Source organism: Scyliorhinus torazame, chromosome 6 (genome assembly GCF_047496885.1).
Source record: "Scyliorhinus torazame isolate Kashiwa2021f chromosome 6, sScyTor2.1, whole genome shotgun sequence".
Taxonomy (NCBI): Eukaryota; Metazoa; Chordata; class Chondrichthyes; order Carcharhiniformes; family Scyliorhinidae; genus Scyliorhinus; species Scyliorhinus torazame.
The window spans coordinates 51,167,557-51,311,735 of record NC_092712.1 but is presented as its reverse complement, the minus strand read 5'-3'; the positions used below and the strand labels follow the sequence as shown (position 1 = coordinate 51,311,735).

Below are 144,179 nucleotides of genomic sequence, written 5' to 3'. Positions count from 1 at the left end.
GAAAAATCTCAGCGCTGTCAAACTGATTCTGGGCGAAACAAAGATCTGGAGCTGGATTCTCAGTTCAGTTGAACTGCACTAGTTTTCCAATCCCCTTGTGGTCGTAAAGCAGGATGCAAATTTATACATGGCGTGGACTACGAGGGGATTCCTGGGGTATCCTGATATTGGGCCGTTATCTTGAGCGGAGTCCCGTGACCGGCACTGCACCCCCCCCCCCCAGATCATTGCTATAAAGATTATTGAAGCACAAGTCAATCAAAAGAACTTCTTAGCCTGTTTCACAGTGAACTATAGATTTGGAACTCGAATCGTTACCTGCTCCTGTGTCCTCTTTCTCGCCCCTTCACACATAAGCACATAAGGTTGCCAGTGCACCAGTAATGAGTGAACTGCTAGCTACTTTTTTTGTGATTTTGGCATATTCAGTTCCACAGAATCCATGCAGTGCAGAAGGAGGCCATCTGGCCCATCGAGTCCATACTGACCCTTGAAAAGAGGAGTCTACATAGGCCCACTCTCCCACCGTAATCTCGCCCACTGATCATGGCCAATGCACTGAACCTGCACATCCATAGGCTCTAAGGGCAATCTAGCAAGGCCAATCCACCTAACCTGCACATCTTTGGACTGTGGGAGGAAACCGGATCGCCCGGAGGAAACCCACGCACACACGGGGAGAAAGTGCATCCCGACAGTCACCCAAGGCTGGAATCGAACCCGGATCACTGACACTGTGAGGCAGCAGTCTGTGATTAAATTTTGGGGTTTTAACTGCCACAAAATGGTTCATGCATGAAAGGAGCAATACAAATAAAAATAAAAATAAAGCTGGACCCATAACAGACAGGCAATAGGCATTATCTCCCCTGTCCCGAGCCAGTTTTATGTATCTTGTAACTTGTATGCTGGCTGCAGTCAGATTATCATGAGGCGTGATACTGGCTGAGGTAATTGAAAACAACAGCTTCAATTTATTTTCGTGGGTACGGTAACCTTCTTGTGTTAAAGGGCTAACAGCATGGGATGAATGTGAGGAAGACAAATTGCTGGTGCCCACGCCACTCTGGGATTAGAACAGGAAGCAATCTTCAACCTGAACGAAAGGATGCCTTTACCATATTTACTTCAGCATTATTTTGACAACTGCAAAAAGCGCAAGATTATTGCGATGACCCTGGTGGTCATCAAATGCGTTTCCATTTTGCATTGCTCTGACATGAACGGTAACCTCACAAATCCAAACTGTGGAGCATCATTCGATGATGAGTTCAGTAGAAGCCAAAGGCGAAGAGGTTTAAAACGATTGACATTTAATTAGACAAAATGACAGGAGCAGCCCTTTGGATTTCGGCGGCAGCGGTGAGCAGGGGCCTTCTTGGAGGTGAGTAGTGAGTTTAAAAACCTTACCTTTACAGGAGCAGCCCTTTGGATTTCGGCGGCAGCGGTGCGCAGGGGCCTTCTGGGAGGTGAGTAGTTAGTTTAAAAGCTCTTGCCTTTACAGGAGCAGCCCTTTGGATTTCGGCGGCAGCGGTGAGCAGGGGCCTTCTTGGAGGTGAGTAGTGAGTTTAAAAACCTTACCTTTACAGGAGCAGCCCTTTGGATTTCGGTGGCAGCGGTGCGCAGGGGCCTTCTGGGAGGTGAGTAGTTAGTTTAAAAGCTCTTACCTTTACAGGAGCAGCCCTTTGGATTTCGGCGGCAGCGGTGCGCAGGGGCCTTCTGGGAGGTGAGTAGTTAGTTTAAAAGCTCTTACCTTTACAGGAGCAGCCCTTTGGATTTCGGCGGCAGCGGTGAGCAGGGGCCTTCTTGGAGGTGAGTAGTGAGTTTAAAAACCTTACCTTTACAGGAGCAGCCCTTTGGATTTCGGCGGCAGCGGTGCGCAGGGGCCTTCTGGGAGGTGAGTAGTTAGTTTAAAAGCTCTTGCCTTTACAGGAGCAGCCCTTTGGATTTCGGCGGCAGCGGTGAGCAGGGGCCTTCTTGGAGGTGAGTAGTGAGTTTAAAAACCTTACCTTTACAGGAGCAGCCCTTTGGATTTCGGCGGCAGCGGTGCGCAGGGGCCTTCTGGGAGGTGAGTAGTTAGTTTAAAAGCTCTTGCCTTTACAGGAGCAGCCCTTTGGATTTCGGCGGCAGCGGTGAGCAGGGGCCTTCTTGGAGGTGAGTAGTGAGTTTAAAAACCTTACCTTTACAGGAGCAGCCCTTTGGATTTCGGCGGCAGCGGTGCGCAGGGGCCTTCTGGGAGGTGAGTAGTTAGTTTAAAAGCTCTTACCTTTACAGGAGCAGCCCTTTGGATTTCGGCGGCAGCGGTGCGCAGGGGCCTTCTGGGAGGTGAGTAGTTAGTTTAAAAGCTCTTACCTTTACAGGAGCAGCCCTTTGGATTTCGGCGGCAGCGGTGAGCAGGGGCCTTCTTGGAGGTGAGTAGTGAGTTTAAAAACCTTACCTTTACAGGAGCAGCCCTTTGGATTTCGGCGGCAGCGGTGCGCAGGGGCCTTCTGGGAGGTGAGTAGTTAGTTTAAAAGCTCTTACCTTTACAGGAGCAGCCCTTTGGATTTCGGCGGCAGCGGTGAGCAGGGGCCTTCTTGGAGGTGAGTAGTGAGTTTAAAAACCTTACCTTTACAGGAGCAGCCCTTTGGATTTCGGCGGCAGCGGTGCGCAGGGGCCTTCTGGGAGGTGAGTAGTTAGTTTAAAAGCTCTTGCCTTTACAGGAGCAGCCCTTTGGATTTCGGCGGCAGCGGTGAGCAGGGGCCTTCTTGGAGGTGAGTAGTGAGTTTAAAAACCTTACCTTTACAGGAGCAGCCCTTTGGATTTCGGCGGCAGCGGTGCGCAGGGGCCTTCTGGGAGGTGAGTAGTTAGTTTAAAAGCTCTTACCTTTACAGGAGCAGCCCTTTGGATTTCGGCGGCAGCGGTGCGCAGGGGCCTTCTGGGAGGTGAGTAGTTAGTTTAAAAGCTCTTACCTTTACAGGAGCAGCCCTTTGGATTTCGGCGGCAGCGGTGAGCAGGGGCCTTCTTGGAGGTGAGTAGTGAGTTTAAAAACCTTACCTTTACAGGAGCAGCCCTTTGGATTTCGGCGGCAGCGGTGCGCAGGGGCCTTCTGGGAGGTGAGTAGTTAGTTTAAAAGCTCTTGCCTTTACAGGAGCAGCCCTTTGGATTTCGGCGGCAGCGGTGAGCAGGGGCCTTCTTGGAGGTGAGTAGTGAGTTTAAAAACCTTACCTTTACAGGAGCAGCCCTTTGGATTTCGGCGGCAGCGGTGCGCAGGGGCCTTCTGGGAGGTGAGTAGTTAGTTTAAAAGCTCTTGCCTTTACAGGAGCAGCCCTTTGGATTTCGGCGGCAGCGGTGAGCAGGGGCCTTCTTGGAGGTGAGTAGTGAGTTTAAAAACCTTACCTTTACAGGAGCAGCCCTTTGGATTTCGGCGGCAGCGGTGCGCAGGGGCCTTCTGGGAGGTGAGTAGTTAGTTTAAAAGCTCTTACCTTTACAGGAGCAGCCCTTTGGATTTCGGCGGCAGCGGTGCGCAGGGGCCTTCTGGGAGGTGAGTAGTTAGTTTAAAAGCTCTTACCTTTACAGGAGCAGCCCTTTGGATTTCGGCGGCAGCGGTGAGCAGGGGCCTTCTTGGAGGTGAGTAGTGAGTTTAAAAACCTTACCTTTACAGGAGCAGCCCTTTGGATTTCGGCGGCAGCGGTGCGCAGGGGCCTTCTGGGAGGTGAGTAGTTAGTTTAAAAGCTCTTACCTTTACAGGAGCAGCCCTTTGGATTTCGGCGGCAGCGGTGAGCAGGGGCCTTCTTGGAGGTGAGTAGTGAGTTTAAAAACCTTACCTTTACAGGAGCAGCCCTTTGGATTTCGGCGGCAGCGGTGCGCAGGGGCCTTCTGGGAGGTGAGTAGTTAGTTTAAAAGCTCTTACCTTTACAGGAGCAGCCCTTTGGACTTCGGCGGCAGCGGTGAGCAGGGGCCTTCTTGGAGGTGAGTAGTGAGTTTAAAAACCTTACCTTTACAGGAGCAGCCCTTTGGATTTCGGCGGCAGCGGTGCGCAGGGGCCTTCTGGGAGGTGAGTAGTTAGTTTAAAAGCTCTTACCTTTACAGGAGCAGCCCTTTAGATTTCGGCGGGAACCGGAAGTTCGACCTCTGGCAAGTCCCCCCCCCCCCAATAAATTCTGGTGGAGAGGAAACCCGAGACACTACACGTGTAGTGTCTCCCACCCACCCTCCTCCTCTAACCTAATAATAAGACCCATTGGTGTAAGGTAAGTGCCATATTATATTATATATTATTAGCATTGTGCAGGCCAAGGATTGGAGGTGGAGGAGCAGTCTCTGTCAGCGAGAGAACCTGAGAACATCTCAGAAGGTAAGCAAGTGATTTTTACTTTTATACCTTTTTTCAAATTGTGTGTGTCGGGGGGGACAGAAAAGCTGTGACCTGAGTGGCTGGTTGGGATTCTAACCTAAATTTTTTTGACTATTTGGGAACTAATTAAACATAATAACTTAATTATAATTTAGAGGATATCTAAGCCAGAGATCGGAGGATATTATAGTTAGCTATCGCATTTCTATTAGAAATCTAGTGCTAGGAAACAGATAGTTGACAGTAACTTTGTAATTTAAAAAAAAAAAGTATTTATAAAAAAAAAAGACAAATTTTAATTTTAATTAATTGACGCAATGTCAGTTAGAGGGGTGCTGTGCTCTGACTGTGAGATGTGGCAGGTCCGGGAGGCTTCCAGCGTCCTGGATGGCTTCATCTGCAGAAAGTGCACCCAACTGCAGCTCCTCACAGACCGCATGGTTCGGTTGGAGCAGCAATTGGATGCACTTAGGAGCATGCAGGTGGCGGAAAGCGTCATAGATCGCAGTTATGTAAGTGTGGTCACACCCAAGGTGCAGGCAGAGAAATGGGTGACCACCAGAAAGGGCAGGCAGTCAGTGCAGGAATCCCCTGTGGTTGTCCCCCTCTCGAACAGATATACCCCTTTGGATACTGTCGGGGGGGATAGCCTATCAGGGGAAAACAGCAGCAGCCAGAGCAGTGGCACCACGGCTGGCTCTGATGTTCAGAAGGGAGGGTCAAAGCGCAGAAGAGTAATAGTTATAGGGGACTCTATAGTCAGGGGAACAGATAGGCGCTTCTGTGGACGTGAAAGAGACTCCAGGATGGTATGTTGCCTCCCTGGTGCCAGGGTCCAGGATGTCTCCGAACGGGTAGAGGGAATCCTGAAGGGGGAGGGCAAACAGGTAGAGGTCGTTGTACATATTGGTACTAACGACATAGGCAGGAAGAGGCATGAGGTCCTGCAGCAGGAGTTCAGGGAGCTAGGCAGAAAGTTAAAAGACAGGACCTCGAGGGTTGTAATCTCGGGATTACTCCCTGTGCCACGTGCCAGTGAGGCTAGAAATAGGAAGATAGAGCAGACAAACACGTGGCTAAACAGCTGGTGTAGGAGGGAGGGTTTCGGTTATCTGGACCACTGGGAGCTCTTCCGGGGCAGGTGTGACCTGTATAAGATGGACGGGTTGCATCTAAACCGGAGAGGCATAAATATCCTGGCCGCGAGATTTGCTAGTGTCACACGGGAGGGTTTAAACTAGTATGGCAGGGGGGTGGGCACGGGAGCAATAGGTCAGAAGGTGAGAGCGTTGAGGGAGAACTAGGGAATATGGACAGTGTGGCTCTGAGGCAGAGCAGACGGGGAGAAGTTGCTGAACACAGCGGGTCTGGTGGCCTGAAGTGCATATGTTTTAATGCAAGGAGCATTACGGGTAAGGCAGATGAACTTAGAGCTTGGATTACTACTTGGAACTATGATGTTGTTGCCATTACAGAGACCTGGTTGAGGGAAGGGCAGGATTGGCAGCTAAACGTTCCAGGATTTAGATGTTTCAGGCGGGATAGAGGGGGATGTAAAAGGGGAGGCGGAGTTGCGCTACTTGTTCAGGAGAGTATCACAGCTATACAGCGAGAGGACACCTCAGAGGGCAGTGAGGCTATATGGGTAGAGATCAGGAATAAGAAGGGTGCAGTCACAATGTTGGGGGTATACTACAGGCCTCCCAACAGCCAGCGGGAGATAGAGGAGCAGATAGGTAGACAGATTTTGGAAAAGAGTAAAAACAACAGGGTTGTGGTGATGGGAGACTTCAACTTCCCCAATATTGACTGGGACTCACTTAGTGCCAGGGGCTTAGACGGGGCAGAGTTTGTAAGGAGCATCCAGGAGGGCTTCTTAAAACAATATGTAAACAGTCCAACTAGGGAAGAGGCGGTACTGGACCTGGTATTGGGGAATGAGCCCGGCCAGGTGGTAGATGTTTCAGTAGGGGAGCATTTCGGTAACAGTGACCACAATTCAGTAAGTTTTAAAGTACTGGTGGACAAGGATAAGAGTGGTCCGAGGATGAATGTGCTAAATTGGGGGAAGGCTAATTATAACAATATTAGGCGGGAACTGAAGAACATAGATTGGGGGCGGATGTTTGAGGGCAAATCAACATCTGACATGTGGGAGGCTTTCAAGTGTCAGTTGATAGGAATACAGGACAGGCATGTTCCTGTGAGGAAGAAAGATAAATACGGCAATTTTCGGGAACCTTGGATGACGAATGATATTGTAGGCCTCGTCAAAAAGAAAAAGGAGGCATTTGTCAGGGCTAAAAGGCTGGGAACAGACGAAGCCTGTGTGGCATATAAGGAAAGTAGGAAGGAACTTAAGCAGGGAGTCAGGAGGGCTAGAAGGGGTCATGAAAAGTCATTGGCAAATAGGGTTAAGGAAAATCCCAAGGCTTTTTACACTTACATAAAAAGCAAGAGGGTAGCCAGGGAAAGGGTTGGCCCACTGAAGGATAGGCAAGGGAATCTATGTGTGGAGCCAGAGGAAATGGGCGAGGTACTAAATGAATACTTTGCATCAGTATTCACCAAAGAGAAGGAATTGGTAGATGTTGAGTCTGGAGAAGGGGGTGTAGATAGCCTGGGTCACATTGTGATCCAAAAAGACGAGGTGTTGGGTGTCTTAAAAAATATTAAGGTAGATAAGTCCCCAGGGCCGGATGGGATCTACCCCAGAATACTGAAGGAGGCTGGAGAGGAAATTGCTGAGGCCTTGACAGAAATCTTTGGATCCTCGCTGTCTTCAGGGGATGTCCCGGAGGACTGGAGAATAGCCAATGTTGTTCCTCTGTTTAAGAAGGGTGGCAGGGATAATCCCGGGAACTACAGGCCGGTGAGCCTTACTTCAGTGGTAGGGAAATTACTGGAGAGAATTCTTCGAGACAGGATCTACTCCCATTTGGAAGCAAATGGACGTATTAGTGAGAGGCAGCACGGTTTTGTGAAGGGGAGGTCGTGTCTCACTAACTTGATAGAGTTTTTCGAGGAGGTCACTAAGATGATTGATGCAGGTAGGGCAGTAGATGTTGTCTATATGGACTTCAGTAAGGCCTTTGACAAGGTCCCTCATGGTAGACTAGTACAAAAGGTGAAGTCACACGGGATCAGGGGTGAACTGGCAAGATGGATACAGAACTGGCTAGGCCATAGAAGGCAGAGGGTAGCAATGGAGGGATGCTTTTCTAATTGGAGGGCTGTGACCAGTGGTGTTCCACAGGGATCAGTGCTGGGACCTTTGCTCTTTGTAGTATATATAAATGATTTGGAGGAAAATGTAACTGGTCTGATTAGTAAGTTTGCAGACGACACAAAGGTTGGTGGAATTGCGGATAGCGATGAGGACTGTCTGAGGATACAGCAGGATTTAGATTGTCTGGAGACTTGGGCGGAGAGATGGCAGATGGAGTTTAACCTGGACAAATGTGAGGTAATGCATTTTGGAAGGGCTAATGCAGGTAGGGAATATACAGTGAATGGTAGAACCCTCAAGAGTATTGAAAGTCAAAGAGATCTAGGAGTACAGGTCCACAGATCACTGAAAGGGGCTACACAGGTGGAGAAGGTAGTCAAGAAGGCATACGGCATGCTTGCCTTCATTGGCCGGGGCATTGAGTATAAGAATTGGCAAGTCATGTTGCAGCTGTATAGAACCTTAGTTAGGCCACACTTGGAGTATAGTGTTCAATTCTGGTCGCCACACTACCAGAAGGATGTGGAGGCTTTAGAGAGGGTGCAGAAGAGATTTACCAGAATGTTGCCTGGTATGGAGGGCATAAGCTATGAGGAGCGATTGAATAAACTCGGTTTGTTCTCACTGGAACGAAGGAGGTTGAGGGGCGACCTGATAGAGGTATACAAAATTATGAGGGGCATAGACAGAGTGGATAGTCAGAGGCTTTTCCCCAGGGTAGAGGGGTCAATTACTAGGGGGCATAGGTTTAAGGTGAGAGGGGCAAAGTTTAGAGTAGATGTACGAGGCAAGTTTTTTACGCAGAGGGTAGTGGGTGCCTGGAACTCACTACCGGAGGAGGTAGTGGAGGCAGGGACGATAGGGACATTTAAGGGGCATCTTGACAAATATATGAATAGGATGGGAATAGAAGGATACGGACCCAGGAAGTGTAGAAGATTGTAGTTTAGTCGGGCAGTATGGTCGGCACGGGCTTGGAGGGCCGAAGGGCCTGTTCCTGTGCTGTACATTTCTTTGTTCTTTGTTCTATTAATCCGCAGTACGTAACCGAGAAGGCATTCAGCTGAGGATGAATGGGCACACGTTAACCACAGTGCTGTGGGCATCCTAGCAAAAGTGAAAATGGGAGATTCTTCTTGCTGCTGATTAAATGAAGAGGGAAAGGTGCGGCCCATGTGTCGGCACGGTGATACAGAGGGTAGCACTGCTGCCTCACAGCGCCAGGGACCCGGGTTCAATTCCGGCCTTGGGTGACTGTCTGTGTGGAGTCTGCATGTTCTCACCGTGTCTGCAGTGGTTTCCTCCGGGTGTTCCGGTTTCTTCCCACAGTCCAAAGATTTTTTTTTTCTTTTTCTTTTTGTTATATAAATTTAGAGTACCCAATTCATTTTTTCCAATTAAGGGGCAATTTGGCGTGGCCAATCCACCTCGCCTGCACATCTTTGGGTTGTGGGGGCGAAACTCACACAAACACAGGGAGAATGTGCAAACTCCACACAGTCAGTGACCCAGAGCTGGGATCGAACCTGGGACCTCGCCGCCATGATGCTGCAGAGCTAACCCACTGCGCCACCGTGCTGCCCACCCCACAGTCCAAAGATGTGCAGGTTAGGTGGACTGGCCATGCTTAAAAATTGCCCTGAGGTGTCCAACGATTTGTAGGTTAGGTAGGGTGCTCTTTCAGAGGGTCGGTGCAGACTCGAAGGTCCAAATGGCCTCATTTAGCTCTGTAGGAGAAGTCCTTTGAGGGTTCACGAGAGTCCAAATCCAAGTGGAATACTATTCACTGTTCCATCAAACTTCATTTTCTCCATACTGGTGGATTGGGGTTGTTTACTGTCACGTGTAGCGAGGTACAGTGAAAAGTATTGTTCCACTTACAATTCAGACAGATCATTCCGTACATGAAAAGAAAGTATAGGGCAAACATAAAATACACAATGTAATAACATAGACACAGGCATTGGGTGAAGCATACAGGAGTGTACTACTACTCAGTAGAAAAGATGTGTGAAGAGATCAGATCAATCCATAAGAGGGTCAGTTAAGAGTCTGGTAACAGCGGGGAAGAAGTTGGTTTTGAATCTGTTCGTGCGTGTTCTCAGACTCTTATATCTCTTGCCCGATGGAAGAAGTTAGAAGAGTGAATAAGGCAGGTGGGAGGGGTCTTTGATTATTCTTCCCGCTTTCCCAAAGCAGTGGGAGGTGTAGATAGAGTCAATGGATGGGAGGCAGGTTTGTGTGATGGACTGGGCTGTGTTCACGACTCTCTGTAGTTTCTTGCGGTCTTGGGCTGAGCAGTTGCCACACCAGGCTGTGATGCAGCCCGAGAGGATGCTTTCTATGGTGCACTTGTAAAAATAGGTAAGAGTCAATGTGGACATGCCGAATTTCCTTAGTTTCCTGACGAAGTATAGGCGCTGTTGTGCTTTTTTGGTCATAGTGTCGATGTGGGTGGACAGGACAGATTGTTGGCGATGTGCACTGATGCGCTAAGCGTCAAGAACCACAAAGACATGTGAGACTTTAACTCAGGCTTTAATATACTACATGGGAGGCTTACCCGACACAGACGACCCCAGAAAGAATGGGGGCTGTCCCAGAAGAGGTTCTTATACTGACTCCCGGGGGAGTGGCTAAGGCGGAGCTCTCCGTGGCCAGGTCGGGTTACCTACCAGTGACCGAACCTCTGCAGAGTTACAGTACAATACACAGTATTACAGGGCCACGTTACGCACAACTATTATATACTATGTACAATGGTAGGGAGGTACAGTGGTGTATCACCACATGCACACCTAGGAATTTGAAGCTGTCAACCATCTCCACCTCGGCTCCGTTGATGCAGACAGGGGTGTGTACAGTACTTTGCTTCCTGAAGTCAATGACCAGCTCTTTAGTTTTGCTGACATTGAGGGAGAGATTGTTGTCGTTGCACCACTCCACTAGGTTCTCTATCTCCCTCCTGTATTCTGACTCATCGTTGTTGAAGATTCCACCCACTACAGTCGTGTCATCAGCAAACGTGTAGATGGAGTTGGAGCCAAATTTTGCCACACTGCAGTGTGTGTATAGTGAGTATAGTAGGGGGCTAAGCACGTAGTCTTGTGGGACCCCGGTACTGAGGGCTATCATGGAGTTATTTAAGGCATGAATCATACAAGATCTCCGCTTCAATCACAAAATCAACTTGCATTTATATAGCACCCTCAATGCAGCAAAACATCACAAGTTCCTTTACAGGACAAAACTTGACACCGAGTGTCTGGAACGCACTGCCTGGGAGGGTGGTAGAGGTGGGTTGCCTCACACCCTTTAAAAAGTACCTGGATGAGTGTGGTAGTCACCACTAGCTGTATTAAATGTATTACGGTAAGACACATATACTAGAGGTACATGGGTAAATCCCTGCCTGCTGGCTCCGCCCAGTAGGCGGCGTATAAATGCGTGTGCTCGCCGGTGCTGCAGCCATTCTGGTTCCAGCTACAGGAGGCTCAACATCTTTGCTCAATAAAGCCTCGATTATTCCACTACTCTCATCTTTGTGGTAATTGATAGTGCATCAATTTATTGAGCAAGATTTTTAAAACGATGGATCTTAGCATTAAAACTTGATCGCCTGCAGCTGAGCCCTCAAGCAGCCAACGCTACGTCCGCTTTTGAACACTGGCTAGCTGGCTTCGAAAGCTACCTCCGAACATTCGCTGAGGAACCCACGGACGCGCAGAAGCTTCAAGTCCTTTATTCACGGGTGAGCCCTGACATTTTTCCTCTCATCCGGGATGCGCCCACTTATTCAGAAGCGATGGAGCTCCTGAAGAGACATTACATTTGGCCAGTCAATCAACCATATGCCAGGCACCTCCTGTCCACGAGACAGCAACTCCCCGGTGAGTCCCTAGACGGTTTCTGGTGTGCCCTGCACATCCTGGCGAGGAACTGTGACAGCCAGGCAGTTTTGGCAGTCCAGCACACAGAACTTTTAATCCGAGACTTCAGTACGGGCATGAGGTCTGTGTACGTCCGCCAGCGCCTCTTGAAAGGGGGTACGCTTGATCTTGCGGGAACCAGGCAGCTCGCAAACTCGTTAACAGTGGCCTCCCGTAACGTCCAGTCGTACGTCCCTGACCGCACGGCACCCTCATGGGCATCGTGGGCCCCACCAGCTACCGACTCCAGCAAGCCTGCGCCGTGTGGCAGCCAGCCAACCCCAGGGGGCCCAAATGCTATTTTTTTGGACAGTACAAACACCCCCGGCAGCGCTGCCCGGCGCGGAGAGCAACCTGCAACGGATGCGGAAACAAGGGACACTTTGTTTCTGTGTGCAAGGTCCGGTCGGTCGCCGTTGTTTCTAGGTCCAGCGTTCTTACACCACCAACGTGCGACCCAGGGGTGCCGCCATTTTCCTCCTCGCACGTCACGTACGGCCTGTGGGCGCCGCCATCTTCTTCCCTGCAGGCCACGTGCGGGCCGTGGGTGCTGCCATCTTTAATGCTGCCCACCATGTGCGCCACGCGGGCGCCGTCATCTTCGGTGCCATTTTGGACAGCACCTCAGGACCCCTGCTCGCCAGGAAGCTCGTCTGGCCGTTCATCGCCTGCCGCTACCTCCACCACCGCTGACCAGCCCGGGGCCTCCCAGCATCTGCCGCAGCTCGCCTCGATCACCCTGGACCAGTCCCGGCGCCGCAACCTCGAGACCGCAACGACAACGGTGAAAATTGATGGGCACAAGACGTCCTGCCTTTTTGACTCCGGGAGCACAGAGAGCTTCACCCACCCCCGACGGTAAGGCGTGCTCCCTTGCGGTACACCCCATTACCCAGAAAATCTCCCTGGCCTCCGGATCCCATTCCATAGAAATCCGGGGGTACTGCATCGCGACCCTCACCGTCCAAGGCGTAGAGTGTAGAAACTTCCGGCTCAACGTCCTCCCCCACCTCTGCCCTGCCCTGTTACTCGGCCTGGACTTCCGATGCCACCTCCAAAGCTTAACCTTAAAATTCGGTTCCCCCCCCCTCACCATATGTGACCTCACGACCCTTAAGGTCGATCCACCTTCCCTGTTTGCGAACCTCACCCCGGATTGCAAACCCGTCGCCACCAGGAGCAGACGGTACAGTGCCCAGGACAGGACCTTCATCAGGTCGGAGGTCCAACGGCTTCTACGGGAAGGCATCATTGAGGCCAGCAACAGCCCCTGGAGAGCCCAAGTGGTAGTAGTAAAGACTGGGGAGAAGCACACGATGCTCATTGATTACAGTCAGACCATCAATCGATACACGCAGTTCGACACGTACCCCCTCCCATGCATATCTGACATGGTCAATCAGATTGCACAGTATCGGGTGTTTCCACAGTGGACCTGAAGTCCGCCTACCACCAGCTCCCCATCCACCCGGAGGACCGCCAATACACTGCGTTCGAAGCAGATGGCCGTCTCTATCACTTCCTTAGGGTTCCGTTCGGCGTCACTCATGGGGTCTCAGTCTTCCAATGTGAGATGGACCGAATGGTTGACCGGCACGGACTGCGGCCACCTCCCCGTACCTAGATAACGTCACCATCTGCGGCCACGATCAGCAGGACCACGACGCTAACCTCCTAAAATTTCTCCAGACCGCCAAACTCTTTAATCTCACGTACAATAAGGAGAAGTGCGTGTTCCGCACCAACCGCTGAGCGATCCTTGGCTATGTCGTGGAAAATGGAGTTCTAGGGCCCGACCCCGACCGCATGCGCCCCCTCATGGAACTCCCCCTCCCCCACTGCCCCAAGGCCCTGAAACGATGCCTGAGGGTTTTTCTCCTACTTTGCCCAGTGGGTCCCTAACTATGCGGACAAGGCCCGCCCACTCATTCACTCCACAGTTTTCCCCCTGACGGCTGAGGCCCGCCAGGCCTTTAACCGCTCAAGGCAGACATCGCCAAGGCTATGATGCACGCGGTCGACGAGTCCCTCCCCTTCCAGGTCGAGAGCGATGCATCGGATGTAGCTCTGGCCGCCACCCTCAACTAGGCGTGCAGGCCCGTGGCCTTCTTTTCCCGCACCCTCCATGCCTCCGAAATTCGGCACTCTTCTGTCGAAAAGGAGGCCCAAGCCATTGTGAAAGCTGTGCAGCATTGGCGGCATTACCTAGCCGGCAGGAGATTCAGTCTCCTCACTGACCAACCGTCGGTTGCCTTCATGTTCAATAATACACAGCGGGGCAAGATCAAAAACGATAAGATCTTGAGGTGGAGGATAGAGCTCTCCACCTATAATTACGAGATTTTGTATCCCCCCGGGAACCTTAACGAGCCCCCTGATGCCCTATCCCGCGGTACATGCGCCAGCGCACAATTGGACCGACTCCGGGCTCTCCACAATGGCCTCTGCCACCCAGGGGTCACCCAGTTCTTCCATTTCATCAAGGCCCGCAACCTGCCCTACTCCATTGAGGAGGTCAGGACTGTCACCAGAGACTGCCAGGTCTGCGCGGAGTGCAACATGCACTTCTACCGGCCAGATCGAGTGAAGGCCTCCCGCCCCTTTGAGCGCCTCAGCGCTTCTGCACTGTAGATTCTCTGATAATCTATGACCTCAAAGGGCCCCTCCCCTCCACCAACCGCAACATGCACTTTCTAAACGTGGTCGATGAGTACTCCCGGTTCACTTTCGCTATCCCATGCCCCGATATGACTTCTGCCACGGTCATTAAAACCGTCCACGGTATCTTCACCCTGTTTGGTTTCCCCACCTACATCCACAGCGACCGAGGATCCTCCTTTATGAGTGATGAGCTGCGTCAGTTCCTGCTCAGCAAGGGCATTGCCTCGAGCAAGACGCCCAGCTACAACCCCCGGGGAAAAGGGCAGGCGGAGAGGGAGAATGGGACGGTCTGGAAGGCCGTCCTGTTGGTCCTGCGGTGTAAATATCTCCCGGTCTCCCACTGGCAGGAGACCCTCCCCGACGCGCTCCACTCCATCCGTTCACTCCAATGCACCGTGACTAACAAAATCCCCCATGAACCTCTCTTTGCCTTCCCCAGGAAGTCCACCTCCGGGGTCTCGCTCCCAACATGGCTGACAGTTCCTGGACCCGTCCCCCTTCATGTTCAATAATACACAGCGGGGCAAGATCAAAAACGATAAGATCTTGAGGTGGAGGATAGAGCTCTCCACCTATAATTACGAGATTTTGTATCCCCCCGGGAACCTTAACGAGCCCCCTGATGCCCTATCCCGCGGTACATGCGCCAGTGCACAATTGGACCGACTCCGGGCTCCCCACAATGGCCTCTGCCACCCAGTGGTCACCCGGTTCTTCCATTTCATCAAGGCCCGCAACCTGCCCTACTCCATTGAGGAGGTCAGGACTGTCACCAGAGACTGCGAGGTCTTCCATTTGGTCGAAAGGGTCCACCTCCTACACGCGAACCCGCAGTACACCTACGTGGTGCACCCCAACGGGCGCCAGGACACAGTCTCCCTCCGGGACCTGGCACCCGCTGGATCCCCACCCACGGCCCCTGACCCGGCGCCTCCTCACCCCCCCTCCGGTTGCCTCATTCACCCCTGCGCCACTCACCCTCCCCCCAGCGAACCTCACCGCAGCCCCCACCCCAGGAGAATCCGTCCTCCCACTGGTCCCACTCAGGGGTGAAGAAGACGAGGACAACACGCTCCCGAAGTCACAGGTGACCAAGTCGGCACCCACATCACCACCAAGACTGAGGCGATCGCAGAGGAGGATCAAGGCCCCTGACAGACTGAACTTGTAAATTTTTGTTCCACCCACCCCCCCCCGGCGGACTCTTTATTTTAACGGGGCGAATGTGGTAGTCACTACTAGCTGTATTATATGTATTATGGTAAGACACATATAATAGAGGTTCATGGGTAAATCCCTGCCTGCTGGCTCCGCCCAGTAGGCGGTGTATAAATGTGTGTGCTCGCCGGTGCTGCAGCCATTCTGGTAGCAGCTACAGGAGGCACAACATCTTTGCTCAATAAAGCCTCGATTATTCCACCATTCTCGTCTTTGTGGTAATTCATAGAATCATAGAATCATAGAATTTACAGTGCAGAAGGAGGCCATTCGGCCCATCGAGTCTACACCGGCTCTTGGAAAGAGCACCCTACCCAAGGTCCACACCTCCACCCTATCCCCATAACCCAGTAACCCTACCCAACACGAAGGGCAATTTTGAACACTAAGGGCAATTTACCATGGCCAATCCACCTAACCTGCACATCTTTGGACTGTGGGAGGAAACCGGAGCACCCGGAAGAAACCCACGCACACACGGGGAGGATGTGCAGACTCCGCACAGACAGTGACCCAAGCCGGAATCGAACCTGGGACCCTGGAGCTGTGAAGCAATTGTGCTATCCACAATGCTACCGTGCGTAATTGATAGTGCATCAATGAGCGCTTGGCAAGTCATAACATTCAAGGCATGCAAGTAGGATTAGGTAGTTAGGTCAGGTGTTCTTCATGTGTCATGCAGATTCGATAGGTCAAAGGGCTTCTTCTGCGCTATATTTTGTCTGTGATTTCTGAGTCACATAAAGAGCTGAATTTTAAGCACCCAGAGAAAATATGGCAGGAGAGTGGGTGTAAAATTGGGTGCTAATGCTGTGCCCATTGACTGCCCTCCTCCCCTCCCCCGCCCCCCATGACTCACGGTGGGGGAGGTGCTTGTTGGCTTGCTTACCCAGAGGATAATCGAGATCCTTAAGTTGTCAATTTGAATTTCCAATTCTCTGGCCAAGAGTCTCTCTCGCTCTTTAAGGGCAGCACGGTAGCATTGTGGATAGCACAATTGCTTCACAGCTCCAGGGTCCCAGGTTCCATTCCGGCTTGGGTCGCTGTCTGTGCGGAGTCTGCACATCCTCCCCGTGTGTGCGTGGGTTTCCTCCGGGTGCTCCGGTTTCCTCCCACAGTCCAAAGATGTGCAGGTTAGGTGGATTGGCCATGATAAATTGCCCTTTGTGTCCAAAATTGCCCTTAGTTTTGGGTGGGGTTACTGGGTTATGGGGATAGGGTGGAAGTGTTGACCTTGGGTAGGGTGCTCTTTCCAAGAGCCGGTGCAGACTCGATGGGCCGAATGGCCTCCTTCTGCACTGTAAATTCTATGATTACCGCCAGCCATTGGTGTGTTTGGATGGATTAATAGGTTGGCACAAGTTATGAGTGCACCTTCCTTGCCATCAAGTGCCGGGACTTCCCAGAGCTTCTGTCTCAGAGGTAAGGGACGCGACCCACTGTACCACAAGCCCTCCAAGTTATTAATGAATATTTCATTCAGCGCCTCCTCCCAACATTATTGGAACTTTACCCCTGAAAAGGGAGGGGGACACCAAGCACCCAAGCCACTTACTTTAACTTACCTTTGTCTAGGCTCCATAGACACCTCTTCTTTGAGGGCTGCCTGCGGTCCCAGCAGTGGCCACTGTGCATGGAGAGGATGCTGCGAGAAGGGAACTGCAGGTCATTTAATTTGCACAGCAAGCTCCCACAAGCTGCAATGACCAGATAATCTGCGTTTTGTAATGCTGACTGAATGTTAGATATTGGTCTGGCCTCCGGGAATAATTCACCTGATCTTCTTCAAAGTAGTGCTGTGCAATCTTTTAAATCCGCTCGATAGGATAGACAGGGGGCGGGATTCTCTGTTTCTGAGACTAAGTGTTGACGACGACGCAGAATTCGTGGACTTTCATGACAGCAAAACTGGTGCCGCACCTGGACCGATTCAGCGACGGCGGAGGGGCTAGCACCGGAGTCTTTCTCATCAAGATTCAGAAAACCTCATCAACAACAGTATTGAATAACATATATTACATTCAGTTGTATAATATATCATACTACCACAAGTGTAATAAAATAGGGACCTGCTGCAGTCCCAGCAGTGGCCACTGCTCCCAGTGGCAGTATTGGGAGCAGGGAGCTTCCAGCCATCTGATTATCCAGGAGGTGCTGGAGGTGCCTCTCTATCTGGGGCCAGAAAAGCCGATCGCTGAGCTGCTCAATTCCCCACTGAGTGTTAAATGTCTGTGGGACAACCCACCAGGGTGAGGGCAGGCACCAGGAGAGCAGGAACCCTGGCAAGACATAGAATTCTGTCTAATGTTGCTGAAAATCAGAGAGAGAGGACTAGCAGTATCTGCACCATCAACTGCCTAGAAATATGAATAAAATTTTCAGTCAGCCAATTGGTCATATATTTGTCGAAAGACCCTGGGTGCGATTCTCTGCTCCCGCACCGGTTGGGAGAATCACCTGGGCCGCCAAATTTTCCCTCGACGCCGGTCCGACGCCCTCCCGCGATTCTCCCAAGCGGCAAGAATGGTCCTGTCGAGTTCCGCGCGGCGCAGGCCGGAGAATCGCCATTTTGGGTGGCTCCGGCGATTCTCCGGCACCCCTGCTTATTCTCAGGCCCAGATGGGCCGAGCGGCCAGCCCAAAACAGCGGGTTCCCCCCGGCGCCATCTACACCTGGTCGCTGCCGGTGGGAACAGAGCGGGAATGCTGGGGGGGGGTGGCCTGCGGGGGGCGAGGGGGGATTCTGCACCGGGGGGGGGCCTCAAATGGGGTGTGGCCCGCGATCGGTGCCCACCGATCGTCGGGTCGTCCTCTCTGAAGGAGGACCTCCTTTCTTCCGCAGCCCCGCAAGATCCGTCTGACATCTTCTTGCGGGGCGGACTCGGAGAGGATGGCAACCACGCATGCGCGGGTTGGCGCCGGCCAAGCCGCGCATGCGCGGGTGACGCCAGTTATGCGGCACCGGCCGCATCATGTATGCGGCGCCGCCTTGACGCGGCTCCAAGGCCTGGCGCGCGTAAATGACACGGCGCCACTCCTAGCCCATTATCGGGCCCTGAATCGGTCGGGATAGGGGCCGTTTCGCGCCGTCGTGAACCTCGACGGTGTTCACGACGGCGCGAACACTCTGCCTCCATTTCGGAGAATCTCGCCCCCTGAATATCTAAAGGCATTTTTTCTGAACACAGCAGTATAATATTTGGATTCAAGCCAATGCTTGCATAATTGTACTGGAAAGCAATAAGTGACTAGAGAGGAAAAACATAGAACTGTCAACAAAAAACATCGGCTCGCCTCCTATTTTATAATATTCTATAAGTTTATTTCTTCTTCTTCAATGTACTTTGTATCATTCTGTGAGTATGATTATATCAGGCCATTGCTTGGCTAATCTGTGAGACAGCTCTCCCAATTTTGACACATGCCCCCCAGATGTTAGTAAGCAGGACTCTGCAGGGTCCACAGGGCTGGGTTTGCCGTTGCTGGTTCCGGGGCCTAGATCGAGGCCGGGTGGTGCATCCAGTTTCATTCCTTTTCATTGACCTTTTAGCAGCCGCCAGGGTCACTCAGCTCCTGACTTCATTACAGCCTTGGTTCAAACATGGACAAAAGAGCTGAACTCCAGAAGGTGAGGGGAGGATGTCTGCCCTTGACATCAAGGCAGCATTTGACCAAGTGTGGCATCAAGGAGACCCAGCCAAACTGGAGTTAATGGGAAGCAGGGAGAAAACCCTCCGCTGGTTGGAAACACACCTGGCACAAAAGAAGATAGTTACGGTGGTTTTCTTTTGCCAACTGTGATAGCAAACCCACCCATTGCAACTTCAAAACAATGCAGCCACTTTTGCCAGCGTAGATTGTGCATAGACAACATCATCTTGATCCATAACATAGTAATAGAGTGTGATCAAGGATCTGGGATCAAGTTCCTGCCAAAGGAAGATTTCTCAGTAATGATGTACGATTGCTTTCATTTTGTTCAGATGGTTATATATGTGAGATCAGTAGGTCTGTACATCGTGCAGGTTTTTCTCATGCTAATGCCAAACTGGAGTGCCTCAATGTGCAGGTCACAGCATCAATAAGTTCCCTAAATTTCCACCTTAAAATATTGTTTGCAGAAAATAGGCAAAAAACCTTCCAAAAGTTTCATACCTGAAAGCAATATTTCAGATTTTCATCCTCTCTATCGCCAGTGTGAATTTTTCTTTCATTCGTTCATGGGTTGTGGGCATCACTATAAGGCCAGTATTATTGTGTATTCCTGATTTCTCTTGAGAAGGTGGTGATATGCTGCCTTCTTGAACCGCTGAAGTCAACATTGGGAAGATGCATGGTTGGTACAGTAGCACAGTGGTTAGCACTGTTGCTTCACAGCGCCAGGGACCCGGGTTCGATTCCCGGCTTGGGTCACTGTCTGTGCGGAGTCTGCACGTCCTCCCCGTGTCTGCGTGGGTTTCCTTCGGGTGCTCCGGTTTCCTCCCACAAGTCCCAAAAGACGTGCAGGTTAGGTGAATTGGACATTCTAAATTCTCCCTCAGTGTACCCGGAGTATGACGACTAGGGGACTGTCACAGTAACTTCACTGCAGTGTTAATGTAAGCCTACTTGTGACACAAATAAAGATAATTATTATACACTAAGATTCAATTAGAAGCATTCAGAATCAGAATTGTAGGCTCTGCTAAAACATGAAGTACTCCTTCTTCACTCCCTCGGATGGTACATGGGTGTGGTAGCATTAATTATGAGGAGCATGGATAGAGTGGACAGGCAGGCACTCTTTCCCAGGGTGGAGGGGTCAGTCACCAGGGGGCATAGGTTTAAGGTCCATGGGGCAAAGTTTAGAGGAGATGTGTGGGGCAGTTTTTTTTACACAGAGGGTGGTGAGGGCCTGCAATGCGTTGCCATGGGAGATTGTGGAAGCAGATACATTAGCGGCATTCAAAAGGCATCTTAACAAATACATGGATAGATGGGTAGAGAGGGATACGGCACTAGGAAGTGCTGAGGGTTTTGGAAGGGTGGTATCATGATCGGTACAGGCTTGGAGGGCCAAAGGGCCTATTCCTGTGCTGTATTGTTCTTTGTTATTTCAGTGGACAAAACGCACAATGCAATTTTCAATGCACTACAACTTTTAGTTCAGCATTCATTTCATGATTTTGATTGTCATATTAACTTTAATTTTTTCAGGTTACCTTTTCCACTAGAAAATTAACTAATTGCACATGCAGCTACCAGCAAAAGTTTAACCATCTATTTTTTTCTAAAGTTTATTGTCCCCAGAGACAGATTTACAATACACCCAAAATGGGCAGCACGGTAGCATAATGGTTAGCACAGTTGTCTCACAGCTCCAGGGTCCCTGGTTTCATTCCCGGCTTGGGTCACTGTCTGTGCAGAGTCTGCACGTTTTCCCCGTGTCTGTGTAGGTTTCTTCCGGGTGCTCCGGTTTCCTCCAAAGATATGCAGGTTAGGTGGATTGGCCAAGCTAAATTGCCAATAGTGTCCCAAAAAAGGTTGGGTGGGTTACTGGGTTACAGGGGTAGGGTGGAAGTGTGGACTTGGGCTCGGTGCTCTTTCCAAGGGCCGGTGCTGACTCGATGGGCCGAATGGCCTCCTTCAGCACTGTAAATTCTATGATACTATGAGACCAAATCAATTTCTGGTGATGAATATGCCTTGACCATGAGTGCAGGAGCTGTTTACAGTTCTGATTCAAACATAATTTCTAGCATGCACATAGCTATTGTAGCCAGAGGTCATTCATCAGCAGAGTTTGACTTGTTGCTCATGGTGTAATCCATCATTTGTTGAGATGTTAAATAGGGTCATTATCTAAGATTGTAACTATAATTAGCATCTATTTGGCACAAGCCCATGATTCGTCACGCATGTCCACACACAGGAGAAAAATGATACTTATAGCATGGAATCACTGAGATAACCTGCGTCTCTCTTGTTCGTCAAGAACCCAGCTACCTTTGCGTTAAGAATAATCATTGATCCCGCCACTACTGCTTTCTGGGGAAGAAGATTCACAAACACCTGAGAGGGGAGCTTTATTCGCGTCTCCGTTGTAAATGGGAGACCTCTTATTTATAAAATGCATCCCCTAGATCTCGTCTCTCTTACAAGGGAAGCATCCTCTCAGCATCCACCCTGCCACCCCCCTCGGGATTTTATATATTTCAATAAGCTCACGTCTCATTATTTTAAACTTCAATTAATATAGACCCAACCAGTCCAATCTATCCTCATAAGATAACCCACCCCCCCCCCACCCCCAACCCAGATGCCAATCGAGTGAACCTTCTCTGAACAGTTTCTACTGCACTTATATCCTTGCTTAAATAATGAGACCAGTACTGTACACAGTACCCCAGATGTGGTCTCACCAATCCCCTGGACAGCTGTAACAAAATTTCCTACATTTATATTCCTATCCCCTTGAGATAAATGCCAACATTCTATTTGCCTTCAAATCATTTGCCTACATACTAATTTTTCCTGATTAATACACCAGGACATCTAGATCCCTCATTACCTTTGAGTCCTGCAATCTCTCTCCAATTAAATGATCTCCGGGTAAGCGTTCTCCAAGGTGGCCTTCAGGACACGCGGCAACGCAGAATCGCCGAGCAGAAGCTTATAGCCAAGTTCCGCACACATGAGTGCGGCCTCAACCGGGACCTGGGATTCATGTCGCATTACATTCATCCCCCACCATCTGGCCTGCAAAATCCTACCAACTGTCCTGGCTTGACACAATTCACACCTCTTTAACCTGGGGTTACCCCATCTCTGGATCTGTAAAGATTTAATCACCTGCTAATACTCGCATTCCAAGCATTGTTTGGCATCTTTGAATCTGTCTATATATATGTTTCTGGAACATACCTCTTCATTCACCTGAGGAAGGAGCAGCGCTCCGAAAGCTAGTGACATCGAAACAAACCTGTTGGACTTTAACCTGGTGTTGTAAAACTTCTTACTGTGCTCACCCCAGTCCAACGCCGGCATCTGCACATCAATTAAATGATATGCTGCTTTCCGATTCTTCCAGCCAATATGGACAGCTTTGCATTTTCCCACATTATACACCATCAGCCACATTTTTGCCAACTCACTTAACCTATCTATGTCCCTTTGCAGTATACTTCAGTCCTTTTCAACACTTGCATTCCTACCTATCTTTGTATCATCAACAAACGTAACAACCACACATTTGACCCCTTCACCCAAGTCATTGATATAAATTGTGAATAGTTGAGGCCCCAGAATTGATCCCAGTGGCATTCCACTTGCCAATTTGATGGATCAGTGGAACTCTTTGCCGTAGAATGCTGTGGAGGCCAAATCACTGAGCGCCTTTAAGACCGAGATAGATAGGTTCTTGAAAATAAAGTGATCAGGGGCTCTAGGGGGAAGGCAGGAGAATGGGGATGAGAAAAATATCAGCCATGATTGAATGGCGGAGCAGACTCGAAGGGCTGACTGACCTCATTCTGCTCCTATGTTTTATCATAGAATTTACAGTGCAGAAGAAGGCCATTCGGCACATCGAGTCTGCACCGGCTCTTGGAAAGAGCACCCTACCCAAGGTCAACACCTGCACCCTAGCCCCATAACCCAGTAACCCCACCCAACACTAAGGGCAATTTTGGACACTAAAGGCAATTTAGCATGGCCACTTCACCTAACCTGCACATCTTTGGACTGTGGGAGGAAACCGGAGCACTCGGAGGAAACCCACGCAGTCACAGGGAGGATGTGCAGACACCGCACAGACAGTGATCCAAGCCGGAATCGAACCTGGGACCCTAGAGTCCATGGAAAATTTAACATCCCGCCATTGCCCTGATTGAGTCCATGGAAAATTTAAATCAGTGCATTTACCACTACTACTAATAATAATCTTTTTATTGTCACAAGTAGGCTTACATTACCACTGCAATGAAGTCACTGTGAAAAGTCCCTAGTCGCCACATGCCAGCGCCCGTTCGGGTACACAGAGGGAGAATTCAGAATTCTCAGCTGGTACGGGAATTGAACCCACGCTGCTGGCCTGGTTCTGCCTCACAAACTAGCTGTCTAGCCCACTGAGCTAAACCAGCCCATAAAGTATAGTAAATAAGACTGGGGAGTTACAGGTGCAGATTGCACTGCGGAAATATAATGGTGTGTCCACAACAGAGACCTGACTCAAGGAACGGCAAGACGTGGTGTTAAATATTTCAGGGTTCAATTTGTTCAGGAAAGTAAGGAAAGAGGGAAGTGTGGCTCTATTGGTTAGGGAGAGCATTGCCATGCTGGAAAAAGAGGATGTCCCAGAGGATTCAAAGGCAGCATTAGATTGGCGAGAGCTAAGCAACAAAAAAGGCGTTTACATTGTACGATGTAACCTACAGGCAGCCAACTAGTGACAAGGACGTAGAAAAGCAAATCTGCAGGGAAATTACAGAGAGATACAAACATTATAGATTAGTTTGAATAGTAAAGAAAAATAGGCAATCCAGAGTAAAAATCATTAACTGGGGTGGTGAGGAAAATAAAGGTAGTTTTAAGGGATTTATATTTGTACCGGTAAACATTAGATGTAAGATATAGTTTTAAGTGGGTATGATTTAATGTTTCTGTGCTTGGAAGGATACAATCTATAGTTAGATTCATGCAGGACAAAGGTACTTGTATGTGTAGGGGTTGGTTAAGTTCCAACTGTGTTTCTATTGTGTTTAGAAAGGGATACGGCACGAATAATAAGCAAAAGGCTTAAGCATGTGGGGGTTGCTTTGCTTAGCAACTGGAGGGCCTTTTAAGGATTTTTAAAAAGCTTTGAATTTTTAGTTTTAGCTGAATTTGTAGGCAGTTATAGACAGGACCTTGGGAGTGAATATCTCTCAACTCTGCCAGAAGAAAGACTGGACACGATGGGAGCTACAAAGACGCAGGCTTCCTAAAGTATAAATTACAGTCCAGACAACCAGAGAATTTGGACAGCAAGATCTTTTACAACAACTGGAGTTAAGTGAACAGAGCCAAGGGATTGTTCAGAATAATTCACGGAAGGGTAATCAACATGTTCTGAGTTAACTAGACAATTGCAGTCGCCAGATTTAAAATTGGGCAGGAGTCTTGAGAGATAAATCATACATCTGATGCAATTTTAATACAGTCTGGGAATCGAGAGTTAAAGCAATTATGAGTAGTTTGAACAGCAGTCAGGACAAAGAAATCTTAAAGGGGTTTGTTTAAAGTCCTGAACTTGATTCGCCATTACAAATGGAGCAGAAGCTTTGTTTAAAAGTATCATTTGGAAAACCTGGACTGGATTTCAAAATGCAAACTCCTAAGGGAAAGCATTGTTTTTATTTTTATCAGAGAAGATGTTAAAACGTGTTTCTGGGAGTTTAAAAACACCACATGTGACAATCATCTGGGGGGATTCCAAGGTGACGTCCACAAACATTCACTTGGGGATCAGCGTGGAGAGTGTATTTGCCCATAGTCATCTTGTGTGCTTAAAAGGGATTTTGTGTTAATGAGACCATTAACGATTAAGATGTACGTTGTAATCCGTGTTACTCCGAGAACCTGAGGGTAATTGTTAAGCTAAGGAGGGAGTAAAGATGTATTGTGCCAAAATCCAATTTTTTCATAGTCAGGGAATCATATAGCACAGAAAAGGCCATTCGGCCCATCGCATCTGCGCTGGTCAAACACAACAACCTAAGCATTCTAATCCCATTTTTCAGCATTTAGCCCATAGCCTTATACGCGCTGGGATCGCAAGTGCACATATGAATACCTCTTAAACGTTCTGAGGGTCTCTGCCTCCACCACCCTTTCAGGCAGCGAATTCCAAACTCCCATCCCCTCTAAGCGTCCTACCCATTACCACCTGGTCATTGACCCCTCCAGCAAGGGGGAAAGTTTGTTCCTGTCTACTCTATCTATGCCTCTCATAATTTTGTATATCTCAATCATGTCCCCTCTCAGTCTCCTCTGCTCCAGGGAAAACAATCCAAATCTATCCAATCTTTCTTCATAGCTAAAACTCTCCAGCCCAGGCAACATCCTGGTGAACCTTTCTAATGCTAACACATCCCTCCTATAAACTGGAATCCAGAACTGCACATAATACTCTCGTACATTCTCCCTGCTCTTAACCTCTAAGCCTCTGCTAACAAAGGCAAGTATACCATATGCCTTTTTGACCATTGTATCCATCAGCTCTGCTATCTTAAGGGACAGATGTACCTGCACACCAAGGTCCCTCTGATCCTCAGTGCTTCCCAGGGTCCTGCCATTTTCATGTATTCCCTTGCCTTGTTTGTCCTGCCCATGCGCATCGCCTCACACTTATCCGGGTTGAATTCCATTTGCCCATCTGACCAGCCCGTTCATCTCCTCACTCTTTGCCACCTCACCAATTTTCCTATAATCCGCAAACTTACGGATCAACCCTCCTACATTCATATCTAAATCATTTATATAAACCACAAATAGCAAGCGCCCCAACACTGACCCCTGTGGGCCCCCACTGGACACAGATTTCCAGTCAGAAAAACACCCCTCGACCATAATAATAATCTTTATTGTCACAAGTAGGCTGACATTAACACTGCAATGATGTTACTGTGAAAATCCCCTAGTTGCCACACTAACGCCTGTTCGGGTACACGGAGGGAGAATTTAGAATGTCCAATTCACCTAACAAGCACGTTTTTTAGGATTTGTGGGAGAAAACCGGAGCACCCGGAAAAAACCCCGCAGACCATGGGGGAACACGCAAACTCCGCACAGTGACCCAAGCGGGGAATCGAACCTGGATCGATGGTCGTGTGAAGCAACTGTGAACAAAGAACAAAGAACAAAGAAATGTACAGCACAGGAACAGGCCCTTCGGCCCTCCAAGCCCGCGCCGACCATACTGCCCGACTAAACTACAATCTTCTACACTTCCTGGGTCCGTATCCTTCTATTCCCATCCTATTCATATATTTGTCAAGATGCCCCTTAAATGTCCCTATCGTCCCTGCTTCCACTACCTCCTCCGGTAGCGAGTTCCAGGCACCCACTACCCTCTGCGTAAAAAACTTGCCTCGTACATCTACTCTAAACCTTGCCCCTCTCACCTTAAACCTATGCCCCCTAGTAATTGACCCCTCTACCCTGGGGAAAAGCCTCTGACTATCCACTCTGTCTATGCCCCTCATAATTTTGTAGACCTCTATCAGGTCGCCCCTCAACCTCCTTCGTTCCAGAGAGAACAAACCGAGTTTATTCAATCGCTCCTCATAGCTTATGCCCTCCATACCAGGCAACATTCTGGTAAATCTCTTCTGCACCCTCTCTAAAGCCTCCACATCCTTCTGGTAGTGTGGCGACCAGAATTGAACACTATACTCCAAGTGTGGCCTAACTAAGGTTCTATACAGCAACCAATTTTGCTCAACCAATTTTAGATCCAATTTGCCATATTTGCTTGGATCCCATGGGCTCTTACCTTCATTATCAGTCTCCCATAAGACTGTAAGAAACTAGAGAGAGACGTGAACACAGCCCAGTCCATCATGTGAACCGGCCTCCCATCCATTGACTCTGTCTACATCTCCCGCTGCCTTGGGAAAGCACAATTAAAGACCCCTCTCACTCGCCTTATTCACTCTTCCAACTTCTTCCATTGGGCAGGAGATACAAAAGTCTGAGAACACGCACTAACAGGTTCAAAAACAGCTTCTTCCCTGCTGTTACCAGACCCCTAAACGACCCTCTAATGGACTCATCTGATCTCTTCACACATCTTCTCTACTGAGTAGTACTACACTCCTGTATGCTTCACCCGATGCCTGTGTCTATGTATTTACATTTGTGTATTTGTTTGCCCTATGTTTTTTTTTCATGTATCGAATGATCGTCTGGACTGTATACAGAACAATACTTTTCACTGTACCTCAGTACACGTGACAATAAACAATCTAATCCAATCTAATGTGGGACCTTATCAAAAGTCTTGCTGAAGTCCAAGTAGACCATGTCAAATGCATTGCCCTCATCTACACAACTGGTGACCTCTTCGAAAAATTCAATCAAGTTGGTCAGTCATGACCTCCCCTTAACAAAACCATGCTGACTGTTCTTGATTAATCCTTGCCTCTCTAAATATAGATTAATTCTGTCTCTCAGAATTGTTCCAATCGTTTCCCCACCACTGAGGTTAGACTGACTGGCTTGTAGTTTCCTTGTTAATCTCTTACTCCCTTCTTGAATAATGAAACCACATTGGCTATCCTCCAGGGCCATTATCTGAAGACACGTGTACGATGATGACAACCCAACCCAATCTTAGCACTGCCTCTCTCAACCCCTCCACAGCCCTGGTGTTGTTAAACTGCTTACACAGCATCCAGTTCAGGATTCGCTGCAATTTCCTCTAATCAAGTATTAGGAAAACCAAAGTCATTAACTTTGCACCTCACTACTGCCTTAGAATCATAGAATTTACAGTGCAGAAGGAGGCCATTCGTCCCATCGTGACTTGCGCCGTCCCTTGGAAAGAGCACCCTACTGAAGCCCATGCCTCCACCCTATCCCCGTAACCCAGTAACCCCACCTAACCCTTTGGACACTAAGGGCATTTTTTAGTATGGTCAATGCACCTAACCTGCACATCTTTGGACTGTGGGGGGAAATCGGAGCACCCGGAGGAAATCCACGCAGACATGGGGAGAAAGCACAAACTCCACACGGACAGTCACCCGAGGCCAGAATTGGACTTGGGTTCCTGGCGCTGTGGGGCAGCAGTGCTAACCACTGTGCCACCATGCCGCCCCTTAGGGTTTCTCTCAAGCCCATCCCCTCTCAGGTTGTCCCCAGACAGCTTCCAACTTTGGTGTCCTATTTGTAACTCAACTGACTCCCTGATGCCAAATCCTTTCCATTAACAAGAGTTCCATCGTACGGTTCCTCATTGAAAGAAATTTTGACTGTATTCAAGCTCGACTTCATATTGATGACAGTTATGATTTAATTTAAATATGCATATTAGATTATAATTTTTGAGCATCAGTTTGCAAAAAACTGTTGAGAATTATATGATCCACTATTGTTCTTTCGACAGAAGCTGGGGCTCATTCCTTGTTCTTTCCACTCACAGCACAGCAGCCTTAAGCCTCCCTTATCTGTTTTGAGCCTTCGCACAAACTTGAGCTGAGGGCGTCATGGTAGCACAGGCGGCATAGTAGCACAGTGATTAGACTGTTGTTTCACAGCGCTAAGGTTTCAGGTTCGATTCCCGCTTGGGTTACTGTCTGTGCGGAGTCTGCACGTTCTCCCTGTATCTGCATGGGTTTCCCGTCCGGGTGCTCTGGTTTCCTCCCACAAGTCTTGAAAGATGTGCTTCTTAGGTGAATTGGACATTTTGAATTCTCCCTCTGTGTATCCGAACAGGCGTCGGAGTGTGGCGACCAGGGGATTTTCGTAGTAACTTCATTGCAGCGTTAATGTAAGCCTACATGTGACAATAATAAAGATTATTATTGAGCCGGATTTTGATTTTCCTGGATGGTAACGCAACCCTGGACCCAGGAAAAGAGATCTTCCTGTGAATGAAATCAACACTTCAACATAGTTTTCCCTAACTAATAGATGAAAATTAAAACCACTGTATTAAAATGTATAAACCCACAGATTAACAACCTTGAAAATTAAATTGCACTCGAACAAAGCTTAATGCTGATGAATAGTAAAAATGAATTTACATTTGATTGTATTTCAGCAACTTGCACACATTTGTGCATTCACAAAGAGATATGTCTGCTGACAGCTGGACGTTCATCTGCCGCTCTTCTTCTCTCTCTTTCAACAGTACAAATCAGGTTTTGTTTGCAGTAACAAGGCCATTTAAGATTCTAAAAATCTGAAAGCCATCAATTTTGCAATCATTCTAATAAAATGTTTATGGATATTTAACTTTGTCGCTGCCTTTATGTGCCCTCATAAACCTATCTTCTTTATTTTATAAATTTAAAGTACCCAATTCACTTTTTCCAATTAAGGGGCAATTTAGCACAGCCAATCCACCTACCCTGCACATCTTTGTATTGTGGGAGCGAAACCCACACAAACACGGGGAGAAGTGCAAATTCCACACCAGAAGTGACCCAGGGCCGGGATCGAACTGAGGACCTCGCCGCCGTGAGGCAGTAGTGCTAACCACTGCGCCACCGTGCTGCCCGTAAACCCATCTTCTTATACTATCTCGGCTCTTGCTCCAGCTTATCGGCCCCTGAAACCTTTATCCATGCTTCTGTTAACTTCCGGCTCAGCATCCAGAACTGCTGCCCCCGCTCAAACCTGCACCAAGTTCCACTCGTCCATCGCCATGTGCTTGCTGAATTACATCAGTCCACAATGAACCAATGCTTCAAATTCAAAATTCTTTGGCCCCGATTTTCCGCCCCCTCTCCCCTTGGCGTGTTTTCAGGCAGTGGAAGTGATTCGCCATTGGCTGCTGCCGGGATACGGCCATAAGATAGAGGAGCAGAATTAGGACCATCGGGTCTGATCTTCTGGAAAACCCTGCCTTAGTCTTGTGTTCAAATCTCAACATTGCCTTGATGTTCACTATCTCTGTAACCACCCTCTAGTTCTGTAATTCTCCAAGAATCCTATCTTCCTTCAACATTGGACTCTTGTGCAGCCCCCCCCCCCCCAGCCCCCCCCCCCCCCCCAGCCCCCCCCCCCCCCCCCCCCCCCCCCCACCACCCACTACATTCGCCATCCCACCATTACACCACTGGTGGCCATGTCTTCAGCTGCGTATGTTGCGGTGCACCTTTGACTCAGCGTGGGTACGATCTGTGTACAGCACCAGATCGGAAATTATGTAAGCTAACACATGATAAGTAGGTTGTAGGAAATAAAAACAGAAAATGCTAGAAAACAGTCAGTAGGTCAGGCAGCATCTACTGGAGAGAGGGAAACAGAGTTCAGGATTGGAATAAAATGTTCTGGACATATGTCGTGCCCAACGTTTGGGAGTCTGTGGGAAATCTGCGCTGCTTCAATGGGGAGGGCCTAACTGAATTAAGTGCCTGTCAGGTGCTTAACTAGCCAGTGTCGGGCCTTCCCAGGATTTAGGACCCCAGTGACAAAAATCCCAATTGGTGTGAGCTGCCAGCCACCCATAAGCTCACCATTGCCAGCAGCGCCACCAGGAGTGATGGCTGCGCATGGTAGTGCACCAAGGACTTCACTCAAGCAGCGCCAGAGAAAGTTCTGAGTGGATGGCTCTGAAACCCAGCAATTTGATTCAATTTGATTTGAAAGGCATCAGTAAGTGTTTCTTTTGAATTCTGCACTTTAATGACCCAGTGAAATGAAGTCCTAATTATAAAAGCACTTTGTAAACCACACGTCCCCTGAAAATAATTAGCTGTCACTCTAGATTCATCTCTCAACAGAAAATCTTCTACGACACTGAAATTCTGAAATAAAAGCAGGAAATGCTGGAAATAGACAAGAAAGTTAGCCAATACCTGCAAACCAGACTTGTTCAAAGAACAAACAAAGAACAAAGAAATGTACAGCACAGGAACAGGCCCTTCGGCCCTCCAAGCCCGTGCCGACCATACTGCCCGACTAAACTACAATCTTCTACACTTCCTGGGTCCGTATCCTTCTATTCCCATCCTATTCATATATTTGTCAAGATGCCCCTTAAATGTCCCTATCGTCCCTGCTTCCACTACCTCCTCCGGTAGCGAGTTCCAGGCACCCACTACCCTCTGCGTAAAAAACTTGCCTCGTACATCTACTCTAAACCTTGCCCCTCTCACCTTAAACCTATGCCCCCTAGTAATTGACCCCTCTACCCTGGGGAAAAGCCTCTGACTATCCACTCTGTCTATGCCCCTCATAATTTTGTATACCTCTATCAGGTCGCCCCTCAACCTCCTTCGTTCCAGTGAGAACAAACCGAGTTTATTCAATCGCTCCTCATAGCTTATGTCCTCCATACCAGGCAACATTCTGGTAAATCTCGTCTGCACCCTCTCTAAAGCCTCCACATCCTTCTGGTAGTGTGGCGACCAGAATTGAACACTATACTCCAAGTGTGGCCTAACTAAGGTTCTATACAGCTGCAACATGACTTGCCAGGTTGGATTGCATAGGATTTGATAGGTTATAAGGCATAGAAACAAGTTATTCGGCCCAGGCACTCCATGCCAGCATTTATGCTCCACTTGAACATCCTCACATCTTTCCTCTTTAAAATCTATCATCCTAATATTCAAGCCCTTCTACCTCATTCCATTGCCTAGCTTTCCCCTTTAATTCATCCATACCATTCACTTCAAATGCTCCCTGTGGTAGCCAGTTAGAAATCAACAGCAAGTGCAGAGCCATGGATAAAGATGCAGAGGTGGTGAGGGGAAACAAGAGAGAGAAAAAAAAAGAAAGGCCTGTGGTAGGGTGGATCTCAGGAATAATTGAAAACTGCATTTCCTGACAACATAAGTCCAGAATGGAGATGATTCCGCAATTCTTCCACCAGTAACAGCTGGAAACTGGAACTTCCCAGCTCCCCCAGAGTCGGATTGGAGGGGGCACCCCAATGATGCACTGGGGAATCCCTCTCGGACATTCACAGTAAGGGTTTGCATGGCAATTTCCCAGAAGTGCAGGCTTCACGCACTGGGAGCCACACCGAAATGCTATTTAAGTTGCAAACATTGAAGAATTGAAATCTCTTCTAAATTCTGGGTACCTATTGTAAAGGCCCAGACCAGTCCCCCCAGCCAAAGGTTTTGTGGCACAGCATCTGGAAAGCAGTGGCGTAATCAGACAAGGTCAGCATGGATTTACGATAGGGACTTAATGCTTGGCAAATCTACTAGAAATCTTTGATGATGCATCAAGTAGAGTTGACCAGGGAGAACCGGTGGATGTGGTTTATTTAGACTTTCAGAAGGCTTCCCACAAGGTTGCACATAGCAGATTAATATGTAAAGTTAAAGTATATGGGATTACAGGTAGTGTCTTTAGATGGAAAGAAATCTGGTTAGCAGACAGGAAGTAAAAAGTTGGAATAAATGTGTATTTTCCTGACTGGCAGGCAGTAACTAGTGGGGTACCACAGGGCTAGGCCCCCAACTGTTCACATTATATATTAATGATTTGGACGAGGGAACTAAATATATTTTCTCCAAATTTGCAGATGATACAAAGTTGGTTGGAGGGTGAGCTGTGAGGAGGATATAGAGATGCTTCAGCGGGATTTGAACAGGCTGAGTGAGTGGGCACACGCATGGCATATGCTGTACAATGTGGATAAATGTGAGGTTATCTGCTTAGATAGCAAAAGTAGGAAGGCAGATTATTATTTGAATGGATGTAAATTGAGAGAGGTGGATACTCCGCGAGATCATGGTGTCCCCGTGCATCAGCTGATCATAGAATTTACAGTGCAAAAGGAGGCCATTTGGCCCATCGGCCCTTTGGAAAGAGCACCCGACCTAAGGCCACACCTCCACCCTACCCCTGTAACCTAGTTACCCCACCTAACCTTTTTTGGACACTAAGGGCAATTTAGCATAGCTAATCCACCTAACCTACACATCTTTGGACTGTGGGAGGAAACCGGAAAACCCGGAGGAAACCCACGCAGACACGGGGAGAACGTGCAGACTCCGCACAGACAGTGACCTAAGCCAGAAATCGAACCTGGGACACAGGAGCTGTGAAGTAACTGTGCTAACCACTGTGCTACCGTGCCACCCATGCATGAAAGTAAGCATGCAGGTACAGCAGGCAGTAAAGAAGGCAAATGGTATGTTGGCCTTCATAGCAAGAGAATTTGATAATAGGAATAGAGATGTTTTACTGTAATTGTACAGGGCATTGGTGAGGCCACACCTGGAGTATTGTGTGCAGTTTTGGTGTCCTTATCTGAGGAAGGATGTTCTTGCTGTGGAGGGAGTGCAGTGAAGGTTTACCAGGCTGATTCCTGGGATGGCGGGACTGTCATATGAGGAGATACTAAGTCAGTTAGGATTATATTCATTGGAGCCCAGAAGAGTGAGAGGTTATCTCATAGAAACTTACAAAATTCTAACAGAATTAGACAGGGCGGATTCAGAAAGAATGTTCCTGATGGTGAGGAGTCCAGAACTAGGGGTGATAGTTTGAGGGTAAGGGGTAAACCTTTCAGGACTGAGGTGAGGAGAAATGTCTTCACCCAGAGAGTGGTGAGTCTGTGGAATTCACTACCACAAAAACATTAGTTATGTAATTTCAAGAATTAGATATAGCTCTCGGGGCTAAAGGGATCAAGGGAGGAAAGCGGGATCAGGGTATAGAACTTGATGATCAGCCAAGATCATGAATGGCGGAGCAGGCTCGAAGGGCTGAGTGGCCTCCTCCTGCTTCTATTTTCTATGGCTCTCCCTATACAACAAATCGCTGAGCAGCTCCCCCACCGCCCCATTACCTCCCCATTATAAGACTGCCCCACCCCAAACTAACGCACCTTGGACTGCCCTCGCACCAACCCCTCCGAAGACTCCCCCAGCCCGGACTACTCACCCATGGGACTGCCCTCACCCAAACTCATTAACACCTCAGGGGACTTCCTCCACATCACCCCCCCCCAAACCCCCTGAGGGCTCCCCCCCATTCCACAGTATTCCCCACCCCACCGACTCCCTGTGGACATGAAATGAGCCACCCCTCACACACCCTGCAGGGCCAATTGTGCATCCCACACCCCACCTCGATGACACAACACTCACCCCTCCAAGGTTTCCACTCCCCCAATGCCCCCGGCCCAACATACCCCATCCCTATCCTACCTCTGTCCATCATGCTACCACCTCCCCATCATACCTCTTCCCCAATATACCTCCCTCCCATATCGTACACCCGTTCCCAGCCTCTCACTCCCTTCTTCATCCTACCCCCTCAGCCCATTGCATCCCCTTCCCAATTATACCCCTCCCCATCCTACATACCTCCATCCCTCCCACATCCTACCTCCATCATGCCCTCTTCCCCGTTGAACACCCATTCCCTTCGTACCCGCTCCTCCCTCCCTCATCTTATCATGTTCCCATCATACCCCCTTCCCCATTGTATCACCTACCCATCATACCCCCCTCCCTCCCTCAACCTTCCCCTTTGCATCATCCTATCCCCCTCACCACTCCACCCTTACCTTCTTCCTGCTTTACGGCAGCATTGCTGTGAAAAGGGGGCATAGTCTCGCTTCCCATGATGCCACTGCTCAGCACTGACATTCTCAGGAACCCACTGCACCGTATCTTTCTCAACAGGCCCGAATAGGAAGGTCAGGCAAGAAATGTGCAGCTCCCGACTAGGTAAAAAGGAGCAAGATGGCATTCCGATGGTGGTTTCCACTCTAAGGAAGTTCTGACCCAACATGTTGCATCAAATAATTCCCCATTTCACCACTGAACCAATTCTCATTCCATCCATCCCTTCACATGGCATCTTCTCCTTCCCATGCAATGCTCTCCCTCCCATGCCATCCACATTCCATTCCATCCTTTCCATTCAGTGTCTCACTTTCCATCCCCATCCCTCCCATTAATCCCAACCTATCCCTCATGGAAACAATGCCTCCAGGCAGTGTCAGTCAGTGCACCAGGCAGTGTACCTTTGTTTTGGGTTCTTCTTACCTTGCACTGTCTCTTCCTCTTCACCTGCCGCACCGGTCTCTCGCCCAACCCAACCCCATCCCCACCCCCATTGGGGGAGGGGAGACCTCGGACAGGTGAGTGTTGTGTCATCGAGGTGGGGTGGGGAGGCACAATTGGCCCTGCAGGGTGTGTGGGGGGTGGCTCATTTCAAGTCCACAGGGAGTTGGTGGGGTGGGGGGCTGTTGGCAGCCGCACATGTATGTCACACTCTATTCCTCCATGTGCCAAGAGTGCCTTCACATGTGCCTGGCACCCCCCGCCCGCCAAATAAACACCCCAATCGAAACACGACCAATCGAAGTAGTCCAAACGGACAAAAACTCAATATTTTATTATATGATGCAATCGCCAAGGCATAGTCTTTAAAATTCTGAAGGGGCTTGACAGGGTGGATACCGACATTGTTTCTGCTGGTCAGGGAATCTGAAACACTGGGGAAAAGAGAGAAGGGGGAATCAACTGATCATTTAGGACTGAGATGAGAAGAAATTACTTCACTCAAACGGTTATGAACCTTTGGCATTCACTACCCCAAAGGACTGTGGATGCTCTATTGCTGAATATATGTAACGCTGTGACAGACAGATATTTGGTCTCTCAGGGAATTAAGGGAGATAGGGAACAGGCAGGAAAATGGAGTTGAAGCCCAAGTTGAGCCATCATCGTACTGAATGTTAGAGCCGGCTCGATGGACCAAATAGTCTATCCTTGCTCCTGTTTCTTGTGTTCTTGACAGTTCCACATTCTCATTACTATTTGGATAAAGATATTTGTTCTGACTTCGTTATTCGATTTCTGAGTGACTATCTTATATCGATAGCATCTAGTTTTGCCCCGCCCACAAGAGAAAACATTCTCTCTGTGTCTACTTAATCAAAACCTTTCATTGTTCTAAAAATTTATATCACTCCACTCTCCCCCCCCCCCAGCCATTTGTCCCAACATAAATAAGGCCCGGCCTGTCAATCCTTTCCTGTACCTGTGCATTCTTGGTATCATACATGTAAATCTCTCTGCGCCCTCTCCAATGCCTCTATATCCCTTCTATAATGTGGCAACCAGGACTGCACACAGTAAAAGCAGTTGACATAGTCCCATGACCACAGGCTGCTTCTCCCTTTGAGGGGGAGAGCTGACTGGTGATGATTTAATCTGAGGCTCACCACACCTCAGGCAGGGGGGTGTGGGGGTCAAGGTTGAGAATAACCTCAGCTGGTATGGGAATTGAACCCACGCTGCTAGTCTCACTCATCATGAACTAGCTGTCCAGCGAACTAAGCTAAACCAGCCCCCATAAAGTGCCTGTAATGTGGTTTAACCAAGGTTCAGCACACATTGAGCACAGCTTCCCTACTTTTCAATTCTACCCCTCAAGAAATAAAGCCCAGCGTTCGGTTTGCATTTTTTCGTGGCCTTGTTAACTTGTGGCGTAACTTTCAGTGACTGATCCATATGTACATTGTGATCCCTCTGTTCCTCTAACTCCACCGAGACTTGCACCTCTCAAGTAAAAAGGGCAAAGTTTTTCCAATCAAAATGTACTACCTCACATTGATCTATGTTGAACTTCATTTGCCAATGATTTGCCCATTCTGTCTGTTCACACTCACAAGAAAAATGATGAGAATACCTCAGAATAGCCAGATGGACCCAAAAGTTCTATTCACAAGGTGCCAGGTAGGTGGCATGGGAGCACAGTTGCCTCACAGCTCCAGGGTCCCAGGTTCGATTCCCAGCTTGGGTCACTGTCTGTTCGGAGTATGCATGTTCTCCCCGTGCCTGCGTGGGTTTCCTCCGGGTGCTCCGGTTTCCTCCCACAGTCCAAAGATGTGCAGGTTAGGCGGATTGGCCATGCTAAATTGCCCTTAGTGTCCAAAAAAACGGTTAGGTGGGGTTACTAGGTTGCAGGGATAGGGTGGAGGTGTGGGCTTAGGTGGGATGCTGTTTCTGAGCGCTGGTGCCGACTCAATGGGCTGAATGGCCTCCTTCTGCACTGTAAATTCTATGATTCTATAAATGGGTAACCTTTAGTTTCAAAGTTGGGTTGGTTCAGATCTCTGCCACCTGAGATATATATATAGGAAAAAATACACCATTGGAATTGGATGTATACCTGAAAAGGAAAAACAAATATTTTGGGGCCATGGGGAAAAGCGGTCCAGCAGTTAGGACGGGCTGAATGGCCGGTTTCTGAGCTGTATAATTCTACCATTTATGATTTCGCTTTTTTCACCCCTTTTGTTCCAACACTGCTGTGTATTTCAAACATTCAAAGAACAAAGAACAAAGAAATGTACAGCACAGGAACAGGCCCTTCGGCCCTCCAAGCCCGCGCCGACCATACTGCCCGACTAAACTACAATCTTCTACACTTCCTGGGTCCGTATCCTTCTATTCCCATCCTATTCATATATTTGTCAAGATGCCCCTTAAATGTCCCTATCGTCCCTGCTTCCACTACCTCCTCCGGTAGCGAGTTCCAGGCACCCACTACCCTCTGCGTAAAAAACTTGCCTCGTACATCTACTCTAAACCTTGCCCCTCTCACCTTAAACCTATGCCCCCTAGTAATTGACCCCTCTACCCTGGGGAAAAGCCTCTGACTATCCACTCTGTCTATGCCCCTCATAATTTTGTAGACCTCTATCAGGTCGCCCCTCAACCTCCTTCGTTCCAGAGAGAACAAACCGAGTTTATTCAATCGCTCCTCATAGCTTATGCCCTCCATACCAGGCAACATTCTGGTAAATCTCTTCTGCACCCTCTCTAAAGCCTCCACATCCTTCTGGTAGTGTGGCGACCAGAATTGAACACTATACTCCAAGTGTGGCCTAACTATGGTTCTATACAGCTGCAACATGACTTGCCAATTCTTATACTCAATGCCCCGTCCAATGAAGGCAAGCATGCCGTATGCCTTCTTGACTACCTTCTCCACCTGTGTTGCCCCTTTCAATGACCTGTGGACCTGTACTCCTAGATCTCTTTGACTTTCAATACTCTTGAGGGTTCTACCATTCACTGTATATTCCCTACCTGCATTAGCCCTTCCAAAATGCATTACCTCACATTTGTCCGGATTAAACTCCATCTGCCATCTCTCCGCCCAAGTCTCCAGACAACCTAAATCCTGCTGTATCCTCAGACAGTCCTCATCGCTATCCGCAATTCCACCAACCTTTGTGTCGTCTGCAAACTTACTAATCAGACCAGTTACATTTTCCTCCAAATCATTTATATATACTACAAACAGCAAAGGTCCCAGCACTGATCCCTGTGGAACACCACTGGTCACAGCCCTCCAATTAGAAAAGCATCCCTCCATTGCTACCCTCTGCCTTCTATGGCCTAGCCAGTTCTGAATCCACCTTGCCAGCTCACCCCTGATCCCGTGTGACTTCACCTTTTGTACTAGTCTACCATGAGGGACCTTGTCAAAGGCCTTACTGAAGTCCATGTAGACAACATCCACTGCCCTACCTGCATCAATCATCTTAGTGACCTCCTCGAAAAACTCTATCAAGTTAGTGAGACACGACCTCCCCTTCACAAAACCGTGCTGCCTCTCACTAATACGTCCATTTGCTTCCAAATGGGAGTAGATCCTGTCTCGAAGAATTCTCTCCAGTAATTTCCCTACCACTGAAGTAAGGCTCACCGGCCTGTAGTTCCCGGGATTATCCTTGCTACCCTTCTTAAACAGAGGAACAACATTGGCTATTCTCCAGTCCTCCGGGACATCCCCTGAAGACAGCGAGGATCCAAAGATTTCTGTCAAGGCCTCAGCAATTTCCTCTCCAGCCTCCTTCAGTATTCTGGGGTAGATCCCATCAGGCCCTGGGGACTTATCTACCTTAATATTTTTTAAGACACCCAACACCTCGTCTTTTTGGATCACAATGTGACCCAGGCTATCTACACCCCCTTCTCCAGACTCAACATCTACCAATTCCTTCTCTTTGGTGAATACTGATGCAAAGTATTCATTTAGTACCTCGCCCATTTCCTCTGGCTCCACACATAGATTCCCTTGCCTATCCTTCAGTGGGCCAACCCTTTCCCTGGCTACCCTCTTGCTTTTTATGTACGTGTAAAAAGCCTTGGGATTTTCCTTAACCCTATTTGCCAATGACTTTTCATGACCCCTTCTAGCCCTCCTGACTCCTTGCTTAAGTTCCTTCCTACTTTCCTTATATGCCACACATGCTTCGTCTGTTCCCAGCCTTTTAGCCCTGACAAATGCCTCCTTTTTCTTTTTGACGAGGCCTACAATATCACTCGTCATCCAAGGTTCCCGAAAATTGCCGTATTTATCTTTCTTCCTCACAGGAACATGCCTGTCCTGTATTCCCTTCAACTGACACTTGAAAGCCTCCCACATGTCAGATGTTGATTTGCCCTCAAACATCCGCCCCCAATCTATGTTCTTCAGTTCCCGCCTAATATTGTCATAATTAGCCTTCCCCCAATTTAGCACATTCATCCTCGGACCACTCTTATCCTTGTCCACCAGTACTTTAAAACTTACTGAATTGTGGTCACTGTTACCGAAATGCTCCCCTACTGAAACATCTACCACCTGGCCGGGCTCATTCCCCAATACCAGGTCCAGTACCGCCCCTTCCCTAGTTGGACTGTTTACATATTGTTTTAAGAAGCCCTCCTGGATGCTCCTTACAAACTCTGCCCCGTCTAAGCCCCTGGCACTAAGTGAGTCCCAGTCAATATTGGGGAAGTTGAAGTCTCCCATCACCACAACCCTGTTGTTTTTACTCTTTTCCAAAATCTGTCTACCTATCTGCTCCTCTATCTCCCGCTGGCTGTTGGGAGGCCTGTAGTATACCCCCAACATTGTGACTGCACCCTTCTTATTCCTGATCTCTACCCATATAGCCTCACTGCCCTCGGAGGTGTCCTCTCGCAGTATAGCTGTGATATTCTCCCGAACAAGTAGCGCAACTCCGCCTCCCCTTTTACATCCCCCTCTATCCCGCCTGAAACATCTAAATCCTGGAACGTTTAGCTGCCAATCCTGCCCTTCCCTCAACCAGGTCTCTGTAATGGCAATAACATCATAGTTCCAAGTAGTAATCCAAGCTCTAAGTTCATCTGCCTTACCCGTAATGCTCCTTGCATTAAAACATATGCACTTCAGGCCACCAGACCCGCTGTGTTCAGCAACTTTTCCCCGTCTGCTCTGCCTCAGAGCCACACTGTCCCTATTCCCTAGTTCTCCCTCAATGCTCTCACCTTCTGACCTATTGCTCCCGTACCCACCCCCCTGCCATACTAGTTTAAACCCTCCCGTGTGACACTAGCAAACCTCGCGGCCAGGATATTTATGCCTCTCCGGTTTAGATGCAACCCGTCCATCTTATACAGGTCACACCTGCCCCGGAAGAGCTCCCAGTGGTCCAGAAAACGGAAACCCTCCCTCCTACACCAGCTGTTTAGCCACGTGTTTGTCTGCTCTATCTTCCTATTTCTAGCCTCACTGGCACGTGGCACAGGGAGTAATCCCGAGATTACAACCCTCGAGGTCCTGTCCTTTAACTTTCTGCCTAGCTCCCTGAACTCCTGCTGCAGGACCTCATGCCCCTTCCTGCCTATGTCGTTAGTACCAATATGTACAACGACCTCTGCCTGTTTGCCCTCCCCCTTCAGAATTCCCTCTACCCGTTCGGAGACATCCTGGACCCTGGCACCAGGGAGGCAACATACCATCCTGGAGTCTCTTTCACGTCCACAGAAGCGCCTATCTGTGCCCCTGACTATAGAGTCCCCTATTACTATTACTCTTCTGCGCTTTGACCCTCCCTTCTGAACATCAGAGCCAGCCGTGGTGCCACTGCTCTGGCTGCTGCTGTTTTCGTTCATCTCCAGACTATCCCATAGTGAATATGATGTATGCCAAGCATTGAACAAGATTACTGTTTTTTAAGAGGAACTTTATTACTGAAAGAGAGAGAGAAATAGAGAGAGGACGCTTGGAGCCAGGTTGGGGTGTGGAGACAGAGGGAGACGAAGTCTTTAAGTCATTAAGAGTTCGATATAAAATAGATTTGACAGAATTCATTATTGGAAAGCTGTGAATGTTGCAGCCTGCCCCCCCGTAACGTGCCTGGCCCAGCAACAGGAGATGTACTGGCCTTCTAGAGTTTATAATGCTTTGTGGGGGGGGGGGGGGGGGGTGTATCGGTGAAATATTTACAGATATTTGGCAAGGGAATGTTTGATCACAGCAACACTGTCAGAGGTTGTCGAGGAAACACCCGTCCCCAGGGTCTGAGCAGGTACAATACTGCAAGCTCCCTGTCTTCTTGGCTGCTTTACCTCATGCACCCTGCTGTGGGTTCACTGATCTGACAGGAACTCAGTGAAGAGGGCGGCGGGCTGCCCAGGGGCCGACACCTCACCGCTGCCTGGAGAAGAGGTTCCTGAAGGCGTTGTTGTAGTTCTTGTTGAACGCCGTGTAGATGAGGGGGTTGAAGAAGGAGTTGGAGTAGCCGAGCCACAGGAAGACGCTCTTCCACACCGGGGGGATGTCACACGAGCACAGCGGGTTGATGAGCTCGGTGATGAAGAATGGGATCCAGCACAGCACGAAGACCCCGATCAGGATGCCCACCATCAGCGCCGCTTTCTTCTCCTTCTGTTCCCGCCACGTGTCGCCGTCGGTCTGGAAAGTGACGGTGGCGTGGCGGACAGTGAAGACCATCTCAGGCTGCTGGCTCGCCTCTTTCACCTGGCAGAAGGAAAGGGTGATGAGTAGCGGCCCGTCCAACACCCCCTCTCAGCTTTCCTTTACCCACAGCATGCATTTCAGCACAGGAATATTGTTTCACTAACGCGCACTGAGCGTTTTATCTGGAGAGAGATTAATACATTGACTGGGCTGCCTTCCCCCACCCCCTCTCCCTCCCTTTCCCTCACCCCCTCTCCCTCCCTTATCGCCTTTAGTTCCCGCCATCTCCCCCTCTCCCTCATTCTCCTTCCCTCTCCCTCCCTTTCCCCCCTCCTCTCCCTTTCCCTCCATCTCCCTCTCTCCCCCCTCCCTCACTCTCCTTCTCTGCCTCCCTTTCCCCTCTCCTCTCCCTTTCCCTCCATCTCCCTCTCTCCCCCCCTCCCTCACTCTCCTTCCCTCTGCCTCCCTTTCCGCTCTCCTCCCCCTTTCCCTCCATCTCCCTCTCTCCCCTCCCTCTCTCTCTTTCCCTCTCCCTCCGCCCCCCACCTCTTCCTTTCCCTCTCTCCATCGACCCTTCTCCCTCACACTCCCTCATTCTCCTTCCCTCTCCCTCCCTCTCCCCCTCCCCTCCTCTCCCTTTCCCTCCATCGACCCCTCTCTCTCCCTCCCTCTCGTTCCCTCTCCCTCCCCTTCCTCTTCCTTTCTCTCCCTCCCTCGCCCCCTCTCTTCCTCTCCCCCTCCCTCTTCCTCTCCCTCCATCGTCCCCTCTCTCCCTTTCTTTCTCCCTCACTCTCCTTCCCTCTCCCTCTTTCCCCCTTTCTCTCCCTCCTTCGCCCCCTCTCGTTCCCTCATTCTCCTTCCCTCTACCTCCCTCTCCCCCCTTCCTCTCCCTCCATGAGCCCTCTCTCTCTCCCTCTCCCTCCCTCACCCCCTCTCTCCATATCTCTTCCTCTCCCCTCCTCTCCATTCGCCCTCCATCTCCGTTCCTCCCTTCCCCCTCTCTCTCCCTCCCTCGCCCCCTCTCTCCCCCCCTCCATCTCCCTCCCAATCTTTTCTCTCCCTCTCGCCCTCCTTTCTCGCTTCTTCTCTCCCTCACTCTCCTTCCCCTCACCTTCCTCCCTCTCCTTCCCCTCGTTCCCTTTCTCTCTCTCTACCTCCCCTTCGCCCTCCCTACCTCTCCCATCCCTTTCTCCCTCCCGCCGCTCTCCTTTCTCCCTCTCCCCCTCACTCTCTATCCCTCCTTTCTCTCCCTCCTTTGCCCCACCTCACCATCCTCTCCCTCCCCTTTCTCTATTTCCTTCCCCCTCTCTCATTTTCCCTACTTCTCTCTCCCTCACTTCTCCCCTGTTCCTCCTTCTCCCTCTCCTCTTCCTCCTTCGCCCTCTCTCCCCCCTTTCTCTGTTCTCTCTTCCTCCATCCCTCTCTCCCTCCCTCTCCCCATTCTCTCCCTCTCTCCCCTCTTCTCTCCTTCCCCCCCTCCCTCTCCTTCCCCCTCACCCCTCTCTCTACCTACCTCTCTCCCTCCCTCCTTCGCTCTCCCTCATGTCTCTGTCCCTCCCTCCCCTCTCCCCTCCTCCCTCTCCTTCCCTGCTCTCTCCCTAACTACCTCTCTCCTTCCCTCTCTCCTGACCCTCCCTCTCCTTTCTTCCACCCTCCTCTCCCTCCGTCCCTCTCCTTCCTTCTGCCTTTCTCTCTCCCTCCTTTCTCTCTCCCTCTCTCTTCCATTCTCAACCCTTTTCTCTCTCCCCTCCTCTCATCTTTTCTCTCCCTTTCTCGTTATTTCTCTTTCCCTGTGACTTATCTTTCCCCTCCTGCCTAGTTCTTTCCCCCCACCTGACATAATTTCTCGCACTCATACACTTTCTCTCTCTTTCCCTGTTTACTTGTCCTCCCTCTCCATTTCCCTCTGTGCTTCTTTCTCGTCATTATTGTTTCTCTCTTCCTTTGTGTGTTATTCTCTCCACTTCCTGACTCGTCCCTCTCTCTGGTGTATGTTGTCATTTCCCCGAACATTTAACTCTTTACGTTTTCTTTTGTCTCGCTTGCTGTTGCTCTTTTCTTTCCTGTGAATGTCCTCTCTCTCTCTCTCTTTCCCTGTGACTTCCCCTCTCTTTCGTGGATTTGCTCATCTGCCTCTCTCTCCCTCTCCTGCACCCTTTCTCCATCTCGTTCTCTGTCACCTCTCTCTCACCTCGTTCTCTGTCACCTCTTTCCCTTTGAAACTCTCTCTCTATTGTCTGCCCTCTCTCTCTCCCTATTCCTATGCCCCCCCCCCCGCCCCCCCCCCCCCCCCCCCACACACACACACACAACAGGGATTACATAGAAGCTACTCAAAGTGCAGTGTACCCTGCTGAAGCAGTTTTAAGTATGAGCAATGTACCTCCACCACTTCGGGCATCGGAGTGATGGTATTGGTCCTGCGGGTTCCAATGCGAAACTTGGCAGCTTTGTAAATGTTCCAGTAGACGAAGAGGACGACGCAGAGAGGCAGGTAAAAGGCCCCGAAGGTGGAGAAGATGGTGTACGAGGGCTCCTGGCTGACCTGGCACTGGTCGTCCTGCTCCGAGTAGGTCTTGCCCCAGCCGAAGAGGGGCGAGAGGGAGATGACGGCGGACAGAGCCCAGGTCAGGGCGATCATGGTGTTGGAGATCCTCTTCCTGGTCTTCAGGGTGTACTCCAGGTGCCTGGTGATGGACCAGTAGCGGTCCAGGGCGATGGCAGTCACGTTCCAGATGCTGGCCGTGCAGCAGAGGACGTCGCAGGAGACCCAGAGCTGGCACAGCACCTTGCCCAGCCGCCAGTGCCGCCCGTGCAGCTCGTGCACCAGGCTCAGGGGCATGACCAGGGCGGCCACCATCACGTCCGAGATGGCCATGGAGGCCACCAGGTTGTGGGGCACCCGGTGGAAAGAGCGCACCCTCAGGATGGTGAGCAGCACCAGGACATTCCACAGGAAGGTGGCCAGCATCAAGGTGGCCAGCAGGGTCAGGATGAGGATACCCAAGGCAGAAATCCCTCTGGAGTCGAACGCCCCCGGGCTTGCACTCTGATTGTTCCAGCGGCTGCTGCTGCTGCTGTTGGTCAAGTCCATGCTGTTCAACTAGGGGGGGAATCCCTCAGATCCAAGTTCTGGGCGGGAGAGGGGAGGGAGGGAATTAAAAATCACCTCCGGGGTTCAGGGAACTCTGCTTGCAGACTCTGCTTGGGACTTACTCCGGAGTCCAGAAACGTGGCTTAGTCCCGTTATTGAAGCGGCATCGGGTGGCATACAGGGTGCACAGTGCCCAGATAACACTCCTCCTCCTGCCGAATTCATTGGTCAAGGAATAGATTTCAGCCGCTCTCAATCTGGATGGAAACAGGCAAAAATGCATTAAACAGGACAAGCTTCGATCACATACAACGCAAGCCTCAAATCCCCAGTAAAGTAGACAGGGCAGCTTTTCCCATTAACATGCATTTCCAAATGTAATTACAAAAGGCTTTTTTTTTTCAAATAGCGACTGTTTTCTTGACTGGTTCCGAACAGGGAACAGAGAGCTGCGTTACTAACCAAGCCCCCTCTCAATCTATGACATTCCCACAATGAAATGGGGGGTAGAATTTACCTGACATCGTTCAGTGAGCAGAGCTGTCTGCACACTGCTCAACTCTCTCTCTCTGTCTGGCTCTCTCTCTCTCTCACTTGGACAACATCCAGCATCTTCTGTCGCCGCTCAGAGGGAGGGAGGGTGGGGAGAATAAGGGGTGGAGGAGGGGGTGAGGAGAGGGGAGGGGAAAGGAGGGGGGAGCTTAGCGAAGGAGGTGCAGTAACAGAAAGATCCCAAGTAGCTGCGTCGAATAAGTGTTGGGCAGTTGGTTTTGCTCTCAACCTCCAAAGCGACTCCTCCTCCCAATCAATACCCCCTCCCAATCAATACCCCCTCCCAATCAATACCCCCTCCCAATCAATACCCCCTCCCAATCAATACCCCCTCCCAATCAATACCCCCTCCCAATCAATACCGTCCTCCCAATCAATACCCCCTCCCAATCAATACCCCTCCCAATCAATACACCATCCTAATCAATACCCCCTCCCAATCAATACCCCCTCCCAATCAATACCCCCTCCCAATCAATACCCCTCCCAATCAATACACCCTCGCAAACAATACCTCCCTCCCAATCAACACCCCCCTCCCAATCAATACCCCTCTCCCAATCAATACCCTCCTCCCAATCAATACCCCTCCCAATCAATACAACCTCCCAAACAATACCTCCCTCCCAATCAATAACCCCCTCCCAATCAATACCCCCCTCTCAAACAATACCCCTCCCAATCAATACCCCCCTCCCAATCAATACCCTGCTCCCAATCAATACCCTCCTCCCAATCAATATCCCCCTCCCAATCAATATCTCCCTCCCAAACAGTACCCCCCTCCCAACCAATACCCCTCCCAATCAAAACCCCCTCCCAACCAATACCATCCTCCCAATCAATACCCCTCCCAATCAATACCCTCCTCCCAATCAATACCCCTCCCAATCAATACCTCCCTCCCAATCAATACCTCCCTCCCAACCAATACCCCTCCCAATCAATATCCTCCTCCCAATCAATACCCCCTCCCAACCAATACCCCCTCCCAATCAATACCCCCTCCCAATCAATACCACCCTCCCAATCAATACCCCCCTCCCAATCAATTCCCCCTCCCAATCAATACCCTCTCCCAAACAATACCCCCTCCAAATCAATACCCTCCTCCCAATCAATAACCCCCTCCCAATCAATACCCCCTCTCAACCAATACGCCTCCCAATCAATACCCCTCCCAATCAATACCCCCTCCCAATCAATATCCCACCCAATCAATACCCCCTCCCAATCAATATTCTCCTCCCAATCAATACCCCCCTCCCAATCAATACCTCCCTCCCAACCAATACCACTCCCAATCAATACACCCTCCAAAACAATCCCTCACTCCCAATCAATTGCCCCCTCCCAATCAATACCCTCCTCTCAATCAATACCCATCCCAATCAATACCCCCTCCCAACAAATACCCCTCCCAATCAATACCCCCCTCCCAACCACTACCCCTCCCAATCAATAGCCTCCTCCCAATCAATACCCCCTCCCAATCAATACCCACACCCAACCAATACCCCTCCCAATCAATACCCCCTCCCAATCAATTCCCCCCTCCCAACCAATACCCCTCCCAATCAATACCACCCCCCAACCAATACCTCCCTCCCAATCAAACACCCCTCCCAATCAATACCCTCCTCTCAATACCCCACTCCCAATCAATACCCCCTCCCAATCAATACCACCCTCCCAACCAATACCCCCTCCCAACCAATACCCATCTCAATCAATACCCCTCCTAATCAATACCACCCTCCCAATCAATACCCCCTCCCAATCAATACCCCCTCCCAATCAATACCACCCTCCCAATCAATACCCCCCAACCAATACCCCCTCCCAATCAATACCCCTCCCAATCAATACAACCCTCCCAATCAATACCCCCGCAACCAATACCCCCTCCCAATCAATACCCAACCAATACTCCCTCCCAACCAATACCCCCTCCCAATCAATACCCCCTTCCCAACCAATACCCCCTCCCAATCAATACCCCCTTCCCAACCAATACCCCCTCCCAATCAATACCCCCGCAACCAATACCCCCTCCCAATCAATACCCCCCTCCCAATCAATACTCCTCCTATAATAACCCCCTCCCACACCTCAGGAGCTGGATGATCCAGCAAGCATTCTTCAAGGATACATGGCAGGGAGCTGAACAATTTAATGTTCGCCCATTTGCCAGCCCAAGCCTTCATCTCCTTTGATTGACTTGTCATCCAGGGAGAGAGAGGGGAAGGTGTGGGTAAGGGAGGGGAGGCTGGTCTCCAGTTAAAGGGATATCCTCACCCACAGGCAGTGCATTCCTGGGCGCTACCCGGAATGTCGGGAGCTCTTTAACGGCGCGCCCATTTTCCATCAACAGCAACAAAAAAACAGAAAAGCCTCAGCTTGTCAGACCGGCGAGGTTAGAAAGAGTCGATTGCAGCAGCTTTGGAGCCCGCCCACGGCTGGAGAAGAAAAAAAAACCCCGGTGAGTAAAAGTTCTCTTTTTTTAAATAAAAGATTTGCCAATTTCCCTTTCTTGACAGCGAGTGCAGAGTTTTAAATCCTCCCTTGTTCCAATCTCGGCAGTCTCTGGGAATATCTGCGGGTGTCTCGACTGCGGGATCGGGATTTGATTGGGGGTGGGGAGGATGTGGAGCATTAACCCCAGTATGGAACCAATGGGCCGAATGGCCAGCGTTGTCAACGTGGGGACCAGTCATTGAAAAGCCAGAGGGGGCTCTGTACACCTCTCCCACGTGGGCTGATGTAAAATGAGGACAGTGATTCTGAGCAAATCCCATTTAAACGCATGAAGATTCAATCAGAAATAGAAACCTTCCCTGACTGAACTCATCCTATGTCTGTCCCCTGAAATTAATTGGATCAAGATAAGGTGTGTCTGGAACACCAAAGTGGTAACCTGTTTTATATGTATCAAAAAGTGCACAATGTCCATTGTCCTGCAGGAACAGCGTGAACTAGTTCTCTGTGTTTCGTATCACTTGGATTTTACTCCCTGGTTACCACATTAATCTCTGGTCTGCCTCCTCATCTTCAGTCCATTTCTGCTTTCTCTCTCTATTGACTCAAGTGCATTTGTAACAGATTCCCACAATGCTAAAGGGAAGTAGAATATATATTTTTAACAGTACGTCTCCCCCCCCCCCCCCGCCCCCCTGTCCATGGTCAATCTGCACAGAATGGATGACTGGAGCACGCTTGTGTCCTAGTTTCCATTTCACTCCCTTTCTCACACTTTATTGGTAGAGCCACGGGTTGGACACGCTGTAAAAACCAATGTAACATAGCGCCCGGGCTGAGATTCGATGTCTCTCACGTGTGTGTTCCAGCAGAGGAGAGCCCAGAGCTTTCTGCCCTTAAGACTTTTCATGTTCATGGGATGTGGTCCTCCTCCGGCGTTTACAACACTTGATGCCTTTCCGTGGAGATCACCCATGATCTATAGAATCCCTACAGTGCAGAAGGAGGCAATTCGGCCCACCAAGTGTGCTCAGACCCTTTGAAAGAGCTACAAACATAGGTCCACTCCCCCGCCCTGTCTCCATAATCCCATCTAACCTGCACGTCTTTGGACTAGGAGGAAACCATAACACCCGGAGGAAACCCACAAAGACACGGGGAGAACGTGCAGACTCCGCACACACAGTGACCCAAGCCGGGAATCGAACCTGGGTCCCTGGTCCCTGGCATTGTGAGGCAGCAGTGCTAACCACGGTAACACTGTGCTTACCTTCATGACCCGTCAGGATAAGAGGAACAGGGTGCTTTGATTTCCTCCGAAAGTCCAAAGATGGGTAGGTTAGGTGGGGTTATGAGGATAGGCATGGGAGTGGACCTAGGTCAGGTGCTATTTTGGAGGGTCAGTGCCGACTCAATGGGCTGAATGGCCTCCTTCTGCACTGTAGGGATTCTATAGATTATTTTACAGAATTGTCAAGAAAATTAATTGGCAGTGACCAAACCAGCCTTGTCCATAACTAACCTTGTCCGTAACATAAAATCATAGAATCAAATAGCTGCAGCACGGTGGTGCAATGCTTAGCACAGCTGCCTCACGGCGCTGAGGTCCCAGGTTCGATCCCGGCTCTGGGTCACTGTCCCTGTGCAGTTCGCACATTCTCGCCGTGTTTGCGTGGGTTTCGACCCCACAACTCAAAGATGTGCAGGGTAGGTGGATTGGCCACGCTAAATTGCCCTTAATTGGAAAAAATGAATTGGGTACTCTAATTTTATTTTTAAAAAAGAATAAAACAGCTCAGATAGAGGCCATTCAGCCCATCATGCATGTGCCAGCTCTTGGAAAGAGCTATCCTATTTAAAATTCCCACACCACGGCTCTTTTCCCATAGCCTTGCAAATTATCATCTTTTCACGGGTTTGCACTGAGTGCTGAATTTGGGTGTTATAGTGAGAGTTTGGTGACTGAGGGAGTGCTGAATTTGGGTGCATTTGAGTGCTATAGTGAGAGTTTGGTGACTGAGGGAGTGCTGAATTTGGGTGCATTTGAGTGCTATAGTGAGAGTTTGGTTACTGAGGGAGTGCTGAATTTGAGTGCTATAGTGAGAGTTTGGTGACTGAGGGAGTGCTGAATTTGGGTGCATTTGAGTGCTATAGTGAGAGTTTGGTAACTGAGGGAGTGCTGAATTTGGGTGCATTTGAGTGCTATAGTGAGAGTTTGGTGACTGAGGGAGTTAGGTTAGGAGGGAGTAAGGTGCTCCTTTGATTTTGTTTCCTACACTTAGTCAAAGAGCGAGAAGGGAACCAGAGGTTTACAGAGAGTGCAGCTGACTAGGAGCAGAGTCGGAGGGCGGAGTTTCAGTTGGTTCACAGCATAGCTACATTCTGTAAGATCAGAGGGGATGGAGGCTAGGGCAGATGCATGCGCCACCTGTAGGATGTGGGTGGTGAGGATACCACCGGTGTCCCCGCTGACTACACCTGTGGGAAGTGCACCCAACTCCAGCTCCTCAGGTAGGGAACTGGAGCTGGAGCTGGATGAACTTCGGATCATCCGGGAGGCAGAGGTGGTGATAGAGAAGAGTTACAGGGAGGTAGCCACACCCAAGGTACAGGACAAGAGTAGCTGGGTTACAGTCAGGGGAAGCAAAACGAAGGGGCAGACAGTGCAGGGATCCCTCGTGGCCGTTCCCCTTCAAAACATGTATACCGTTTTGGATGCTGTTGGGGGGAGCGACCTACCAGGGGAAGGCCCTAGCGGCCAGGCCTCTGGCACTGAGCCTGGCTCTGTGGCTCAGAAGGGAAGGGGGGAGAATAGAAAAATAATAGTGATAGGAGATTCAATGGTTAGGGGTACGGATAGGAGATACTGTGGTCGCGAACAAGACTCCCGGAAGGTATGTTGCCTCCCGGGTGCAAGGGCCAGGGATGTCTCAGATCGAGTCTACAGGATTCTTAAGGAGGAGGGGGAGCAACCAGAAGTCGTGGTGCACATAGGCACCAACGTCATAGCTAAGAAAAGGGATGTGGATCTAAAAAGTGATTTTAGGGAGTTAGGTTGGAAGCTAACGAGCAGGTCAAGCAGAGTAGTGATCTCATGATTGCTACCAGTGCCACGTGCAAGTGAGGCAAGGAACAGAGAGCGAGTGCAGCTGAACACGTGGCTACAGGGCTGGTGCAGGAGGGAAGGCTTCAGATATATGGATCATTGAGATATCTTCTGGGGGAGGTCGGACCTGTACATGAAGGATGGCTTGCACCTAAGCTGGAGGGGCACCAATATCCTGGGTGGGAAGTTTGCTAGACCTATTTGGGAGGGTTTAAACTAGTTTGGCATCGGGATGAGAACCAGCGCTATGGATCAGAGGATAGGGTAGCTGTTGAACAGACAGAAATAGTATGCAGCAAGTCTATGAGGAAGGATAGGCAGTTGATAGGGCAAAGTTGCACTCAGTGGGATGGGTTAAAGTGCATCTGTTTCAGTGCAAGGAGTGTCAGGAATAAGGGAGATGAACTTAGAGCATGGATCAGTACTTGGAACTACGATGTTGTGGCCATTACGGAGACATGGATTTCACAGGGGCAGGAATGGTTGTCAGATGTTCCGGGGTTTAGATGTTTTCAGAAGAATAGGGAGGGAGGTAAAAGAGGAGGGGGAGTGGCACTGTTAATTAGAGAGTGCATCACAGCTGCAGGAAAGGAGGTAGTTGAGGAGGGTTTGTCTACTGAGTCAGTATGGATGGAAGTCAGAAACAAGAAAAGAGCAGTCACTTTATTGGGAGTTATCTATAGAACCCCCAATAGCAGCAGAGAGATAGAGGAACAGATTGGGCGGCAGATCTTGGAAAAGTGCAGAAGTAACAGAGTTGTTGTCATGGGTGACTTCAACTCCCCTAATATTGACTGGAACCTCCTTAGTGCAAATGGTTTGGATGGAGCAGATTTTGTCAGGTGTGTACAGGAAGGATTCCTGACTCAATATGTAGATAGGCCGACTAGGGGGGAGACCATATTGGACTTGGTGCTCGCAACGAACCAGGCCAGGTGTCAGATGTCTCGGTGGGGGAGCATTTCGGTCACTGTTACCACAACAGCTTGACCTTAACCATAGTCATGGAGAGGGATAGGAACAGACAGTATGGGAAGATATTTAATTGGGGAAGGGGAAATTGTACTGCCATTAGACAGGAGCTGATGAGCATAAAGTGGGAACAATTGTTCTTGGGGAAATGCACAACAGTAATGTGGGGGTTGTTTAAGGAGCACTTGCTGCGAGTGCTGGATAGTTTTGTCCCACTGAGAGGAGGAAGGAATGGGAAGGAGCATTGGATGACAAGAGATGTGGAGCTTTTAGTCAAGAGGGCGAAGGAAGCTTACGTAAGGTTGAGGAAGCAAGGATCTGGCGCGGCTCTAAAGGGTTACAAGGCAGCACGGTAGCATTGTGGATAGCACAATTGCATCACAGCTCCAGGGTCCCAGGTTCGATTCCGGCTTGGGTCACTGTCTGTGCGGAGTCTGCACATCCTCCCCGTGTGTGCATGGGTTTCCTCCAGGTGCTCCGGTTTCCTCCCACAGTCCAAAGATGTGCAGATTAGGTGGATTGGCCATGATAAATTTCCCTTAGTGTCCAAAATTGCCCTTAGTGTTGGGTGGGATTTCTGGGTTATGGGGATAGGGTGGAGGTGTTGACCTTGGGAAGGGTGCTCTTTCCAAGAGCCGGTGCAGACTCGATGGGCCGAATGGCCTCCTTCTGCACTGTAAATTCTATGAAGGTAGCCAGGAGGGGCTGGTTTAGCACAGGGCTAAAGAGCTGGCTTTTAAAGCAGACCAAGGCAGGCCAGCAGCACGGTTCAATCCCCGTACCAGCCTCCCCGAATAGGCGCCGGAATGTGGCGACTAGGGGCTTTTCACAGTAACTTCATTTGAAGCCTACTTGTGACAATAAGCAATTTTCATTTCATTTTTCAGGAAGGAACTCAAAAATGGACTGAGGAGAGCTAGAAGGGGGCATGAAAAAGCCCTGGCGGAAAGGATTAGGGAAAACCCCAAGGCGTTCTACACTTATGTGAGAAATAAGAGGATGATCAGAGTGAGAGTAGGGCTGATCAGGGATAGTGGAGGGAACTTGTGCCTAGAGCCTGAGGAAGTAGGGAGGCACTAAATGAATATTTTGCTTCAGTATTCACTAGAGAGAGGGACCTTGTTGCTCTTGAGAACAGTGTGAATCAGGTTAATAGATTTGAACAGGTTGATATTAAGAAGGAGGATGTGCTGGAAATTTTGAAAAGCACCAGGATAGATAAGTCCCCTGGGCCTGTCGGGATGTACCCAAGGTTACAACGGGAAGCGAGGAAGGAGATTGCTGCGTCATTGGCGATGATCTTTGCGTCCTCACTCTCCACTGGAGTAGTACCAGATGATTGGAGGGAGGCGAATGTTGTTCCCCTGTTCAAGTAAGGGAATAGGAAAATCCCTGGGAATTACAGACCCACCAATCTTACGTCTGTGGTGAGCAAAATATTGGAACGGATTCTCAGAGAATGGATTTATGATTTTTTAGAAAAACATAGTTTGATTAAAGATAGTCAGCATGGCGTTGTGAGGGGCAGGTCATGCCTCACAAGCCTCATTGAATTCTTAGAGGATGTGACGAGACACATTGATGAAGGTCAGGCAGTAGATGTGGTGTATATGGATTTCAGTAAGGCATTTGATAAGGTTCCTCATGGTCGGCTCAATCAGAAAGTTAGGGGGCATGGGATACAGGGAAATTTGGCTGTCTGGATACAGAATTGGCTGGCTGAAAGAAGACAGCGAGTGGTAGTGGATGGAAAGTATTCTGCCTGGAGGTCGGTGACCAGTGGTGTCCCACAAGGATCTGTTCTGCGACATCTGCTCTTTGTGATTTTTATAAATGACTTGGATGAGGAAGTGGAAGGGTGGGTTAGTAAGTTTGCCGATGACACGAAGGTTGGGTGAGTTGTAGATAGTGTTGAGGGTTGTTGCAGGTTACAACAGGACATTGACAGGATGCAGAGCTGGGCTGAGAAGTGGCAGATGGAGTTCAACCTTGATAAATGTAAAGTGATTCAATTTGGAAGGTCGAATTTGAATGCTGAATACAGGGTTAAAGGCAGGACTCTTGGAAGTGGGGAGGAACAGCGGGATCTTGGGGTCCACGTACATAGATCCCTCAAAGTTGCCACACAGGTTGATAGGGTTTTTAAGAAGGCGTATGGTGTGTTGGCTTTCATTAACAGGGGGATTGAGTTTAAGAGATTAGGGTTTTGCTGCAGCTTTATAAAACCCTAGTTAGACCACACTTGGAATATTGTGTCCAGTTCTGGGTGCCTCATTAAAGGAAGGATGTGGATGCTTTGGAGAGGGTACAGAGGAGAATTACCAGGATGCTGCCTGGACTGGAGGACATGTCTTATGAAGAAAGGTTGAGGGAGCTCGGGCTTTTCTCACTAGAGTGTGAAGGCAGAGAGGTGACTTGATGGAGTCATGGTGATGAGAGGCATGGATAGCCAGAGACTTTTCCCCAGGATGGAAACATAATCTTAAGGTGATTGGAGGAAGGTATAGGGGAGATGTCGGAGGTAGGTTCTTTATACAGAGAGTGGTGTGTGTGTGGAATGCACTGCCAGCAGAGGCGGTGGAGTCAGAGTCATTTGGGACATTTAAGCAAATCTTAGACAAGCACATGGACAGCAGTAAATTGAAGGGGTGTAGGTTAGGTTGATCTTCGATAAATGGTCGGCACAACATCGTGGGCTGAAGGGCCTGTACTGTGCTGTACTGTTCTATGTTCTACGTTCTAAACACAACAACACCAGATATTGGAGCAGAAGGAGACCAGACAGCCACGTGGCTGACCGTGAGCTTCATTTTCCCACCTGCTGCACATATCCCTTAATTCCCTGATGGATCAAAATCTGTCTATCCCGGCCTTAAATGTAATGAACAATGGAGCATCCACAACCCTCCGGGGTGGAGAATTCCAAAAATTCACAATCCTTTGAGTGAAGTAATTTCATCTCATATCGGTCCTAAAGGTGCTGAGGGTTTTCCCCAAGGGTGGTATCATGACCGGTACAGGTCGAAGGGCCTGTTCCTGTGCTGTATTCTTCGTTGTAGATGGTCAGTCCCCTATCCTGGTACTGCGCCCCCATGTTTTAGATTCCTTGACCAACGGAAACAATCTTTGTGTCCACAAGCCCCTCCAGACTCTTAGAAGCCTTGTCGATCTACAAGACCTATTGCAATCCATAATAAAATATCCCATTTTTGTCTGGCCTATTAGAATTGGTCAGTTTAACAAGCATGTCTGTGGGGGGTTTAATTGATGGGCAGTGTCAGGCAGTGGTGAAGACATGTGTGGCACATGAAGGACTGAAGTGTATGATGCACATGTGGCTGCCAACTGTTGGTGGCAGATCCGGAGTGGGGACAGGTGTGGTGGCGGGGGGGTGGGGGGTGCGAGGGTGTAGATGGGGGGCAATGTGGGTATGTGAGTGATTGGTGAAGAGAAAGAAACAGCGGAAGATGAGAAAAGCTGAACAACATAGTTACAATCGCTGGAGAGATTGTTTCCATGAGGGATGCGGTGGCATTAAGGGGGAGGAATGGGCTGGAATGAGGGGGCGACATGAGAAGGATTTCATGTCACGGCCTAGGGATGGCATGAGAGGGAGGGGATGGCATGGGAGGGAAGGGATGGCATGGGAGGGGGTGGGTGGCTTGGGAGGGGGTGGCTGAGATGATGGAATTGGTTAAGTGGAAAAATGGTGGAGAGAATTATTTGACTCAAATTATTATTCAAAGGGTATTCATTGTGACACAAATGAAGATTAAGTAGATTCAAATGAAAAAGATTTTGAGAAACTGTCCAGTGAATTAAAAGGATACACCAGCATTGATTCCCCAGACAAAGATGATAACATTTTATACCCCCCAGAGGTTCTAATTAGATTAACTCCAATGGACTTGCCACCATAGACTCAGGCAAGAAAAAGTTCTAATGTTGCTACGAAACTTGAATCCCAGGCAAGGACTTTATCGTGGAGGAAAACTGGTATTTAAGAAGACGCTGGAATTATAAAAGACACATATCAAGAAAATAGAGTGTTTATTCCTTGAATAATATTGAGCCCATCATTTGTAAACCTGTCTTTTCAACTCAGGAAAAAACTGTTCCTGATCAGACTTTTTAAATCATTCGACACTAAACAAGAGACAAGGCCGGATTTCTATTTTGTGTTTTTACTGCGGATGTAAACAGAGATTTTTATAAACTCTATTTATATCCCCAGGCTGTTTCTACATGTGGACAGCTTCCTGGAGCTTTTTCTAGAGTGAGAAATTTTGATTCTGTTAAAGCGTTTGGTGAAAGAATTACTGGAAGTCCTGTCACTAAAGAAGTACTGTTGGCAATAAAGATACTAACTTGGCCGCTGATGTTTTGTGGTCAATATTTCAATAAAAATGCAGGTGTTATTACACAATAAATTACAGAAGGGATTCAGCGACAGAATCCGGACCAGCGTGGGAATAAGTATGTGTTCACCAATGTTAGTTTGAAGATTTTGAAGACTGATTTCCTTTGCCCTCAAGGGTTGGTTCTTCATCTCTCAATGAGCCACATTGAATCATTCCTGCCTTCGCACTCAGTTTAACAACTTTAAGGTCTTAACCACTTTCTCTCAGAGATTCTGTAGCCATTTGCATTTCTCAGGACCCATCTTTTAGCTCTTACCTACCCAGTCATAACCATATTTTGCTTGTGAGCAATTGTCACCTCTGATTCAGCCAGTGAATTGGAGTTGCGCCCAGTCTTAAGACCGGATTTACAGCAAACAGTGACGATTTAAGCACCACTTGGAGGGATGTCAGAACTAGGGTTTACGAATAAAAGGTGATCTCTGACAAACTCAATTGGGAATTCAGGAGAAACTTTGGAGCCTTGGATATCGAGGGATATTGTGAACCTCGTCAAAAAGAAAAAAAGGAGGCTTTTGTACGGCCTTGAAGGGTGGGAACAGTCAAAACCCTTGAGGAGTATAAAGAAGGTAACCCTTGAGGAGTATAAAGAAGGTAGGAAGGTACTTAAAGACAGTGGGGGGGAATCTATGTGTTGAGCCAGAGGAAATGGGCGAGGTACTAAATGAGTACTTTGCACCAGTGTTCACCAAAGAAAAGGACTTTGTGGAAGATGATTCTTGGGTAGGGTGTGTGGATAGTCTGGGTCTTGTTGACATCAAAAGGAGGAGGTATTGGGTGTTTTGAAAGACATTAAGATAAGTCTCCTGGGCCAGATGGGACTTACCTCAGAATACTGAGGGAAGCAAGGGAGGAAATTGTTGGGGCCATGACTGACATCTTTGTATCCTCATTGGCTACAGATGAGATCCCAAAGTACTGAAGAATAGTTAATGCGGTACTGCTGTTTAAGAAAGGTAGCAGGGATAATCCAGGAAACTACAAGCCGATAGTAGGTAAAGTATTGGAGAGAATTCTCAGGGACAGGATTTATACCCATTTGGAAACAAATGGATTCATTAGCGATAGACAGCATGGTTTTGTGAAGGGGAGGGAGGTTGTGCCTCATTAACTTGATCGAGTTTTTTGAGGAGGTGACAAATATGATTGGTGCGGGGAGGGTGGTAGATGTTGTTTACATGTACTTCAGTTGTCGTTGCACCACTCCACAAGGTTCTGTATCTCCTTCCTGTATTCTGACTCGTCGTTACTCGAGATCCGGCCCACTATGGCGTGTTGTCAGCAAACTTGTAGATGAAGTTGGAACCAAATTTTGCCACACAGTCGTGTGTGTACAGGGAGTAGAGTAGGCGGCTAAGTGCGCAGCCTTGCGGGGTCCAGGTATTGAGGACTATCGTGGAGAAGGTGTTGTTGTTTATTCTTACTGATTGTGGTCTATGGGTCAGAAAGTCGAGGATCCAGTTGCAGAGTGATGAGGAGCTAAGTCCTAGGTTTTGGAGCTTTGATCTGAGTTTGGCTGGGACTATGGTGTTGAAGGCGGAGCTGTAGTCAATAAGTAGGAGTCTGATGTAGGAGTCCTTGTTGTTGAGATACTCCAGAGATGAGTGTAGGGCCAGGGAGATGGCATCTGCTGTGGTCCGTTTGCAGCGTATGTGAATTGAGGTGGATCTAGGCATTCTGGGAGTATGGAGTTGATGCGCTTCATGTCCAACCTCTCAAAGTACTTCCTTATGATTGATGCCAGGGCCACTGGATGGTAGGCACATTGCCTGGTTCTTCTTTGGCACCGTTTCCACAGGGATCAGTGCCGGGGCCTCTGTTTGTAGTATACATAAACGATTTGGAGGAAAATGTAGCTGGTCTGATTAGTAAGTTCACGGATGACACAAAAGTTGGTGGAGTGGCAGATAGTGTTGAGGGTTGTCAGAGGATACAGCAGGACATAGACAGATAGGTTGGAGACTTGGGCTGAGAAATGGCAAATGGAGTTTAATCCAGACAATGTGAGGGAATGCATTTTGGTAGGTCTAACATCGATGGGAAATATAAAGTAAACAACAAAACTCTTAGGAATATAGAAAGTCAGAGAGATCTGGGTGTGCAGGTCCACAGATCTTTGAAGGTGGCAACACAAGTGGACAAGGTAGTCAAGAAAGCATATGGAATGCTTGCCTTCACTGGACGGGCATCGAGTATAAAAATGGGCAAGTCATGCTACAGTTGTATAGAATCTTGGTAAGGCCGCACTTGGAATATTGCGCACAAATCTGGTCGCCACACTACCAGAATGATGTGGAGGCTTTGGAGAGGATGCAGAGGAGGTTTACCAGAATGTTGCCTGGTCTGGAGGGCGTTAGCTGTGCAGAGAGGCTGAATAGACTCGGACTATTTTCATTAGAAAGATGGACGTTGAGGGGTGACCTGATAGAGGTCTACAAAATTATGAAGGGCATGGATAGAGTGAATGGGCAGATACTCTTTCCCAGGGTGGAGGGGTCAGTCACCAGGGGGCACAGGTTTAAGGTCCGTGGGGCAAAGTTTAGAGGAGATGTGCAAAGCAGGTTTTTTACACAGAGGGTGGTGAGCCTGGAACACGCTTCCAAGGGAGGTTGTGGAAGCAGATACATTAACGGCATTCAAAAGGCATCTCGACAAATACATGGGTAGAATGGGCATAGAGGGATACGGCACTAGGAAGTGCTGAGGGTTTTGGCCAAGGGTGGTATCATGACCGGTACAGGCTTGGAGGGCCGAAGGACCTGTTTCTGTGCTGCATTGTTCTTTGTTCTTTGTTGTCAAGAGAGTAATTATAATGTGAAACTGACAACCACAAAGTGTAGTGGAGGCAAATAGCTTTGATGTATTAATTAATTTTAGTAATCTTTATTGTCACAAGTAGATTTTACACATTAACACTGCAATGAAGTTACTGTTAAAATCCCCGAGTCACCACATTCCGGCGCCTGTTCGGGTACACAGAGGGAGAATTCAGAATGTCCAAATTACCTAACAGCATGTATTTTGGGACTTGTGGGAGGAAACTGGAGCACCGGATGAAAGCCACGCAGACACGGGGAGAACGTGCAGATTCCGCACAGACAGTGACCCAAGCGGGAATCGAAACTGGGACCCTGGCGTTGTGAAGCTACAGTGCTCACCACTGTGCTACCATGTATTCAAGGGGGAGCGGGAAAAGAATATGGGGAAGAAAGGAATGGGAGGTTATGTTGCTAGATTAGATGAAGGGGGCTGGGAAGAGTTTCATGTGGAGCAGAAACACAAAGATATACATGTTGGGCTGAATGGCCTTTTCCTGCACTCTTAAATGTGATGTAATGACCAAAACCATAGGAAAATCTCCCAATAATCACAAGGTTACTCCTTCGGGCAGCACGGTGGCACAGTGGGTTAGCACTGCTGCCTCACGGCACCGAGGTCCCAGGTTCGATCCCGGCTCTGGGTCACTGTCCGTGTGGAGTTTGCACATTCTCCCCGTGTCTGCGTGGGTTTTGGCCCCACAACCCAAAGATGTGCAGGGTAGGTGGATTGGCCACGCTAAATTGCCCCTTAATTGAGAAAATGAATTGGGTACTCTACATTTCTTTAAAAAAAAGATTACTCCTTCAGCAAAATTTAACGAGTGGAGGAGAGTTACTGAATACCCATTAAGCGAGTCAAACTGCTTCCCTTCCTTGCCAGTAATGTGATGTCCAGTGTGACTCACAGAAGAATGACGTAATCAACACATTATTGTGTTGTAATGATACGCAGTTTTGATATCCACCCCATCACAGACCTTTTTTTAAATCTCTATTGTTTCCCCCCAGTCCCACTGCACCTTTATCCATGGCTCTGTACTTTCTTAAAGGCTGCTGATTTTTGATCTGTTCTGACGAACGGTTATCAACCTGGAACGTTAACTCTTTCTCTTTCCACAGATGCTGCTCGACCTGATCTGCTGAGTGTTCCTGGCAGTTTTCAGTTTTTATTTTGGATTCCCAGCATATGCAGTATTTTGCTTTATCTTCTTGTCGACTGTCGACACCACAGGTGGAAAGCTTGTGATTTGCAGCCCTGAAAGGTCTTAGCAATGTTTTGCTCGGTACACATTGGTGATTGATCTGATCAAAAGAAAACCATAAACTTATATTTAAGTGGCGTGGTTTCATGATGTCTGCCAAGATGCTTCACCCCAAATTAATCACTTTTGCAATGTTGTCACACTTGTTATGCAAGAAAACACAGCAGCCAATTTGTGAATAGTAAGTGCTCCACAAACAGCAGTAAAATAAATGCCTCAGGTGAGGGGATGAATGTTGACCAGGACACTGGGGAAAACTCCCATGCTCTTCTCGAAAGTGGCATGGATCTTCCTTGCTCACCATCACCCTAGTAAGTTTGCGGACGACACAAAAGTTGCTGGAATTGCGGATAGCGATGAGGACTGTCAGAGGATACAGCAGGATTTAGATTGTTTGGAGACTTGGGTGGAGAGATGGCAAATGGAGTTTAATCCAGACAAATGTGAGGTAATGCATTTTGGAATGTCTAATACAGGTAGGGAATATACAGTGAATGGTAGAACCCGCAAGAGTATTGACAGTCAGAGAGATCTAGGTGTACAGGTCCACAGGTCACTGAAAGGGGCAACACAGGTGGAGAAGGTAGTCTAGAAGGCATATGGCATGCTTGCCTTCATTGGCCAGGGCATTGAGTATAAAAATTGGCAAGTCATGTTACAACTGTATAGAACCTTAGTTAGGCCACACTTGGAGTATAGTGTTCAATTCTGGTCACCACACTACCAGAAGGATGTGGAGGCTTTAGAGAGGTTGCAGAAGAGATTTACCAGGATGTTGCCTGGTATGGAGGGCATTCGCTATGAGGAGAGGTTGAATAAACTCGGTTTGTTCTCACTAGAACAACGGAGGTTTCAGGGCGACCTGATAGAGGTCTACAAAATTATGAGGGGCATAGAGAGAGTGGACAGTCAGAGACTTTTTCCCACGGTAGAGGGGTCAATTACTAGGAGGCATAGGTTTAAGGTGGGAGTGGCAAGGTTTAGAGGAGATGTACGAGGCAAGTTTTTTACACAGAGGGTAGTGAGTGCCTGGAACCCGCTACCGGAGGAGGTGGTGGAAGCAGGGACGACAGTGACAAATACATGAACAGTGACGCATCTTGACAAATACATGAATAGGATGGGAATAGAGGGATACGGACCCCGGAAGTGTAGAAGATTTTAGTTTGGACGGGCAGCGTGGTCGGCGCAGTCTTGGATGGCCGAAGGGCCTGTTCCTGTGCTGTACTTTTCTTTGTTCTTTGTTCTTTGTTCTAGCCCGAGAGTAAAATATCATCTTGAATGTGGCACCTTCTCCAATATGAATCTCCTCAGTGCCAACGCGATGAATCAACTTAGGTTGTCAGCTCAAGTCTGTCTTGGGGCTTGAACCCACAAACCACTGACCCGAAGAATGGAGTGCTACGTACTCGGCTCAATCCAGAACAATAATCATTATCCTGGACTGATGTTCCATAGAATGTTCCATAGAATCCCTACAGTGCAGAAGGACGCCATTTGGCCCATCGAGTCTCGACCCTCTGAGGGAGCGCCCACCTGGTTCCACTTCCCCGCCCAATCCCCGCAACCCCATAACCTGCACATCTTTGGTCACTAAGGGCAATTTATCGTAGCCAATCCACATAACATGCACATCTTTGGACTGTGGGAGGAAACCGGTGCACCCAGAGAAAATCCACACAGACACGGGGAGAACATGCAAACTCCACACCCAAGGCTAGAATCGAACCTGGGTCCCTGGTGTCGTGAGGCAGCAATGCTAACCACTGTGTCACTGTGCCATCCTATGTATGTGAATCTTTGGAATTAAAAATAAATAAATTTAGAGTGCCCAATTAATTTTTTCCAATTAAGAGGCAATTTAGCATGGCCAATCCCCCTACCTTGCACATCTTTGGGTTGTGGGAGCGAAACCCACTCAAACATGGGGAGAAAAGTTGAAAGTGTTTTTTACCTCAGAAAGCTATGGATGCTTAGTTGCTGAATACATTCAACATAGTGAGTGACAGACCTTTGGTACTACGGAGTTAACAGATATGGAGAGTTGAGGTAGAACCACCATGATCTCATTGAATGGTGGAGGAAGTTTGAATTGTTGAATTGTCTACTCCTGCTTATGTTCTTTACTTCTAATAATCTGGAAAGTATGTTCAATTGAGGACTTAGTTTTCTGATCACCAATGTTGTCCATTACATTTGAATAGGGAGCAGAGCATCAATTGTTGAGTACACAAGTAGAAAAGCTTGTCTATTGGTTTGCTAGAAATATTCTACAAGTGCCACATAAGGTCGATGGATTCACCCTGATCCAATTGTTGTAGTTTAGGTTATCATTGGGTTATTTAATATGTTGGTTAAAACAAATCATTCTTGGGATGTGGAGACATAGTCAGCAAGGGGGGAAGGTGGTGGCGTAATCGTATGGTCGCTGGGCTAGTAATCCAGAGACTCAGAGTAATTCTCTGGGGACCCGGGTTCGAATCCCACCATGAAAATTTGAATTTGATAAAATAATTTCTCAAAACCTTAATGATGACCGTGAAACCCGCCTGCTCTTTCGGGAAGTAAATCTGCCGTCCTTACCTGGTCTGGCCTACATGTGACTCCAGACCCACAGCAATGTGCTTGACTCTTAAATGTCTCAGTTGACTCTTAAATGCTGGTCCAACCAATGAAGCCCAAGCCCCATGAATGAATTAAAACAAAAGTTTCCATTGATTGCAGGTCCCTTATAAGCATGAGAGGGGTTAATGGGCCTTCTTCTTCGAAGGCAGTGGTTCATGTAATACAGGTACATTCACTACCCTTTTTTTTAATACAGTGGCTTGATACTTGACTTGTGAGTGAGGCCACTTCGGAGGACAGTTAAGAGTCTAACAAATCTGATTGCATTTTTCGAGGAGGTGACAAGGTGTGTAGATCAGGGCAGTGTAGTTAATATAATCTCCATAGACAGCAGTAAGGCTTTTGACAAGGTCCCACAGGGTACACTGGTCAAGACGGTGAGAGCCTATGGGATGCAGGGCAATTTGACAAATTGGATCCAAAATTGGCTTAGTGGCAGGGTGATGGTCGAAGGTTGTTTTTGTGACTGCAAGCCTGTGCCCAGTGGTGTAACACAGGGATCGGTGCTGGGTCCCTTGCTGTTTGTAGTGCACATTAATGATCTCAGCATGAAAGTAGGGGTATGATCAGTACATTCACGGATGAGACAAAAATTAGTGATGTGGAAATAGCGAGGAGGAAAGCCTTAGATTACAGGCCGATATAGACAAGCTGGTCAGAACAGTGGCAAATAGAATTTAACCCTGAAATGTATGAGGTGATGCATTTTGGGAGGACTAACAAGATAAGGGAATACACAATGAATGGTAGGACACTAGGAAGTGCAGAGAGCAAAAGGGATCTTGGGTGCATGTCCATAGATTCCTGAAGGCAGCAGGTAGATAAAATGGTTAAGAAGATTTCTGGAATACTTGCCTTTATTAGCTGAGACAGAGAATAAAAGAGCAAGGGAGTAATGACAGAGCTGTATAAAACACTCATTAGGCCACAACAGGAGTGTTTTGTGCAGTTCTGGTCGCCAGACCATAGGAAGAAAGTGATTGCACTAGAGAAGATGCAGAGGATGTTCACCAGGATGGTGCCTGGGCTGGAGCATCTCAGCTATGAATAGAGGCTGGTTCGGCTGGGGTTGTTTTCCTTAGAGCAGAGAAGGCTGAGGGGGACCTGATTGAGGTGTACAAAATTATTAAGAACAAAGATAGGGTAGATAGGAAGGAACTTTCCCCCTTCATAGAGAGGTCAATTACCAGGGTGTACAGATTTAAATAAGGGGCAGGAGATTTAGAGGGTATTTGAGGAAAATCCTTTTCACCCAGAGAGTGGTGGGAATCTGGTACTCACTTCCAGAAGAGCTGGAAGAGGCGGGAACCCTCGCAACATTTAAGAAGCATTTAGATGAGCACTTGAAATGCCATAGCATACAAGGCAATGGACCAAGTGCTCGACATTGGGATTAGAATAAATACCTTGATGGCTGGCGATGACACGATGGGCCGAATGGCATCTTTTATTGCTGTAAAGCTCTATGACTCTATGACATATTGGTATGAAACTTGAGTCACACATAATCCAGACTGGTCAATGATAGTAGGGCAATTAGGGATGGGCAATAAAAATGTTTGCCTAGCGAGTGACATCCACGTCAAGTGAAAGAATAGAAAAGTAAGTTGTCTTTTACAACGGAAACTGTTGAATCAATTGGGTTTTTAATGAGAATCTGACAGCTTTGTGGCCACTTAACTGATACACAAGGCCTGGGAACAGAGAAAACTGATTAAACCTTCAACACTGAATTCCTATTGCAAGTGTTGGAAGTTTACATTCAGCAGATGTGATTTTATATCCTTAGCAGCAAAGCCAAACTATCCGGGTGGCTTTGGTGCAATGATTCATGGTGCAATAATGATAGTCGGTATCAACTTAAACTTAAAATCCTCCCAAATACAATTCCTCAGTAATGTGGGCTGCACCGATTGGCTTTCAGTGAACCAGGTAACAACTGGGTGATGTAGCTGAGGAACATCAGAGGTTGAGGTTTCCCCAAATTGAATGCTCTGGCTCATTAAGAATTGCAGAACCATCATGGAGAAACCTGGAGTTAAGTCAGTCATTAATTCCAAAGACGAAGTCATCATTTGTGACAAAATAGCATAAAATTGCAAGTGCTGAAAATCTGGAACAAAAATAGTAGCATTTTATTTTGATGAACGTATCAGTTCTCTCCTCTGGTTGAACTGCCAATTTTTCCTCTTATCATTAGTGATATCTGGATGCCATTAATAACAGTTACCTCGGCAAAGTCTTAAAAGGTTTTTTTGTCATCTTGCAATTCACTACTCCAGTTGCTATTTCAGTAATGTTGCATTTGTTGCCAATTAGCAGCTTGTCTCTAGTTATTTTTGATAGTTGTAAAGATGTTGCTTCCAAGATCTTGGAAACATAAGGAGCGCCCAGTGCTAAGTGGGCACAGCAGAGAATGCAGCTTGGAAAGTTGCGAGTGTGTTTTTCTGCCCATTCATGCAGACCTCCATTTCCCCAGAGATAGGTTTGGATTTTCAACCGATCGGCCAAACCAACCCCTCCCCAAAGGTGACCTCAACAGACACTCTTCCACGTCCAACCCCGACACACAGTTCAGAGAGGCACTAATGCACTCCAACCAGTTCACTGCCATTTTAAAGAGAGCTGCTGTCTCTTCTAACCTTTAGTCAGTCTTACAGATAAACTCACCTGCCCCAAGCAGTGCCACCTGTGGCTCACTTAGTTGCACTCTCAATGCTGAGTTATAACCTTATGGATACAAACCCCACTCCAAAGACCGGAGCATAAAATTTATGTGGATGTCCCAGTGCAGTGATGAAAGATGGCTCCATGTGGGAGGCCCTGTCCCTTGGATCAACAGAGATCCTATGGTTCTATTTTGTGTGAAAGCAGCGGAGGTATTCCCAGTGGAAAAGCAAACTACTCCGGACACAGTGAGGAGTCCCGATGAAGGAGCCACGATGTGAAACGTTAACTCTGTTTCTCTCCACTGATGTGGCCTAACCTGCTGAGTATTTGGATCTTCTCAGAGATCCAGCCGATGACCATCCCTCAATCAATGTCATTAAAAAAAAAACACAAATATAAAAGCAGATTGCTGCAGATGCTGGACTCTGAAAGAAAAACAGAAAATACCGGACAATCGCAGCAGATCTGACAGCATCTGTGGAGAGAGAAGGAAGTTAATGCTTTGAGTCTGGATGACTCTTTGTCAAAGCTGGAGAGAACTGGAAATAGGGTCAGATTTATACTGTTGGGAGGGCGAACAGGGGGCTGGATAGGGGGCCAGCAATAGGTGAAGATTGACAAAGATGTCATGGATAGAAAGGAAAAGGAAAAGAGATGTAAAAGGGGGTGATTAAGTTTAAGAAGGGTGCTGATACAGATCATAGAATCTACAGTGCACAAGGAGGCCATTCGGCCCATCGAGTCTGCACCGGTCCTTGGAAGGAGCACCCTACCCAAGCCCACACCTTCACCCTATCCCTGTAACCCAGTAACCCCACCCAACCTTTCTTGAACACTAAGGGCAATTTAGCGTGGCCAGTCCACCTAACCTGCAAATCTTAGGACTTTGGGAGGAAACCGGATCTCCCGGAGGAAACCCACGGGGAGAACGTGCAGACTCCACACAGACAGTGACCCAGGCCGGAAATCAAACCTGGGACCCTGGAGCTGTGCAGCAACTGTGATAACCACCGTGCTGCCCAGATAATGGCACATAAAGAGATTAGAATGTGCGAATGGCAGAACAAAGGTGGGCAGGGTGTCAAAGGACAACTGGGAACAAGGAACAGATGGCCCAAGTGGGGCGGGAGGAGGGGGGATAATGGTGAGAAGAATCCAGAACTTCAGACTGTGAACTCTCTCCTCCACCATTTTTATTTATATCAATTTATTTTCATTTCTTCTATTCATCCACAGAGGCTGTCAGACCTTCTGATATGGTCCAGTATTTTCTGTTTTTGTTTCATTAAAAAAAACACCTGCTTGTTAGCACCTTGTTTGTGTGACCTTATTGTCTACATTTACAGCAATGACTACACTTCAAAAATGCCACCCTACGGTCATGAGAAAAGCTGTAAAAATGTACGTGTCGCTGTCTTTTATTCAATTTTTAAGGATTCCTTCCTGGGATGTGGCCGTTGTTGGCTAAGCCAGCTTTTGTGTTGCCAACCCCTGGTCGCCCTTGAGAAGGTGGTGGGCTGTCCTCTTGAACCACTGCAGTCCATGTGGTGTAGGTACACCCACAGTGCTGTTAAGGAGTGGGTTAGCAGGATCTCGACTCAGCGAAAGTGAAGGAACGACAATATCATTCTAATTCAATCCAGCACGCTGGTCCGTCTCAACACACTTCATCCAATTTTCACCCTCAGTTCAACCTTTTTCCCTCTAACTTAATTTGAAATTTTCTTTTCACATGTCCAACCCTTCAGTTAATGTTGGCGTTCTTCCTCCGCTATCCCAGTTAGAAGTTAGAATTGGAACTTTCCTTCCAGCGCCATACCAACATAATATTCCTGGTTTTTGCCTCTGAATCGCCACTAACTGTTTTTTCCCCTTCCATTCTCTCTTCATGCTGCCCACCCATTTTTCTTTTTCATATATTATCGTTTCCATAAGACATAGGAGCAGAATTAGGCCACTCGGCCCATCGAGCCTGCTCCGCCATTCAATCATGGCTGACATTTTCTCATCCCCATTCTCCTGCCTTCTCTCGGGGCTGGTTTAGCACACTGGGCTAAATCGCTGGCTTTTGAAGCAGACCAAGGCAGGCCAGCAGCACGGTTCAATTCCTGTACCAGCCTCCCCGAACAGGCGCCGGAATGTGGCTTTTCATAGTAACTTCATTTGAAGCCTACTTGTGACAATAAGCGATTTTCATTTCATTTCTCCCCATAACCCCTGATCCCCTTATTAATCAAGAACCTATCTATCTCTGTCTTAAAGACACTCAGTGATTTGGCCTCCACAGCCTCCTGCGGCAAAGAGTTCCACAGACTCACCACCATCTAGCTGAAGAAATTCCTCCTCGTCTCTGTTTTAAAGAATCGTCCCTTTAGTCTGAGATGGTGTCTTCTGGTTCTAGTTTCTCCTACAAGTGGAAACATCCTCTCCACGTGCACTCTATCCAGGCCTCGCAGTATCCTGTAGGTTTCAATAAGATCCCCCATCATCCTTCTAAACTCCAACGAGTAAATCCAGAGTCCTCAACCGTTCCTCATACGACAAGTTCTTCATTCCAGGGATCATTCTTGTGAACCTCCTTTGGACCCTTCCCGAGGCCAGTACATCCTTCCTTAGATATGGAGCCCAAAACTGCTCACAATACTCCAAATGGGGTCTAACCAGAGCCTTATACAGCCTTAGAAGTACCTTCCTGGTCTTGTATTCTAGCCCTCTTGACATGAATGCGAACATTGCATTTGCCTTCTTACCTGCCGACTGAACCTGCACATTAACCTAAAGAGAATTGTGAACAAGGACTTCCAAGACCCTTTGTGCTTCTGATTTCCGAAGCATTTTCCCATTTAGAAAGTAGTCTATGCCTAAATTCCTCCTTCCAAAGTGCATAACCTCACACTTTTCCACAATGTATTTCGTTTGCCACTCCATTGCCCACTCTCCTAGCTTGTCCAAGTCCTTCTGCCACCCCCTTGCTTCCTCAATACTACCTGTCCCTCTACAGATCTTTGTATCATTTGCAAACTTAGCAACAGTACCTTCAGTACCTTCTTCCAGATCATTTATGTATATTGTGAAATGTTGTGGTCCCAGCACAGACCCCTGAGGCACATCACTAGTCACCGGCTGCCATCCCCCGCTACATCACTGCTAATGGCTGGAAATAAGCCTTTGTCTCAAGTCCCATTGTCATGTCACCAGTAGAAGGGATTCGTACTTCTGCATACTGGTGAATCGTCACTGAAGCAAGAAACATAAATCTCCATTCCCACTGGCTGAAATTCAAACATACAATTTGACCCCGGGCATACAAATGGGCATATAGCTTGTTCCCAGATATTCCATCAGCAACACTCCACTTGGCATAAATTTGCAGAAAAAGAGAGTGCGTGTGAGAGAGGGAGAGAGAGAGAGAGACAATTGCCATCATAATAGCTTCAACCCAACTGTATACAGCAGATGATATAGTCAGCATTACAATTTTGGCTTTAAAACAGTGATTTGAAAAACTTATTACAAAAGAATTAAAGGGCTTTTACTTTAATAAATCAAAATCCCATAGAGAATGAATCCAAAAATTCCTCGATCTGGCATCTTTCCCGGTGTTGACGTCACAATGTGCAGGTAAAGGACTCTGTGAATTGAGAACTACACTAATTCCAGTTTAGATATCAAAATGATTGCATTGATTAGTGTGGTTCCCTGTGGATAGAAACCAGAGCATAAAGCAGCAACATAACATAAATATGAAAACATAAATATAAAAAACAGAAAGATGAATTCGCTTTTGAATATTTTCGTTGTCCATAAGCGGTTTGCGAGAGCTGACACCAAAATGCAGCCTGAAAATGGAACTGAACATTGTTGGAACATCAAAGGAGTCAGACATTCAGCCCCCCCAGCTTGTTCTTCCATTCTATTAAATCAGGATCGATGTAAATTTCAACCCCATCCACCTTCCTTGGTTTGGATTTGGATGTGATTTATTGGTACAGTGAGAAGTATTGTTCTGCTTACAGTCCAGGAAGATCATATAGAATTTACAGTGCTGAAGGAGGCAATTTGGCCCATCGAGTCTGCACCGGCCCTTGGAAAGAGCGCCCTACCCAAGCCCACACCTCCACCCTATCCCAGTAACCCAACTTAAGCTTTTTGGACACTAAGGGCTATTTAGCATGGCCAATCCTCCTAACCCCGCACATCTTATGACTGGGAGGAAACCAGAGCACCCGGAGGAAACCCACGCAGACACGGGGAGAACGTGCAGACTCCGCACAGAGAATGACCCGAGCCGGGAATCGAACCTGGGACCCTGGAGCTGTGAAGCAACGGTGCTAACCACTGTGCTGCCCATTCCATACATGAAAAAACATTGGGCATATGATAAATACACAATGTAAAATACATAGACACAGGCATCAGGTGAAGCATATGGGCAGCACGATGGCACAGTGGTTAGCACTGCTACCTCACAGCTCCCGGGACCCGGGATCAATTCAAACCTTGGGTGACTGTATGGAGTTTGCACTTTCTCCTCGTTCTGCGTAGGTTACCTCCCACAGTCCAAAGATGTGCAGATTAGGTGGACTGGCCATACTAAATTGCCCCTTAGCGTCCACAAGGTTAGGTTGTAGTTACTAGGTTACAGGGATAGGTGAAGGTGTGGGCTTAAGTAGGGTGCTCTTTCCAAGGGCCAGTGCACCCCCGATGGGCCAAGTGGCCTTCTGTACTGTAAATTCTATGATTCTAAAATTCCATGGTATGGAGTGTAGTGCTACTCAGTGGAGAAGATGTTTGAAGAAATCAGTTCAATCCATAAGAGGGTCGTTTAGGAGTCTGGTAACAGCGGGGAAGAAGCTGTTTTTCAATCTATTATTGCGTGTTCTCAGGCTTTTATATCTCCTGCCCGATGGAAAAAGTTGGAAGAGAGAATAACCCAGTTGGGAGGGGTCTTTGATTATGGTGCCCGCTTTCCCAAGGCAGTGGGAGGTGTAGACAGAGTCAATGGATGGGAGGCAGGTTTGTGTGATGGACTGGGCTGTGTTCACAACTCTCTGTAGTTTCTTGTGGTCCTGGGCCAGGCAGTTGCCGTACAGGCTGTGATGCAGCCCGATAGGATGCTTTCTATGATGCATCTGTAAAAATTGGTAGAGTAAATGTGGAGACATGTCGAATTTCCTTAGTTTTGCTGAGGATGTATAGATGCTGTGGTGCTTTCTGGATCATAGCGTTGACGTGGGTGGACCAGGAAAGATTGTTGCTGATGTGTGCACCTAGGAATTTGAAGCTGTCAACCATCTGTATTTATGATGTGTATTTATCGTATGTCCTATATTTTTTCATGTATGGAATGGGCAGCATGCTAGCACAGTGGTTAGCACAGTTGCTTCACAACTCCAGGATCCCAGGTTTGATTCCCGGCTTGGGTCACTGTCTGTGTGGAGTCTGCACGTTCTCCCGTGTGTGCGTGGGTTTCCTCCAGGTGCTCCGGTTTCCTCCCGCAGCTCGGTAGCATAGTGGGGCAGCACGGTCGCATAGTGATTAGCACTGTGGCTTCACAGCGCCAGGGTCCCACGTTCGATTCCCTGCTGGGTCACTGTCTGTGCGGAGTCTGCATGTTTTCCCCGTGTCTGTGTGGGTTTCCTCCGGGTGCTCCGGTTTCCTCCCACAGTCCAAAGACGTGCAGGTTAGGTGGATTGGCCATGCTAAATTGCCCTTAGTGTCGAAAAAGTTTAGGAGGGGTTATTGGGTTAGGGGGATAGGGTGGAAGTGAGGGCTTAAGTGGGTCAGTGCAGACTCGATGGGCCGAATGGCCTCCTTCGGCACTGTATGTTCTATGTTCTATCTCTACCTCAGCAACATTGATGCAGACAGGGGTGTGTATACTTCATTTCCTGAAGTCAATGACCAGCTCCTTCATTTTGTTGGCATTGAGGGATAGATTGTTGTCATTGCCCCATGCCACTAGGTTCCCTATCTCCTGCCTGTATTCTGACTTATCGTTATTCGAGATCAGGCCCACTATGGTCGTGTCATCAGCAAACTTGTAGATGGAGTTGGAGCTAAGTTTTGCCACGCAGTCATGTGTGTACAGGGAGTGTAGTAGGGGGCTAATTACGCAGCCTTGCGGGGCCCCAGTATTGAGGACTATCGTGGAGGAGGTGTTGTTGTTTATCCTTACTGAATGTCGTCTGTGTGTCAGAAAGTCCAGGATCGAGTTGCAGAGGGAGGAGCCGAGTCCTAGGCTTTGCAGCTTTGATATGATATGACCCACCATTCGCCGTACCTGGGCGCAAGTGGCAGAGGCGGTCAGCGCCGTGGGCAACATCATCTGGACCGGCCAACGGTGCCGAAGAACATTGCATGACATCTCCTCAGGGCGGTCGAGTGAGTCGGCAGCAGTGTGCCCCTGGCAGTAACCCGCGTCCCACACAACTGTAACCTAACCCCCCCAACCCTGCACCACATGCCGGCACCCATACCGGCCGCCATGGTCGGGTACCCTGGCCACTGAGGCCACCAGCTACCCACCCCCTGGACGGTCTAACACTGTTGTTTTCTGTTTCCCCCCGCCCCCCCCCCCCCCCACGTCAGAAGGCCATGCCAGGAGTGGGAGAAGACAGGAGGGGGGCCGTCTGACCTGCGGCCCTCATGAGGGGCAGATCAGAGGCCCCTGGATGTGGTCGGCAGCCTGGAGGAAAGGGAGGTCGCCGAGGCGCAGTTCGGCTACGGGTGAGAAAGTAAGAACCCACTATGTTGTGGTTCTCCGTGCCACCTGTATCACCCCCCCCCTCCCAACAACACCCCTCATACCACCTCCACACCACCCTCACCCCCACAGCAGCCGGAGGTGGTGCCGACAATGCGTGCCTCCCAGGCCAACACGGCACAGATGGCGTTCGTGGTGGAGGCATTTGGGGTGACGGTTCTGGCTATGGATCAGCACGTTCATGGGCAGCAAGGTAGCACAGTGGTTAGCACTGTTGCTTCACAGCGCCAGGGTCCCAGGTTCGGCATGGGGCATTCTGTGCAGGCGCTGGCCGAAGCCCTGGGCGGGGTTGCCGCCTCATAGACAACCATGGGCCAGAGCCACCTGGACATCGCAAAGGTGCTTCTGAGCGTGGCGCAGACACAGTGTGCCATGGCTGGGAACGCGGCAGCATTGCCCAGGCGCTGCCCGACATGGCGCAGATGCAGAGGGAGGTGGTCCAGTCCCAGAGGGAGATGGGGCAGTCACTGGCAGATGTGACACACACCCAGAAGATGGTGGCACAGTCAATGGGTGATGTGGTGCAGTCCCAGACGGAGATGGTCCACTCCCTGTGCTCCATGGCCACGAGCGTGCAGGGGCTGGTTAAGACCAGGGTGGGTCTCCAGGACTGGCAGCAGCAGGTTGCGTGGGAGCCTCAGGGGATAGCTCTGCTCGCACACCCATCCCACGGTGTAGCCCGGGGGCCATTGGGCCCCCCGGGGGAGGGGGAGGCGATGGGGCCCATGCCGGTGACTCCTGCAGCGGAGGTGCCGGAACACAGCAGGCGGAACAGGGCGGTACCACACCACCTGGGATACCCACACAGGCCCGGTCGCCACAGAAGATGCCTGTCAACGGGGACCCAAGTCGCAGGGCGGGTATCACAGCAAGCCACCTCCCCTCCTGCTGTACTGTCTGGGGTTCCACCTAGGCGGAGCGTTAGGGCCCATAAGGCCAGAAAGTTAGACACTAGTTCAGTTGGCACGGGTCCAGGCCACAGTTTAGTTATAGGGGCAAGGGCAATATATGTCTATATTTGTTCACATTAAACATCTGTTACCACTGTTACAACCTGCCTCGGTGCTCTGTCAGAAGGGTAAGAGGGATGGGCTGGTCTGGGCTGGCCAGAAAGGGGTGGGGGGATTGTGCGACGTTGTGGGTGACCCGGACTCCCCACCCTCCCTCCAGCCCCCCGACCGGCCCCATCACCGTCACGCCAGGGATTCGGGGGTTCGACGGGACCGTGATGGACTGGCCAGCTCACATGCAGAGATCACCCAAGTGTTACGGTGAGCAGGAATCAGACGTTGGCATACGATGCAGAGCACCAGAGCTCATCGCAAAGCGGGTTGTCATCATCCTCCATCCCATGGACCATACCCACTGATGCTGCCAACCCAGGGCCCCCAACCCGTGGTGCGGTAGGTATGTGTCACGGAGGGAGCTGCAGGCGGCGGGGGGAGGAGGGCGGTTGGAGGGGGTGTGGGGACGGGATGCGGTGTCCATGCCCCTGGCCAATAATGCCCGCCCTCTCGTTGGTGAACCTGGAGGCGAGCAGAGCGTCCCGTGCGCATTGGCCCTTGCGCATCCTCCTCGCCGGACAAGGCCTGGTGTTGCACCTCCTCCTCCAGTCATCGCCCTCTGCTGCACAATGTTGTGGAGGACGCAGAAGTCGCCATGATGCGGGCGACCCTCTCAGCGTCATACTGGAAGGCCCCTCCAGAGCTGTCCATGCACCTGAACCGCATCTTCAGGAGGCCGAAGTACCGCTCGATCACGCACCTGGTTGCTGTATGGGCGTCATTGTAGCGGGTCTCCACATCTGTCTGTGGCCTCCGAATCGGTGTCATCAGCCACGGCCACAGTGGATAACCCCTGTCGCCCAGGAGCCAACCTCCCCAGCCAGGTGGGGGCGTCTCGAACATGTCAGGAATCGTTGAGTGTGCGCGGATGCAGGCAACATGCACACTGCCCGGGTACGTCTGATGGTCTCATATCAGCTGCACTTTCATCGAGTGGAACCCTTTTCGGTTTGTGTGGAGCGGCTTGTCATCTGCAGGTGCTCGTAGGGAGTCATGCATCACGTCGATCACTCATATTATCCGGGGCTACACACGAGGCCCCGTGCAGCACCTCCTTGGCACTGATACATTATATTGCTACTCCTGGTAGCCTGTTGTATTATTTGGCTAAATTAATATCTGTCGTTACTGGTTGCAGAAGATCTTGAAGAATACATGAGTCTTCGATGTAAAGCAAACAAATTTATTAAGTAACGATGAAACTAATAAATGTGTTCCACACTCTACTGAACTAACTTTAGAAATAAAGTAATGAGATATCACTATATAAACTGTATCTGAACTACACGTGGTATCTAGGCTGTGATCTAACTATGCTATTCTACTGCTGTCTGGCTACTGTGTGGAAAGAGACCAGCAGCCTTTGGGAGATCATTTATGTAGTGGATTTTGTAATGCCCTCTAGTGATAGTGTTATAGCTAAGTGTTGTGATTAACCCTTTAGTTACATGTCTGTCTACATAACATCACAGCCACCTCCTCCTCAGCCTGTTGGCCGGCTTGCTCTCCATCCTGGGCAGCTGCCTCCTGTACCTCTGCTGCACGCTCCGCTGCTGCACGCTCCGCTGCTGCCTGCTCCGCTGCTGCACGCTCCGCTGCTGCACGCTCCGCTGCTGCCTGCTCCGCTGCTGCACGCTCCGCTGCTGCCTGCTCCGATGCTGCACGCTCCGCTGCTGCACGCTCCGCTGCTGCATGCTCCGCTGCTGCCTGCTCCGATGCTGCACGCTCCGATGCTGGCTGCACGCTCCGCTGCTGCCTGCTTCGCTGCTGCACGCTCCGCTGCTGCCTGCTCCGATGCTGCACGCTCCGCTGCTGCACGCTCCGCTGCTGCATGCTCCGCTGCTGCATGCTCCGCTGCTGCCTGCTCCGATGCTGCACGCTCCGATGCTGCACGCTCGGCTGCTGCCCGCTCCGCTGCTGCGCGCTCGGCTGCTGCCCGCTCCGCTGCTGCTGCATCTCCGCTGATGCATTCTTCACTGCTGCCTGCTCCACTGCTGCCTGCTCCGCTGCTGCATGCTCCCCTACTGCAAGCTCCGCTGCTGCTTGCTCCGCTGCTGCACTCTTCGCTGCTGCCCGCTCCCCTGCTGCACGCCCCACTGCTGCCTGCTCCCCTGCTGCCCGCTCCACTGCTGCCAGCTCTCCATCCTGGGCAGCTGCCTCCTGTACCTCTGCTGCCTGCTCCGCTGCTGCTTGCCCTGCTGCTGCACGCTCCGCTGCTGCATGCTCCACTGCTGCACGGTCCACTGCTGCACGCTCCGCTGCTGCCTGCTCCCCTGCTGCCTGCTCCACTGCTGCAGCTCCGCTGCTGCCCGCTCCGCTGCTGTCTGCTGCCTGCTCTGCTGCTGCCTGCTCCACTGCTGCATGCTCCGCTACTGCATGCTCCGCTGCTGCCTGCTCCACTGCTGCCCGCTCTGCTGCTGCCTGCTCCACTGCTGCATGCTCCGCTGCTGCACGTTCCGCTGCTGCCTGCTCCACTACTGCATGCTCCGCTGCTGCCTGCTCCACTGCTGCGTGCTCCGCTGCTGCAGGCTCCGCTGCTGCCGCTCCGCGGCTGCCCGCTCCGCTGCTGCCTGCTCCGATGCTGCACGCTCCACTGCTGCCTGCTCCGATGCTGCCTGCTCCGATGCTGCACGCTCCGATGCTGCACGCTCCACTGCTGCCCGCTCCGCTGCTGCGCGCTCTGCTGCTGCTCGCTCCGCTGCTGCTGCATCTCCGCTGATGCAATCTTCGCTGCTGCCTGCTCCACTGCTGCCTGCTCCGCTGCTGCATGCTCCGCTACTGCAAGCTCCGCTGCTGCTTGCTCCGCTGCTGCACTCTTCGCTGCTGCCCGCTCCCCTGCTGCACGCCCCACTGCTGCCTGCTCCCCTGCTGCCCGCTCCACTGCTGCCCGCTCTCCATCCTGGGCAGCTGCCTCCTGTACCTCTGCTGCCTGCTCCGCTGCTGCTTGCCCTGCTGCTGCATGCTCCGCTGCTGCATGCTCCACTGCTGCACCCTCCGCTGTTGCACGGTCCACTGCTGCACGGTCCGCTGCTACCTGCTCCGCTGCTGCATGCTCCACTGCTGCACGCTCCGCTTCTGCCCGCTCCGATGCTGCCTGCTCTGCTGCTGCCTGCTCTGCTGCTGCCTGCTCCACTGCCTCATGCTCCACTGCTGCCGCTCCGCTGCTGCCTGCTCCCCTGCTGCCTGCTCCACTGCTGCATGCTCCGCTGTTGCCGCTCCGCTGCTGCCCACTCCGCTGCTGTCTGCTGCCTGCTCTGCTGCTGCCTGCTCCACTGCTGCATGCTCCGCTACTGCACGCTCCGCTGCTGCCTGCTCCACTGCTGCCCGCTCTGCTGCTGCCTGCTCCACTGCTGCATGCTCCGCTGCTGCACGTTCCGCTGCTGCCTGCTCCACTACTGCATGCTCCGCTGCTGCACGCTCCGCTGCTGCGTGCTCCGCTGCTGCACGCTCCGCTGCTGCGTGCTCCACTGCTGCCTGCTCTGCTGCTGCCTGCTCTGCTGCTGCCCGCTCCACTGCTGCATGCTCCGCTGCTGCAGGCTCCGCTGATGCATGCTCCGCTGCTGCCGCTCTGCGGCTGCCCGCTCCGCTGCTGCCCGCTCCGCTGCTGCCTGCTCCCCTGCTGCCTGCTCTGCTGCTGTCTGCTCCATTGCTGCATGCTCCGCTGCTGCATGCTCCGCTGCTGCCGCTCCGCTGCTGCCCACTCCGCTGCTGTCTGCTGCCTGCTCTGCTGCTGCCTGCTCCACTGCTGCATGCTCCGCTACTGCACGCTCCGCTGCTGCCTGCTCCACTGCTGCCCGCTCTGCTGATGCCTGCTCCACTGCTGCATGCTCCGCTGCTGCACTTTCCGCTGCTGCCTGCTCCGCTGCTGCACGCTCCGCTGCTGCCTGCTCCACTGCTGCCTGCTCTGCTGCTGCCTGCTCTGCTGCTGCCCGCTCCACTGCTGCATGCTCCGCTGCTGCAGGCTCCGCTGATGCATGCTCCGCTGCTGCCGCTCCGCGGCTGCCCGCTCCGCTGCTGCCCGCTCCGCTGCTGCCTGCTCCCCTGCTGCCTGCTCTGCTGCTGTCTGCTCCGCTGCTGCATGCTCCGCTGCTGCATGCTCCGCTGCTGTCTGCTCCACTGCTGCATGCTCCGCTGCGGCACGCTCCGCTGCTGCCCGCTCCGCTGCTGCACGCTCCGCTGCTGCCTGCTCCACTGCTGCCTGCTCTGCTGCTGCCTGCTCCGCTGCTGCATGCTCCACTGCCTCATGCTCCACTGCTGCACGCTCCGTTGCTGCCTGCACCCCTGCTGCCTGCTCCACTGCTGCATGCTCCGCTGCTGCCGCTGCGCTGCTGTCTGCTGCACGCTCCGCTGCTGCCTGCTCCGCTGCTGCACGCTCCGCTGCTGCAGGCTCCGCTGATGCCTGCTCCGCTGCTGCCTGCTCCGCTGCTGCACGCTCCGCTGCTGCCCGCTCCGCTGCTGCCCGCTCCGCTGCTGCCCGCTCCGCTGCTGCCTGCTCCGCTGCTGCCTGCTCCGCTGCTGCCTGCTCTGCTGCTGCCTGCTCCACTGCTGCCCGCTCCGCTGCTGCACGCCCCGCTGCTGCTGCCCGCTCCACTGCTGCCTGCTCCGCTGCTGCCTGCTCTGCTGCTGCCTGCTCCACTGCTGCATGCTCCACTGCTGCATGCTCCGCTGCTGCAGGCTCCGCTGCTGCATGCTCCGCGGCTGCCCGCTCCGCTGCTGCCTGCTCCCCTGCTGCCTGCTCTGCTGCTGTCTGCTCCACTGCTGCACGCTCCGCTGCTGCCCGCTCCGCTGCTGCCTGCTCCGCGGCTGCCCGCTCCGCGGCTGCCCGCTCCGCTGCTGCCTGCTCCCCTGCTGCCTGCTCTGCTGCTGTCTGCTCCACTGCTGCATGCTCCGCTGCTGCATGCTCCGCTGCTGCATGCTCCGCTGCTGTCTGCTCCACTGCTGCATGCTCCGCTGCTGCATGTTCCGCTGCTGCATGTTCCGCTGCTGCCTGCTCCGCTGCTGCATGCTCCGCTGCTGTCTGCCCCACTGCTGCATGCTCCGCTGCTGCATGTTCCGCTGCTGCATGTTCCGCTGCTGCCTGCTCCGCTGCTGCATGCTCCGCTGCTGTCTGCCCCACTGCTGCATGCTCCGCTGCTGCATGTTCCGCTGCTGCCTGCTCCGCTGCTGCCCGCTCCGCTGCTGCCCGCTCCGCTGCTGCATGCTCCGCTGCTGTCTGCCCCACTGCTGCATGCTCCGCTGCTGCATGTTCCGCTGCTGCATGTTCCGTTGCTGCCTGCTCCGCTGCTGCATGCTCCGCTGCTGTCTGCCCCACTGCTGCATGCTCCGCTGCTGCATGTTCCGCTGCTGCCTGCTCCGCTGCTGCCCGCTCCGCTGCTGCCCGCTCCGCTGCTGCCTGCTCCGCTGCTGCATGCTCCGCTGCTGCCCGCTCTGCTGCTGCCCGCTCCGCTGCTGCCTGCTCCGCTGCTGCCTGCTCCGCTGCTGCCTGCTCCGCTGCTGCATGCTCCGCTGCTGCCCGCTCTGCTGCTGCACGTTCCGCTGCTGCACGTTCCACTGCTGCACGCTCCGCTGCTGCACTCTCTGCTGCTGCATGCTGCGCTGCTGCCTGCTCCACTGCTGCACTCTCTGCTGCTGCACACTCCACTCCTGCACCCTCTGCTGCTGCACGCTCCGCTGCTGCCTGCTCCGCTGCTGCACACTCCGCGGCTGCACACTCCGCTGCTGCATGCTCCGCTGCTGCACTCTCTGTTGCTGCACGCTCCACTGCTGCACGGTCCGCGGCTGCACACTCCACTGCTGCATGCTCTGCTGCTGCACTCTCTGCTGCTGCACGCTCCGCTGCTGCACGCTCCGCGGCTGCACACTCCACTGCTACACTCTCTGCTGCTGCAGCTTCCTCCTCATCCTTCAGCAGCTCGTACAGCCACAGGGCATCACCCCGGGCTACGGCAATCAGGAGGAAGGCCACTATTGCTGGTTGACTTTCAATTTCCATTGTCTGCAGGGGGTGAAAGGCCGATAGAATGGCCTTTCAGAGAGAATGGTGCGCACCCCGTGACCAAGCACATCCAACGGGTGAGTTGGAGAATTAAATTCCGCTTCCTGTGGGATTTTCCGGATTTCAGTTCACATCTTTCTGTCCTGTGCTTCTTTTCACGGGCACTAGAAGCCAGCATGGCTCTGGTACCGCCAACACGTGTCGGACCAGCCGACTTAGATATGGTTCGTTTGTAACATGACAATGTGCTGAAATCAGGGACTCAGGATGAAGGGTCATCTGGACTCTTGGCAGCAAAACCTAATCTCCAAGGTGCCGGGGGGGTTGGCCGACCTGTCCACCTGGTGTAACCCTGCAGAGTTCGGTCCAGATGTGAATAGGAAAGGATTCTATTCTCTCAGCACACAGATTGCTTGCAGCCAGCGGATGTGCCTTGCCCATTAGAAACTTGAGCATTCCCATGCGGTGTGGAGGAAGTGCTGCACTGTTGGAGGTATTGGCAGGAGTTCTCCGGCCATTGCGATTCCCTATTCCCGTCGGCAGCACACCCCCACCCATGGTTTTCCCCGAGACGTGTCTTCGATGGGAAATACCATTGTCCCAGCGTTGGGAGTGTGGAATCCCGCCGCCAGCGAGCGGCGCGCAGACCGAGAAACACGCAGGAGGGGGAACGGAGAATCCAGACCGCTGTCTCTGGGATGAAATGTTAAACTCCAGGCCACGGTCGGCTTTCCCGCAATTTATTCCTTCACCACCCACCACCGCTAAAAATAGATTATCCGATCATTATCACAATGTTCCTGCGCAAATTGACTTCCACCCTTCTGACATGACACGGGTGAATAAATGTTTTTTAAAAAGCAGTTAATTAGCTGGGGCATCCAGAGGTTTGTGAAAGGCCACGAAGAATCCAGCACGAGTTTTAAGGATACAAAGTAATAACGTTTATTTACTATAATAATATATACATAACAGTAGCCGTAACTTCCCTTGCTACCTTCTCCTCCCTGCTGGTTCCTGAACTGGCCAGCTTATTTATACTAGGAGTTTCTCCGCCCCCCTCATTGGGGAAGTTCATACTCCCATAGGATTGTGGGATAGTCATTAGTCCCCAGCCAATCGTAAGTAGGCAGGTTATAACATAAACGCAAATCTTTCTTTGTCAATCCAGAGTAGTCCGGGAATATGCCTGATCACGCACACTGAGGGGTGTGATATGGCTGGATTGTTGGAAGGGGTGGATCTGGACGGAAGGCTCCATTCTGGAGTGTACGTTTTTTTATTTATATAAATTTTTGAGTCCCCAGTTAATTTTTTACAATTAAGGGGCAATTTAGCGTGGCTAATTCACTTAGCCTGCACATCTTTGGGTTGTGGGGGCGAAACGGGGAGAATGTGCAAACTCCACACAGACAGTGACCCAGAGCCGGGTTTGAACCTGGGACTTCGGGGCCGTGAGGCAGCAGGGCTAACCCACTTGCGCCACCGTGCTGCCCTCTGGAGTGTAAGTTGAGCCTACAGCTGAAGAATTGACCCTTTGATGCACTATCAATTACGACGAGATGAGAGTAGAGACTAATCAAGGCTTTATTACACATGTGTGGTCTCATACAGCCGCTGCTGAAATGGCTGCAGTTCGGAGAGCACACACATTTATACTCTGCCTACTGGGCGGAGCCAGCAGGCAGGGATCTACCCCCATACCTCTAGTACAGGGGCCTTACTGTAATACCCTCGTATGCAGTGCAGTATATACAATATAATACAACAGTGGTGACTACCACATTCACCCCCTGTTAGAAATGAGTCCAGCGGGGGTGGTGTAAAACTATTTGCATACAGGTTGTCATTAAAATTTCAGAGATGGTTACAAATTTAAATGGTCGGGCGCTTAGATCCGTCGTTGAGAGCGCCGCAGACGAGTCAAGCGTCGGCTTGGTCATCGGTGACTCCAGGAGCGTGTCAACCTCCTCTTCATCCCCGGGTGGGACCAAGGAGAGGACGGATTGTCCTGGAGCGTGGTGGGGTGCACTGGGGGAAGGGCGGGTGGCGCCGGGGCAGAGGGGGGAGGGGTGTGTGGGGACCCAGCTGGTGCCAGGTCCCTGAGGGAGACTGTGTCTTGGCGGTTGTCGGGGATGCTACGTAGGCGTACTGCGGGTTTGCGTGGAGTAGCTGTACCCTCTCAACCAATGGTTCCGCCTTGTGGAGCCGCACGTGCTTGCGGAGGAGAACGGGTCCTGGAGCTGCCAGCCACATTGGGAGCGAAACCCCGGAGGTGGATTTCCTGGGGAAGGCAAAGAGACGTTCATGGGGGGTTTCGTTAGGAACTCCTGCCAGCGGGAGGCCAGGAGATTTCTGGACCGTAGGGCCAGCTGGATGGCCTTCCAGACCCGCTCCACCTGCCCGTTTCCCCAGGGGTTGCAGCTGGTCGTCCTGCTCGAGGCAATGCCCCTGTTGAGCAGGTACTGGCGCAGCTCATCGCTCATAAATGAAGATCCCCGGTCGCTGTGGACATAGGCGGGGAAACCGAACAGAGTGAAGATGGTGTTGAGGGCTTTGATGACGTGGCAGACGTCATATCCGGGCATGGGTTGGCCAAGGGGAATCTGGAATACTCATCGACCACATTGAGAAAATACGTGTTGCGGTCAGTGGGGGGAGGGGCCATTTGAAGTCCACGCTGAGGCGTTCAAAGGGGCAGGAGGCCTTCACCAGGTGCGCACGGTCTGGCTGGTAGAAGTGCGGTTTACACTCCGCGCAGACCTGGCAGTCTCTGGTGATAGCCCTGACTTCCTCGATGGAGTAGGGCAGATTGCAGGCCTGAATGAAGTGATAAAAGTGGGTGACCCCCTGGGTGATAGAGATCGTCGTGTAGGATCCAGAGTCGGTCCACTTGTGCGCTGGCACATGTACCTCGGGACAGGGCATTGGGGGGCTCATTGAGCTTATCGGGGCGATACAAAATCTCGTAATTAAAGGTGGAGAGCTCGATCCTCCACCGCAAGATTTTATAATTTTTGATCTTACTCTGCTGTGTGTTGTTAAACATGAAAGCTACCGACCATTGGTCAGTGAGGAGAGTGAATCTCCTGCCGGCCAGATAATGACTCCAATGTCGCACAGCTTCTACGATAGCTTGGGCCTCCTTTTCGACGGAGAAGTGCCGAATTTCAGAGGCATGGAGGGTGCGGGAAAAGAATGCCACGGGCCTGCCTACCTGGTTGAGGGTGGCGGCCAGAGCGACGTCTGATGCATCGCTCTCGACTTGGAAGGGGAGCGTCTCGTCGACCGCATGCATCGCGGCCTTGGTGATGTCGGCCTTGATACGGTTGAAGGCCTGGTGAGCCTCCGCCATCAGTGGAAAACCGGTGGAGTGGTTGAGTGGGCGGGCCTTGTCCGCATAGTTAGGGACCCACTGGGCGTAGTACGAAAAGAACCCCAGGCATCGTTTGAGGGCCTTGGGGCAGTGGGGAAGGGGGAGATCCATGAGGGGGCACATGCGATCGGGGTCGGGCCCTAGAACTCCGTTCTGAACCACAGAGCCGAGGATGGCTAAGCGGTTGGTGCTGAACACGCACTTCTCCTTGTTGTAAGTTAGGTTGAGGAGTTTGGCGGTGTGGAGAAATTTGAAAAGGTTAGTGTCGTGGTCCTGCTGGTCGTGGCCACAGATGGTGACTTTATCCAGGTATGGGAAAGTGGCCCGCAGTCCGTAACGGTCAACCATTCGGTCCATCTCCCGTTGGAAGACCGAGACACCGTTAGTGACGCCGAAGGGAACCCTGAGGAAGTGGTAAAGGAGGCCGTCTGCTTCTAACATAGTGTATGGCCTTAAGAATGGGGAGCTGGTGGTAGGCAGATTTCAGGTACACTGTCGAGAAGACCCGGTACTGTGCAATCTGATTGACCATATCAGATATGCGTGGGAGGGGGTACGCGTCGAGCTGCGTGTACCGATTGATGGTCTGACTGTAGTCAACGACCATCCCGTTTTTCTCCCCCGTTTTCACCACTACCACTTGGGCTCTCCAGGGGCTGTTGCAGGCCTCGATGATACCTTCCCGCAGCAGCCGCTGGACCTCAGACCTGATGAAGGTTCTGTCCTGGGCGCTGTACCGTCTGCTCCTGGTGGCGACGGGTTTGCAATCCGCGGTGAGGTTTGCAAACAGAGAAGGCGGGTCGACCTTAAGGATCGTGAGGTCGCATACAGTAAGGGGTGGTAGGGGTCCACCAAATTTCAGGGTTAGGCTCTGGAGGTTCTGGAGGTTGCACTGGAAGTCCAGGCCGAGCAGCAAGGCAGCGCAGAGGTTAGGGAGGACGTAGAGCCGGAAGCCGCTGAACTCTACGCGCTGGACGGTGAGGGTGGCGATGCAGTACCCCCGGATCGCCACGGAGTGGGAGCCAGAGGCCAGAGAGATTCTTTGGCCAATGGGGTGTACCGCGAGGGAGCAGTGCCTTACCGTATCATAGAATCACAGAATTTACAGTGCAGAAGGAGGCCATTCGGCCCATCGAGTCTGCACCGGCTCTTGGAATGAGCACCCTACCCAAGGTCAACACCTCCACCCTATCCCCATAACCCAGTAACCCCACCCAACACTAAGGGTAATTTTGGACACTAAGGGCAATTTATCATGGCCAATCCACCTTACCTGCTCATCTTTGGACTGTGGGAGGAAACCGGAGTACCCGGAGGAAACCCACGCACACACGGGGAGGATGTGCAGACTCCGCAGAACAGTGACCCAAGCCGGAATCGAACCTGGGACCCTGCAGCTGTGAAGCAATTGGGCTATCCACAATGCTACCGTGCTGCCCTTCGGGGTGGATGAAGCTCTCAGTGCTCCCGGAGTCCACAAGGCAGGATATCTCATGCCCGTCGACCTTCACCTTTGTCGACGCGGTGGCGAGGTTGTGCGGTTGGGACTGGTCGATCGTGACGGAGGCGAGACGCGGCTGGTCGTCGGCGGTTGCAGACGATGAGGGGCCCGATGAGGTGCCCAACGGGCAAGGGTCCTGAGGCGGGGAAGATGGCGATGCCTACGGGCCGCACGTGACCTGAGGCAGGCAAGATGGCGGCGCCCTTGTGCCGCACGTGTCCTGGGGCAGGCAAGATTGCTCTGCCCATTGGTTGTGAGGCACGCAAGATGGCAGCGTCCACGGGCCGCATGTGTTGTGAGGGGAGCAAGATGGCGGCGCACACGGGCCGCATGTGGTCTGAGGTGAGGAAGTTGGCGGCGCCCACTGGCCGCTCGCGGGGGGTGCAGGGACAATAGCGGCGATTGAGCGGGCCTGGCACACAGCAGCGAAATTGACTTTCTTGCCGCAGGCCTTGCAGAGCGCGCTCCGCGCCGGGCAGCGCTGCCGGGGGTGTTTTGTCTGGCCGCAGAAGTACCACTTGGGTGCCCCGGGGTTGGTTGACTGCCGTGCGGCGCAGGCGTGGGGCTGGCTGGGGGCGGTCGCTGATGGGGTGGCCTCTGGCGGGGTCCACACTGCCCAGGAGGGGTGGGCCGTGCGGTCAGGGGTATACACCTGTACGTTGCGTGAGGCGGCTGTGAACGAGAGCGCTAGTTTCTTGGTCGCAACGAGGTCAAGCGTAGCCACTTCTAAGAGGAGCTGGCGGATGTAGGCCGACACGTAATGAACACGTCTCTCATTAGCAAGTTAGAACGTTCAGCGGCCGAAACGGCAATCACAGTCTCTCACCAGGGCGAGCAGGGCGCGCCAGAAATCTTCTACAGACTAACCGGGAAGATGGTGCCGCGTGGACAGGAGGTGCCTGGCGTAGATCTTGTTGGTCTGCTGAGCGTAATTCTCCTTCAGTAGCGCCATGGCCTCTGCATAGGTAGGCGTGTCCTGGATGATCGGAGCTCAGCCGTGTGTACAGAATCTGGAGCTTCTGTTCTTCTGGGAATGGGTCTGTCGCAGATCCGATGTATGCTTCAAAGCAAGCTAGCCAATGTGCGAAGTCCTTTTTGGCGTTGTCTGCTTGAGGATGCAGCTGCAGGCGATCCGGCTTGATGCAGAGATCCATCTTTGTAAAATCTCTGTGTAATAAATTGATGCACTATCAATTCCGACGAGACGTGAGTAGAGAGTAATCAAGGCTTTATTACACAGAGATGTGTGGCCTCCTACAGCTGCTGCCGAAATGGCTGCAGCTCGGTGAGCACACATATTTATACTCCGCCTACTGGGCGGAGCCAGCAGGCAGGGATCTACCCCCATCCCTGTAGTACAGGGGCCTTAGCGTAATACCCTCGTATGCAGTGCAGTATATACAATATAATACAACAGTGGTGACTACCACACCCTTGGGTCTCCATTTTCAGCTGAAGCAAAAGTGCAGTGATGCCGTCGCCAGAACTAAAATGCTCAATGCTTGGATCAGAAAGATGGAGCCAAACTATATTTCACCTCCATTTTCTTTCTAATTAAATTGCTTATACTGTACTTCCTACCAATGCAAGATGGCTGTGCAAGATGGCCACTGGTACTGGTGTGGCCATGTGCAGAATCTAATGACATAATTTGGAGGAGACACAAATCCACCCTCATAAACGGCAGTCTTCAAACTTTTAATCACAAATTTTGTTTCATTGTCCTTGAATTTCACATTTGGGCCACAGTCATTTCCCACTGTCTCTCTCTCTCTCTCTCTCTCTCCCCAGCCATTTCATTTGATATTTTACCTCTTGTGGTATTATCAGGCATTGCAGTACCCGAGAGGCTGAAGCCCATTGGTTAAACCTAGGAGTTTACCATTGGCTGTATAGTATGCAGCTCCGCCCTGACAGGCAGGGTATAAGAACCGGTGCCGTCCCAGCAGCCCTCATTCTGGACCGAAGCTGCTGCGGAACTGTTCTAGTCTATTAAAGCCTTCAGTTATGTTACAACCTTGTTTTAATAGTTATTGATCGTGCATCAATTTAATAGACTACAACTTAAGCTGAAAGGATGGATCTCCGAATCAAGCCGTAGTGTCTGCAACTCAGCCCCCACGCGGAGTACTCGGCGGCGATTTTCAAGCACTGGCTGGCGTGTTTTAAAGGCTACCTTGAGACGGCCAGAGGCACACCCTCGGGGGTGCAAAAACTGCATCTCCTGCACTCAAGGGTAAGCCCTGGGATCTACACCCTCATCGAGGAGGCGGAGGACTTCGATGCAGCAATCAAACTTTTAAAAGGACATTATATCCGCCCTGTAAATCAGGTCTACGCATGTCACCTGCTTGCAACAAGATGGCAAAGCCCCAGGGAATCGTTGGAGGAGTTTTACCGCGCGCTACTGGTGTTGGGCAGAAACTGTGGCTGCCTGCAAGTTTCGGGGAGCGAGCACACGGAACTCTTAATCCGGGATGCCTTCGTAGCAGGTATGAACTCCTCAGAGATCCACCAGCGTCTTTTAGAAAAAGACACCCTGGGACTTAGAGAGGCACGGGGCCCTGGCAGGGTCCATGGACGTTGCCTCCAGGAACGCACAATCCTATGCGCCCGAACGCGCGGCGGCCCCCTGGGCAGCGTGGCATCCCGCAGCTGCAGCCCCACAGACTTTCCCCGTGTCCCCGCAGGCCTGCGCTGTAAGACGGCCCGCTAACTCCGTCGGGCCCCGCTGTTTCTTCTGCGGGCTGGCAAAGCACCCCCGCCAGCGCTGCACGGCCCGCATCTCCACCTGCAAAGGGTGCGGCAAGAAGGGCCATTTTGTGGGGGTCTGCCAGGCACGAGCGGCGGCCACGGTCTCCAGCGGCGACTCTGGACCGCCACAGCGATCTTCTCTTCGGGTGGCTGTGCCCCAAATGTGAAATTCAGATGGCTAGCAGTCACCGCCACCCCCCTATCCTAGGGCCACGTGCGGCCCACGGACGCCGCCATCTTGTTCCTCGGACACCACGCTGGACGGATGGGCACCGCCATTTTGTGCATCCCCGACCACCATGTGCGACCCATGGGAGACGCCATCTTGGATGGGGCCCCAGGACCCCAGCCCGGCCGACTACACACTGCCCGAGCAAAATCCGCAACTACTGCATCTGGCCTCGGTAACTCCGGATCAAAATCGACCTCGGACAATCTCAACAGCAAAGACGATGGTCAGTTATCAACGGCCACGAGACGTCCTGCCTGATCGACTCTGGGAGCACGGAGAGCTTTATACACCCCAACACGGTAAGGCGCTGTTCAGTTGTTGCCCACCCTGTAAATCAAAGAATCTCCCTGGCCCCCGGTTCCCACTCAGTGTAGAGAAAGGGGTTCTGCCTAGCGAACCTCACGGTCCAAGGCAGGAAATTTAACAATTTCCGCCTTTATGTCCTGCCGCACCTCTGCGCGGCTACCCTCCTGGGGTTGGATTTCCAATGTAATTTGCAAAGTCTGACCTTCAAATTCGGCGGCCCGATACACCCCCTTACTGTCTGCGGCCTCGCGACCCTTAAGGTCGACCTGCCTTCCCTGTTTGCGAACCTCACCCCGAATTGCAAACCCGTCGCCACCAGGAGCAGACGGTACAGTGCCCAGGACCGGACCTTCATTAGGTCGGAGGTCCAAAGGCTACTGAGGGAAGGGGTCATTGAAGCTAGCAACAGTCCCTGGAGAGCCCAGATAGTGGTAGTAAAGACCGGGGAGAAACATAGGATGGTCAGACCATCAACAGGTTTACGCAGCTGGACGCGTACCCTCTCCTCCGCATATCCGACCTGGTAAACAGGATCGCGCATTATAAGGTCTTCTCCACGGTGGATCTCAAGTCCGCCTACCATCAGCTACCCCTCCGTACTAGTGACCGCAAATACATTGCCTTCGAAGCAGATGGGCGGCTCTATCATTTTTTGAGGGTTCCCTTTGGTGTCACTAACGGGGTCTCGGTCTTCCAACGCGAGATGGACCGAATGGTTGACCGGTACTGCTTGCGCGCAACGTTTCCGTATCTCGATAACGTCACCATCTGCGGCCACGACCAGCAGGACCACGACACCAACCTCCGGAAATTTCTCCAGACCACTAAAATCCTTTACTTAACGTATAATAAGGATAAATACGTGTTTAGCACCGACCGTCTAGCCATCCTCGGCTACGTAGTGCGAAATGGAGTTATAGGCCCCGACCCTGAACGCATGCGCCCCCTCATGGAGTTCCCCCTCCCTCACTGCCCCAAGGCCCTGAAGCGCTGCCTCGGGTTTTTCATTTATTACGCCCAGTGGGTCCCTAACTACGCGGACAAGGCCCGTCCCCTAATCCAGTCCACAACCTTCCCCCTGTCGACGGACGCCCGCCAGGCCTTCAGCCGCATCAAAGCAGACATTGCAAAGGCCACGATGCGCGCCATCGGCGAGCCCTTCCCCTTCCAGGTCGAGAGCGACGCGTCCGACGTAGCTCTGGCGGCCACCCTCAACCAAGCGGGCAGACCCGTGGCCTTCTTCTCCCGTACCCTCCATACTTCCGAAATTCACCATTCCTCAGTCGAAAAGGAGGCACAAGCCATAGTAGAAACTATGCGACATTGGAGGCATTACCTGGCCGGCAGGAGATTCACTCTCCTCACTGACCAACGGTCGGTGGCCTTCATGTTTGATAATGCACAGCAGGGCAAGATAAAAAAACGACAAGATCTTGCGGTGGAGGATAGAACTCTCCACCTACAACTACGAGATCTTGTATCGTCCGGGGAAGCTAAACGAGCCTCCTGACGCCTTGTCCCACGGCACATGTGCCACCGCACAAGCGGACCGACTCCGAGCCCTCCACGAGGACCTCTGCCATCAGGGGGTCACTCACTTTTTCCACTTTATTAAGACCCGCAACCTGCCCTACTCCATCGAGGAAGTCAGGACAGTCACCAGGGACTGCCAAATCTGCGCGGAGTGCAAACCGCACTTCTACCAGCCAGAGAGGGCGCACCTGATAAAGGCTTCCCGTCCCTTTGAATGCCTCAGCATGGACTTCAAAGGCCCCCTCCCCTCCACCGATCGCAACACGTACTTCCTGAATGTGATTGACGAGTACTCCCGGTTCCCATTCGCCATCCCCTGCCCAGACATGACCGCAACCACCGTCATCAAGGCCCTCCATGGTATCTTTACACTGTTCGGTTTCCCCGCGTACATACACAGTGATAGGGGGTCCTCCTTTATGAGCGACGAACTGCGTCAATTCCTGCTCAGCAAGGGCATTGCCTCAAGCAGGACGACTAGTTACAACCCCCGGGGAAATGGGCAGGTAGAAAGGGAGAACGGAACGGTCTGGAAGACCGTCCTACTGGCCCTACGGTCCAGGAACCTCCCAGTCTCCCGCTGGCAAGAAGTCCTCCCGGAGGCCCTCCACGCCATCCGGTCACTGCTCTGTACAATCACCAACCAGATACCTCACAAACATCTCCTTGTTTTCCCCAGGAAGTCGTCCTCCGGGACCTCGCTCCCGACTTGGCGAGCAACACCCGGACCCATCCTGCTCCGAAAACACGTGCGGGTGCACAAGTCGGACCCGTTGAGGGTCCGCCTGATGCACGCTAACCCCCAGTACGCCTACGTGGTGTTCCCTGACGGCCGGCAAGATACGGTCTCCCTACGGGACCTGGTGCCCGCCGGAACCCCATGCGCACCCGAACCACCCCCCCCCCCCCCCCACAGCACCTCACAGGAGGGTCAGTCCTCCCGCCGCCCCTGCCTAGGCCCTCCCACCCACCGCCGTCCCCAACAGGTGCCCCCCTCTCAGGTCAACCGTTTGCCCCACCAATGCCATCTAGGGGTGACGAAGCTGCCATGGAGGCCGAAGCCACGCTCCCGGAGTCGCAGACGCCTGGACCCCCACCGGAATCATCACCGAGGCTCAGACGATCCAGGAGGATGACCAGGTCACCCGACCGACTGATCGCTTCAGTATAACCGATCTGCAACTGTAAATAAACACTGACTGTATATATCTTCCACAATTGTAAATATTCTCTACGCCCTGTAAGGAGGTATCACGGTACCTCCATATTCAATCATACCATGTTGAATGCAATTGTAACCACTGGCCACCACCCCCGCCGGACTCTTTTTTAACAGGGGGTGAATGTGGTATTATCAGGTATTGCAGTACCCGAGAAGCTGAAGCCCATTGGTTAAACCTAGGAGTTTACCATTGGCTGTATAGTATGTAGCTCTGCCGAGACAGGCGGGGTATAAGAACCGGTGCCGTCCCAGCAGCCCTCATTCTGTACCGAAGCTGCTGGGGAACAGTTCTAGTCTATTAAAGCCTTCAGTTATGTTACAACCTCGTTTTAATAGTTATTGATCGTGCATCACCTCTCAATAAATTTCTGAAAAGACATCAATGGAATGTGTCATTTCAATTGGGGATTGGGGGAGCGAGAATGGATGGACAGAGAGGCTCCCATTTGCCAGTTACTCTTTCCAGCCCGTCTGTGAGGTTTGGGGCGAACTGTGGGTGGAGGGGATTGTTAAAAGTGTTACCTTTTTTATAATATAAATTTCGAGTACCCAATTCATTTTTTCCAATTAAGGAGCAATTTAGTGTGGCCAATTCACCTGCCCTGCACATCTTTTGGGATGTGGGGGTGAAACCCACGCAAACACGGGGAGAATGTGCGAACTCCACACGGACAGTGACCCAGTGCCGGGATCGAACCTGGGACCTCGGCGCCGTGAGGCTGCAGGCCAACCCACTGTGCCACCGTGCTGCCCAAAGTGTTACCTTGACGCTGCCGGCACTGTAATATTTGCAATTCCTGTGACGACTGCGTATAAAACCCTGCTGCACATTCCCCCTCCCAGCTATAAAGATGGCAGCCGTGCATGCAACTGTGCATGGGCAGCAGTGGCAGCAAACACAGCCAAGCTGCTAAATGCATCTTCAGTCGGTTCTCTGCCCTACAGCACATGAGAAATCAAGTTAGGATTTTATGACAAACATCCATCTCCCATATTAATTTTTTCCCAATTCCAGCCCAGAAATGATCAGATTTACTCAGCTCAATATCGTTGCTTGCCGTGACAGAATTTGAATTTTAAAAGGACCCACTGTTGAGAAGGCCGTTGCATAAACATAGATCATAGAACATACAGTCCAGAAGGAGGCCATTCGGCCCATCGAGTCTGCACCGACCCACTTCAGTCCTCACTTCCACCTTATCACCCATAACCCAAAAACCTCTCCTAACCTTTTTGGACACTAAGGGCAATTCAGCATGGCCAATCCACCTAACCTGCACGTCTTTGGACTGTGTAGTGATATGCATCACTGTATATACACAAGGGGTTAAGGCAAATACACTACAACTAAGTAACCACTAGAGGGAGCACCAGAGATGTGTATGTACATAGACAAACAGGAAGTAGCTTCTCTTCACAGGAACGGCAGCTGGTGAGCAGGACACAGACAGGCAGCTCAGATGTAACATAGTATAAGTGCTGGAGAGAGAACAAACTCATAGAAATAAATCATCCACTTCAACTGTAAGACCACAAACTTTATTCAGACACAAGGAATAAGACTGTGGGAGGAAACCGGAGCACCCGGAGGAAACCCACGCACACACGGGGAGAACGTGCAGACTCCGCACAGACAGTGACCCAGCGGGGAATCGAACCTGGGACCCTGGCGCTGTGAAGCCACAGTGCTATCCACTGTGCTACCGTGCTGCCCAGCTAGTTCTCACAGCTCTATCTCAGCTAGTTCCCAATACTACTGTTTTAAAGAGGGCTGTTTTTGTGACTGGGAATGGTGGACAGTGGATCTGCTCGGTTCAGATGGTGGTGCTGTCACCTCAGGGGCAGATGGTTGTGAGCTTGAGGCCAACACGATGAGAGAAATCATTTCAGTCAATGCATTGGTGCCATTCTTCAACACATTAGTGCTGTGGGAGGTGTTTTCCTGCAGATGAAATGTTAAACTGTGCTCCAGCAGTTCAAATGGAAATTGAGGATCCAATGACACTGTTCAAAGAAGCACATAGCAAAGAACTCTCCCTCAACCAATGGCAGCAGAAAACCCTCATTATTCATCTCATTGCTGCTTGCAGGACTTTCATCAGAGCACAGTGATTGCCCCATTACATACTGAACGTGGCTGAACTCCAAAGGTCTTCTGTGTGAGACACTCTGACACATTACAGCAGACGTGAATGCTTTTTTTTTAGCCGCAAGCAGTCTGGTGAGAGTTTTCAATGCAATGATATCTCATGATCATTATGGTATTTGGTGTACAAAAATGTTTTTTCAAATTACTGTTGCGTTAAAGTAATGCTCCAGCAATCTTTCCACAAACGTTCCTCATGAAGTTGACAATGACTCCCATTTTCTGGCCCATTTCAGCATCATTGTTTAAACTAGGTGTAAGGCACTTTGTCCTACTTATGAAAGCACTTTCTGAAAACTTCGCAATAACATAGATGAAGGAAATCAAACATCCCTCAACACCATCACCCTCCCCCTACCTCCCACCCATCTCTGAATGAACATAATAGAATTGGCCCAAGGATAGTTGAAAGAGTTGTGCCAGCCAGACCTCACAACACTCTATTCAGTACTAATCATCTGTTTATTATGAGATTTTTAATAGTCTTTTGGTTATTTTACGAACCAGGGTACTTTTACATTCATCTATAATCTAATTATTATCAATACCCTGGATGCTACCATTGACCAGAAACTAAACTGGACCAGCCATATAAATACTGTGGCTACAAGTGCAGAATAGAGGCAGGTAATTCTGCAGCGATTGACTAATTTCTTACCTCCCTGAATACTGTCCAACACCTACAAGGCACAAGTCAGGAGTGTGATGGAATGCTTTCCCCTTGTCCGGATGAGTGCAGCTCCAACAACACTCAAAAAGCTCAACACCATCCGGGTCAAAGCAGGCCATTTGATTGGCACCCCATCCACAAACATTCAGTCCCTCCATCTCCGACGCACAGTGGCAGCAGTGTGTACCATGGACAACATGCACTGCAGCAACTCAGAAAGTCTCCTCAGACAGCTCCTTAACATCCACAGGGGCAGCACGGTAGCATAGTGGTTAGCACAGTTGCTTCACAGCTCCAGGATCCCAGGTTCGATTCCCGGCTTGGGTCACTGTCTGTGCGGAGTCTGCACGTTCTCCCCGTGTGTGCGTGGGTTTCCTCCAGGTGCTCCGGTTTCTTCCCATAGTCCAAAGATGTGCGGGTTAGGTGGATTGGCCATGCTAAATTGCCCTTAGTGTCCAGAAAAAAAGGTTAAGTGGGGGTTACTGGGTGACAGGGATAGAGAAGAGATGTGAGCTTGAGTAGGATGCTCTTTGTAAGGGCTGGTGCAGACTCGATGGGCCGAATGGCCTCTGTCTGCCCTGTAAATTCTATGATCCCACAACCTCTGATACTTAGAAGGGCAAGGGCAGCAGATATGTGGTATTACGGTCCCGGACCAGACCCCAACGTGTGCTAGGATTCTGGAAGGAAATCCCAATACTTTATTTAATTTGTACGACTATGGGGAAAGGGTACTTCGCTCCAGGAGTGATTCCACGCACAAATAAGGATATGGTAAAACAAACTTTATTACTAACACAAGAGTAAAATATCATCACACAAGAAAATAGCTTCCAATTACCTGTTAAACAATGCTTAAGAATGACAAACACTAATTCCTAACTGCGATCTCTTAGCTCCACTCAATAAAACCCACCTCAGGTCCCAATCCACTTTTAAATAGAGTTAGCCAACCCAGGAATACTTGATGTAAAGCGAGGGGCGTCATTCTCCGCCGGCGGGAGTCTCCGTTTTGCCGGCGCCCGGGGGTTTCCCGACCCATTGACCGGCCGGTGTTACGGAGACTCCCGCCGGCCGGTCGGGGCAGAAATGTGGCGGGGCGGGTAGGAGAATTTCGCCCCTAGGTCTTGGATCAATCACTTTGAGAGAGAATTCCTCCAGGAAATAACTTGCAGAGTCTTGCCTTTTTAAAAACCTCTGTTGTGTTCACAGGCCAAAGTCACTTTCCTTGAACCGCTGGGAGAGAAGAGGTTAATCTATTCACAGACAGATCCAAAACTGAACTGAAACTCCAGAAACTGCATCAGCCCCTGGCTCCTCCCATTAACTTAATCATCTTACTAAGCTGACACAATGGGCGGGATTCTCCGATTGCCGACGCCGAAATCACGTTCGCCGATTGGCCGGAGAATACGTCTTTACATTGAATTTGGATGCTCCGCACCCTCAAAAATGGCATATTTGCTGACTACACCCCACGCCTTCGGGACGGCCTCAGGATGTCACCTGAGGCCCTCCCCCGATGCTCCCACCCCCGATGGACCGACTTCCCGGTGGTGTCGGTCACGTGTGCTCACAGGTTCCGGGGACCTCGCGTGGCGGCTGCGGACTGCGACCAGTGCCGCCACAATCAGGGAGTGGGGTGGAGCCGATCCGCTGGCAGGGTGGGCCTCGGCAAGCTCGGGGAGGGGGACTGGTGGGGTGTGGACTTGGGGTGTTTAGGGGATTACAGGGGGTCACTATCTGGCAGGCCAGGTCCACGCAAGGCTGGCGCCGCAGGTCGCCGCTGTGCACTTGCGCGGCCACGGACCCGGCAATTCTCCGTCCATATCTGCAGGTAAAGCCAGGGGCTTTACATGGTGCGGCTGCTAGCCCCCCACCGGGCGGAGCATCGGTGCAGGTTGCCGGCGACCTTTTGGTCGGAAGACCAGACGCATACTGCGGACATAGTCTCAAAATCGGAGAATCCAGCCCAATGTATCAAATTAACTATTCCCCAGGGAACACTCTTTCTATAATCAAAATGTAGACTTTTACGATGCTTTAATTGCACCTCTTGTGGCCGCAAAGCCCGCAAACCAGGATTTTTAAAAGCATGACTGCAGCAGACATATACTAAGCTAGGCTTTTACCCTTCCTGCACCGAATATCTATAATACAATCTATAAAGAAATTCCTCCATTCATCACAGTGGGCACACCACCATCTACAAATACTCCTCCAAGTCACTCACCATGCTGACTTGTGGTTCAAGAAGGCATTTCACCACCACAGTCTCAAGAGAAATTAAGGAGTGGGCAATACATGCAGGCCAAACTACTGATAGAATCATAGAATTTACCGTGCCGAAGGAGGCCATTCAGCTCATCGAGTCTGCACCGGTCCTTGGAAAGAGCACCCTACCCAAGCCCTACGCCTCCACCCTATCCCCTTTATCCCAGTCACCCAGATGCCCATATCAAGTGAAAAAGTAATTAAAACTAACTTATCCTCAACAATGTTCCATTGCACTTCTGCTGCATACTCTGTACTGACAAGTCATTGTACATGAAATGCTATAGAAATCAGCCTATGATTACATTGATCTCTGCAATCACCTTGTCACAAGATGAGTATCCATTGTTAGGAATGTGGGCAGTTACCAAGATTAACAGTGATCTTGAGATTAAAATAAAATAACAGACAAGTAACAAGACCTGCAGGCATCTAGAGGAATAATGAAATGTGATTTGCCTATTAACAAGATTAACAGGGGTCTAGAGACATTGAGGTGTGAATGGCCACATCAGAAACATTGTTTACCAGAGATCAGTGGGGCTATACAAATGATAACTTCTAAAGGCAAAGAATGTGAGAGAGGTAGACAGCAGAATGCACAGAGGGGAAGATCAAAGAGACTAAGTGGTATAAATGCTAGCACACGGTGGTGAAGGTGGAGGTGCACGAGGCGCTGCATAAGAGATGGCAGGAGAAGTTCGAGGACATGGAGAATCGGTCGAGGGGGAGGAATCTGCGGATTCTGGGTCTCCCGGAGGGAGTGGAGGGGTCAGATGCTGGAGCATATGTGGTCATGATGCTGAACACGTTGATGGACGCGGGTGCCTTCCCGAGGCCCTTGGAGCTGGATGGGGCCCACCGAGTCCTGGCGAGGAGGCCCAAGTCTAACGAGCCGCCGCAGGCGGTATTGGTGCGGGTCCACCGCTTGGTGGACAGGGAGTGTGTCCTAAGATGGGCAAAAAAGGAGCGGAGCAGCAGGTGAGAGAATTCAGAGGTCCGTCTATACCAGGACTGGAGCGCGGAGGTGGCCAAGAAGAGGGCCGGGTACAATCGGGATAAGGCGGTTCTGCTCAAGGAGACACAGCCTGAGTGAGTGAGACACAGACAGAGTGAGAATTTGATGCAGTGAGGTAACCAGGAAAGGTAAGTGGTTAATCTAATTTTGTTGTTTTTCAGTTGAAAGTGCAGTGTAGATTAGTGTCTGATTGGCTGAAGCTGCCCCCACCCTAATTGCTGAGAGGCAGTTATCTGGCAGTCGCCTGAGGCCTGTTAAAGGGCACAAAGGTACACATTGTATTCTTCTCTTCGAAGTTTTAGTGTGAGTCATCCTAAAGTCTGTATAAAATACACACAGAAAGCACACTTAGTAAGCATTGCGCTGGTCAAGGAGACACAGCCTGAGTGAGTGAGACACAGACAGAGTGAGAATTTGGTAATTTGGTGCAGTGAGGTAATTCGGTGAAGAGTGGGAGAAGGTGCTTTTTCCCGACTGTTTTGTTCTCTCTCTTTCTCCGGGCCTAATTTCGGGAGCCGTTCGGAGGCGGAGGAGCAGTCTCTGTGAGTATAAAAACCTAACGGCAACTCCGTTTTCCAGTTTTTTCCCCCAAAACTGACGTCAGAGGGAAGCTGTGATCTGATTGGTTGATAGCAAATCTGCCCCAAATTTAAAAAAAACACAGCTAAACTCGTAAACTTAAAGTAATCTAATTAATTAATTAGTGATGGCTGGTCAGGTGATGTGCTTGAGCTGCTTGATGTGGGAGCTGGCAGATCCCATTGCGAGCTGCAGCGACCACATCTGCAGTAAGTGTTGGCTGCTCGAAGAGCCCCGGCTCAGAGTTGATGAGCTGGAGTCTGAGCTTCAAACATTGAGGCACATCCAGGAGGGGGAGACTTACCTGGACACTGTGTTTCAGGAGGCAGTCACACCTGTCAGAGTAAGTAGTTTAAATCCTGCCAGTGGCCAGGGACAGCAGGGTGTGACTGCAAGTCAGGCAGGTAAAGGGAACCAGCAGTCAGGAACTCAGGAGCCTCAGCCCTTGACCCTGTCCAACAGGTATGAGGCACTTGCTCCCTGTGTGGATGGCGAACAGGGCTGCAGGAAGGATGAGTCAGCTGACCAAGGCACCATGGTTCAGCAGGCCATTCAAGGGGAGGGAGTAAATAGGCAAGTTGTAGTTGTAGGGGATTCTATTATCAGGGGTTTAGATAGTATCCTTTGTGAGCAGGATAAAGAGTCCCGCATGGTATGTTGCCTGCCCGGTGCTAGGGTGCGGGACATCTCTGACCGGCTTGAAAGGATACTGGAGAGGGAGGGGGAGGATCCAGTTGTTGTGGTCCATGTCGGTACCAACAACATAGGCAAGTCTAGAAAAGAGGACCAGTTTAGAGATTATAAAGAGCTAGGATTCAAATTAAAAAACAGGTCCTCAAGGGTCATAATCGCCAGATTACTGCCCGAGCCACGTGCAAATTGGCAGAGGGAGGCAAGAATAAGGGAAGTTAACACGTGGCTGAAAGAGTGGTGTGGGAAAGAGGGGTTCCTTTTCATGGGACACTGGCATCAGTTCTGGGACAGGGGGTCCTATACCGTTGGGATGGTCTCCACCTGAACCGAGCTGGGACCAGTGTTCTGGCGAAAAGAGTAAATAGGGTGGTCAATAGGACTTTAAACTAGAGATTGGGGGGGAAGGGAAAGTCAGGGAACCAAGAGGTGAAGTAATCAGTGGGAAGTGTAGCTGCTTAGGAATACAAAAAAGCACGAAAAGACAAAACTCAGGAGAGGTTACGATAGTCCCAATCCCACAAAATATGACACAGTGTATGGAAAGGCTCAGTAAACCAAGGTCCACCACACTAAGGAAACAAAAAGGGACGGTCAATAGAGAATAGGTGATATATTTAAATGCGCGCAGTGTACGGAACAAGGTAGATGAGCTTGTGGCCCAGATTGTGACTGGCAGGTATGATGCGGTAGGCATCACAGAGACGTGGTTGCTGGGGGTTCAGGACTGGCATTGAAACATCCAGGGATTCACAACCTATCGAAAAGACAGAGAGGTGGGCAGAGGGGGCGGGGTTGCCTTGTTAATTAGGAATGAAATTAAATCAATAGCACTAAACGACATAGGGTCAGATGATGTGGAGTCTGTGTGGGTAGAGTTGAACCACAAAGGCAAAAAAACCATAATGGGAGTTATGTACAGGCCTCCTAACAGTGGTCAGGACCGGGGGCACAAAATGCACCACAAAATAGAAAGTGCATGTCAGAAAGGCAAGGTCACAGTGATCATGGGGGACTTCAATATGCAGGTGGACTGGGTAAATAATGCTGCCAGTGGACCCAAGGAAAGGGAATTCATTGAATGTTTACAGGAGGGCTTTTTGGAACAGCTTGTGATGGAGCCCATGAGGGAACAGGGCATTCTGGACTTAGTGTTATGCAATGAGCCAGACTTGATAAAAGATCTTAAAGTAAGGGAGCACTTAGGAGGCAGTGATCATAATATGGTAGAATTCAATCTCCAATTTGAAAGAAAGAAGGTAGAATCAGATGTAAAGGTGTTACAGTTAAATAAAGGTAACTACAGGGGCATGAGGGAGGAACTGACGAAAATCGACTGGGAGCAGAGCCTAGTGGGAAAGACAGAAGAACAGCAATGGCAGGAGTTTCTGGGAGTAATTGAGGACACAGTACAGAGATTCATCCCAAAGAAAAGAAAGGTTATCAGAGGGGGGATTAGGCAGCCATGGCTGACAAAGGAAGTTAGGGAATGCATCAAAGCAAAAGATAAAGCCTATAATGTGGCAAAGAGTAGTGGGAAGTCAGAAGATTGGGAAGGCTACAAAAACAAACAGAGGATAACAAAGAGAGAAATAAGGAAAGAGAGGATCAAATATGAAGGTAGGCTAGCCAGTAACATTAGGAATGATAGTAAAAGTTTCTTTAAATACATTAAAAACAAACGGGAGGCAAAAGTAGACATTGGGCCGCTCCAAAATGACGCTGGTAATCTGGTGATGGGAGACAAGGAAATAGCTGAGGAACTAAATAAGTACTTTGCGTCAGTCTTCACAGTAGAAGACATGAGTAATATCCCAACAATTCAGGAGAGTCAGGGGGCAGAGTTGAATATGGTAGCCATCACAAAGGAGAAAGTGCTAGAGAAACTAAGAGGTCTAAAAATTGATAAATCTCCAGGCCCAGATGGGCTACATCCTAGAGTTCTAAAGGATTTAGCTGAAGAAATAGTGGAGGCATTAGTTATGATCTTTCAAAAGTCACTGGAGTCAGGGAAAGTCCCAGAAGATTGGAAAATCGCTGTTGTAACCCCCCTGTTCAAGAAGGGAACAAGGAAAAAGATGGAAAATTATAGGCCAATTAACCTAACCTCGGTTGTTGGCAAGATTCTAGAATCCATTGTTAAGGATGAGATTTCTAAATTCTTGGAAGTGCAGGGTCGGATTAGGACAAGTCAGCATGGATTTAGTAAGGGGAGGTCGTGCCTGACAAACCTTGTTAGAGTTCTTTGAAGAGATAACAAATAGGTTAGACCAAGGAGAGCCAATGGATGTTATCTATCTTGACTTCCAAAAGGCCTTTGATAAGGTGCCTCACGGGAGACTGCTGAGTAAAATAAGGGCCCATGGTATTCGAGGCAAGGTACTAACATGGATTGACGATTGGCTGTCAGGCAGAAGGCAGAGAGTTGGGATAAAAGGTTCTTTTTCGGAATGGCAACCGGTAACGAGTGGTGTCCCGCAGGGTTCAGTGTTGGGGCCACAGCTGTTCTCTTTATATATTAACGATCTAGATGATGGGACTGGGGGCATTCTGGCTAAGTTTGCCGATGATACAAAGATAGGTGGAGGGGAAGGTAGTATGGAGGAGGTGGGGAGGCTGCAGAAAGATTTAGACAGTTTAGGAGAGTGGTCCAAGAAATGGCTGATGAAATTCAACGTGGGCAAGTGCGAGGTCCTGCACTTGGAAAAAAGAATAGCGGCATGGACTATTTTCGAAACGGTGACAAAATTCATAATGCTGAAGTGCAAAGGGACTTGGGAGTCCTAGTCCAGGATTCTCTAAAGGTAAACTTGTAGGTTGAGTCCGTAATTAAGAAAGCAAATGCAATATTGTCATTTATCTCACGAGGCTTGGAATATAAAAGCAGGGATGTACTTCTGAAGCTTTATAAAGCATTAGTTAGGCCCCATTTAGAATACTGTGAGCAATTTTGGGCCCCACACCTCAGGAAGGACATACTGGCACTGGAGCGGGTCCAGCGGAGATTCACATGGATGATCCCAGGAATGGTAGGCCTAACATACGATGAACGTCTGAGGATCCTGGGATTATATTCATTGGAGTTAGGAGGTTGAGGGGAGATCTAATAGAAACTTACAAGATAATGAATGGCTTAGATAGGGTGGACGTAGGGAAGTTGTTTCCATTAGCAGGGGAGACTAGGACCCGGGGGCACAGCCTTAGAATAAAAGGGAGTCACTTTAGAACAGAGATGAGGAGAAATTTCTTCAGCCAGAGAGTGGTGGGTCTGTGGAATTCATTGCCACAGAGGGCGGTGGAGGCCGGGACGTTGAGTGTCTTTAAGACAGAAGTTGATAAATTCTTGATTTCTCGAGGCCATGATTGAATGGTGGAGTGGACTCAATGGGCCGAATGGCCTTACTACCGCTCCTAGGTCTTATGGTCTTATGCATCGGAAGGGGGTGAAATTTGGGGTGCTGCAGCCGGCGCAACTGTGGGTCACGTTTAAGGACCGGCACCATTACTTTGAGACGCTGGAGGAGGCGTGGACCTTTTTTCAGGCCGAAAAGTTGGACACGGACTGAGGGTCAGTTATGAGGGGAGGTCGTGGGGGGCTACTGTGGTTACTGTGCTTTGGGGGATGTTCTATTCTGTTCTGTATTGTTTCCTTGGGTGCTGGGTGGGGTAGGGTGAAATGGTTCGAAGTGGGGATTTTGTGAGAGTGTGGGCGTCGGTGATTGGAAAGACGGGGCCCCGTTGGGGGGAGGGGAGATGGGAGGCCCAAGATGGGGGAGCTGGGATTAGGCCGCAAAAGGGAGCTGCGCCAGCGAGGGCGGGGCCGGCCTGATGGAAAGCGCGGGCTTTTTCCCGCGCTAGGGAAGGAAAGGGGCAGGGCCAGGGGGGGAGGGCGGTGTTGGAGAGGAGCGCCCGCTGATGGACAGGAGGGGGAGGGAGACTACCACACTGGGGGGGTCGATAGAGTGGCGGGTGTGGCCGGGGCCGGCAGTAGTCAGCTGATTTACGGGAGTACTATGGGGGGAGCAATGCAGCTAGGGGGGGACCTAGCTGGGGGGGAGGGGGGGGCGGAACTGGGTTTTTGCTGCATTGGCCAAAGGGGAGCTGGAGCCTGAAGAGAGAGTCGGGGCGGGGGTCTGTCGCTGGGGGGAACGGAGAGTGCGGGAGGCGCGGGCACGCGGCTGGCCTAGAAAAGGGGATGGCTAATCGGCGGGGGCGGGAAGCCCCTGTTCCGGCTGATAACTTGGAATGTGAGAGGCCTGAACGGGCCGGTCAAGAGGGCCCGTGTGTTCGCGCACCTGAAGGGACTGAAGGCAGATGTGGTTATGCTCCAGGAGATGCATTTGAGGGTGGCAGATCAGGTTAGGCTTATCTGCCACCTAGGGCAGGTTTTCCACTCGGGGTTGGACGCAAAGAATCGAGGAGTGGCAATTTTGGTGGGGAAGCGGGTATCGTTTGAGGCGCTGAACATCGTGGCAGACAATGTTATAGACATGTTATAGAACATACAGTGCAGAAGGAGGCCATTCGGCCCATCAAGTCTGCACCGACCCACTTAAGCCCTCACTTCCACCCTATCCCCATAACCCAATAAACTCTCCTAACCTCTTTGGTCACTAAGGGCAATTTATCATGGCCAATCCACCTAACCTGCACGTCTTTGGACTGTAGGAGGAAACCGGAGCACCCGGAGGAAACCCATGCAGACACGGGGAGAACGTGCAGACTCCGCACAGACAGTGACCCAGCGGGGAATCGAACCTGGGACCCTGGCGCTGTGAAGCCACAGTGCTATCCACTTGTGCTACCGTGCTGCCCTACAATGGAGGTAGGTATGTGATGGTGAGTGGTAAGCTGCAGGGGGTGCGGGTGGTATTAGTGAATGTATATGCCCCGAATTGGGACGTGACCAGGAGCTGGGGGGCCCTACACAAGCTCAACTTGACGAGGTTGGTGGAGCAGATGGAGGAGGAGTTTAAAAGGTGGGATATGCTGCCACTCTCCCTGGCGGGTAGGGTACAGTCGGTGAAGATGACGGTGCTTCCAGTGCCTCCCCATCGTGATCCCTGAGGCCTTTTTTAAACGGGTCAGTAGGAGCATCATGGGATTCGTGTGGGCGACAAAGACCCCGAGGGTGAGAAGGGTGTTTCTGGAGCGGAGTAGGGACAGAGGAGGGTTAGCGTTACCTAATCTGTGTGAGTATTACTGGGCTGCCAATGTGGCGATGATACGCAAGTGGGTAATGGAGGGGGAGGGGGTGGCGTGGAAGAGGCTGGAGATGGCGTCCTGTGTGGGCACGAGTCTGGGAGCGCTGGTGACAGCACCGCTGCCGCTCCCGCCAACGAGGTACACCACGAGTCCTGTGGTGGCGGCGACTTTGAAAATTTGGGGGCAGTGGAGGCGCCACAGGGGTGAGATAGAGGCTTCGGTTTGGTCCCCGATCCGGGAGAACCATCGGTTCGTCCTGGGGAGAATGGATGGAGGGTTCCTGAGCTGGCACAGGGCAGGAATTAGAAGGATGGGGGACCTGTTTTTAGATGGGACGTTTGCGAGCCTTGGGGCGCTGGAGGAAAAATTCGGGCTTCCCTCCGGAAATGCCTTCAGGTACATGCAGGTAAGAGCGCTGTAAGACGGCAGGTGAGGGAGTTCCCGCTGCTTCCAGCACTCAGGATCCAGGATAGGGTGCTCTCAGGGGTGTGGGTTGGAGAGGGCAGGGTCTCGGCGATCTACCAGGAGATGCAGGAGGAGGAGGAGACCTCGGTGGAGGACCTAAAGGGTAAATAGGAGGAGGAACTTGGGGAGGAGATAGACAAGGGTACGTGGGCGGACGCCCTGGGTAGGGTTAATTCTTCCTCCTCTTGCGCCAGGCTTAGCCTGATACAATTTAAGGTTCTTCACAGAGCGCATATGACAGGGGCGAGGCTGAGCAGGTTCTTTGGGGTGGAAGACAGGTGTGGGAGGTGCTCGGGGAGCCCAGCAAATCATACCCATATGTTCTGGGCGTGCCCGGCGCTGGGTGGGTTCTGGAGGGGTATTGCGAGGACGGTGTCTAAGGTGGTGAACAGCCAGGTTAAGCCGAGCTGGGGGTTAGCACTATTTGGGGTATCGGACGAGCTGGGAGTGCAGGAGGCGAAAGAGGCCGGTATTCTGGCCTTTGCGTCCCTGGTAGCCCGGCGGAGGATTCTGCTACAGTGGAAGGATGCGAGGCCCCCGAGCGTGGAAGCCTGGATCAGCGACATGGCAGGGTTCATTAAGTTGGAGAGGGTAAAATTTGCCTTAAGAGGGTCTGTGCAAGGGTTCTTCAGGCGGTGGCAACCGTTCCTGGACTTTCTATCGGGGCATTAGGAGGTGGTCAGCAGCAGCAGCAACCCAGAGGGGGGGGGGGTGTATTTTGTGTTTTCTACTGTGTTTATTATTGCTTAATGGGGGGTTTGTATATTGGGGGGAATTTGTGATGTAGTTGTAAGATGTTTATTTATGTGTTCTTTTTTTTCTTTTTTCTGTGTGTTGAAAATATGTTTAAAAATGCTAGCGCACTCATTGGGGAGACAGGCTAGTTCTCCATACAACAGGTCAATCCCATCTGTGATCCGAGCCAAGCAGGCCTATTCCATCTAACATTTAAAGCCACAGCAGATTGCAGATATTCTCCCTTGAAAGAAGCCTTTATTGAACCAGGAAGTAGCATTTTCAAAGGCTTGGTCACCTAAGTGTTATTGTGTGGGAACTATTAATTGAATTTGACCAATGGGGTTACTGTACATTGGATGTTTCTTGGGAGAAGGGGGTGGGTGTCTCAGTGAGTTCAGGCAATGTAGGTATATTTTGGAAATAAGAGGTAACTTTAGATAAAACAATGTGTTCAGTTATTCATACAATTAAGTGTCATAGTGTATATATTAGACTTTTGTTGTGTGTTTTTTCTTTTTCTTTTATGTTAACAAATATTCTTTGTTAATTGTTCACATAACGACTGGACTGGTTCCTCACTGGGCTGGGCATAGCTTCCTCACATTATCCCAAACAAAAATACACCACGAAGAACCAGAGTTTCAAGTTATCCCCGGGGTTTTGAGACATTCGCAGGTAACGCTTTAGAATCATAGAATTTACAGCGCAGAAGGAGGCCATTCGGCCCATCGAGTCTGCACCGGCCCTTGGAAAGAGCACCCTACTTACACCCACGCCTTCACCCTATCCCCGTAATCCAGTAACCCCACCTCACCTTTTGGACACTAAGTTTTTATGGCCAATCCATCTAACCTGCACAGCTTTGGACTGTGGGAGGAAACCGGAGCACCCGGAGGAAACCCACGCACACACGGGGAGAACGTGTGGACTCCACACAGACAGTCACCCGAGGCTGGAATTGAACCCAGGTCCCTGGAGCTGTGAGGCAGCAGTGCTAACCATTATGCTACCGTGCCGCCCAGCGGAGTTCTTAAAACAATTGGGCTCTTGGCCGGGATTTTAGAAGGCAGATTCCTCCGGGGTGTTTTTAGACGTAAGAATGAGGAAATGTGGAAGCAAGTGAGAACTTGTTATTTAAAAAGGAGACTGCAAAGATGGCTCTTCCTCTGTTCCAGACATATTTGGAAGTAGACCATATGACCTTAGCAAAGTTGAAAAGTGTACGTAAAGCTAAATCGATGGAATTAGCAAATAAATTGGAATCAGGATTATCTCCAGGGCCTAAGAAATCTGAAGTAATTGAAAGCATGGCAATCTATTTAAACATACAAGCAGTGTCAGAGAGACCCAGTACTTCGAGAGGTGGGGAAGTTGAATTAGCTGGAATTGAATTATAAAGAGAAATAAAAACGAAGAAATTAGAAATGCAAGAAAGAGACAAAGAGAGCTTTCTGTCTTGTTGTTGACCCTGGGGTAACACGGATTTCACACGATGCAATTAACTGATCAAGTATACACCAAACGAAGGCGTTGGTTCAATAAAAGATTTATTGAACTCTGGCAACAAAACACACAACTGCCTGTGGGTTGACTCTCTACTACACTAAGTAAACTAAAGCTAACTATCTAGACCAGGCTAGCTCTGATCCGCGTGTTGGAGGTGTTGAATGGTTTGTACACCCTGACTGTCACTATAGCTATCACCAGTGAAAACAGGCAGCGTGCTGATGCCTCGTGTGTTTTATAGGTGTAAGTCCCCCTCTGGTGTCCTGTCTTGTGATTCGTCGTGTTCCGTTCTGTACGTTGATTGGCTCACCTGGGTGTCTGTCACTGCCTACTTTTACCTCATGATGTGCATGGGTGCAGATTATGACACTTTCCAAAAGGAACCGGGAGAAAGTGAGAGCTTTGGAAATGCAGAAGTTAGCACTGGCAGAAAGAGAAAAGGATAAAGAGGGAATTTAAAGACTTGATACCTGGAATGATAAGGAGTCATGTGGAGGAACAACCAGTTAAAACTGCAAGACACAGGATAATTATAAGTTAGTATTCTGGGGATTACACAGAAAGCCGGTTGGAGTTATAATCTTAAAATGGGAAAAGAGGCTGGCGAAAAGGAGCAGCAGGTAGGATTTATACTCAGAGTAAAAAAACAAACAATAGGAATGAAAATATGTGCACAAATGGTACAGGGACAGAATGGCTGATGTACTTGCGTTTTAAATAAATAAATAATAAGTAAAATAAATAAACGGGTGCAATTTTTGTGATTGAGATACATTTATTTTACTGGACGTAAGCACATTAATCACAAACAAATTGTCATTTGGGAGGGCAGAAAATCCAGCTTCCTCTTAAAGCCAGCCTGTAGCTCTTAAAGGGAAAGTTCGGTATTCAGTGTTATTTGGTAGACAACATCACTGAGGCAGCAGTCAGAATAGCAATGGTGCCAGGAAACTGAAACTTCAAATACTGCCCTGTATGGACCTTTCAGGGTGCAAGTTAGAACCAGGAGGCAGGTCCTCTTCTTCTGTGAATCGGTGATGGATGCCCCAAATGCAGCCGGGAGAGGTGGCCGGGCAGGCCACTAGCAGGAACATAGTACCTTGGAAATTGTCCAGAACAGTTTTTTCCTGGTCTTCGCATCGTCTTAACCTTCAACAAGGCCCCAGCCCATCCTCCCCTCTCCCACTTTACAACCCGTCAACAAAGCACACACTACCCCTGCCGCTCTTGCAGGGGAAACTGTTATAGAATCGGAGTAAGGCCTGAAAAAGACAGGAAGGAGTGCCACCATGTTACAGATTTTGACCTGGATGGAGGATGCCACTGAAATAATCTGCACGGGACACACATGGCAGGGACGATTGTTTTCTCTGTGTGGCTCGAAGAGTATGAGCTCCCCCGCTAACTACGAGGCTGCTAACCGTGCTTGTATAAAAGGTCAGCCAGTCAGGAACCGACTGACACTGAGAGAGGAGCCCGTGAGGTATAACCGGGCCTCATGTAAATAAAAAAATCTTATTTTGTTTACACATTGGACTCCCTTCACCTTTATTAAAACCACCATCAATTTCATAAGCAGATGGAGTACTGGATGTGGCTGCTTTGGAGGATGACACCTCACATACGCAGGCAGCAACATCATCACTTCTGGATTCCACTAGTCTGCTCAATGATGGTTCTCACTCATCCATAGCTCTGACTATAATGTGGGTCGATCGTCATGGGTGAGTTACTGAGTGCAATTAGGATAAATGATTTTGTGTGCAATATTCCCTTACCCCCGCCCCCCCCCCCCCCTCCAAAATCCCCAAACCTCTCATAATAATAATAATCTTTACTGCAATGAACTTACTGTGAATAGCCCCTAGTCGCCACACTCCGGCGCCTGTTCAGGTACACTGAGGGAGAATTCAGAATGTCCAATTCACCTAACAAGCATGTCTTTCGGCACTTGTGGGAGGAAACCGGAGCACCCGGAGGAAACCCACGTAGACACGGGGAAAATGTGCAGACTCCGCACAGACAGTGACCCAAGCCGGGAATCGAACCTGGGGCCCTGGCGCTGTGAAGCAACAGTGCTAACCACTGTGCTACTGTGCGCTCATAGGCACAGAGGCGGGGAGGGGATGGAGGAATGGCACAGGATGACAGTGTCATGGCAGCTACCAGGAAAGCTGGCAGTGACCTGCAGGATGCACTGCTCTTATTACACACCAGTTGGATGTTAATGGAGTGGAATCATTTGTGATTCACGCATATCATGGACCCATTTAACGTTATCACATTGTTGCAATCAACAAGGCTGCCAGACCTGGTCATCCTCTACAAACTCATAACCTCTTTATGGGTGTCCAGGGAGGGGAATGTAATGTAAGTGTTTGACATCAGTCACCTGGTAAATGGTAGTCGGAACTGCAGACTGGGTTGATGCTGCTGATATTCCTGTTGTAGCCCGGAAGGAGCCAGAGGCAAAAATGTTAAGAAAGTCAACAAAGTGGAGCAGGACAACCAGGTGGACAGAGCGACGCTGAAAAATAAATATTTTTGGCAGCTGACGAATGTGCAAGTTCCAAAAGACATTCAGAATTCAAATGGTTAACTTGCACTGTTTCATTTCAGTGATGCGTGGCAGTCTGACCCTGGGCCTGTCCCCACTGCTATCATTTTCCGGCCATAGGTGGGATAGGTGTGGTCGCTGGCGATCCTGGAAGTTGGAGGAAGTAACCATCAGGGCCCTGAGCCAGTAGTAGGCCGCAAATCCCGTACCTTTCTGACATTCCACCCGATTTCAGCTGAGGTCATGGAAGAGAATTCTATCCTCAATTCCACTCCTCCTCACTTTATTTAACATCTTTGGGCAGCACGGTAGCACAGGGGGTAGCACAGTAGCACAGTGTTTAGCATTGTGGCTTCACAGCGCCAGGGTCCCAGGTTTGATTACCCGCTGGGTCACTGTCTGTGAGGAGTCTGCATGTTCTCCCCGTGTGTGCGTGGGTTTCCTCCGGGTGCTCCGGTTTCCCCCCACAGTCCAAAGATGTGCAGGTTAGGTGGATTGGCCATGACAAATTGCCCTTAGTGACCAAAAAAGGTGAGGAGGGGGTTTTGGGTTATGGGGATAGGGTGGAAGTGAGGGCTTAAGTGGGTCGGTGCAGAACCGATGGGCCGAATGGCCTCCTTCTGCACTGTATGTTCTATGTTACGTTGTTCTATTTCCGACATTGCAACAACAGGGACTAAACTTCAAACGTACTTCAATGGTTGTATAGAGCTTCTGGCCATCCTGAGATCATGAAAGGTGGTGCATAAATGCAAGTTCTTTCTGGGAGCCTGGAAAAGGATCAAGTGAGGCATACATGAATGCCAACGGCTTTCAAATTATTGAGCAAGGAGACTAAGCCAGCTGAATGACATTTGTTCAGGTCTGAAAAGGGATGAGAAAGATTTGTTGCCAAAATAGTTGGGAAACTGCTCTTCACAGACCTTGAGCATGGGCCTGAACGACAAGTTGACCTGGATGGGCTGTCAGGGCTTTCCCATTCTTATTTCATTACTAAAACGTACAACTGATATGTCGCCTGAATTTATGGGGCTGAGAATTTAGGACTGGGATGGAGGAAAGTTTCTTCACTCAAAGTGTTGCGAATCTTTCGAAATTCCCTTACGCCAGGGAATTGTGAGTGCTCCATTGGTGAATATACTTAAGGCTGGGATTGATAGATTTCTGGGGGGTGGGATTTCCTAGCCCCGCCCACCACCGGGATCATCTGGTTCTGCTGAAAATCAATGGATTTTTGGCTGGGTCACCGAATCTCCCCAGCAGGGCCAGAAAATGCCGGAATTGGTCTGTTAAGAATTAAGGGATATGGGGAGCGGGCAGGAAAATGGAATTCATAGAATCATAGAATTTACAGTGCAGAAGCAGGTCATTCAGCCCATTGAGTCTGCACCAGCCATTGGAAAGCGCACCCTACTTAAGCCCACACCTCCACCCTATCGCCATAACCCAGTAACCCCACCTAACCTTTTGGACACTAAGGGGCATTTAGCATGCCCAACCCACCTAACCTGCACATCTTTGGCCTGTGGGGGGGAAACCGGAGCACCCGGAGGAAACCCACGCAGAGACGGGGAGAACATGCAAACTCCACACAGACAGTCACCCGAGGCCGGAATTGAACACATGTCCCTGGCGCTCGAGGCAGCAGTGCTAACCACTGTGCCACCCATCATGTTGAATGGTGGAGCAGGCTCGAGGGACCATGTGGTCTTTCTTGCTTCAATCTCCTCTGCTCTTGTACACCATTGATTCCGGTGTGATTTACAGTGTTATAGTTCTGTATGGGTCTCAGAGTTAAGGGAAAATAATTCCACTCTGTTAAAGACTTGCATATTCATCTTGGGTGTCGGGAGATACAGGTTAGTGGCGATATCAACACAAAATAAAATCTAAGATCCAAATTAATCCTGCAGTGAAATGAAACATTTGAGATACAACACATGAGCTGCCACACAAAAGAAAGCCGTGAGGGCGAGCATTAAAGTCCTTAATCCGAAGCCGCATGAAACATGATATGACAATGAAAAGCAAATATTAATAGGATGCAGGTCAGCACCCTTGTCTGTCAGTCAACAAATTATTTCAAAACACTCCAGAATATAAATAAGATACGAGCACAGATTCTGACCCAGCCTCAGATTTTTATTACCGGTGATAGATGCCCAAGATTATAGAGCTCAATAAATGCCAGAATGGGAGATAATGTATTGTTTAATGTAACGTCAGTGACTATTTTTTATCCCTGGGTTCAAGGACATATTGCATTATTTAAATGAGCAGGAAAAATATTCCGCTCTGGATTTTGACATGTGACAGCTTTTTGAAAGTCCACAAACTCTAATAAATCACATTGGCAAACGCATCCCTTACTTTTTAATTTACTGGTTTACACCGATTCACTCACTAAGGCAACTGTGGTTAGCACTGCTGCCTCGCAGCGCCAAGGACCCGGGTTTGATTCCGATCGCGGGTGACTGACTGTGTGGAGTTTTCACGTTCTCCCGTGTCTGCGCGGGTTTCCTCAGGGTGCTCCGCTTTCCTCCCACAGTCCAGAGGTGTGCGGGTTAGGTGGATTGGGCCGTGCTAAATTGCCATTTAGTGTCCAAAAGGTTAGGGCACGGGATAGGGTGGGGGAGTGGGCCGAGGTGGCGTGCTCTTTCAGAGGGTCGGTGCAGACTCGATGGGCCGAATGGCTGGCTTCTGCACTGTAGGGATTCCTTTAATTTAAGGAAGGAGCTGGCATCTGGGTTATCAACTTTTACCATCTTTAAATGCATTCCAGATCATGACGACTCAAATACATTTGCCCTCAACTCGCCTGTGGTTCTTCTGCATTAAATTTATACCCTCTGATCACTGGCCCTCCTGCCAGTCAGAGCAGTTTCCTCCTATCAACTATCAAAATCCTTTTGATGGGTTACATCGCCCCTTAATCTTCTCTGCTCCAAGGAGGACAATTCCAGCTTCTCTCGCCTATCCAAATAACTGAAATCCTTCCAACCTAGTAAATCGCTGCCTCCAGGCTTCGACAAGTGCTGTGTGCATGATTGGGTGCAATACTCGAGTTAATCAGTGATTTATAAAGGGTTTACCATCACCTCCTTGCTTTCTTAATCTACACGTCTGTTTCTAAAGCCAAGGATCTTGTGTGCTTTTTTTTTAACAGCCTTCTCAGCTTGTCCTGCTACCTTTGGAGATGGAGAGGCACGAACCCCCAGGGCCTCCCTGCTCAACACCCCCTTTAAAATTGCACAATTTAGTTTATCTTGCCACTTCTTAGTCCACCAACCAAAAGCACTTCGCTCTTCCCCTTGGCCTTATTCATTTCAAGCAGCTTTCTGAGAGCAGTTTTTATAATCCTCAACAAAATTAAATAAAATCAGATCCTGCTATAAAAATCCAAACTACCCAGGGGAACCAGCAACGCCAACACGACCCAAAGTAAAAGCGGATGATGAAAAGTGGGTTTCTACAGGAATCATGTTAACTCATAGTTATTCACAGAATTATTTCTCCCTTCAACAGTCTGGTGTACAGGTTCACAAGTGTCAAATAATTGACCATTACTCATGTATGTCCCTCTGACAAAAGATCGGCAGAGTAGTTTATTATAGGAATATCACACTTTGGCCTGATTTTTCCTGCCCTCACACAATGTTCATATAGAGTTTTGATAAGTGTTAGTGGATGGCAATGAGTAATTGGAGCGCTTGCTCCAAGGCAGGGAGAGACCAGCAGTTTTAGCTCGCTGATCGCGATAAGAGTCCAGGATCCTACTGACTTGTGTAGCCCACATGCTCAGGGCATAACCCACACCGCGCGCCACTGGGGAAAGTTGACAGTCCAGGTCTAATTCAAATCAACATCGAATTCAACAACTTCAGATGATTAGCTCCCCCTTGTTTTCATCCCATTTCATTTTAACTGTCTTTTACCATTTCTTTCTTCCTTGTCTTTCTTTAGATATATTTCCCCCCTACCTTATCCCCCTTTCCTTACCTTTTCTCTGGTAGCCATGATGTGGAGATGCCGGCGTTGGACTGGGGTGAGCACAGTACGAAGTCATACAACACCAGGTTAAAGTCCAACAGGTTTGTTTCGATGTCACTAGCTTTCGGAGCGCTGCTCCTTCCTCAGGTGAATGAAGAGGTCTGTTCCAGAAACACATATATAGACAAATTCAAAGATGCCAAACAATGCTTGGAATGCGAGCATTAGCAGGTGATTAAACCTTTACAGATCCAGAGATGGGGTAACCCCAGGTTAAAGAGGTGTGAATTGTACCAAGCCAGGACAGTTGGTAGGATTTTGCAGGCCAGATGGTGGGGGATGAATGTAATGCGACATGAATCCCAGGTCCCGGTTGAGGCCGCACTCATGTGTGCGGAACTTGGCTATAAGTTTCTGCTCGGCGATTCTGCGTTGCCGCGCGTCCTGAAAGCCGCCTTGGAGCTTACCCGGAGATCAGAGGCTGAATGCCCTTGACTGCTGAAGTGTTCCCCAGCTGGAAGGGAACATTCCTGCCTGGTGATTGTTGCGCGATGTCCGTTCATTCGTTGTCGCAGCATCTGCATGGTCTCGCCAATGTACCACGCTTCGGGACATCCTTTCCTGCAGCGTATGAGGTAGACAACGTTGGCCGAGTCGCACGAGTATGTACCGCGTACCTGGTGGGTGGTGTTCTCACGTGTAATAGTGGTATCCATGTCGATGATCTGGCACGTCTTGCAGAGATTGCCATGACAGGGTTGTGTGGTGTCGTGGTCACTGTTCTGAAGACTGGGTAGTTTGCTGCAAACAATGGTTCGTTTGAGGTTGCGCGGTTGTTTGAAGGCAAGTAGTGGGAGTGTGGAGATGACCTTGGCGAGATGTTCATCGTCATCAATGACGTGTTGAAGGCTGTGAAGAAGATGACGTAGTTTCTCTGCTCCGGGGAAGTACTGGACGACGAAGGGTATTCTGTCGGTTGTGTCCCATGTTTGTCTTCTGAGGAGGTCGGTCCGGTTTTTCGCTGTGGCGCGTTGGAACTGTCGATCGATGAGTCGAGTGCCATATCCCGTTCGTACGAGGGCATCTTTCAACGTCTGTAGATGTCTGTTACGCTCCTCCTCGTCTGAGCAGATCCTGTGTATACGGAGCGCTTGTCCATAGGGGATGGCTTCTTTAATGTGTTTAGGGTGGAAGCTGGAGAAGTGGAGCATCATGAGGTTATCCGTAGGTTTGCGGTAAAGCGAAGTGCTGAGGTGACCGTCCTTGATGGAGACGAGTGTGTCCAAGAATACAACTGATTTTGGAGAGTAGTCCATGGTGAGTCTGATGGTTGGATGGAACTTATTAATGTCATTGTGTAGTCGTTTCAGTGATTCTTCGCCGTGGGCCCAAAGGAAAAAAATGTCATTGATGTATCTGGTGTATAACATCGGTTGAAGGTCCTGTGCGGTGAGTAGGTCCTGTTCAAACTTGTGCATGAAGATGTTGGCGTATTGGGGTGCGAATTTGGTCCCCATGGCTGTTCCGTGCGTCTGGATGAGGAACTTGTTGTCGAAGGTGAAGACGTTGTGATCCAGAATGAAGCGGATGAGTTGCAGAATTGCGTCTGGAGATTGGCAGTTGTCGGTGTTGAGTACTGAGGCTGTTGCAGCAATGCCGTCGTCATGGGGGATGCTGGTGTAGAGTGCCGCGACGTCCATTGTGACGAGGAATATTCCTGGTTCAACTGGTCCATGGGTGCTGAGTTTCTGTAGGAAGTCCGTCGTGTCGCGACAGAAGCTGGGTGTACCTTGTACGATGGGTTTCAAGATGCCCTCGATGTAGCCAGAGAGGTTCTCACACAGGGTCCCATTGCCTGAAACGATAGGGCGGCCTGGTGTGTTGGCCTTATGTATTTTCAGCAGGCAGTAGAGATCTCCAATGCGGGGAGTACGTGGGATGAGAGCACGTAGGGTGCTCTGAAGATCTGGATCCAAGGTCTTGATCAGTCTGTTAAGTTGGCGGATGTGTTCCTTGGTCGGATCTGCGGGTAACTGTCTGTAGTGTTCTTGGTTGTTCAGTTGTCGGTATACTTCTTTGCAGTAGTCCGTTCTGTTCAGTACGACAGTGGCCCCCCCTTTGTCTGCTGGTTTGATGACGATGCTGTGGTTGGTCTTGAGAGCGCGGATGGCATTGCGTTGTGCTTGGGTGACGTTCGGGGCTGTCTTGTGAATGCGACTGATGAATCTGGCATTGACGCGACTCCTGACGGCTTGAGCATACATGTCGAGTCTAGGGCAGCGACCTTCCGGAGGGGTCCAATTCGACTCTTTCCTCTTCGGTTGCCGCACCGCAGATCTCTCGGTCTGCTGTTCCGGTTCATTGGTAGTCTGCTTAGGTTCGCTGTTGGCCTCTTGGGGTCTGTGGAAGAATTCCCGGAGCCTCATTCGCCTGATGAATTCCTCCGTGTCTGCCGCAAGACTGATGGGGTCCATTTTGGCGGTGGTGCAGAAATTGAGCCCCCTGCTGAGGACTTCGATTTCGTCTGGTTGAAGGGTGTAGTCTGACAAGTTGACAATAGATTTCCCTGTATTGTTTTCTACTGTGACACTGGGGGTGGCTTGGTTGCTGCCGGTGGTGATGCCAAGTTTCTCAAGCTTTCAGTTCTTGGTATGCATATAGGTGGCATAGTATTGTTGTCTCATCTGTTTGGCGGTGTTCCGCAGCTGGTCTGCTGCATCCTGAGCGCAAGTTGAGAATATGGCCTCTATCTTGGTTTCCAGGTTGCGTCGTCTGCTGTAGAGCTGGCGGACGAGGTGGTTGAGGAGTGTGAGAGAGGTGCGACGGCAGAGTCACTCAGCGAAGTCTGTGTTGTAGGTCGACTTGAGTGGGTTTGTGATCTGTAGCCCTTTCGGGATCTTGTCTGCTTTCTTGCATCTTTGTAGAAACTTAATGTCAGTGTCTATATGCGCGATTTGTCTATATATGTGTTTCTGGAACAGACCTCTTCATTCACCTGAGGAAGGAGCAGCGCTCCGAAAGCTAGTGACATCGAAACAAACCTGTTGGACTTTAACCTGGTGTTGTAAGACTTCGTACTGTGCTTACCTTTTCTCCCCTTTGCTTCCCCCTTCCCCTCCCCCAACATCTACATCTGTCACAGTTTACCTTCTGATGTTAGTTTATCTGCTGTTTGGCCCTTCACACCTTTTGTTCTCTCTGGGCTCTGCCATTAGCACTCTTCCCCCTTGGCTTCTGTGGCTATTAGCACTCTGTGTGTGGTGATATGCATCACTGTAAATACACAAGGGGTTAATGTAAATACACTGGGACTAAATAATCACTAGAGGGAGCACCAGAGACATCATGACACACAGACATTCAACCAATAGGTCAGTAAGATAGGACATGACCAATGGGCAGTCAAGACACACCCAAAGGTGACACTACCACAAAGGGGCTATCCATATAAAAGGACAGGGCACACATGCTCTTTCTTTTTCCATAGGCGACATTCAGAGAGACAGGGGCAGATCAGGAAGCATCACACCCACCGCATAGATTAGAACAGACTGGTTAGTTAGATCAAGTTACTGTAGTAAGATTAGCAGGAGAATCGAACCCAAGTAGGAGAATTGTTAACTGTTCAATAAATGTGTTAAATCTATCTCCAAGTCTGAACCTTCTTTTGTCAGAGCATACATCAAGGAAGCAGCTTATGCTACGTGAAGAAGGATAACACAACACTGTGCCCTTGTTTTTTGTTGCTATGGCTCATCTTTCATTCTCTCACTCCACAGTATAAACATTTTCCACTTTCTAAGTCTTTTAGCTTTGACAAAGGGCCATCTGGACTCAAAATGTTAGTTTTTTTCTCTCCCTACAGATGCTGCCAGACCTGCTGAGATTTTCCAGCATTTTCTCTTTGAGTCCAGATCTAATCCTGTCCAGATCTTTGAGGAAGAGTCACCCAAACACGAAACATTGGCTCCGTTCTCACTCCACAGATACTGTCAGACCTGCTGAGATTTCCAGAATTTTCTGTTTTAGTCCAGGTCTAGTTAGAATTGTTGGGTTATTTAGCACATTTGGCTAGTACAGAGAGAGGCTTTGGAGAGGGTGTAGAAGAGATTTACCAGGATGTTGCCTGGTATGTAGGGCATTAGCTATGAGGAGAGGTTGGATAAACGTGGTTTGTTCTGACTGGAGCAGTGGAGGTTGAGAGGTGACCTGATAGAAGTCTCCAAAATTATGAGGGGCTTGGACACAGTGGATAGTCAGAAGCTTTTTTCCAGGGTGGAGGGGTCAATTACTCGGGGACATAGGTTTAAGGTGCGAGGGGCAAAGTTTAGAGGAGATGTGCGAGGCACGTTTTGTACACAGGGGATAGTGGGTGCCTGGAACTCGCTGCCAGAAGAGGTGGTGGAAGCAGGGATGATAGTGACGTTTAAGGGGCGTCTTGACAAATATATGAATAGGACGGGAATAGAGGGATATGGACTTTGGAAATGTAGAATATTTTAGTTGAGACGGGCAGCATGTTCGGCGCAGGCTTGGAGGACCAAAGGAATGTTCCAGTGCTATACTTTTCTTTGATATGGAAATGCCCAGGCGTTGGACTGGGGTGGACACAGTAAGAAGTCTTGCAACACCAGGTTAAAGTCCAACAGGTTTATTTCGAATCATGAGCTTTCAGAGCGTAGCTCCTTCAGCAGGTGTGTAATGAAGGAGCTACGCTCTGAAAGCTTGTGATTCCAAATAAGCCTGTTGTACTTTAACCTGGTGTTGTAAGACTTCTTACTATACTTTTCTTTGTTCTTTATTCTTTGTTCTTTTCAATATCATGTACGAGGGAAAAAGCTTGTGTGTGAGTATGGGTGTGACTAGTTTGTTAAACAGCTAGACAGCAACGGTCAAAATATCAATCAAGGAAGAATGAAGGCAAGTTGAAATGGTAATGAACAGGGGGCCAGTGAAGTAGCTTGACTAAGAATTGATGTTAGGCAGATAAGAGAAGTGCTTTTAAAGTTGACTGTTGAATTTCAAAGGAAACATATACATTTGGGAGATCGTAAATGTGTGACTCAAAGTAGTAAGTTTACTTTATAAGTACAGGAGCCATAAAGTAATTAAAAAGGTTGATAAATTCTGAGAAGGAAACTTTTGAAGGATTGTAGAAACAATACAGTGGAAAATCAAAGGGGAAAAATATTTAATGTGAGGCTGAAGACTTCGCTGTGACTGTGAGATTTTGAACAAAATAGTATGTATTAAAGCCAAATGTGTTAATACCAGTTTTGCGACCAACTTCAGAGTTTGTATAAGATTTCCCCAAAGAGCAGTTGGGCATTGTGTTGTGATATTACTGGAATTTATAGATTTAAAAATATATAAGGACTGTTGCCATCTAAAGGGGGCTTTAGCTCTGAGTTTCTTTAATCCAATATCATTTAGGTAATGATTGTAACTTTCTGTTAAGTGTGTAAAAGTGTCCTTGTGACTTTAAATGTTCTTTTCTTTTTTCTTTATTTTAAATTTAATATTTAAGATCATCACAAGTGGTATGCAATTTATTCATCTTGACTTCAGATGACTCCGCTTGGTATATAAATTGCAAATCATTGTGGCAGCTTGTTCCAAGTTCTCTTTGGCATTTGGGCAGCATGGCACTTAGCATGTACCATGCCACAGCAAATGTAATTGAGTGCTCCTTCAACTTGCTAAGGCATCCTGTAAAGGGTCTGTCAATCAAGCTTTCACAGAGAGCAGGATCCAAAATGAAGAGGAAACACGAGATTAAAATCCAATTTCTTCCTGTGTCATTGTTCCTCCAACCCCTCCCTGTACACAAACGACATTGCCATCTTCTGCTCAGATCTGCTGTCGTTGTGCAGACTGATGAGCATCAGCGACAGTTCAAACTGGCCTCGGGAACCAAGGTAAACCACGGCAAGGGAGAGGCCAATATCTTTGGAAACTGGGCGATCTGACCCTTTGTCCCCCTTCACTGTCGGTCAAACCACCTAAAGGGATATGGTTCTGGGGGACCGGGACATGCACAAGAATCTGGATGGAATGAGTAGCTATGGTTAAACAAAAACTGTGCATGTGGGAGTGACGTTCCTTGTCCATTGTGGGTAAGGGCCCGGCCATCAGACATAAGGCACTCTTGGCATTGGTGTACAAGATGCAGGTGTGACCCATGCCCCACTCTTACGCTATGGTCATCACCTGAGTCATCTTCCGCTTTACCTGGAGGTTGAAAATGGACCATGTTTGCAGGTACACAATCTACACACCTCTAGATAAAGGGGGGAAAAACATGCCCAAATCACCCTCATCTTGATGGTCACCTTTGTGTGTAGCTGCATCAAGCTGGACCTTCGATATGTAGACACTAAGTTCCACTGTGTGATGAGGTTCTACCTGTCCCCAGTGTTGCAAAGGATGGGTCTGGCTACTTTGCCATGAATGGTTCAAGAAGTTGGACCATGCCACGCACATGTCTCTCATGGAAAAACGTATACAGAAAAACACCTTTTTTTAAGTACCCAATTATTTTGTTTTCCAATTAAGGGGCAATTTAGCATGGCCAATCCACCTAACCTGCACATCTTTGGGTTGTGGGGGTGAAATTCACGCAGACACGGGGAGAATGTGGAAACTCCACATGGACCCAGGGCTGGGATTCGAACCCAGGTCCTCAGCAGCGCAGTCCCAGTGCTAACCACTGTGGCACGTGCAGCCCCAGAAAAACACCTTTGACCACAAGTCATAGATAGTGGTCTGCATGAAACATCGTAGAGGCTCTGTGCGAAAAGGAGGTGGTCGATCCTGTCGGGGGGGTTCCTTTGGCAGAATGACTCCTCATCAGAGTTTTAAACCAGCAGCAAGACATAGCTTGCTGGTGTCGAGAAAGGCTAACCCCATCAGACCCTTCCTATATGCCTGGAGTCCCATCCCCTCCACACATTGCCCACAAGGTGGCTGTGAGGGGAAAAGATTGTTGTTCACCTCCTCCTGGAATGTGCCTTTGCACAAAAAAATCTGGAAACATATGCAGTGTTTTTTTTTGTCGAGCTTCATCCTGAGCATCTCCATGATGCAGGACTCTAGAACATAGAAAAATACAGCACAGAACAGGCCCTTCGGCCCACGATGTTGTGCCGAACCTTTGTCCTAGATTAATCATAGATTATCATAGAATTTACAGTGCAGAAGGAGGCCATTCGGCCCATTGAGTCTGCACTGCCTCTTGGAAAGAGCACCCTACCCAAGGTCAACACCTCCACCCTATCCCCACAACCCAGCAACCCCACCCAACACTAAGGACAATTTTGGACACTAAGGGCAATTTTATCATGGTCAATCCACCTAACCTGCACATCTTTGGACTGTGGGAGGAAACCGGAGCACCCGGAGGAAACCCACGCACACACGGGGAGGACGTGCAGACTCCGCACAGACAGTGACCTAAGCCGGAATCGAACCAGGGACCCTCATCCTTCTCCGTTCTAATGAGAAAAGGCATAGCACCCTCAACCTTTCCTCGTAAGACCTACTCTCCATTCCAGGCAACATCCTGGTAAATCTTATTTGCACCTTTTCCAAAGCTTCCACATCCTTCCTAAAATGAGGCGACCAGAACTGTACACAGTACTCCAAATGTGGCCTTACCAAAGTTTTGTACAGCTGCATCATCACCTCACGGCTCTTAAATTCAATCCCTCTGTTAATGAACACTAGCACACCATAGGCCTTCTTCACAGCTCTATCCACTTGAGTGGCAACTTTCAAAGATGTATGAACATAGACCCAAGATCTCTCTGCTCCTCCACATTGCCAAGAACTCTACCGTTAACCCTGTATTCCGCATTCATATTTGTCCTTCCAAAATGGACAACCTCACACTTTTCAGGGTTAAACTCCATCTGCCACTTCTCAGCCCAGCTCTGCATCCTATCTATATCTCTTTGCAGCCGACAACAGCTCTCCTCACTATCCACAACTCCACACACACTGTGCACACTGGGCTAAATCGCTGGCTTTTAAAGCAGACCAAGGCAGGCTAGCAGCATGGTTCGATTCCCGGACCAGCCTCTCCGAACAGGCGCCGGAATGTGGTGACTCGGGGCTTTTCACAGTAACTTCATTTGAAGCCTACTTGTGACAATAAGCGATTTTCATTTCATTTTCATTTCAATCATCGTATCGTCTGCAGATTTACTGACTCACCCTTCAACTCCCTCATCCAAATCATTAATGAAAATCACAAACAGCAGAGGACCCAGAACTGATCCCTGCGGTACGCCACTGGTAACTGGGATCCAGGCTGAATATTTGCCATCCACCACCACTCTCTGACTTCTATCGGTTAGCCAGTTCGTTATCCAACTGGCCAAATTTCCCACTATCCCATGCCTCCTTACTTTCTGCATAAGCCTACCATGGGGAACCTTATCAAATGCCTTACTAAAATCCATGTACACTACATCCACTGCTTTACCTTCATCCACATGCTTGGTCACCTCCTCAAAGAATTCAATAAGACTTGTAAGGCAAGACCTACCCCTCACAAATCCGTGCTGACTATCCCTAATCAAGCAGTGTCTTTCCAGATGCTCAGAAATCCTATCCTTCAGCACCCTTTCCATTACTTTGCCTACCACCGAAGTAAGACTAACTGGCCTGTAATTCCCAGGGTTACCCCTAGTCCCTTTTTTGAACAGGGGCACAACATTCGCCACTCTCCAATCCCCTGGTACCACCCCTGTTGACAGTGAGGACGAAGATCATTGCCAACGGCTCTGCAATTTCATCTCTTGCTTCCCATAGAATCCTTGGATATATCCCGTAAGGCCCGGGGGACCTGTCTATTCTCAAGTTTTTCAAAATGCCCAACACATCTTCCTTCCTAACAAGTATTTCCTCGAGCTTACCAGTCTGTTTCACACTGTCCTCTCCAACAATATGGCCCCTCGCATTTGTAAATACTGAAGAAAAGTACTCGTTCAAGACCTCTCCTATCTCTTCAGACGCAATATACAATCTCCCGCTACTGTCCTTGATCGGACCTACCCTCGCTCTAGTCATTCTCATATTTCTCACATATGTGTAAAAGGCCTTGGGGTTTTCCTTGATCCTACCCGCCAAAGATTGTTCATGCCCTCTCTTAGCTCTCCTAATCCCTTTCTTCAGTTCCCTCCTGGCTATCTTGTATCCCTCCAGCGCCATGTCTGAACCTTGTGTCCTCAGCCTTACATAAGTCTCCTTCTTCCTCTTAACAAGATATTCAACCTCTCTTGTCAACCATGGTTCCCTCACTCGACCATCACTTCCCTGCTTGACAGGGACATACATATCAAGGACACGTACCTATTCCTTGAACAAGTTCCACATTTCACTTGTGTCCTTCCCTGACAGCCTATGTTCCCAACTTATGCACTTCAATTCTTGTCTGACAACATCGTATTTACCCTTCCGCCAATTGTAAACCTTGCCCTGTGGCACGCACCTATCCCTCTCCATTACTAAAGTGAAAGTCACAGAATTGTGCTCACTATCTCCAAAATGCTCCCCCACTAACAAATCTATCACTTGCCCTGGTTCATTACCAAGTACCAAATCCAATATGGCCTCCCCTCTGGTCGGACAATCTACATACTGTGTTAGAAAAGCTTCCTGGACACACTGCACAAACACCACCCCATCCAAACTATTTGATCTAAAGAGTTTCCACTCAATGTTTGGGAAGTTGAAGTCACCCATGACTACTACCCTGTGACTTCTGCACCTTTCCAAAATCTGTTTCCCAACCTGTTCCTCCACTCTGTAACCAAAGAGAAAATGCTGGAAAATCTCAGCAGGTCTGGCAGCCTGTGTAGGGAGAGAAAAGAGCTAACGTTTCGAGAACAAATGACCCTTAGTCAAAGCTATAATACAGAGAAAATGGGAAATATTTATACTGTAGAGTGAGAATGAAAGATGAGTCATAGCCACAGAAACCCAGGGAAACCGGGTGCGAATAGCCACAGAAACCAAGGGGAAAAATACTAATGGCAGTCCCCAGAGAGAACAAAAGGTGTGAAAGGCCAAACAGCAGAGAAACTGACATCAGCGGGTAAACTGTGACAGATGTGATGTGGGGAGGAAAAGGGGAAGCAAAGGGGAGAAAGGGTAAGGAAAGGTGGATCAAATGGGGGGGGGGGTTAAATATATATAAAGAAAGACAAGAGAGAAAGAAATGGTAAAAGACAATTAAAATGAAATGGGATGAAAACAAATGGATCGAGGTGGGGTAGAGCTAATCATCTGAAGTTGTTGAATTCGATGTTGAGACCGGAAGGCTGTAGCGTACCTAACCGGAAGATGAGATGTTGTTCCTCCAGTTTGCGTTGAGCTTCACTGGAACATTGCATCAGGCCATGACAGACCTGTGGGCATTGGAGCAGGGTCTTGTGTTAAAATGGCAAGCAACGGGAAGGTCAGGGTCCTGAATGCACACAGACCGAAGGTGCTCAGCAAAGCCATCACCCAGTCTGTGGTTGGTCTCTCCAATATAGAGGAGACCACATTGGGAGCAGCAAATGCAAGACCAGATTGAAAGAGGTGCAAGTGAAATGCTGCTTAACCTGGAATGAGTGTTTTGGACCTGGGATGTTAAGCATGGAAAAGGTAAAGGAGCAGGTGTTACATCTTCTGCGATTGCATGGGAAGGTGCCATGGGTGATGGGAGAGGTACTGGTTATGGTGGAGGAGTGGACTAGATTATCTTGGAGGGAATGATCTCTGCGGAATGCTGACAGAGGGAGTGAAGGCAAGATGTGTTTGGTGGTGGCATCACGCTGGAGTTGGAGAAAATGGCAGAGGATTATGCTTTGCATACGGAGGCTGGTGGGGTGAAATGTGAGAACGAGGGTGACTCTATTCTTGTTCTGGGAGGGATGGGAGGGGGTGAGGATAGTGGCACGGGAGATGGACCGCACACTCTTGAGGGCCCTGGCAACAACTGTAGGTGGGAAATCACGGTTGAGGAAGAAGGAACACATTTTCGAAGCACCATTTTGGAAAGTGGCATCATCGGAACAAATGCGACGGAGATGAAGGAGTTGAGAGAAAGGGATGGAGTCCTTACAGGGTGTAGGTGTGAAGAGCTGTAGACCAGATAGCTGTGGGCATCAGTGGGCTTGTAGTGGATATTAGTAGATAGTCTATTGCCGGAAATGGAGACAGAAAGATCAAGGAAGGGAAGGGAAGTGTCTGAGTTGGACCAGGTGAAAGTGATGGAGGGGTGGAAACTGGAAGCGAAGTTGATGAATTGTTCCAGGTCCGGGCGAGAGCATGAAGCGACACCAAAATAGTCATCAATGTATCGGTAAAGGAGTTGTGGGAGGGGACCCGGTAGGACTGAAACAAGGAATGTTCCAGCTACCCATAAAAAGGCAAGCGTAGCTAGGACCCATGCGGGTACCCATTGCTACACCTTTGATTTGGAGAAAGTGGGATGAGTTAAAGGAGAAGTTGTTGAGAGATAGAACAAGTTCAGCCAGGAGGAGGAGAGTGGTGGTGGATGGGAATTGTCCAGGCCTCTTTTCGAGAAAGAAGCGAAGGGCTCTCAGGCCATCCTGGTGTGGGATGGAGGTGTAGAGGGATTGCACATCCATGGTGAATAGAATGCGGTTAGGGCGCGCGAACTTGAAGTTGTCAATATGACGTCGGGCATCAGAGGAATCCCGGACGCAGATGGGGAGGGAATGGACCAGAGGAGTGAGGATGGAGGAAATAAGTCTGGTGGGGCAAGAGCATACTGACACACTGGGCCTGCAGGGACAGTAATTTTTGTGGATTTTGGGAAGTAGGTAACAGCGATGAGGTCGGAAGCCGTAGGGGGAAGGCATCCAGAGGAAATTAGATAATGGCTTGATGTTCAGTGATCTGGTCATGGTCCAGGGGGAGGTAAGAGGATGTATCTGAGAGTTGGCGCTCAGCCGCTGCAAGGTAAGGTCAGTGAGCCAGATGACAACAGCACCCACTTTGTCGGCAGGTTTGATGACAAAGTCGGGGTTAGACCTGACCGAGTGAAGAGCAGAAAGTTCGGAAGGAGAGAGGTTAGAATGGGTGAGGGGAGCAGAAAAATTAAGACGGCCAATGTCCCATCGACAGTTCTCAATGAAAAGATTGAGGTCAGGTAATTGTCCCGGCCGGGGGGGGGGGGGTCCACTTGGAGGCACATGAAAGGATCAGTGGAACGGAGGGAGGACTCTTGCCCAAAGAAGTGGGCACGGAGACGAAGGCGACAAAAGAAGAGTTGAACATCATGTCGAGCCCAAAATTCATTGAGATGGGGACGTTAGGGTACAAAGCTGAGTCCTTTGCTGAGAACAGTACGCCCATCTTCCGAGGGGGGAAGGTCGGAGGGTATGGTGAACACGTGGCAAGGGCTGGGGCTGGGAGAAATGGGGTACAAGGGATTGGGACTGGTGGAGGGCCTAGGATGGGCAGTGGTGTTGATAAGTTGTTGAAGCTTGCGTTCCTTAACAAGAAACAGGAAAAGATTCTTGTTAAGGTGTCGAATGATGCGAAGGATGAAATGAAACTGGGGACAGGGACAGCTTTGAGAGAGTAAGACGGTGCTGCTGGAGAGAGATGTCGAGTGTCTTCATGTGGTGGTGCATGGCACGGAGGTTTCAGGATGTGGCAAGAGCAGGACTCTGTGCTCTTCGGGCCATTCCCGGGCATGTACGTTGAGTCAGCTATTGCTGGAGGATCATCAGCTCGGTGAAAGACACTCTGTGGTCTACCCCGAAACCTATTGGTCTTCCGGTGCAAACAGTTGTCCTCGACCGACTGTTGCAGACTGGCACATTCCGCCACAGCGCTGCAATGGGGAAAGGTCGCTGTCAGAGGTCATAGTGCACCCGAGGGGCTGGAATTTTTTTTAAACTCCCTTGGGGATGCATGCCCAGCACTTATAATAATAATAATCATCATTATTGTCACAAGTAGGCTTACATTAGCACTGCAATGAAGTTACTGTGAAAAGCCCCTCGTCGCCACATTCCGCCGCCTGTTCGGGTACGCAGAGGGAGAATTCAGAATGGCCAAGTTACCGAACAAGCACGTCTTTCGGGACTTGGGGGAGAAAACCAGTGCACCCGGAGGAAACCCACGCAGACACGGGGAGAACGTGACCGAAGCCGGGGTTCAAACCTGGAACCCTGGCGCTGTGAAGCAACAGTGCTAACCGCTGTGCTACCATGCTGCCCCTACCTTTGTTACACTTTACACATAACGTGTAAACAAAAGAATTGAAATTGTATTGAGGCACCCTCAGAGAGGAACATGCTGTATGAAAGCAAGTTGAATTCTGCGGCACTTTTTTGTAATTTTTCAACCTGCAGAATTTTACCCCCAGTCTGACATGGAAACTTCAGTGAAAATAGCAAAAGGATCACAATTGCATAGAGGCACCCAAGAACTGAACACACGGGATGGAGAAAGGTCAGCTTTTGTGGCACATCCTGCAAATTTCAAGGTGAAATGTTTTGGGATGTACTTATACATGTTTTTGTGAATAAAATACATTTTTGGGAAAAAAAAATTATTATTATTCCTCACCTACACTGCCATTGTACTCTTGACTTGTTGGGGGGGGGGGGTTAATGAACTGGAGGTGGTCAATTTTAACTAGTATTGCCTGGTGTTGTGTAGTATTACCCTCAGACTGAAACTTTACCATCTTGTTAACCCCACTGAGAAGGCTGGGGCAAATTCTGAACAGCGCCTCCTGCTGGATGCTCAAAGCACCCGACTGGAAATTCATGTTAATGTGCAATTCAAGGTTGCAACTGGTCAGAACGTGTACCGTGTATGCTCCACGTCGTCCCCATGTGTGGCAGGCAACAAAGGTAAGTGTCGGACTTTTTTCTCGTGAGGCCTGGAGGGTTCTAAATAACCTGGACCATTGTCATCCTTGGAGACCTTTCCTTCTCCACAATCCTGACCCTACGGCATGCTTGCCTTCATTGGCCGGGGCATTGAGTATAAGAATCGGCAAGTCATGTTGCAGCTGTATAGAACCTTAGTTAGGCCACACTTGGAGTATAGTGTTCAATTCTGGTCGCCACACTACCAGAAGGATGAGGAGGCTTTAGAGAGGGTGCAGAAGAGATTTACCAGAATGTTGCCTGGTATGGAGGGCATTAGCTATGAGGAGCGGTTGAATAAACTTGGTTTGTTCTCACTGGAACGAAGGAGGTTGAGGGGAGACCTGATAGAGGTCTACAAAATTATGAGGGGCATAGACAGAGTGGATAGTCAGAGGCTTTTCCTCAGGGTAGAGGGGTCAATTACTAGGGGGCATAGGTTTAAGGTGCGAGGGGCAAGGTTTAGAGTAGATGTACGAGGCAAGTTTTTTACACAGAGGGTAGTGGGTGCCTGGAACTCGCTACCGGAGGAGGTGGTGGAAGCAGGGACGATAGTGACATTTAAGGGGCATCTTGACAAATATATGAATAGGATGGGAATAGAGGGATACGAACCCAGGAAGTGTAGAAGTTTGTAGTTTAGACGGGCAGCATAGTCGCTGCAGGCTTGGAGGGCCGAAGGGCCTGTTCCTGTGCTGTACATTTCTTTGTTCCTTTCTTTGTACACCCACCACCCCACTCCCTCTGCCCGTTTCCTCCCCCCCCCACCCCACTCCCTCTGCCCGTTTCCTCCCCCCCACCCCCGTAACCCTCTGCACTGTGGTCATGGAGGCTTAATCAGGTGAGTTACATCAGGATTGTTTCGCAGCTGACTTGAACAATTAAACTAAGGAATGGGAAAAGCCGAGCCTGCTCCACTGACCAATCATCCTAAAGTCAAAATCCACCCCAGGGTTTCTAATCAAGTTTTCAAATGGAGTAAAAATAAGTGTTGTATTCCTGGGTTTAAGTAATATATGTCGTTACTAGCTGTAGATGATGTTGAAGAACACTCGAATCTTCAAAGTAAACTGAAAGAATTTATTAAGTAACGATAAAACTAATAAATGAGTTTGACATTCCACTGAACTAACTAGCAATAAAGTAAGAATGAATAACTGTACAAACCGAATCTAAGCTACGCTGTGACCTCACTCTGCTGCACTCTGCTATCTGATAACTCCTGCATGGAAAAGAGAGCTAGAGCTTCTGGGAACTCAGTTATATAGCAGATCCAGTAATGCCCTCTAGTGGTAGTGTTACAGCTAGGTGTTGTGATTAACACTTTAGTTACATGTCTGTCTACGCATCATTACAAAACGTTGTAGCCACCTAAAATGGCTGATTCCCGATTAATTTGGCCAAAACCCGATATAAAATGGCTAACCGAAAAGGCTGATGGGAAAAGCAGCCGACAGGGCACAAACGGACAGCTGCAGACAGAATAGCGTATTCGGCTCTGGGGAAGTCGGCCATGATCGATACCTGCGACCATTAGCAGCACATCAACCCAGACATCTGCAGTTTAATCGGCTATCCCCGGGAACAATTGCAACATATTAGCAATTGAATGCCGGGCCAGACCTCTCGGCGCCAGCAGTGGCCGAGACAAAGACAGGTGAACGACCACCCCCCGATCAAGGAATCGCCCCATTATTGGAGCATATCGAACCCAGTGATTGGGAACAAGTCCAATCACTTGGGACTCAGGGTCAAGGGCCGCCCCGAGAGGCGGGAAGCCCCTGGGCCCTATAAAAATAGGGGCCATGTTCAGATCGACCCTTCTCTCCCTCTTCTCCTGCTCGCAACCTTCGCAAGAACCATCGACCAGCAACCGTAAGTTTGACTCCAGCGATCGCTACCCAATAGAGACTCCTAGCCATCGACCCGTATCAGCCTTTTGAATCCCGCAGGCCAGACCCAATTCGATAAACCATTTGTTTCCCTGACCTGGTGGGCCATTCCCAAAAGTCAAGTATTGGCCAGTAGTGGTAGGTAGTAATATAGAAAGTAGGATTATTGTGTAAGTATTTATTGCTGGACAGAATAAATGACCGTTGATTTCAATCTTACTAAGCGGTGTGCAGTCTTATTAATCATAACTAGAGCTTGAACCACGAGGCGGTATCAGAAAGATACCTGGCGACTCGTGAGCAAAGGTGACATAATTAGAGCTAATAAAACTAAGGCTAATAAGAGCAACAAATTGGCGACTCCGCCGGGACCCGATATAGAAGTGGAAAACCACTCCGGGAGTACCCCAAGAATTTGAATAGAATCCAATTGGAAACAAAAACAAAAAAAACCCACAAGTGTTCAAGCGGTTCTGGTTAATAATTCACAACTCGGAAGTGTGTGTATGCATGCGTAACTAACAGGGTTATAAGGTAAAACTGATAGATTTTGTTGCGTCAAAACTGTCGGAAGTTGATATTTTCGGAAATTAGCGCAAGCCGTACCCGCATCTACGACACCACCTTAGCCCCCTGTTCCAAATTCAAACAAAGCAAGCAGATAAGAGAGATGGCCATGCAGGCAATGCAACGCCTCATGAATCCCGAAGAATTTGAGGTCGCAGCGACCAGCAGCAGTAGAGTGGGACAGTGCCCCACTTGGGAAGAGGAAATTCGGAAATATCTCAAGGGCAAAGGATGGCCCATGTGGAATGATTTCTGTAATAATGACGACTCAGGTCCCAGAAGTATAGGGCATACTTGGTGGGAGAACATGAGTGAAATTCACAAAAAGAATTGAGCAAAATCTCGCAAGCCGATGGCAATTGTGTCCTGTCTGGCACAATTGCGGGGCACAGAGGAGGTCGTCAGGATGCTCCGCAAAGAAGTAGAGGGCATACATCGTATGAGTAAAGTCGATGTATGCGAGGTGGAGAAAGAGAATCTGGAATTAAGGTGGAAATTAGCAGCAAAGGACGAAGAGGTGGCTGATGCCAAACGGGGTCACCAGTCTTGTCTGGCGCATTTGAGTAGTTTCCAGTCCCAGTACGAAAAGGCTGATCAGGACACGCAGCGTGCAGTCCTGGTAAAGAAAGAGACAGAGAAGCAGGTGGAGATGCTACAGAAGCAATGTAGTGATCTCAAGGCAGCCTTGAGAGCGCTCCACGCTGCAACCACGGAACAAAGACAGAGTACCATAGACCATGCGAAGTGCCGGAAGCAAATTGCAGACCTGCAATCACTGCTTTCTGTCCAAAAGGGATTCCAAGAAACCTTTGGGGAAAGTTTAGACCAGGAAGACGGCCCTGATTGGGAAGAATTACATGAAACAGCGCAGAAATATGTTCAGGGAACATGTGCGCAGGGAAAGCCCCAAAGGAGAAAAGCACCCCCACCCCCCACACAGCAGGTAGTTCAGGCTCCCATGAACCCTGTAACAACCCACCGCACAGCCACAGCAGACGAGGCGGAATTCCCATATTCCACCCCCCTCACAGTGACCCAATTACGGGACGTGTGTGCAAAACTCACACCGTTCCTCCCCGCTTCAGACCCACACCATTTCTTTGCCACCGTCAAACACCAGACGACCTTGTACGGCCTGGATGAGAAAGAGCAGGTAAAGCTCACGGTCCTCAGCTTAGACCCATCGGTCGCAGCAGCCCTTCCCGACCCACAGAACGTAGGAGGAGGCACCCTTGCAGAAATGCATACCGCGATCCTGGATGCGATCGGGTATAACCGGGGTGACCCCGTAGATGGCCTAAATAAGTGCAGACAGAAGAAGTCTGAACACCCCACAGCGTTTGCAGGACGCTTGTGGATTCACTTTGAAGCTGTTTTCGGAAACGTAGACCGTGCCCATTTGTCCGCAGACAATATGGCCAAATGGACCCGCACCCTTATCTCCCATGCCACGGAAGCAGGACAGAATGCCTGTAGTAATTATGACCCCTCGGAGGAGGCTCATAATGAGAAGTGGGTGGTAAAAAGATTGTCCCGCGTTTGGGAACAGTCTGTCCACAATAAACCCGCCGCTAGAACCCCCGAGGAAAAACAAGCCGCCGCAAACGTGCAGGCAGTAAGAACCACTCTTCACAACCCCGCCTGGGTAAACGAGGGAAAGAGCAGCCCCCCAGCAAAACCGCAAGAATGCTACAATTGTGGACAGTTGGGACATTTTGCCAAAGAATGCAATACCCCTAAAAAACCACAGAGAGCCCAACAGACAGGCACTCTCACTAAGAAAAAGGCAGAGCCCATGCATAGCGTTAGCGCCCGGTCGGATCAGACAGAATTGACCGGAACGGACTGACGGTGCACAGGCTCCCCCAGTTGGGTCTGCGATACCCATTGGGATAGGTCAGGATGACCCGTAGTCGCAGCGAAAATTCGGGGACAGCCGATCGAGCTTCTCTGGGACACAGGAGGGTCCCGCACCACCTTAAATTCCTCCACCCTTGGTAAGGACTTGTGGCCCACTACAGCCACTATCACCCTCAGCGGCTTCACAGGCCACTCACAGCAGGGACACATCACAGCCCCTGTACCCATCCAAATCGGAACTATTAACATAAAACACCCCGTAGTCTTAGTCGATGGGCCGAATGGCCTTACTTCCGCTCCTATGTCTTATGGTCTTATGGACCTGCCCCAAACAGCAGAACACATTTTGGGAATCGACTTCATGAATTCCCACCTCTCTTTCGATCCAGTCAACCAGTGTGTCTGGAAGATGGCGAAATCCGCTAGAGCCCCCGCAACACTCAACATAGGGGACTATATGAACAAAATTAGCGCAGTAGGCGAGTTTTGGTTCAACCCCACCACACTCAGCACGGACCGGCAGGTTAGGGCAGTCCTGCAAAAGAACAGGGCAGCATTCGCGACCCACAAGCACGACTGTGGACGGATGACTGGCTCCGTACAAATAACAGGTCCGGACCCTAGACCCCAAAAGCAGTACGGATTTCCCCTAGAAGCAGAGGGAGAAATCCTCAAGGTTATAGAAAGTTTATTAGAGCAGGGCGTCCTAAGATCGGTAGCCTCAACTAATAATGCCCTGATTTGGCCAGTAAGGAAGCCCGACAGATGATGGCGCTTGACCATAGATTATCGGGAGCTCAATAAAGTCACCCCCGTAGCAGCCCCTACCGTTGCAACAAGTCCCGAGACCATGCTCAAACAGGGACTCCATGCCCGATATTTCACGGTTTTGGACGTCAGTAATGGACTCTGGTCCATTCCATTGGCAAAGGCGTGCCAATATAAATTTGCCTTCACTTTCAGAGCGCAGCAGTACACGTGGATATGCCTGCCACAAGGCTTCCACAACTCCCCCTCCATTTTCCACCGACAGCTGGCAAATGGACTAGCAAAATTTTCTCGCCCCGAATGTCTGGTACAGTATGTAGACAATATACTACTGCAGACAGACACAAAGGAAGAGCACATTGAGCTTCTGTCCGAACTCCTGGAATTATTACATTCCATTGGTTGTAAAGTAAACCCCAAAAAGGCCCAGATATTGGAAGAAAAAGTGGTACATTTGGGTAGAGTTGTAGAATTTACAATGCAGAAGGAGGCCATTCGGCCCGTCGAGTCTGCACCGGCCTTTACAAAGAGCACCCTACTGAAGCCCACGTATCTACCCTATCCCCGTAACCCAATAACCCCCACTTAACATTTTTTGGACACTAAGGACAATTTAGCATGGCCAATCCACCAAACCCGCACATCTTTGGACTGTGGGAGGAAACCGGAGCACCCGGAGGAAACCCACGCAGACACAGGGAGAACGTGCAAACTCCGCACAGACAGTGACCCATGCCGGGAATCGAACCTGGGACCCTGGAGCTGTGAAGCCATAGTACTAACCACTATGCTACCGTGCTGCCCTATTGTACTATTGTCACACACGGCAAATGCGAGATCGAGCACAAAAGAATTGACTCGATCGCTAAATTGCCCCTTCCCCAAAACGTTTCAGCCCTCCGGTCGTTTTTAGGACTGGTTGGCTACTGCCGAAACCATATTCACAGTTTCGCCAGCAAGGCAGCACCCCTCTCAGACCTCCTAAAGAAATGAGCCCCCTGGGAATGGCTTCCGCAGCATACGGATGCTGTGGACTCTTTAAAACAGGCGCTCATAGCTGCCCCCGCACTACAAGTTCCAGACCTGCTTTCCCCTTACGCCATAGAACATAGAAAATACAGCACAGAACAGGCCCTTCGGCCCACGATGTTGTGCCGAACCTTTGTCCTAGATTAATCATAGATTATCATTGAATTTACAGTGCAGAAGGAGGCCATTCGGCCCTTTGAGTCTGCAGCGGCTCTTGGAAAGAGCACCCTACCCAAACTCAACACCTCCACCCAACACCAAGGGCAATTTGGACATTAAGGGCAATTTATCATTGGCCAATTCACCTAACCCGCACATCTTTGGATTGTGGGAGGAAACCGGAGCACCCGGAGGAAACCCACGCAGACACGGGGAGGACGTGCAGACTCCGCACAGACAGTGACCCAAGGCGGGAATCGAACCTGGGACCCTGGAGCTGTGAAGCAATTGTGCTATCCACAATGCTACCGTGCTGCCCTTGAGAACAAATAAATCTACACTATAGCATTTAACCGTATTCCATGTACCTATCCAATAGCTGCTTGAAGGTCCCTAATGTTTTCGACTCAACTACAGGCAGTGCATTCCATGCCCCCACTACTCTCTGGGTAAAGAACCTACCTCTGATATCCCTCCTATATCTTCCACCTTTCACCTTAAATTTATGTCCCCTTGTAATGGTTTGTTCCACCCGGGGAAAAAGTCTCTGACTGTCTATCTATTCCCCTGATCATCTTATAAACCTCTATCAAGTCGCCACTCATCCTTCTCCGTTCTAATGAGAAAAGGCCTAGCACCCTCAACCTTTCCTCGTAAGACCTACTCTCCATTCCAGGCAACATCCTGGTAAATCTTCTTTGCACCTTTTCCAAAGCTTCCACATCCTTCCTAAAATAAGGCGACCAGTACACAGTACTCCAAATGTGGCCTTACCAAAGTTTTGTACAGCTGCATCATCACCTCACGGCTCTTAAATTCAATCCCTCTGTTAATGAACGCGAGCACACCATAGGCCTTCTTCACAGCTCTATCCACTTGAGTGGCAACTTTCAAAGATGTATGAACATAGACCCCAAGATCTCTCTGCTCTTCCACATTGCCAAGAACTCTACCGTTAACCCTGTATTCCGCATTCATATTTGTCCTTCCAAAATGGACAACCTCACACTTTTCAGGGTTAAACTCCATCTGCCACTTCTCAGCCCAGCTCTGCATCCTATCTATGTCTCTTTGCAGCCGACAACAGCCCTCCTTACTATCCACAACTCCACCAATCTTCGTATCGTCTGCAAATTTACTGACCCACCCTTCAACTCCCTCATCCAAGTCATTAATGAAAATCACAAACAGCAGAGGACCCAGAACTGATCCCTGCGGTACGCCACTGGTAACTGGGATCCAGGCTGAATATTTGCCATCCACCACCACTCTCTGACTTCTACCGGTTAGCCAGTTCGTTATCCAACTGGCCAAATTTCCCACTATCCCATGCCTCCTTACTTTCTGCATAAGCCTACCATGGGAAACTTTATCAAATGCCTTACTAAAATCCATGTACACTACATCCACTGCTTTACCTTCATCCACATGCTTGGTCACCTCCTCAAAGAATTCAATAAGATTTGTAAGGCAAGACCTACCCCTCACAAATCCGTGCTGACTATCCCTAATCAAGCAGTGTCTTTCCAGATGCTCAGAAATCCTATCCTTCAGTACCCTTTCCATTACTTTGCCTACCACCGAAGTAAGACTATCTGGCCTGTAATTCCCAGGGTTATCCCTAGTCCCTTTTTTGAACAGGGGCACGACATTCGCCACTCTCCACTTCCCTGGTACCACCCCTGTTGACAGTGAGGACGAAAAGATCATTGCCAACGGCTCTGCAATTTCATCTCTTGCTTCCCATAGAATCCTTGGATATATCCCGTCAGGCCCGGGGGACTTGTCTATCCTCAAGTTTTTCAAAATGCCCAACACATCTTCCTTCCTAACAAGTATTTCCTCGAGCTTACCAATCTGTTTCACACTGTCCTCTCCAACAATATGGCCCCTCTCATTTGTAAATACAGAAGAAAAGTACTCATTCAAGACCTCTCCTATCTCTTCAGACTCAATACACAATCTCCCGCTACTGTCCTTGATCGGACCTACCCTCGCTCTAGTCATTCTCATATTTCTCACATATGTGTAAAAGGCCTTGGGGTTTTCCTTGATCCTACCCGCCAAAGATTGTTCATGCCCTCTCTTAGCTCTCCTAATCCCTTTCTTCAGTTCCCTCCTGGCTATCTTGTATCCCTCCAATGCCCTGTCTGAACCTTGTTTCCTCAGCCTTACATAAGTCACCTTTTTCCTCTAAACAAGACATTCAACCTCTCTTGTCAACCATGGTTCCCTCAGTCGACCATCTCTTCCCTGCCTGACAGGGACATACATATCAAGGACACGTAGCACCTGTTCCTTGAACAAGTTCCACATTTCACTTGTGTCCTTCCCTGCCAGCCTATGTTCCCAACTTATGCACTTCAATTCTTGTCTGACAACATCGTATTTACCCTTCCCCCAATTGTAAACCTTGCCCTGTTGCACGTACCTATCCCTCTCCATTACTAAAGTGAAAGTCACAGAATTGTCACTATCTCCAAAATGCTCCCCCACTAACAAATCTATCACTTGCCCTGGTTCATTACCAAGTACTAAATCCAATATTGCCCCTCCTCTGGTCGGACAATCTACATACTGTGTTAGAAAAGCTTCCTGGACACACTGCACAAACACCACCCCATCCAAACTATTTGATCTAAAGAGTTTCCACTCAATATTTGGGAAGTTAAAGTCGCCCATGACTACTACCCTATGACTTCTGCACCTTTCCAAAATCTGTTTCCCAATCTGTTCATCCACATCTCTGCTACTATTGGGGGGCCTATAGAAAACTCCTAACAAGGTGACTGCTCCTTTCCTATAGAGGTAGCGACCACAGACCGCACCCTTTCAGCCGTGCTCCTGCAGGAATGGCACGACCAGCTAAGACCCGTGGCTTATGCCTCCCAAATTTGAGATGCTGTGGAGCAGGGATTCTCAGCCTGTGAGAGGCACCTGCTCGCAGTTTTCTGGGCAGTCCAGTACTTTTCATACATTAACAGACTGAACCCCAACACCATTCTGACCGAGCACACCCCCACCCAACTTTTACTAGACGGACGACTTAAAGACGGGACCGTTAGCCAGATACGCGCTGCTAGGTGGACCCTTCTCTTACAAGGACGGGGCATCACAGTCAAACGGACCAAGACTCACACATAATTAGCGGACAATTTACAGTACCCCGGAACCCCCCATGAGTGTGAAATCATCTCGCCCCACCATAATACAGGCCCCTTTATAGCTAAAACACCCCCCAGAAAACTAGCCACTCCATCTCAAAGCCCCCCTCACCCGGACACGTGTGATCCCATTGGGATCTATGTGGATGGATCTTCCACAGTCCTGGATGAGCAATGCATAACAGGTTGTGGGATTTATGTGGAGGACGCACAGGGACGCGCCCTCGAGGAAATCGCATTAAAATTACCCGGACACTTAGGCACGCAGGCAGCAGAGCTTGCGGCCATCGCCTACATTATAGAGCACCCAGATTCCTTCCCCAGCCCAGCAGACATATATTCAGACAGCCTATACGTCTGCAACAGCCTCACCGAATTTCTGCCCCTCTGGGAAACAAGAGGATTTGTTTCCGCTGATGGGAAACCCCTCCCCGCAGCCCCATTACTCCGCCATATTTTGCAAAAAGCCAAGGACAGGACTTTTGGCATTATAAATGTCCGCAGCCACCATCGTTCCTCCCCCCCTGGAAATGTAAAAGCCGACGCACTGGCTAAGGCAGGATCCAGGCATGGGTATTTTTGGAAGCCCCCCGAAAGCGCCCCAGTGAGTGCGCCAGTGAGTGCAGTTCAGGTCTCGCAGACTAGGATCGAAGATCTAGTAGAGGCCCAGAAGCAGGATAGCGCTCTCACTGAGATCGTGAAAGGGAAGTTTCCAGCCTCATACGAGAGGTACAGAAATACGATAACCACACATGACCGTGTGGTGTTGAAAGACACCCTTTATGTAGTTCCGAAGCAGGATCGGAACCAATTAATCTGTTTATTCCATGATGGTCATGGACACCAGGGAATTGATCCCACCGCAGCCCACCTCAAACAGCTTTGCTGGTGGCCAAGTCTCAAGGAAGATGGATCCCATTACATTGAGAATTGCCTCATCTGCGCACAGAACAACCCAGATAGATATGCCAAAAAGGCACATCTCAGCCACACCCGACCCGTTAACGGCCCCTGGACTAACCTCCAGATCGATTTTATAGGTCCATTGCCCCCTTGCAGGAATGGCTATAAATATGTTCTGGTGGTCATAGACACTTTTACAAAGTGGGTGGAAGCATTTCCAGCCCGCACCAACACCGCGAAAACCACAGCCAAAATCCTAACCCGCCACATCTTTACAAGATGGGGACTCCCCCGCAGTATTGAATCGGACCAAGGTTCTCACTTTACGGGACGGGTCACGCAGAACGTCCTCACGATATTTGGCATAACCCCAAAATTTCACATTGCGTACCACCCACAGTCGAGTGGTATAGTGGAGCGCATGAATCGGACCCTAAAAACCACCCTCAGAAAAATGGTCCAGCAGAACAACACCACTTGGGACTCAGTCCTCCCCTTTGCGCTAATGTTTCTGTGTAACACTGTTTCCACCTCCACAGGTTACACCCCACACACTCTCATGACCGGACGCACCATGAAAGGGACAGAGTACTTGTTAGGTTTAGACCTGACCAGCCCTGAAGTTACGGCCCTCACCCACGAGAAAGCCGTTGAGCAATTTGTTGCGAATGTAAAAACGGCTCAGTTAGCAGCCGCTGTTAAACTGGGCACCAAAAGAAAACAGAGCAAGGCCTGTTTTGATAAGGCAGTACATGCAACGGAGTATGAGATAGGACAACAAGTGATGTTGTCTGTGTATAACCCCAGCACATTTCTGTCTCCAAAATACTCAGGTCCGCACTCTACGGATAAAGTAAGCCCATCGGTATATAAAATCAAATACCCAAATGGTAAGACTGCGTGATTTCACATAAACCAGTTAAAGGCTTATGGAGCCCAGTCAAACCACGCCCACCACGTCATGCTTGACGCAGCAGACCACACCCCGCCCACAGCCAACGTGACCACACCAACCCCCACCACATCCAGCCCAGACACGGACTCGCCCCCGACTCCACCCACAAACTTTACACTCCGCCCCGGAACGCCCACAGACTGCAGCAGCAGAGACAGCGACTGTGACTCTGACGATAGCCACAGCACGCCTCCCTACTCTTCCCATACAACCGGACCCACACCCAGCGACTCCGATTTCGACTCCAGTGATCCCTTCATGATCACTTTCCTAAACAAACCACACCACCGACCACCGAACAACACGGACAACCCCGACTTTGTCCCCACACAACTCGACAAAACTCATTGGCACTGCGACAACTCCTACAGACTCGTCCGAAACGACGAAAGCAACCCCAACTCACACCGCGCAGCCCTCTCAACATTAATTCACTCCAGAGTTTGGCATCCGGGAGAAGGGGATGACCTCGAGTCGGACCCCCAATCCGCCAACCCCTTTGCGACCCTGTTCGCAAAAGAGAACTGAGGTGTCCACATGATGATTTAAAGGAGACACTTGGGAAAAGTGTTGTCCTTCCTGATGGAACCTGCAGGATGTTTTATGTTGTTCGTATGTTTTGTTTTAGTGTTGTTTGTCCGACAGGAGAATCCTTCTCACTGTCACACACCCATTCACCTGAAACTTTTTAGCTCTTTCCAAAACCCCCACCGCGGCCAGATGCTTGTTCAGCGGTACCAACTTGTCCACAGATACCTGGTCAACAGACCAGACGCTCGTTCAATGGAACTAACTTGTCCACAGATACCTGGTCAACAGACCAGACGCTTGTTCAGCGGAACTAGCTTATCTGCAGATACCTGGTCAACAGACCACATGCTCGTTCAGAGGAACTAGCTTTTCAGCTGGTACTGGTTCGAGTATCAGACGCCCGTTCTGATTCGAGGGTAGAATCACAGCAGCAACCTCACTATGATGGCTACATTTTTGTCCGTTCTTGTCGGTTGCTCAGGCAGTGGAGAAACGGCGTGAGACCCGCCCTGCCTGGGGACCCCCCCATTGGTCAAACACGCTCGGGTAGGGGAGATACGGCATTGGTAGCCGTCCTCCCCGGGGACTCCATCCAAATCTTACCCGTCGCGGCCCATACGCACCTCATTTGACATTTTCATTTCAAAAAGTTTTTTTTTTTTTGGCGTCCTTTAGGTTGCTGCCATATGCTATTTACATCCTGGAGCATTGGGATGGTAAATCAGCACTGGTCCCTCACTGGGAAGTGTGCTGTGTCCTAAAAATTTGTTTTGAAAAAAGAAAATGAGGGAGTCACACATAGTGACCAATTATAAGGGTTTAATTGGCCCCAGAAAGGACAGACACACTAACATACCGGATATTATACCAAGGTAGTTACAGATACTATGCTTGTTTTACAGAACTCCAGAAGCTCCAGTACCGGAGGAAAACACAGAACACAAAGAAAGACAAAGAAAGAGGACAGCCATGGGGACTTCGTTCATCGTGCTCAACATCTTCTTTATGGACCTTTGGTTGCGCGGGAACGCGGACCCCATTACTCCAAACCCCCCTGCCATTAATGTTTCACTGCCTCGCAGTACCCAAAGCCCAGTCACCAGCGACACTGCATCTTCCTGGTGTGACGGGTTCATAACCTGGTCCTCCATGTCTTACGTAATTGAAGCACTGTTAGCGTTGGCGATACTCTGCTGTGCAGTGCAGACTATGCGCCTCCGCAAATGGAGAAGGAGAGTGTACCGCACTCGAACCCCGGTATATCGGATCCAATCCCCTATATTCAGGTATGACCAGACCCCAGACCCCCGCGACCGATGAAACAATAAAAAAACAAAAACATGCACTTGCATTTTCCTGTAAATAAAAAAATGTACAAAACCCCCATTAACAAAGAAATGTACGATCCTGAGCTTGACTGCCAAGCCAGGAAAGAGTATATTGAATGTTATGATTGTTGTTGTATGTTTTAGAAAGATAGGATGATGCAATGCTTGATGAGTGTATTTAGGTAAAATTAGAGGTTCCAAGTTTTTATTTTGTAGATGCACGCCCCTGCCTGACATAGCACCCTTAAGAATTGTTTAGGTAAGTTTTTGTGCATAGCTAGGGTCAGAGTAGTGGCCATGTAGGAGGTGTCCCCCCCCCCCCGGTCAGGGAACGGAAAGGACAAAATTTAGATGATCCTTCACGCTTCGCGTTAGGATCACAAGTAGGGAATGTAGCCACCTAAAATGGCTGATTCCCGATTAATTTGGCCAAAACCCGATATAAAATGGCTAACCGAAAAGGCTGATGGGAAAAGCAGCCAACAGGGCACAAACGGACAGCTGCAGACAGAATAGCGCATTCGGCTCTGGGGAAGTCGGCCCAGATCGATACCTGCGACCATTAGCAGCACATCAACCCAGACACCTGCAGTTTGATCGGCTATCCCCGGGAACAATTGCAACATATTAGCAATTGAATGCCGGGCCAGACCTCTCGGCGCCAGCAGTGGCCGAAACAAAGACAGGTGAACGACCACCCCCCCGATCGAGGAATCGCCCCATTATTGGAGCATATCGAACCCAGTGATTAGGAACAAGTCCAATCACTTGGGACTCAGGGTCAAGGTCCGCCCCGAGAGGCGGGAAGCCCCTGGGCCCTATAAAAATAGGGGCCAAGTTCAGATCGACCCTTATCTTCCTTCTCCTGCTCGCAACCTTCGCAAGAACCATCGACCAGCAACCGTAAGTTTGACTCCAGCGATCGCTACCCGATAGAGACTCCTAGCCATCGACCTGTATCAGCCTTTTGAATCCCGCAGGCCAGACCCAATTCGATAAACCATTCATTTCCCTGACCTGGTGGGCCATTCCCAAAAGTTAAGTATTGGCCAGTAGTGGTAGGTAGTGATATAGAAAGTAGGATTATTGTGTAAGTATTTATTGCTGTACATAATAAATGATCGTTGATTTCAATCTTACTAAGCGTTGTGCAGTCTTATTAATCATAACTAGAGCTTGAACCACGTGGCGGTATCAGAAAGATACCTGGCGACTCGTGAGCAAAGGTGACATAATTAGAGTTAATAAAACTAAGGCTAATAAGAGCAACAACGTATACTAGACTAGATGGCTGAGGTTCATAAGGAAGAGGTGTTAGCAATTCTGGAAAGTATGAAAATAGATAAGTCCCCTGGGCCGGATGGGATTTATCCTAGGATTCTTTGGGAAGCTAAGGAGGAGATTGCTGAGCCTTTGGCTTTGATCTTTATGTCGTCATTGGCTACAGGAATAGTGCCAGAAGACTGGAGGATAGCAAATGTTGTCCCCTTGTTCAAGAAGGGGAGTAGAGACAACCCCGGTAACAAAAGACCAGTGAGCCTTACTTCTGTTGTGGGCAAAGTCTTGGAAAGGTTTATAAGAGATAGGTTTTATAATCATCTAGAAAGGAACAATTTGATTAGGGATAGTCAACACGGTTTTGTGAAGGATAGGTCGTGCCTCACAAACCTTACTGAGTTCTTTGAGAAGGTGACCAAACAGGTGGACGAGGGTAAAGCAGTTGATGTGGTGTATATTGTTGCCAACTTTGCCTTAGTTCAATTGCTCTGTTTTATTACCTTTGCTCTTGAGTCGCCAGGTATCTTTATGATACCGCCACGAGGTTCAAGTCCGAGTAATGATCAATAATCCAATACACCGATTAGTAAGATTTAAATCAAAGCACGTTTCTTATACACAGTAATCGCTACTCATGCACAAATTCTACGTCTAAGCTACTTCTACAACTAACAGGCCTATACTTAACTTTGAACTGACCCACCAGGTCAGGGAAACAAATGGCCTTTCATTCGGGTTCTGAGCCTGCGGGATTCGAAGTTGGTACGGTTTCGTAGCTAGGAGCGCCTATCTCATAGCGAGCGTTGAATTAAGACTTACGATTTTGATCTTCACTGCTCCGGTCTCTGCAGACAAGTCTCTGCAGACAAGCTAGTTCTGCTGAATTAGTGTCTGGCAATAGTGAGTCTCTGTGGGCAAGTCCTCAGAGGTTTCTGCTGAAAAGGCGTGGGGCCGTGAATTTTTTTTTCCTGTCGGACGATCAACATTTAACAAAACTTACAAACACATAAAACATGCGGCAGGTTCCATCAGAAAGGACACCACTTCTCCCAAGCGGTTCCTTTTAAAACATCATCAGGACACCTCAGTTCTCGATTGCGAACAGGGTCGCAAAGGGGTTCTCGGTTTGGGAGTCAGAACCACGCAGTCTTACCGTTGGGATACTTTATTTTATATACTGAAGGGCTTACTTTGTCCGCAATGGAGTACGGACCCGAGTATTTTGGTGACAGGAATGTGCTGGGGTTATATACAGAGAGCATGACTTGCTGTCCGATACTGTACTCAGTCGCATGCACTGTCTTGTCGAAACAAGCCTTGCTCTGTTTCTTCCTTGTGCCCAATTTTACTGCGGCTGCTAGCTGAGCCGTTTTAACATTTTCAACTAATTGCTCTACTGCTTTCTCATGTGTGAGGGCCGTCACTTTGGGGCTGGTCAAGTCTAAACCTAACATGGGGTTTCATGGGGCGTCCGGTCATGAGAGTGTGTGGGGTGTAACCTGTGGAAGTTGAAATTGTATTTCGCAAAAACATCAGTGCAAAAGGGAGGACTGAGTCCCAAGTGGTGTTGTTTTGCTGGAGCATTTTTCTGAGGGTGGATTTTAGGGTCTGATTCATGCGCTCCATGATACCACTCAACTGTGGGTGGTATGCTATATGGATTTTTTGGGTGATGACAAATGTCGTGAGGACGTTCTGCATGACACGTCCCGTAAAATGGGAGCCTTGATCGGATTCAATGCTGCGGGGGAGTCCCCATCTTGTAAAGATGTGGTGGGTCAAAATCTTGGCTGTGGTTTTTGCCGTGTTTGTGCGGGCTGGGAATGCTTCCACCCATTTCGTAAATGTGTCAATTACCACAAGTACATATTTATAGCCATTCCTGCAAGGGGGCAATGGTCCTATAATATCGATCTGGAGGTTAGTCCAGGGGCCATTAACGGGTCGGGTGTGGCTGAGTTGAGCCTTTTTGGCATATCTGTCCGGATTATTCTGGGCGCAGATAAGACAATTATCGATGTAGTGGTTTACATCATCCTTTAAATTCGGCCACCAACAAAGCTGCTTGAGATGGGCTGCAGTGGGATCGACTCCCTGATGTCCATGACCGTCATGGAACAAACAAATCAGTTGATTCCTGTCCTGTTCAGGAACCACATAAAGGGTGTCTTTTAACACCACACCGTCATGTGTGGTCAGTGCATTTCTAAACCTCTCATAGGGAGCTGGATATTTTTCTTTTACAATCTCTCTGAGATTGCTGTCCTGCTTCTGGGCCTCTACTAGATCCTCGATCTTTGTCTGTGAGACCTGAACTGCATTCACTGGTGCGCTTTCGGGGGGTGTCCAAAAGTATCCATGTCTGGAACCTGCTTTAGCCAGTGCGTCAGCTTTCACATTTCCAGGGGGGGGAGGAACGATGGTGACTGCGAACCTTGACTATCCCAAAAGTCCTGTTCTGGGCTCTGTCTAAAATATGACGGAGCAATGGGGCTGAGGGGAGGGGTTTTCCGTCTGCGGAAACAAATCCTCTTGCTTTCCACAGGGGCAGAAATTCCGTGAGGCTGTTGCAGACATAGAGGCTGTCCGAGTACATGTCTGCTGGGCTGGGGAAGGAATCTGGGTGTTCCACGATATACGCGATGGCCGCGAGCTCTGCTGCCTGCGTGCCTAAGTGGCCTGGAAGTTTTAACGATATTTCCTCAAGGGCGTGTCCCTGCGCGTCCTTGACATAGATACCAAACCTGTTATGCGCTTCCCATCCAAGACTGTGGAAGATCCATCCACATAGATCTTTACGGGCTCACACGTGTCCGTGTGCTGGGGGCTCTGGGTTGAACTATCTATCTTTCTGGGGGGTGTTTTAGCGATAAAGGGGCCTGTGTTGTGGTGTGGCGAGATAATTTTGCATTCATGGGGGGTTCCGGGGTACTGTAAGTTGTCGGTTAAAAAGGTGTGCGTCTTTGTCCTTTTAACAGTGATGTCCCGTCCCTGCAAGAGAAGGGTCCATCTCGATGCTCTAATCTGGCTTACTGTACCGTCGTTGAGTCGTCCGTCCAGTAAATGTTGGGTGGGGGTGTGTTCGGTGAGAATTGTGATGGGGTTCAGTCCGGTAATATATGAAAAATACTGCACTGCCCAAAATACTGCGAGCAGGTGTCTCTCACAGGCTGAAAATCCCTGCTCCACAGCATCTAAAATTCTGGAGGCATAAGCTACGGACCTTAACTGGTCGTGCCGTTCCTGGAGGAGCACGGCCGAAAGGGTGTGGTCTGTGGTCGCTACCTCTATGGCATAAGGGGAAAGCGGGTCTGGAACTTGTAGTGCGGGGGCTGCTATGAGTGCCTGTTTTAAAGAGTCCACAGCATCCGTATGCTGCGGAAGCCATTCCCAAGGGGCTCCTTTCTTTAGGAGGTCTGAGAGGGGCGCTGCCTTGCTGGCGAAACCGTCAATGTGGTTTCGGCAGTAGCC

At 49.8% G+C, this 144,179-nt stretch overlaps 1 protein-coding gene and 1 long non-coding RNA gene across 4 annotated transcripts; one reads left to right on the top strand and one right to left on the bottom strand.

Moving 5' to 3' along the window:
• Positions 1-41,026: 41,026 nt before the first annotated feature.
• On the bottom strand, positions 41,027-47,818 carry LOC140424783 (5-hydroxytryptamine receptor 5A-like). 3 transcript variants are annotated; one of them, XM_072508197.1, is made up of 3 exons: positions 47,729-47,818; positions 44,168-45,135; positions 41,027-41,844 (listed from the first exon to the last, which is right to left on the bottom strand). In XM_072508197.1, exons 2-3 carry the CDS (start codon positions 44,876-44,878, stop codon positions 41,512-41,514), a joined length of 1,044 nt encoding a protein of 347 aa, XP_072364298.1. In that variant the 5' UTR covers positions 44,879-45,135; positions 47,729-47,818; the 3' UTR covers positions 41,027-41,511. The 3 variants fall into 3 exon arrangements, with proteins under 3 accessions (XP_072364298.1, XP_072364297.1, XP_072364296.1); XM_072508196.1 differs by lacking the exon at positions 47,729-47,818 and adding an exon at positions 47,542-47,689; XM_072508195.1 differs by lacking the exon at positions 47,729-47,818 and adding an exon at positions 45,396-45,657.
• Positions 47,819-139,480, top strand: LOC140424784 (uncharacterized). The gene is made up of 3 exons (XR_011947689.1): positions 47,819-47,912; positions 102,578-102,734; positions 139,005-139,480. It is a non-coding gene; the product is annotated as an uncharacterized lncRNA (long non-coding RNA).
• The last annotated feature ends 4,699 nt before the right edge of the window (positions 139,481-144,179 follow it).

Excerpts from the sequence above, each read along its gene's own strand:
- LOC140424783 (XM_072508197.1), bottom strand. The coding sequence starts at position 44,878 with ATGGACTTGACCAACAGCAGCAGCAGCAGCCGCTGGAACAATCAGAGT. Across the intron at positions 41,845-44,167 it reads CGATGCCCGAAGTGGTGGAG|GTGAAAGAGGCGAGCCAGCA; the intron begins GTACATTGCTCA and ends TCCTTCTGCCAG.